Below are 144,179 nucleotides of genomic sequence, written 5' to 3'. Positions count from 1 at the left end.
TATTCATCCCAGGTGGAGAATAAAACCTAGTAACCTAGCATGGACTTGTCACATATTTGGTCCAACAATTATTTGACTTAGGCTAAGGTGGAGTGGGTGGGTTGAAAGGGGTGTGTGCGCGCGCGGGGTGGGGGCACTATAGGGATTATTTTTTATCAATAACTATTGTGGGATGTAAAAATCAGCTCCTTAGGGGGTGAAATTCATTATGCACAGGCCCTGTGCAAGCCCTACATACCACTTAAGCTCTATGGCCTTTGCACAGAAATGAATTCCACCCCACAGAAGTGCACAGTTGCCCGACTAGTCAAACCCCTTCATGACTAAATTGCAGACTTTGCAACATCATACCAAAACCACAAGCATGCTTCACTACTGCATTATTAGCAATCCAGGACGTGGCTTGCGGGCAGAACTACACGAAGGAGAGTTTTACTGAGCATACAGAGAGGCCAGAGTCCCATGCCAAGAGGCCTGTGTCATTCTGGTAGACTGAGCTCCCAAACTGGGACTGAAGAAAGATGACCTGGTGTCAGGAGCAGATGCCACCATCGAAGTTCTAGGGCAGCGCTCGCTATTGACCCAGCAAAAGGACAGTTTGGCCCAAACTTGCCTCCACTGCCATCCAAGGATGTTGGTCTCCCTGTCAAACTGTGCCCATAGCCAAGAGAAACTGCTTCCTGCAGGCAAGGCTGTGAAAAATGTCAGACCTCTCAGGCAGAGCAGATCTAGTTGGATGGACAGAGCAATAACCCAAGATTCCAATAACCTTGCCACCTTTCCTGAGAACCTCTCTCACAAGCTCCTAGAGAGCCAGTCATTGAGTTTTGCCAGCATTAGTAATGATCCCAAAGGGGAAATTCAAAGCAGACACCAGTTACTGTGACTGTAAATTAAGGTTTCTGGGGTTTCCCCCATAAGCTTTTAACATTGCTTAGGAAGTTAAGCTAGTAAGTAGGAAATTAGCAAGGAAATGTGTTTCTTCAGACACAGGACAAGGGAGTAATCGCTGGCACATCTATAAGACTCCCCTAAAGCCTTAGCAGGCCCTCGCAGGGCTTCCCATTTAATGAAACCATGATGTGTCCATTCCCAATTTCATAGGGAAGACGATGGCTTACTCCACTCGAGACCCTGCGAAGACCTAAGCACACGACAGCACAGGACAGGGACCCCAGCATTACTTACTGGGGGAGTCTGCTTTGGTCTGGCTCCATGGAACCTATGGCTGGCCAGCCCAACGTACAAGTGACACACGGACATCAGCAGTGCACCAACATTGTTAGCATAGAAAAATGAGTAACACAAGAGCTAGCTATTATTAGGCATCATTATTATTAATTGCCCCCTTTTTTCTTATTGGCTCTCTAATTGACTCTAGTGGCTATTATCAGGTTGTTTGGAAAACAGAGGCACAAAATAGTTTTACCAGTAGGTAGCGCTGTAAGTCCATCTCTAGTCCTTAGTCCCTAGCTGCCCTTATGCTGAACATACCATAAACATGCTGCTAAATAACGTCACAACATGCTTGTGGTCTCTCCCCCGACTGGAACCCAGCTGATTTTGACATGAAGTTCTGACTATTACTAACCAAATTATCTTTTTTGTTATTTACCCCCAGTAGAATTTGTAATTTTTTTCAGGGGGAAAAACGAGGACGACAGCCTACATTCCTAAGTGCATCCACAAACACAGGTGAGCTATGCATCGCCTTCCCTACAGGCCTTCCCATATGCCTGAGCACACTGATCTCGGGAGCTTCACTAGCTTTCAATAACGGGAAACAATCCAGACCTCAGCTTCTGTGCAGGCACTCCCACCCCAACACAAACCTAGAATCTGTTTCACCAGAGTTCATTTCACTGTTTTCTCCCCTCGTTTTGTGCATCTCTGAATTTACTAGCTTCTGCCATGATTCAGGACGGGCTGTTCACAAGGAGTCTCTCTCAGGACAGAAATTAGAATGCATCAGCAATCAGTTTGTTCTCAGCAAATGTCAGTCACTCAGTGCTCTCTAAATATGAGATTGAATCAGTAGACAATTTTCCAGCCTACTTTCTAGACCAAAGCGGTCAGAAACCAGGCATAGAAGTTCAGAATGAAAATCCAGAGAGTTTAGAATTCAACCCTCCCAGCTACTGAGGACATATTAGCATCATTTAGACTTGGGACCCAATGCTGCCCCACCAAAGTCGGTGGGAGTATTTACAATCCCTTTAATAAGGACAAAGCCAGACACTTATTACCTTGGCAGCAAGGATTTTAGTGTTCGAGGCATTAGGCAAAGTCTCAGGAGATCTAAGTTCAATCCCTAACTCCCTGAGTGATTTTGGACAAGTATCTGTGCCTCAGTACCCCCTCCGTAAAATGGACATAATGATAATCCTCTTTCCACACTTTGTCTTGTCCATTTAGAGTCTAAGCTATTTGGGGCCAGGGTTGTCTCTTTCTAGGTGTCTGTGCGGTGCCTAGCACATTCAGTTGGCGCTTCTAGGCCAGCCCTACCCTCATACAAATGAATGGTAATACTACCCCGGTGTGAGGATAACCTCTTCTATACACTGCTCATGAAACAAAAGCCTCTGTAGAGCTGCCAGGTGGTGGTTCTGGGCACACTCCAAAAAACATGCTCCAGGGCAAAATACAGATTAAGAGCATGGTCTTTCCTAGAAGAAAGTTCTGATGCACCAGGTGGACTGTAAAAACAATCCATGTTATGCAATTCTTTAGCACACTAATAGCAGCACAAGAGCAATCTTCTGCTGGTGGCAGGATCCAATTCATTTTAGCGAACAGGCTTGATTTTCATTAGCCACAAAGGAAGGGGCAGAGGGTAACCATATATACATAGAGCAGTGCTGTCAATTCCAGTCACACATACCAGACAATTCGTTACCTGGAAAGGGTTAACTGCAAATATCAAAACAGTCCAATCTAGTTTCCATCAGTCAAGAGGATATCAAATGGCCAGGAGATTAATGGAGCCTTGGGCGAGGAGAGATGCCATAATGCAGTGTTTACATTCAAGACAGAGCCGAGAATACCTTCACCTTGAGTTTTAGTTACAGCATCTTGTTCTGCCAAGCTTGTAACGTTTCCCAAATGTCAAGAGGGGCATTGTGAAGTCACATACACACACACAATCATACCAGCAGGAACCAAAGTGGGGTGGTAGCACGGTGGTAAAAGGAAAACATGACAGCCAAATATCCAGCTAGTACAGCCTCTGCTCAAGAAGGTCCTTGTTCACTTGCACCTGGAGTGAATTGGACTGGCATTTTGTAACACTGTCGATGGACTCGTGTTACATAGAAGTAGCACAAGCGGCAAGAGCCCCACAAAACATTACAAGTAAGCTGTGTGAGAACTTTAGGACAATGGAACAGATAGATCAGGAGGTTGTGGAAGCTTCTTCTCTGGAGGTTTTTGAAAGGAGGCTGGAGCCATCTGTCTGGGATGGGTTAGAGCTAACAAATCCTGCGTTTTGGCTGGGGTTAGACCAGATGACCCTTGTGGTCCCTTCTAACCCTGTGATTTGTAATCCACAAGCTTGAGTAGGTAAAATACGTGATCCATTATCACTGCAGAAATATTCTCATGTCAAACCCACTCGCAGGAGCAAGAGTCAGGAAGCCCTGTCAGTTCGCCCCATCCAGGAGACCACCCTTTTCGCTGAGCTGACAGCTGGCTGGAATGTGCCCATCCTCATTACTGCTAGCAAGAGCCAGGTGAGGGCTGAGGGACTCCTGATTTTATGGAAGTGTCTCAGGGATCCATTTCTGCGGGTGCTTTGCGTCCCCTCTGCCCCCAGCTAAGCTTTAGCTTGTATGAATGCCTCAGTCGCATCTCGCTCTGCATTTTACCCATCGTTCCTCCATTACCTCAATTCTCCCAAAATCCATTACTGCGGCTACAGGGAGGCTTAGTTTCATCAACAGTCTCATTCTTCCCGGGAAGAGATTTTCACATGAGTTTTCCAAAGCCACCCCAAGGGACCTACACACCCAATTCCCATTCATTTGAATGGAAATTGGTCATTCAATCACTTAGGCAATGTTAAACCTCCCAGCCTGAGCTGTTTGGCCCCATATAGACACACCATAGCCACCCTGAAGCTCAAACGCGAGGCCTTCAGCACCAAAGCCACTAGCCTCTGCCACTTGAGCAAAAGAAACTCACTTTGCTGTAAGCAGTAGGTGATGGTAGTCACTGCAGCAGCCACTAAGATAAGAGGATCATTCACAAGGGTCATTAATTTGGGGCACCTCAGGCCTGATTCTCTGAGGAGCTGAGCACCCAGCTACTTCCATTGCAGTCCACAGGATCAGCAGGTGCTGAACTCCTCTGCTTGCCAGTCACAAAAGCTGGGTACCCCCAATAAAAGTTTTTTTAAGTACTCAAAATTGTTGGACATTGGTGATAATTGTGGTCCCACATATCACTCTTGCATTATTGGTTTTACCTGCAAAAGCAAGGGCTTCGATGTGTGGGAACCACTGGTGCTATGTAACAGTATTGTGAATCTATGGGTGCGGCAGAGTGACATATACACCACATAGGACTATTATGTATATGTGCACGGTGGAACACACTTTATGTAACAGTAGATACTGCTGTGTAGCCAGTAGTATGACACTCACAACTGGCTGGGATGTCAGATCCATTCACTTCTCTATCAGCTCTCTACTGACCCAACCAACAGAACGTACCCTTGTTAACCAACTGGACACCTGTGTCTATGGAGCATTATCCTCTGGTTACAGCATTGCACGAACCGACTGACTGATGGAAACAACATCTCTATATACCTGGCCCAGATGAACATGCAGCTCGCATGCCCTCAGTAGATCCTTTACTCAGTGCATTCCAGGCCATCTCCATCTCCCACAATAGACAACAGTGAACATGCTGCCTTCCAGCTTAGCTTCAAACAGCTGATCCCTGTAAGCTCACACCAGCAGCTTTTCCCATGGACTAACTCAAGCTGCCCCCTGCGCCAATACACGGCCCCCACTGACTTGCCACAGACTGTTTGTTTTTGCTGAAGAGCTGCTGGAGCAAAAGTGCAAGACCAGCAAAAGCTGGCAGGGAGCTGAGTAAAAGTCCTGATAATACACTGTTTATACCAGGAATTTATTGGGGGGGATAAATCAAGTGAGGAAAACAACAGATGTGAACTCGCTGGATACACTAAAGAGGAATGATAACAGAGACAGGATGGCATTGCGCCCGCTGGAAGCAATGTGGTCACAGACCTCTGCTAAAAGCGAGCAATGGGCTTAATTATGCCAGTCAAGAAATTAAGTGGCACAAAATCCTGCTCTTGATGGCAAAGGTGCATCGACACTAGCGTGAGCCCAGTTGCACAGACATAACTGAGCTGAATTTGGCCCAGGGTGCATTGTTATGGAAGAGACCATTGCCAGGAGCCTTTACTTGCAGCTGGGCAAGTGGTGGCAATAAAGCCCGTAACCTCAGCCGTTTGGGGATGACCTCACTCCACCTCCTGCCACACTCAGCCTGTGCTTCGCACAGACACTCTCATCTTCAATGCCCATCGACATCCTCTCCCCTGTGCTCAGGATGCCTTTGGAGTTTGAAAACATTACAAAGGGCACCTGGTGGAAATCCCCAGATGCGGATAACTGGTGCTGGGCACTGCTCTGTCCAAGATTTGGCATGTCCATCACCAAGGAGCCATGTGCCAGATGCTGGCATGCACTGCAGTTTATAGCCCATCAATTAGGATCCCAAATTTATCCTCAAGTAAGGAGTTACTCCCACCGCCACTCACTCTAGGGCATAGCCCACACACATCCCATGCCGAGGCAGCATTCAGCTGCATTTATCGGCATTACAGGACCGTCTAAGGCCCTCATTTTCTAAGGCATGCACAGACTGACAGTCCCTGCCCTGAAAGAGCCTACAGTCTAAATGGGCAAGACAGAGAAAGGGCTGGGGTGGGAACAGAGCCACAGAGAGCGAGAGGAAAGAAACTCTGCATTGGTGGCAGAAAGACGTCTTTAGCAAGGGGAGGTTGCTGTTAATTCCTTTCCCATTTTGATGGAAACAGACCGATTGGAGTAATTATTGGGAAAAATAACAAACAGCTTCAAATGCGAACTAATGTAAATTGGAAATGGATTCAGCCCATTCCTCGTTCAGCAATTTCTGAATTTGCACCAGGCTCCATCTGAGACAGCTGTTTCCAGGGGACTTTTAAAAACACACAACCTAGAAATAATTGAGAATATTTGTACATATTGAAAGGTAGGGCTGGGCTCTTGAGTAGCACGTGAAGGCTTTGGACAGTTAGATCCCTACATGAGCTGATTCACTGAGCCTGGCACACAGACTGGCTGTGACACCTGCCCAGGAGGCATCTCAGAAATCACAATTTGTATGAAATGCAATTCAAGCCAAAGAAGAAGTTCAGAAACCAGCCAAGTCTGCAAATCCAGCTCCTTCTCTGCAACACGTTACAAGAAGCCAGTTTGCTTCTAGGGCACAGAGAAGCTGTTCAATAAGCTCTGGATACAGAGTGCTCTGGGTAGCACAATAAGCCAGTTGATCACTACTCATTTAGGGAATTTTGAGATTCAGCACCATAGAAACTTTCCTACCTGATCTCAGGTGCTGAAGCTGGAAGAACCTACTTAACCACTGGTGCCTTCTGTGAAGCTTAGGCTGTGAGACACATTTCTGTTAACACAGCCTGGACTATTCCCTGCATTCCTCATCCTCGTTTTGTGCCTGACCCTGAAACTTCTGAGCACCTGTAACTCCCAATACCACCACCTCACACTTCCATCCGTAGATCTCACTTTGTGAAAGCACTTCACAAAGGAAGCCAGCATCATTGCACCCATTTTAAACATGGGAAAACTGAGGCACAAAGAAAGGCCGTGACTTGCCTACAGTCACCCAGATATAGAGCCAGGAATACAACCCAGGTGTCCTGAGTCCCAGTCCAGTGCCCTGGAAACTGGGTAGCATGGCTTCCAATGTAGTCAGGTGTTCACACTCAAGCCTTTTCTTTCCTTGAATAGAAAGCCTCTGTTCCTTACAACTCTCATCTGCACTTGCTGCTTGTTCCACATGTAGGGGCTGAAGCCTGGGTTTGTGGCACCAGAAGGCTGTTGACATGAGTTCCTTGGGTAATAACTGGGCTGACTTGTTTGTCTGAGCTGGAGGAGTTCCAGGATGACATGTCAACCTCAAGACGGAGTCACCCACTCAAAAGGGCCACCCATCAAAACACTAACAGATGATGCATTCTCGCTGCTGAATGCTTGTCTCGCTATCCCTTAGCCAAAGTTGTACACGTATCATAGAACCTCCAGACTGGGTCAGACCAATGGTCCATCTAGCAGTATCCTGTCTTCTGACAGGTGGCTGGTGTCAGGTGCTTCAGGGGAATGAACAGAACAGAGCAAACATTGAGTGATCATTCCCTGCCGTCCAGTCCCAGCTTCTGGTAGCAGAGGTTTAGGGATACCCAGAGCATAGAGATGCATCCCTGACCATCCTGCCAATAGCCATTGATGGACCTAACTTACATGAACTTACCTACTGTAATTCTTTTTTAATCTAATTTAACTTTTGGACTTCACAACATCCTCTGGCAACACAGTTCCACAGTTGCCTGTGCGTTGTGTGAGAGCAGTACTTCCTTATGTTTAAAACCTGCTGTCTGTTAATTCATTAAGTCCCCCTGATTCTTGTGTTATGTGAAGGGTACATTCCTATTCACTTTCTCCATAGCATCATTATTTAATGGCCACTCTCCTTACCCCCTCCTAGTCGTCTATTTCTAAGATGACCAGTCCCAGTCTTTTTAATCTCTCCTTATATGGAACGGTCCATGCCCTAATCATTTCGTTGCCTTCTCTGTATTTTTTCCCAATCCTAATATGTCTTTTTTTTGAGATGGGGTGTCATAAACAGATAGCTAGGGTTAATGTCTTTTCACCTTGTAAAGGGTTAACAAACAGTGACCTGCAACACCTGACCAGAGACGCCAATCAGGAAACAAGTACTTTCAAATCTCGGTGGAGGGAACCCTTTGTGTGGGTTTTGGGTTTTGCTTTTTCTCTCTGAGTCCTGAAGGGACTAGACGTGCACAGGTTCTTGCCAATCTCTCTGCTAAGTCTCTTATATATTCAGAATAGTGAGTATTAAGTAGAAAGGGGTTATAGTCTTTTAAATTGTTTTTTCTGTATTTGCAAATGTGTAGTTTGCTGGAAGTATTTTAAGTGTATTTTTGCTGGGGGGAGGCTTTTCTCACTGGTGTCTATAAGCTGAAAGATCCTGTAATATTACATCTTGTATTTACAGAGATTTCTTATTTTTTATTTCTTTTATTAAAAACTTCCTTTTAAATACCTAATTGATTTTTTTCCTCTGGTTCATGCTAAGGTATTGAGTCTGTGCTCACCAAGAACTTGATGGGAGAGAGAGAGGAGGGTAGAGGTGGAAGCCTCTGTTTTAAGATTCAAAAAAGTTTGAATCACAGTATCTTCCAGGGTAACCCAGGGAGGGAAAGCCTAGGAGAGGCACTGATAAGGGAAAAAGAGTTTACCTTCCTCGTGTTAGGATCCAGGGGGTCTGGATCTTGGGGGTCCCCAGGGAAGGTTTTGGGGAGACCAGAGTTTATCAGGCACTCAGAATCCTGACTGGTAGCAGCGTATCAGATCTAAGCTGGTAATTAAGCTTAGAGGAATTCATGCTAGTACCTCATTTTTTGGACTCTAAGGTTCAGATTGGGGAAGAATACTATGACATGGGGTGACCAGAACTGCATACTGTATTCAAGGTGTGTGTGTACCATAGATTTAGAAAATGGCATTGTATTATTTTCTCTTTTATTATCCATCCCTTGCTTAATGGTTCCTAACATTGGCAGCTTTTTTCCCTGCTGCTGCACAATGAATGGAGGTTTTCAGAGAACTATCCACAATGACTCCAAATCTTTTGAGTGGTAACAGATAATTGGGATACCCATCATTTTGTATGTATAGTTGGGATGATGTTTTCCCTTGTGCATTACTTTGCATTTAGCAACACTGAATTTCATCTGCCATTTTGTTGCACAGTTTTGTGAGATCCCTTTGTAATTCTTCACAGTCAGCTTTGAACTTAAGTATTCTGAGTAATTTCCTATCATCCGCAAACTTTGCCACCTCCCTGTTTATCATTTATGAATATGTAGAACAGCACTGACCCCAGTACAGACCCATGGGGAACCTGCTATTTACCTCTCTCCATTCTGAAAATGGACCATTTATTCCCACCTTCTGTTTCCTAGCTTAACCTGGTCCTGATCCAGGAGAGGCCCCTCCCTCTGCCTGAAGCGTATAGAAGAGCCCTCTCCTCCGCTATACAGACAACCCCAACACACATTTGTGCTAGTCACCCAGGCTTTAGGACCTTGTGCTCTCTTGGCATGCGGGATGGAGTGATCACCATGGAGATATCAGGCCTGACTCTCCACCGGCCTGAATGCTGTAGTCATTCACTACAATGCAAAGCAGATTGCAAAGGCTACCCTTTGACGTGTTAGCACTTTGCACCCACCTTACACAGGGTTAAAGGCAGTAGAGAACCAGGCCCGGTAACACAGAGAGGTTAATATGAATCTTATGGATCGCAGGGTCCTTGAGATGATTTCTCCATCCACAGCCACATGGGCTGCCCTCTCTTCTTACCAGAGCACCTGCGTAGGCTACACAGCAAGAGTTGGGTGGGATGGCTCCAATTCAGCAAAGCATATGCTCAACTTGAAGCATCTGTTCCATTGCAATCAAATCAAACAGCCCAAAATGGTGTGTGGAGTTAGGGCCTTTGCCGCCTTCCCACCCACCAAGAGCCACAATTCGAATAACAAAGACCAGAAGGCAACTAGGTGACTGGAAACAGGGAAAAAGTAACAGAGCCCTTCAGCTGTCAGTGGGCGTGCATGAAGGAAGGTATTCGGGGGGCACAGAGTCTGGAATAAGCATCCAGCTGGCGGGAGTGTGGGTTCCATACGTATATAACTATAGCAGTTTAACTATACCAGTATAACTGGTAAGACTTTCCCATGTAGACAAGCCCAACATACTGCATTCCCATAATTCTTTGCACACCCCCGTCCACACACCATGCAAGAATATTAATGATCAGTGACCTACTAGTTTTCCAATGAGATATTGCATGAACCTTTGAGGCATACAACATGACAACACAGAGGTGTGGCAAGTACGTCAGGCCTGACAATAGCTAACGACAGTAGTGAATCACCATTGGGTCTCTAGGTTGCACTTCCCCACTGTCATCTGAAAATAATGGACATCACATGTTCAAATCATAATGGCCCTTATCCCACAGCTATCATCCAGAAACATCCCAAAGCATCCCACAAGGCCCATACAGCACCCGTGCAACACAGCCACCTCTGCAGAACGTGGCAGGCACAGCACACCACCCTAGAGTGAGGCATTTCTTCCCAAAGACCCCTGGGTGGGAATTTCAAAAGCCCCCAGGTGACACAGGAGCCCCAGGGACAATCAGTGCTTCTCAGGCCCATAGGGGCTTTGGAACATTATCCCCCCCTATGCTTGTAAGAGACACTCTGGAATCTTTATGGCCCACACAGAAAAAGGTGACCTCAGTTCTGAAGCTTTATCCAACAGACCAACGCAAAGGAGCTCAGGCTGCATCCTTCATCACAGCCAAGCAGCAGCCGTCAGAGGCTCAGCTGGTGTAAATCAGCATAGCTCCTTTGTGCTCAGTGAAGCTAGGCTGCTTTACAGTCGCTGAGAATCTAGCCCAAACTATTGCTAAAATAAATGCATTAGGTAAAAAGCCCAAACTTAGAGAGAGGCCTAAACCAAAAACCCTGGAGCCAAATACTCCCCACCTCCAACCCCTCAAAGTTGTAGAATGTTCACACCCAGATGTGACCTGAAAGGCTGAGAGAAAACCTGGCCCCAGCAGAGCTGAGAAGGAGGCAGGAAGGACTTAGAATATGACACTGGATTTAATGCATCTTAAGATTCCATGATGTAAAGACCTGGAAGATATTTCTAATAACTGCACCCATGACCCAGGGTGGGAAATCTGCATCCAAGCATGTGTATCATGTAGGGCCATTTTCCATGGAAACCCAAATGTGAAATGTAAAACACAGCCAAAGAGTTAAAAACCTAGGGATAGGGGCATGGAAAGGGAACCCTTCCCAAACCCAGTCCCTGGGCCAAATGCTGAGGTTTGGAAAAACTTAGTAAAACATTTGTTATTACTGGTCATTTATATTACAGCCATGCCTAGGGGTGCCAGCCAGGGATCAAGGCTCCCTTGTGTTGGGCGCTTGCTCACTGACAGGACAGACCTTACAGTCTAGCTGGAGTTGTATTTTTGCACTTCCAAGAGCCTGATTCCCCATTTCGCAGAGTCCAGGACAAACGAAACTAGCCACCAGCAGAGACTCCTGAGCAAGAGATCCTGGCCCGTCAGAGGAGCCAGAACACCCCTCTGGGACTCTTGGCTGGTGAAAGGAAGGGTGACTGCTAACCTCACTGCATACAAAAAACAAAACACAGTCACAAGGCACAGCTTCTCCCCAGCATCCACAGAGTCTCCTTTACGTCGGTTTCTTGCCCAAACACAAACAAAACCAAATACAAGCAGTTCCTCCGCTCACCCTTCGCAGCCAGCCCTTACTCCACCAGCTCTCCTCCTCCTCCTTTGGAGCAGCAGATCCACGGCAACCTTCCTGGGCACGGGCCCCTTGCTTTAGGGCTCCATCCCACAGATTAGCTCCACTCCTGTGCTATCCTCTCTCCAGCCACAGGCTGCCCCAATCACACCTGACTAATCTCTTCAGCCTCAGGTGTAGCCCTGCCCCCTTTAACTGGCTCAATTATACCATTGCTCTGACACAGGGGTGCTGAGCCTGGTCTGCTTACAGGGACCCACTACCCTGCAACACAAAGCTGAAGGCAGAGGGTCTCCCACCTCACTTCACCTAACAATTCCCCCAACACCCTCACCCACACTTCCATAGCCAGTTAAAAATTCATTCAAGATACCCTAAAGGTGTCTCCCGCCACTGAGAGAGGAAAAGAGAAATTATCAATGCTGTTTTCACTCTTGGGAGGCACTTAGATAGCACAGTGATGGGACAGACTCACTCACTCCCATAAGCTTCAGTGGAAGTTACATGGCTCCACAGGTATCTAACTAGGTTCTAGGATTCTGCCTAAAGCTGCCAAGGCACCGAGTTCGAGAGATCACTTCATGTCTGCAGCCCATCCAAGTCCTCACAAAACACTCTGTTCTTACTGGGAGGTTTTCAGATCACCCGAAGGTTCTGACAGTATTCTTGCCAGCAAATTAAAGTAGTATGGGCTGGATGAATGGACTATAAAGTAGATAGAAAGCTGGCTAGATCATCAGGCTCAACAGTTAGTGACAATGGCTCCATGTCTAATTGGCAGCTGGTATCAAGCGGAGTGCACCAAGGGTCAGTCCTGGGGCTGCTTTTGTTCAACATCTTCATTAATGATCTGGAGGATGGCGTAGACTGCACCCTCAGCAAGTTTGCAGATGACACTAAACTGGGAGAAGTGGTGGATGCACTGAAGGGTGGGGATGGGATACAGAGGGACCTGGACAGATTAGAGGATTGGGCCAAAAAGAAACCTATGAGGTTCAACAAGGACAAGTGCAGAGTTCTGCACTTAGGACAGAAGAATCCCATGCCCTGCTGCAGACTAGGGACCGAATGGCTAGGCAGCAGTTCTGCAGTAAAGGACCTAGGGACGAGAAACTGGATATGAGTCGACAGTGTGCCCTTGTTGCCAAGGAGGCAAACGGCATTTTGGGCTGTAAAGTAGGGGCATTGCCAGCAGATCGAGAGACGTGATCATTCCCTTCTATTCAACATTGGTGAGGTCTCATCTGGAGCACTGTGTCCAGTTTTGGGCCCCACACTACAAGAAGGGCATGGAAAAATTGCAAAGAGTCCAGCGGAGGGCAATAAAAATGATTTGGGGGGCTGGAGCACATGACATATGAGGAGAGGCTGAGGGAACTGGGATTGTTTAGTCCGCAGAAGAGAAGAATGGGGAAGGATTTGATAGCGGCTTTCAACTACCTGAAAGGGGGTTCCAAAGAGGATGGATCTGGACTGTTCTCAGTAGGGCAGATGACAGAACAAGGAGTAATGGTCTCAAGTTGCAGTGGGGGAGGTTTAGGTTGGATATTAGGAAAATCTTTTTCACTAGAAGTGTAGTGAAGCACTGGACTGGGTTATCTAGGGAGGTGGTGGAACCTCCATCCTTAGAGGTTTTTACGGTCAGGCTTGACAAAACCCTGGCTGGAATGATTTAGTGGGGAATCGGTCCTGCTTTGAGCAGGGGGTTGGACTAGATGACCTCCTGAGGTCCCTTCCAAACTTGATATTCTATAATATTCTATGATTCTAGTTCGAACCCACATCTAAGCATCTCTGAACAAAACCTTGGGACTTTTTAGGCTTCCCTATCACTATGGAGACCCTCTGTCAGAGGCTCATCACCCCACAGAGCCAGCTCCAGCATGCCAGTCTGTGGAAAGCCTCACTTACTCTGTAGGCTGCAGCCAGGAAACGTAGGGGACCTGTCAGCTAGATGCATATCAAAATTCCAAGCAGTGTTACTCATCAGCTCTGTCATGTTCCCGCCCCCCGCCCCCCAATCATCAGTAGACACCACCTTTGCAGAGGAGACTGACAAGTGCTTGTGTTTCCACTGTCAACTCCAATAAATAGCATGTACTTAATACAGTAGGGGGGGAAGGGGGTTAGAAACACTATCCAGAAACAACAAGTTTTGATATTCCTGCCAATCTAATGGCTCCAGTTCTCTCCCTCTCAAAAAATTAGCTGCACTCTGCTCCAGAATGCTTGGCTGCAGGGCTCGAAGGAGAGAGCTGAACTGGCACAAATAAACTACTGACCCCCCGGTACGTTGCTCTGATCGTTTTCCTGGACAACCCTGCCACGCCGTGGCATGTTGCTCAGCATGCCGTCCCCTGTGAATCACGCACCATTAACATTCTCAGAGTGACATCTCCAACATACTTCAGGGATCAATGCTGGCCAATTTGCAAAATGTTTGGGATAAACGATTAGGAGGTGAGCTGGCAGGGAGCCAAGACCTGACTCACAGTGCCCAGACACACTCATCTCGGTTGTTTAGGGTGCTCATCCAGCCATCAGTAGCTCAGATCCATCGACCCAACCCCAGACAGCGATAGCCCAGATGCTGCTCGACCGGAGACAACATCACCATTAGGAACCAAATACATTATTACTTCTCAGACTCATTAAGGCCTTACATACTCGGGAGCTGTAGGATAAATGGAATTGTGCTGAACACTGAAGCTACTTGGCAAATATCTACATATCAAAACTGGTTTGCTCTCTACTAAGAGAACCCCTGAGCCCAGCGTGCAGGTGAGGAACCTTGGACATGTTACAAGCGCTCTGCGCCCAGTGTCTCAACCCATGTTTATCCCTTTGCAATATGCAGCAGCGTCACAAAGAACATTAAAAACTAACCAATGCAATGGCCTGCAACCAGTTCTTACCACACAACTGACACCAGGTCCCCCTTAAGAGAAAGGCAGCTTATACTAATGACTATTTTTCCTATTAGCATTTCTCCTGGTTTATACGAGAAGAGCCACAGTCATCGAGGCTTGTGGGAGCCACACAGTCGCTTGCTCAAGCTTGATATGGGAAAAGTTTTCTCCCATTGTAAAAACACAACAATAATTGCAGAAAAGAAAAATGGTTTCTTGTACAGAAGGGCCTATACAGATGTCACCTCCTAGGCATTAAAACCTTCCTTTCCCTAGCTGGCAGATTGAGCAATGCAAGATTTTCCCTGTGGATTTATTCTTGAGAGTTATTTACAGATTGCAGTGGACTGAGCCCCACTCCCACCTTACATCCCAGTAACAGCTTCATTGATGTTTTCAGCTGTCCAGGCATCATGCTTATTTCAGCACTGAGAAAAAAGGATGAGATTAAAATGGCATCATTTCCCTAAATATAAACTCCCTGCTCATTCCCACAGTCTGTGTTGGAATGCACAGAGATACCCTGAATATTAACCCTTCAGGTGCTGCAGCCTTCCACACATCGATCTAAGCACAGCATTAGTGAAGTCAGCAATCTGAAAAGTGCCACTGATTTGAGCAGATCAATATCTTACATCTCTGAGATCGGATAGTCTGATGTTGTTTATATTACAGTAGTATCTAGAGGCACCAAATCAGATTACAGTCCCATTGTGCTACGCACTCTACACACCTATAGTAGAGTCGGTCCCTACCCTGAAGGGCTTAACAGATAAGACAGACCAAGGGTAGAACGGGGAAGGAAACTGAGGTACAGAGAGATTAGAGCCTGTTTTTTCAGAAGTGACTAGTGACTTAAGGTGGGACATTTAAGAGGCCTGATTTTCAGGAAGTGCTGAGCCTCCACTCCCTGAAAGCAAGGATCCTTCGAAGTGTCTCACGTTGGTGCCCAAAATTACTAGTCACTTCTGAAAATTTGGTCCCAATGTCACACACGGAGTCAGGGCAAATTCAGGAATAGAACAAAGTCTGTCCTCTAATCACATGACAACAGTGTCTGACATACAGCATAATGTTCTAAAATGGAACCTAAAATCATCCAGGGCAGTATTTGCCACTCAACTACAATTTAATCACTGCACACAGTTGTTGCTCAACCCCCATGTGTTAGATTTGCCCATGCACTCATCACTGCTGTATGCAGGCAATATTTCTGCATCTGCTGTTGTGACCAAATGGATACAGAACTAGGGGTCAGATTCAATTTCTCCATCAGAACAAACCTGTGTGCCAATGTTAAAATCAAAACAAAAGACCCATGGCAACTTCTCTCTTCTTAATTAAAGCTATAGTCTTGACATTAAATGACAGTGTGGAATCTTTCACCACCCAGCCACGCAAGCCAATATGACTGCCTCACATTTCAGTGACTAGAAAAAAGAGAAACAAATTTTAAAAAGAAAAAAGAAATTGGGCCCGTTTTGTAAATTTTAAGATTTCAGTTTATGAAGAACAAATCTAACTGGCAGCCCAAAGCTCCGATTCCTGAAAACAAATCAACCGGTGGGGAAGCTGACATATAGACTCCCTCAGGGAGGAACATAACACAAAGCCAGGTAAGGGGCCAGAGGAAGTGGTTCAAGGGAACCAAAAACAACTTCAACCCTCATTGGTCCCTTTCCATGAGGGTTGATATTTTCAGAAGTGCTCACATTTTTGGCTTTTCCGGCACAACCATTAATGTTGCATCCTGGGTCAGCAAAGAAACTGATGCTAGATATCTAACAGGCCATAGCAAAACCTCAAGTTATGCATTATAAATGTAAGCGGCTTATGAGGGAGGGAGTGCATTTCACTAGGGATGGGTGAACCAGCATGGATAAAATAGCAATGGACCTGAACCGCCACTCCAGACTGAACAAACCCCAGATGCTTAGTTCCATTGAACATTTTCACACTCATAGGAAGGGTGGAATTCATCCCTTGAAAGGGTTACAGACTGTAAACTGATGCACAAAAGAAGCCATTAGCAGTACACATTTTATGGGTCCTATAAAAACCTGAACTCTGCTACATGTTCTTGAACACCACTTAAGGCATCATATCTATCAACTATTTACACATTTACAACACCCAGCACAGTCTGCACCATGTAATGTGAGTCATCAGGCCCTCTGCACCCAGGTGCCTTGCACACAAGGGATGGGAGAGGATTTTGAATTGGTGTCACAAGATAACCACTTCCCTTTGGCACCTTCCATCCATTGGTCACTGGTTCAGTTTAGTTAGTATCACTGGTAATGTTATGCTTTGTACCCTTTTCTCCCACATTTTCCTGTTCTGTTCCTCATTGAACGCTCTGGTCTCAAACCCTGTAGCTGGTCTAGCTAGATGCAAACAATGAGCCTCCCATAACCATCTCTTGGAGCATGCAAAAAGCCCTGCCACACACTCACAAGTCCACAGTTCAACAGGGTGCTAATCTCTGCCCCTCGCTTGTGTAACCAAACAGAGCCCCACTATGGCCTTCCTCTGTTTCTCCATGTGGTAATTAGGTTGGGGCTGGAAAGGAGAAGGACTGGGGTGCTATGGGATTTGGAACTGATAAATTCCCCCCCTGCAACTTGCCAGCGCTCCAGAGATCCAAACTGAAACTGACAAGGAGAAATAAACATCAGTCAGAGCCAGGCTCAGGATTTCATTTCTGGCCAGCCTTGGGCTATAAGTCTGTGCTAAGTAGAAGGTTAGATATGGAATCTCTTTCGGAGGCATCTGTAAAGTTCTGTGTCAGTCCATCAACAATGATGGGAAAACCCTAGGTGAGACAAAGCAAAAGAAAGAGATCAAGTTTTTATTTAGCCAGTTGAGCCCAAAAAGCCCTTTACAAGACTCTAGCTCTTGTAATTCTTTGCTGATAATGTGAAGTTCTGAGCCTTTAATATGTTGGGCCGCTGCTACAGCAGTGAAACATTAGTTAGAAAGAGAAATGTCACTGGGAATTTATTGCATTTACTTTCTCCGGTATTTTCAGAATTTTCACACTTGAAATAGTTTACGTTACACACATACATCAGCCTCGCATCAGTCTTTTAACCTCAGATTTGCTGTGTCAGGCTGTGCCAGTGGGTTTTGAAACAGGTATTCTTCATGATTAACTCTGGCATCTGATGATCAGGCTGGAACTTCCTGTACGTAGATGACTATTTTAATAAGTGAGAAGGGTAGGATAAAGAAATGGAGTTAAGAAAGAGAATATTTAGGCTGACTACAAGAAAAATCTTCCTAACAGTAAAGATTTATTAGCTGCAGGATAGTCTCTCTTGGGACAATGGAGAGGCCTCATCACCTGGACATTTAAAGCAAGACTGGGCAAAGCAATAGAAAATGTGCTGTAAAGAGCCGACCATGTTAACAGGCAGATGGAGTGGAGCTCCAATAGATCCTAACCCATTTCTAACTTTGGATTTCACAGTTGCAAGGGGATGTAAGTCAGGCAGAATGTGTTATTACTCATTCTGCTCCCAACGTCCCTCCAATATTTTCATTATGGCTGGACAACAGGTTTGGTGGTTGGTTGCTTTGTTTCTGTCAGAACAGTTTTAGCAATGAAAAGGGGCTTTTTGCAAACAAAGTGAATTTTTCCCCTCAGAGAATTTGCATTTTGGTCAAAATGTTACAGTTGGGTCATAACTTTACTTTTTATGAAAAACAGGCAACTGAAAATATTGGGCAACATTTTTGCTTTTCCAGCATTATTGATGAAGCATTTGTTGAATGAATGCACAGATGTATCCCAGGTTCCCAGCTGCCACCTCTCTCTACACAAATATTTAGAATAAAATTTCCTTCATAGAATGAATACCCAATGTGCTGTCGCATAACCCCCTCCACAAAAACCGGTGATCAACCGGTGAAATAAACCTATCCGCTCTCTTGTTTGGAGAGGTCTCCTCCATCTGCACTGAGGGGTATGTGAAATTCCTAGAGGTGAGAGGAAGATCACAGCGCTGAAGCTAAGGATCAAGGTAAATAGCACTTAAAGCCTAGGAAATCCACAGCTGGGAAGAGGAAAGACATTCCCTGGCTGGGAAGCTGTTAAACACTGCAGGCTGAAGAGTACAAAGTGGAATCAGTCTGCAGGATTTCCCTGCGCTACATATAAAACACTGTCCAGTCACAGCATGTGCACGGCCAGCTGCAATACCCAGAGATCTGGCTAATTAGCCATCTTGGAAAGATGAAAAAAGCCCACACGTTCTTATATTTTTATAGGGACACTCAACAACTCCCAGGGTTCTTAGGAGTTTGCTTCACACTTCATTACAAGAGAGGTGGGGGGTCCCTTCGGCTCTTGACTAATAGGATGAAAGGTGACAGAGACCAACAACAATAATGTGCTCCATGTATGGATCTGCGCCTGAAGGGACCCAGGAAAATCTCCCTTGGAAATAGGAGAATGCACATCACAGCTGGCAGGATTAGCCATGCCGCAGGACAGCTGAATCAGACACTCAGCCTTTAATAGGATTACTCACTTGGGAACTCCAATAAAACAACAACTAGCTAGGCAGGCTTTACTCTGGACTCCCGCTCTGCCTTCAGAGGGTCCCTGCAGTGTCTTCAGGCCAAGAGACATATTCGTGTTTTGTTTAAAATGTCAAAGGATTTTGCTGAACTCTTTGCATTGATGGGGGGGGGGGGGCGGGGAGCGGCTTGGTTTTCTATTATATACAGAGGGCTTAGACAGGCAGTCTGATCTCATCCTGGTGCTCCAGCCACCGCACCAACATCTCACTCAGCATGACAGTGGGGCTTCCACACTTGCCCAAATTCTGTGTGTCTGGACTGTGATCGTCAGAGGTGTTGAGCACCTGCAGCTCCCCTCGACTCCAGCTGAGGCTGCAGGTGCTCAGCACCACTGCAAATCTGACCTGTGAAGTTTAGGATCAGCTGCATGGGATCTAGTTCCCTCAAATGTTTTTCTGATGAATGCCAGGGCCCAGACTCTGTGCTCAGCTGCTCCCCGGTGTGTCTGCAGACATGGCCAGATCCAGTGTGGTCCCACTGAAGCCTCTGGAAGTTTTGCAGTTGACTTCAGCAACAGCTGCAGTTTGGACCTGACCAACAGCCCCTATGTCAGCTTCTCTGCTAACTCACTTTTCCTTAGGGATTCTCACTGCAGTCAACAGAGCTAGGCTGACTGACACCAGATGAGAATCTGTCCTCAGGCTTTTAAAATGAACCAACTATGGAAGGGCTCAGAGAACAGTTAGCTAGAAAAGGCCTGTGAGGACATGTATGAGCTCACCTCCCCAGGATTTGTCCCTCTCACAACTTGATCTTCTCACCAGACAATCAGAGCATGTCACAAAATCCCAGGATTCAGACACAGACAAGGCTGTGAGGGGCAGACAGGCCTCCATGGAGCCCCTCTGTGAAATAGCGGGAATTTCGGAACGTGTTAAAACACAAAAATAAATGGTTCTCACCTCCCACTAGGGAAATTACTCAGACTGCCCTAAACAGAGATTTTCATACCTTAGGGATGATCTAAAGCAAAGACATTCCCAGACTCCAAGCCCCTGCTGCTCCGGATGTGCCATCCAGTGATAGATTTCTCTGAAATGCTCCGACTTTTGTTTTCATGCTCAAAGCCCACCCCACCTCCCTCCCCTCCCCCTCCCCTCCCCTCCACCTTGCACAAACCCACCCACACACACACTTGCAGGGTTCAATCCTCGTCTTACCCAATCCGTGACTCAGTTTGCCATCTGTACAATCAGCATAACAACGGTCATAACAAAATGTTATCAAATGAGGACCTACCTCATGGAAGGTTGCAAGGTTTAATTAACATCTGAAAAACAGTTAGAGCTTCTTGACTGGAGGATGCTGCATAAAGTACGTACATTATTTGTGAACCTTTATAACACTTTAGATAATAACAAGACTTCATTCTTCACTTCTAAGAATCTCTCTTCCTGAAAGAAGTGATTCAATGACAATATTTTAAGTCATTCCAGACAAGTGGAGAAACATGTCCCATGGGAGAGATTCCCCTTTCCAGTGGATAGACACTGGAGCTCTATCACATACACAAGCTCGATTACTGCCCTCCACCATAATCCACTTCCTTTCATTAGGAAAACTACAACTCATCTGGGTTTTTGTGGCAACACAGCCATAGTCTTACAAAGTAATTCTCAGCAAAAAGGATCTGTATATCCAGTTAAGTTCTACATGCTAGTGGCAATCTCACACTAGAAGGATTAAATCTCACTTAGTGGTGTTTCTTCCCCAGCAGCCAGGCTCATTCTGTTCATGTCATGCACAATACCCGGATTCTTACCAAGATCCCCATGGCCCATGGCTCAGTCAGGTGAGCTATATAGGAGGCACCACACAGCTGCACCAGCTGGAGAAGAGCAGAGCTGGAATTTGCTTTCCCCAGGATGCTCCTCTAGGATATCTGCATGTATCATTGTGCTGGCAGGGGGTCCCTGCACAGTGCACAGATAGTGTTTCTTTCCAAAATGCTTCATGGCAAAGGAAAAAAAAAAACACACTGTAATTGTCGCAGGAGTCATGCAAAATTAGACTGAGAACAGCTCTAGAAAACCTACTGCAGAGAACAACGATGCACTTGTCTCCTTGGAGGACAGAGCTGATGGGATCTAGCCCCTTCTAGAGCCTGATCCAAAGTCTGTCCTAATTCCCATGACTATGTGAATCTTCCTGAAGTCTAACCAGATTGGCTTCTGACACGTTCCTGAGATGTGGCTTCAGCCATCTTATTCTTTCCAGACACTATCTTCTCCCCTCTGACATGTCCTTTGGTGGCTGAATTGTCAGACTCATGATACAACATCGTGTGTGAGACATTCCCCAGAGTACAATCTGGTCTGCTGAACAGCAGCATCCCTGAACTCTCTAGTCTGGGATGCCTTTTCACAGCTTTACTGCCAGAACAGCCACTCATGGTTTGCTCACGCAGCCTTCAGCATGTAAACTCACTCCTAGCCACTCATGAACTACATACAGGGCAATACCTGCAAATTCTTAATCCCAGCCTTGTTCCCCAGAAACATGTGTCTTGCACTGCCGAGTATTCTCCTGAACAGTACAAACTCAGACAGTCTGTCATTCCAACCCTGGGTAATGATAACGCAACAGGCTTGTTATCCCCAATGGATTCCCACGCACAGTAACTCAGGTATACGCTGGTTAAGATAAGCACAATAAGACACGTTTACTAGCTACAGAAAGATAGATTTTAAGTGATAACAAGTGACAAGGCATAAAAGGCAGAACTGGCTACAAAAGAAATAGAAACACAAGCTAATATCGAAATGAAATTAAAAAAAATGTCTTCCTCACACAAAACTGAAACAGTTCATGAGCTGGGTTCACCCCATCCCCCCAAGCCGGGGACCCCTCCTCCAGTTCAATATTCTTCAGGAATTTATTGATGCTGTGAGCAGAGAGATGGGAGGAGGTGGTCACCTTCTCTTTGAGGATTCCCCACACCCCGCCCCCGGACAGACTGTAGATGAACAGTCCCCTGTGTATGCGATTTGAAATGTTCCTGTGATATAAACAAGAGATTTACATTGCATCTTCCTGTTGCTTATGAATGGCCGGTCTAGATAGGTAATGGCCCACTTGACTTTGTTGACACCTGCCTGGCGGGGCGTAGGGGGGTGCCAGTGTGCCTTTGTCTCTAAGAGATTGGTTTGTGGGCATTACCCAGATCTACGACATATTTCAGCAACAATCATAGAGCAAGATCGCATTTTACATGTGATGTTGTTACACACTTTGCAACAGAATAATCATCATCAGATTAGGAGTTGTCAAATGATACAAAATATAGCATAACGGGGTACAGGGTGTCCCATCGTGCACTTGTTTCCTAGGTGCCCACCTTGTGCTGGGGGTTTCCCTTTGGGTAGAGAAGCTGCTGCTAAATTTATAGAACTATTTTGTGAGGGGGAAACCAATCTCATAATCCCTCCTTCAGGATCGTGTTAGGTTTTTAAAATGTTATGGTTCCATTCTTTTTTCCTACACCTGCAAATGCTGCCTTGGCCATTCAGCATCCTACATGGTTTGGATTCCAGTAGGCGTACGTGAGGTGGAACTTTATGGGATGCTTCTCCCAAAGGGGAGACAAGGGCTTAGGCTAGAATAAGAATGGCTAATATGGTTCCCAGAGATGTTATTCTCTATTCCACCTTCCAAGCCCTTAATTTCTAGAGCAAAAAACCACGATGGATCAGCATTAGACTAGACATTTTTAAAGCATCAGCAAGCAACAAGCAAAATGGTGCAGTATGATTGCCAGTTAACACTAATTTACACCTGCCTCACCCTAGAATTGTAACTAAAGCTATCTAATGTTCAGGCTCTTTACACATCAGCACCAGTGTTTATCAGAGTAAATAGTTATGTTCTTGGCATACTAGGGCTGAAAGTATACACACGTTGCCCTGACTCTGTCAGATTTCAGAGTGGTTGCCAACTGAAAAACTGATCCAATTTAGCAGGAGTTTGTTATCCAGCATAGCATGACATCAGGAGGCTTCCAGACATAATCCAGATTCTTCCAGCCTTGCAAGATGCCTAGACTAAAGGCAAGAAATCAGACTATTCATTGCTATCTGCTGGGCAGGTGAATGTAAACAGCTTGGATTACACACCTTGGGCTGGTTTCTGATCTCTGTAACACAAGGTTAAATCCAAATTAACTGTGCACTTCCAGATTTACTCTAGTGACATGGAGATCAGAATATGGCCCTTGTTTTACATTTTACCAGTTTTAAAAAAACAAAACAAACAAAAAAAAGCTAACTTGCTTCTTCTGCTGCTTCTAGTTGAACTTGGTGTCAATAATACATAATTCAGCTTCAGGGCAACCTTCATGTAAACCAGACACAAACTTTCTGGAGATCAGGGTGCAGGGGGAAATGGTGTAAAGACACTGTATTGTTAAAGCATGTGGTTGGAAGGCCAGTAAGAGTCAAGAGATATGAGGGGGGAGACACAAAAAGGAAAACCCCTTAAATCACCGAATCCCAACCCTAGGGATCATGGTCATGAACATACCAATTATTCATTAATCGAGAAGAACCTTTTGTTCTTAGTAGCACCAAGCCCAAACTATTCCAACACCATGAGTTAGGTTGGTGTCAAAATCATTAGCTTAAAAGGTGGTGGCGGGGGGAGGCTTTTATTTGCCTAAAAAGTGAAAGCTGAGATTCTGCCACCATCCCCTGGCTCCAGGGGCTGGGTCTGTAATGAAAACACCAAACAGCAGGAGATTCACAATCTAATCTCAAAATAGATTAGACTGTCTTTGGGCATTTATCTTGGTGTAAATGAGATCCCACCCGCGCTCTCACCCCACGGTAAATCAAGAGCAGGGGCCCTCACGTATAGTGTTCATTATTGAAGAGAACAGCCATAAAGGAACAGTATCCTCTCCTGCTGAGCTCAACTGAGGGGATGACAACAATCTTGTTATGCCCAATGCCTCCTTCCCCCACCACTGAGATCCTGCTCCCCGCATAGATGTTTACAAGAATACATTACAGCCATGCTGTATAAGCCCCATACGCACCAGCACCACCCACCGCATTTTGCTGCCTGCTCTGCCCATCTCCTCCAAACAAGCCTCATCCTGGTTACCGTGCCAGTCCCCACTTGCTCCACCCCCAGCCTGTCACCAGGCTCTTCACAGCCACTGGATTGTCACTCTGCATTGCAGCGATGGCTGTGGCACGGTGCAGAGAGCAGGAGCACACAGCGCAGGACCAAGAGCTGGTCTCCTGGGGATTCAGGGGGGTTGGTTCTTTCATTGTCTGTGCTAACAACCAAGTGGGAGTTGTCATGATTTTTCCACATGGCTTTAGAGTTCAGAGAATGCATTATCCAAACCCCTTTGCCTCCAGGACAGGTACAGCATGGCAAGCTTGCCTAGCAATGCCCACCAACCCCTGACCTGGAGAAAGCATTACCTATAAAGCAAAGAGGCATGGGAGAGTTTAGGGGACACATGCTCTGGGTTTTCACTGCAATTCCAAGGCTAGAAACATACTTTTTTTTTTTTTTTTAAAAATGAAGTCAGAGACTCTCTGGAAATCACCTGACTCCAGCAGCTGGGGCTTTAACAAAACACCCAATATCACAAGAGCTGACAACACTATGACTGCTGACCAGTGCAGATTGTGGGGCATTAATGGGTTTAGGAGCAGAACCAATCCCCAGCTCTACACACTGCTGATAATTATTTTTAAAACAAATAGCTCCTGCAATTACTTCTCAGCCAACCTTGGCCCAGCAGCAAAGAATCCATAAATAGATGGTGCCAGCCTGGGATCCCCGTTGATGTGCTTCTGAGCTCCAGAGAGGAGAGAGATGCAGCTGCCCTCCCCCTCCCCAGGGATCTCTCCTATTTCTTTCCCCTGTGCCCATGGAGAATGCTGTACAGCCATATGCATTTTCTACAGCACATCTCAGATCTCATGGCCAAGAATTCCAAAAGCAACTTGTGATTTTGGGTGCCCCAACCTCAGATGCCTTGAAGGGCCCTGGTTTTCAAAGCAGGGTGTTCAGCATTCCCTGGAAATTATCTCCCTTTCTTCCCTAAGTCTACCTTCCCCCACCCCACTAGTCACTTTTGAAAATCATGGTCCCCTTCCCATACTCCCCACCTGGGTTGTCCAGCCCAGACTCTCCCTTGGCAAGTGTATCTTGCTCATCAGGGTGCAGGATGCTTCTCCCAGCATGCCTTACAATAATTTGTTAGTTGATCTGGATTTCTCTTGCCTTTCAGGGGCTATGAGTCAATCCAGAAGCTATGTTCACTTAAAATCCATCTTCAATAATGTTAAAAAAACCAAAACCTACATGCTGTACATTTCCTGCCCTCGTTTGGGGTTATCCTTGTACTGCCCCTAGTTCTTTCTCTATTCCACTTTCTTTTCTGTGTTCCCATTTCACAACAATTGTGCTGAAGAAACAACAGATAAAACTCTGCGTGAATGTTCATGGAGATTCACTGAGATTAGCAAGGCCACGAGAAATCCTAGCAAACAACTAGAGCTGAGGAGCAGCAACTCATTCCCCTCCCCACCAAAGGAACAGGAAGCTGGACATTGATTCATACCTGCCAGCCTGGAAATGTCAGAAATTCTTTCTAAAGGCAGAACAAACCAACAGAAAAAAGACTTTGATCTTGAGAGACCAGCTGGGAGTCTACCACTGTCCTAGGACAGGCCCCTAAATTCACAGCTGAAGATCTTGAAAGGAAGAGTCCAGCGGATGGATTTGATTTTGGAGAATACAGATGGTTTGCACATAATGGGCATGGTCCTCATTTATACTAATGGCAGAGGAAGGGGCCATAAAAGCCAGTGGGAGAGTACTTTATACCCACATAGGCCCCTTTGCACTGCCAGAGTTGGGTAAAGAGGCCTTGTTGTAAGAAAGAATCAGGCCCATATTGTTAGTGGAAAAGTTACGTACTTTAAGATTTACTGGATAAGTTTTGTGAACCGTGTATACATTATGGACCTCATTGACATCAGTGTAAAGCGGAAGTAATTCCAATGAGTTCCATTACTGCAAGTGAAAGTAAAATCTGGATTAATGATGTGTAGTAACCTCAGGTAAAAGGCACTAAATAAAGTATTATGAGGATTATGTATTCGTCTGTATGCTGACATCCATAACGTTCTACTGTCCACCGCAAGCATTGTGTGTACAATATAATGAATTTGTTTCACGTTGAGGAAATTATTCCTAATATTTACATGCCAACAATATTCATGCAGAATAGGAAACTAAAAGTATAAAAACCCTTAATTACATGTAGTGAAGCAGCAAGTCATTCCCCTAAACACGGCAAGTGGATTAACCCTGGCCTGTTTACACACTCAGGTATTGCAGCCAAGTGTGCGCAGGAAGTGGGCTAACCCCCTCATGTTGATTAATCACTGCATGATAAACTCTCCACTTAGAAACAGTTCTACAGATATAGCAGACAGCTCCTCCCTTCAGACTAAGCACTGGCATTAGCTAGAGAATGGACATTCCATTTTGAGGATTGAGATTTCAAGACTTGTTTTCATTTAGAACAAAATCCTAAAATTAAAAAAAAAAAAAATTATCTGTGAAAGAAAATTCCAACAACATTAGTTTCAGATCAAGTGTAATGTTTCATTTCTATAGAACCAAAATGTTATGTATTGATTTTGGCTTTTTACACTTCATATTGTACACATACTACAATATAAGATTTTTAAAATGTTTAAAGGAGAAGTCATTTTGGAAGGAAAAATCAGAAGATTTTTCCAAAAATATGGAAATAGCACATTTGACAGTATCAGCACTCTTCCTCCCCTCCCCCCACTTTTTTTCCTCCAAAATGAAGTTTCAGTGAAATTTTCGCTGTTTTGCAAAGCATCTTGATTTTGATGAAATTGCATTTTCTGACAGAAAACTGTTCCATCAAAGTTTTCTGACTGGCTCTACAAGGCACACTTGCAACACAACAGAATTCTGAAATCCCAGCCAGAGAATCCTGATGTCAGGTGAAGAAAAACAAAACCAAGGAGCAAAAGAAAGTTGTTAGAAATAAAGATCCTATTTTCATGAAATAAAAAGGAAACGGGAAAGGGAAGCACAGAAATTATTCTTCCCTGAAACAGAATCTGATCTGTGTTTGGACAGATGTCAAAGTTTCTTTACATGGATGAATTCAGATAGTTTAAGTCCCAAGTCTCAGCAAATATTCAGAGTTGGCATATTCCCACAGGTGAGGTGTGCAATGTGGAGAAGCAGAGGCTTGTATATAAAGTTTTCTGTGCGGGAGGTTAATATGCTATCTCTTTTCTTACCAGATGGAGACAGAAGGAAGTCCCCTGTAACAATATGAAGTCAATCATTGTGTAAGACATGTTGCACTGAGAAGTGTCCCATAGCTCCGCATTTCCTTCATTTAGAAGGTTTGTTTGGAATGGGCAGACTCTCTCACTCAACCAGACTTAATCTCTTTCACATTTTAATGGACTACGTAGAATAGCATATGCGGTGGAGGACAAAGAAATGTTCCTTTCACACAGAATCTCATCTCAGTGGAGTGCTAGCATATTGGCCAGAGGTATCTGAACTCGGAGTGGGCGGAGGGGGGAAATCACTCACTTGCACAATGTCTTCTCAAACGCTGATTGACTGAGGATTCAAACATTTTGTGAACAACTTGTTACAAGACCGTCACTGTAGAAATCCAATTCAACCACTTGCCTGGTTATAAATAAAACAGCCACTGACCTTGGAGATTAATCAGTGGACTCGTGTCTCTGGGTGATGTCACCCCCTGTCAATGTTTGGCCTCATCTGATCTGCCGATGACAGACAGAGGCTGTGCCTGGCTGACAGCCAGAGAGGGCAGGGTTGTAGGATTTATAACCAATTCTCTCCTCACTGCCTCAGCAGTCTACTCGCTCTCTACACCACACTGCACATGACATACCGACTGCCTCTAGGTGATGAAGCCCAAGCAACATGAAACAAGGGCTACTCTGCCTAGCCCTGGTATTTTTAGTAGCGGCGCACTGTTCCTGATCTTTGGGGGCTTTATGGCCAATGCACTGGGATATGCCACAATTAATCTGAATCTGGTCAGTCCTGCACATGGAGCACAGCATTGGCCAGTCCACTCTATGGAAACTGTGAAGAAGAGGAGCCCTCCGGGGCTCCGCTCTAAACTGAGACCTCATCAACGGTCGGGAAGGCACCAAGCTTGGGCTGATTTAGTTTTAAGTTGCAAGCCAACAAGCAGGACCTCCAGCTAGTGAGCCAGGGAAGAGGACAAGAGAAGCTGAGTTCCAGGCTGCAGGGATGATAAATGCAGCTTTGGAGGCTGAGGGACAATTACCCAGGGCAGAAAACCAGGCACTTCTCTGCCTCTGAAGTCATGATCAGCTCAGCCTGGCAGGCATGTCACAGCTACATGCACGACCCAATGGGAATTAGAGGCTGGCTCTCCACTTGCATAGCAGATATTGGCACAGGAAGCAGCTCACCTCATTCCCCTAGTTAGACTACTGGCTGAAAAGCAGGGTTGTAGCCTGGACGCTGCTCTATGGCTTATACTTCAAAGCAAAAAGTTTGACAGCCGGTCCTACTGCCCCCATCTCTTCCTGCCACACTGTATTGTAATTGTGGTGATATTAACAACCCCCAAAGCAGCGCAGTGACCTTTACCCTGTCACAAAGCAATGGCTGTTCTTTGTTATCAGTGGGAGGCTGGGAACACATGGCTAACTGGACTGGTAAATATTCTGGAGACGCATCAGGGTCATATCTGTATGGTATCATCATGAGGATCAGCCTTCTGTCCCTGGGACAAACCTAAACACAATCGGGTTCCCCTGCTGTGCTGTTTTCAGTCAGGACAACTCTCCTACTACTGTATGCTAGCAAAGGGGTGACTTCAGCCCATGCAGAGACCCGTGATTACGGAGTAGATGTGAGCTCGATCAGAGCTAGGTAGGGTGTGTCTGCACAGGCTGTAGCCTCACCTCCAGTTGCAGCATAGAGGTACCCATAGGGTCATCACAGATGACAACTAACCCCCACACATGAGAGTCTCTGATGTCCACCACCTGAGCTGGAGAAGCCCCAGTGGCATTTATTAGAGGCTAAGGGCCAGATTTTCAAAGGTATTTAGGTACCTAAAGGTGCAGATATAGGCACATAGGTGCCGCTGAAAATCCATTAGGCACCTATCTGCATATATAGGGAAAGGTTTTTAGGGGTCTAAACGCTTTAGTGCAAAGACTGTCTCTTACTATCTGTGTGCAAAGCTAGGCACTGCAGCGATACAAATAATGAACCTGGATAAGTCCGAAATGCCTCCTTTTCAGAAACCATTTTCATGTTCTCTCCCAGGCACTGCGTTTCGTCTACACCAATATCCTGGGACTGAAACCAGCACTTGGCCAACAGCGGGAACCTGTCAGCTGGTTGCTGAGACATTGAACTTCAGGCCACAGAAGTCAGGATCCTCATGTCAGGATGGGGACAAGCACTGGGTGAGAGTTCCAGGGCACACAGCCCCTGTTTCAGACACTTGTGACTTGTCCCTTAGCAATGAGAAACAGGGACCACGTTGCATGGAGTCACAAACTAGAGAAGCAGAAGTGTGTTTAAACTGGAAGGTTGCTCCAGTTTTCTAGGCAACATCACAGGAACAAGCCCAGGGGGTTCAAACACTGAAGAGGTCCATTCCACCCCCCACCCCAAATTCCAGGAATGACCTCATCTGTCCTCAGAAAAGTTTGGTCCCCTTTGCCTTCTGCTCCACCACTACTGAGACTGGGCGGTGGGGGGGGTTGGCAGCACCAGGACAGAACTACAGAGACAGCAGCCTGCATCAATCGCCTTCTGCTCCACCACTACTGAGATGGAGGCTGGGGGGGTTGGCAGAACCAGGACAGAACTACAGAGACAGCAGCCTGCATCAGTCGTGTCCGGTTCAAAACTGCCCTGCGCTCTTCCAGGTGTTTGGAATGTTGCAAGGGGAAAACACATTCAAAGAGCCTTTGGAAAATGCCAAGCATCCTGCTATTTAGATACAACAGCCTGGGAAACTCCAGGAGCAGTGTTAGCCGACACCATGGCAAATCCACCCCTGCCTGGCCTACACTAGTGCACCCACCAAGGGCGGCATTGGCAGGACACCTAAAACTTCTCCATGCTGATGAGCTATGCCACACAGGGCTGGATAACAGGAGAAACCCAGAAGCTCATCACCTCCCTACAGCTGCAAATAAGGGGAAGTGCAGTCTCCCAGCACCATCCATGGGGAAATTATGTAAGCAGTTTGTGAGAGAACAAAGTAATTAGTGCAGGGTCAAGAGAATTACGGGGAGACACTAACAAAGCACTTCTGAGGAGTATCACTACTTTGTTTGTTTGGCTCCTGTTTCCATGGTGATGCAAATAGTTCAGAATGACCAATTCATTGCTGTTTTTTCCTAGCCATCTGAAGTTATTAACACAGACCTAAAAGTGAGACCAAATGGTTTAATTAAAACTGCCTCACACTTTGGGAAGTTTAATTCCTCTCCAGCTAGAAGGAAACTTTCTTACAGTTATGTAGGGGCTCACTAATGGGCAGTGATTCAGCATTAATGACGCTGGGCCTCAATTTATTAGAGCATAAAGTCAGAGTTTCCAAGCAGCAGCCCAGGATTTCATTGCAGAACTGGGCACCCCTTCCCCAAAGAGGGTCAGAGTCAGCCACTGTCTAGCACTTGCCCTGCATCGAAACCAGTGTGACTCCTTACAGAGTCAGATACTTTTCAGTGTCTGCCGGGGGTGTCACAGGCCACAGTACTCACCACTGGTCTGGCACCTCCTCCTGGTCACGCTGGGGATTAGTGCTTGAGGTCGATGTCCCCATCTGACACAGTTTGCACACCATGGCTGTCTCTTTCTCTCACAGATCTGCAACCCCTCTTCTGCTCCAGGAACTGCAGCACCCTCTTTGTAACCCTAGATCTGGCTAACTCAGTGTTCCCCCCTTCCAGGGTAGGGGAGTCCCTTCTCCCTAGCAGTCTTCCCTGTCACTGCCCCATGGTGCCACTCCCTCAGTGCCCTCTACTCTGGACTCCAGCCCAGGGACCCTCAGTTCAGCAGTTCTGGACTTTCCTCTCCCAGTCCTCACTGCTCCCTACCACATCTGGTTCCCCTTCTCTCTCAGAGTGTGCCAGCTCTAAAACTCTTCTCTCTTCCCAGGGAGTGGCTACTGGATACCTTGCGCCCTGCTTGCTCCTGCACAGCTGAGCCTGCTTTCAATCAATTCCCTGCTCTCTGGCTCTTCCTTCAGGTGCAGCCTGTGGAGTTAATTGCCCTGCCTGGCCACCTTAATCCCTTCCATTCCTGTGTGGGGAGGGTCAAATCTGACCCTGCATCAGTTGCATAAATTGCTGTGTGGGAGATCCCAGCAGCATTGGAGTTGGGGGGAGAGCCCTGTTGCAAACATGGAGCTTTCATTTTTCAAGAACCATGGACCTTGCTCAGGTAGTTTGATTATCTTAGGTGCCAGAGACATACAGCATAGGCCACCATGGGCCCATGTCACATAGGTGCATGCCCCTATTATGGAGGCCGTTAGATGCTACAGTGGGCATGGGCTGTATAAAAACCAGAACAGGGTTATCAAATGGGCTATTGCCATTCACTCTGGGGTGAAAAATGGCCTAGAACCGAGGGGAGACCAGCATCTATGCCATGATAGGCCTCGTCCTGTTATCAACTCCACAAGGAATCCTAGCGCCAGGAATCTGCTGGCGTGGGTCCGAGTGCAGAATCAGGGCCTTAGTGTATGGGTGGTGAGCCAGGGGGCTGTGACCCATCACAGTATCACAAACAGTCCTTGGGGATTGTGACTACCCTGCCCTGTGCCTATTGCTAACTGGGATGGGGGTGATTCTGGCTAGGTCCTATGTAGACAGTGGGGAGGTCCCAGCATAGGGAAGTTTGAGGCCCACTCCCTCACTGCCAGAAAACAACAAATGGCAACTTTAGAGTCTTGTTGGAATCCCATCTAACCAAGAACAATTCAGCTTCCTACACAAAATCCTCGGCAGGTCCTGGAGACATACCTCCTTTGCTTAGATGTGCCGCACACAAGGCTTTCTGAGGAGAAATATCCTCCCCACCAGCTTGGTGACAGAGTTCCTTGGTCGTGTTGCCTACAGAGGATCAGGTTTGCCTGTCAGTGTCACTTTAACGTCCTGTTCCAAAGTAAGCTGTTAATAAATGGTCTATTTATAAGGGGCTGCGTCACCTCAGAAAACAGGTTTCATGTGAGGTCAGCAGGACTGATGCTGGGGGTTGTTTTGGGACAAAGATTTTCCTCTTGGGATTCCAAGCAGCTGCAACCACGCAAGGCTCAGAGTTATTTTAAAAAGGAAGTTTTAACACAGTGAGCAGGCTCCCCAAGAGCTCTCTTTGCCTGTTACATTATTGATCCAGCTCAGGGTACAAATCTGAGCCCCTCCACACCCTAGAATTACAGGTTACAGGGTTAGAAGCTTCTACACCAAAAGTTAGCATTATAGCTCCAGATAACAAAGGAGTTCCCGTTTGCAGGAGTTCATGCCTGTTTTCCTCCAGCTTTGCTTTGCCAGGTGGCTGAATTTGACAAGATTCTCTTGTTCTGTGGGCTGAAACCAGAAAGTTTTTTCCCTACACTCGCTTATTGTGTATATTACAGTAGCACTTACAGCCCCAATCCAGGTTGTGGCTCTGTTGCGCTGGATGCTGTACAGGTACATAGTAAGAGACAGGTCCTGCCCCAAAGAGCCAGGACAGAGGCAGGAAGGATTGCTATTCCCATTTTACTGAGGCCTAGTGAGTTTAAGTGACATGCCCAGGAAGTCTGTAAGAGCCAGGGACAGAGCCCAGATCTTTTGGGTCCCAGGCAGTGCCTTATCCGCAAGCCCTACCCCTTTCTCTACTGCCACCAAAAGGTAGAGCTAGTCAGGAATTTTCTGACAAAAAATTTCATTGGAAAATGCCAATTTATCAAGACCAAAACTTTTTGCGAGAGAGGATCAGTTCTGATGAATTTCACAACTAAAAACATTGAAAATTTTTTTTTGCAAGTTATCTAAATGAAACATTCTGAAACTTTTCAAAATAAAAAAATGCCAGTTTTTCAGTTCAGAACAACTTTATTTAGAATTTAAAACTAACTATAGTAAAAAAAAATTAAAATAACCAAAATGGAAACATTTTTAAATTGACAAAACATTTTATATATATCTGTTTTCTTGAAATTTGAGATGAACTTTTTGTCACAACTCAGGATGGGAATCATTTTTGAAATCTCCAAAGTTCTCATGGGTTGGGAAAACTGTTTCCCACCAACACTACTAAGAAGTCTGAGACATCACAAACCAGCCCTCCAAACAGATCTGCTCTACAGCACGCTCCTTTGCAGGTTGGATGCCACCTACCATCAGATCTGTGGAAACAATGAATGTCTACAAACTTTTTTTTTAATTTCCTGATGCTCTTTTCCTCCTTTCACAAACCTCAGGGAAAAAAAATGATAACGCCAACCTTGTGTGTGTGTGCGCGTGCATGCCTACGCACACTGCAGTCCCCGGATCAGAGGCATGCTGACAAAGCAAAGGGTTACTACTAACAGACACAACAGCAGCCGCACCAAGCCAGTGCCAAGACCCGGCGAGAGCCAATAGCCACCTTCAGCACCAAGGGAATGAGAGTTTCCAGAGTGACTGACCTGTTAAGAAAATAGTTTGTTCCTTTGAAGTTAATGAACCATGAAAGCCTTTGAAAGCAGAGCCTTGTTTATTTACACACAGCAGCTCATGTGTATAAAACACACACATTCTGTGCACGCTGCTAATTTGAATAAAAGATCAAATACACACTCTTCCAGCCTGAGCCAAGCAGGCCCTGGCATGCAGCAGTTTGTAGAGCAAGACTTGGGCTCCCACTCCTTGTGAAATCTTCAGCCACCTTTGAGCCACTTAAACCCCACTGAGAGTCAGGGCCGCCCAGAGGGGAGGACAAATGGGGTAATTTGCCCCAGGCCCCGCAGGGGCCCTGCAAGCCCTGGCCCAGCAGCGGTCCAGATCTTCAGAGGCATTTTGGCGGCGGGGGACCCTTCAGTGCTGCTGAAGATGTGAAGCGACTGAAGGGCCCTCCACCGCTGAATCCTCTGGGCAGCCCTGCTAAGAGTTATTCTTAAATATAGTCTAACAAATACAAGCCTGATTCAACCCCCCGTGAAGTCAACAGGAGTCTTTCCCTGTACTGTAGATCAGAACCTATGGACAGATTTTCAAGAGGACTCCATTTCCATCAGTCACCAAAATAAGGAGCTATGTTTCCAGAAGATTTCAGCATGTTGGGTGCAATTTGGATGCTGAGCTCTTGAAAAATCTGACACTGACTATGCCATGGGTGCTGTGCACTGTGAAATCTGGCCTTGTGGGTGCAGCTCCAGTTCTTTCTCAAGGACTAAATTAAATCACACACACACACACACACACACACACTGCTGTTTTATCTGAGCCAAATGAAAGTCAAAGCACAAAAAATGTCCCCTCCTCACTCTAAAAGAGATCTCCACTGTCCACCCAGAGCCTCAGCCAGTCACTCCATTGCAAATCCAGAACCTCGATCATTCCAATCCTGAGCAATTTTCAGGCAAGTTCTAAATTTGCCCAGTGGAGGTCCCATCCATAGACCCAAGTGATGGGGTTGCCCATTTGTATTCTTACCACCTGGAAACAGATGTGCTTTAAAGTACAATACTTGTCATTTCCTCTCTTCCTTTTCTGAAAAAGAACAAAGACCAGAGCCCTAGGTGTCTATTGTGACAGCACTACTACCATCATCATCTAAAGAACATAGCTTCCAGCTCTTCATCCGTCCTAGGGTGAGGTACAAACACCTATTGCCATAGTATCTGGGCTCCTTCCACATAGGATAGATTGGCAATGGCGCAGGCCCTTGTGGCCTTCTTAGACCTGGTCTACATCTACGGCTTAGGTCCACCTAGCTACATTCCATGGGGCTGTAAAAACTTCCCTGCCCTGTGTGACATTCCCCCCGCTGTAGATGCAGCCAAGTCAATGGAAGACTTCATCAATCCAGCTGCCACCTCTCAAGGGTGTAAATTTACTACAGGGATGGAAAACACCTGCCATTGCTGTAGTAAGCATCTGCACTACCATGGTATAGCTGCAGCGGCACGACTTCCAGTGTAGGCATGCCCTTAGAGCAGGGGTCAGCAAGCTTTCAGAAGTGGTGTGCCAAGTCTTCATTTATTCATTCTGATTTAAGGTTTCGCGTGCCAGTAAAACATTTTGACATTTTTAGAAGGTCTCTTTCTATAAGTCTATAATATATAACTAAACTATTGTTGCATGTAAAGTAAATAATGTTTTTAAAATGTTTAAATTAAAATTAAATTAAAATGCAGAGTCCCCCAGACCGGTGGCCAGGAACTGGGCAGTGTGAGTACCACTGAAAATCAGCTCGAGTGCTGCCTTCGGCACACGTGCCATAGGTTGCCTATCCCTGCCTTAGAGCATCTGACTTCTCTCTCTTCTGGGGGACATACAAAGCTCTGTGTGGGATGCGGGCGGTTGGAAGTGGGATGAAGCAAGAGGAAGAAAGGGGAAATAGTTGATGGGAACTACTGGAACAATTTTCAAAAGGTCATGATGGATTTGCCATCACTGACAATAATTTAAATCAAGACTGGATTTAAAGTATATACTTTAAGAATTATTTTGGGGGAGGCCTGTGTTACAGGAGATCAGACTAAATGGTCCCAATGACCCCTTCTGGCCTTGGAATCTATGTTTTTTTCATTAGAAAATGCCAATTCATCAAAATCAAAAGTTTTTCCTGGTATGAGTTCGTTTCAATGACTTTAAAAATAAATTTTGCAAAAAGTTTCAAACTAGTCAAAACATTTTTCAGCATGTAAAAAAATCCCATTTTCTGGTTCAAAACAACATTTTTTCAAAAATAGAAGTTACAGTTTACAGTATTTTTAATGTTTTTAAATGGTCACAATCAAAACAAAATGTTTCAAAATCAAAATGCAACATTCTAATTGACCCAAGCTGTTTGTTGGGGTTTTTTATATATATTTTAGTTCACAAAAAATTTCAAGATTTTGACCTTTCATCCCAATTTGAGACAGGATCATTTTTTGATTTCATAATTAGTATGACTTTCAGTCTGTTTACAGTGGGAAAGCATCATGAAATAGGAATGATTACTAATTATTTCCCACCAGTTATTGATGGGAAAACACAAGACTCAGGGGGCCTGCATCTTGGCCGGTATAACCCTTCCAGCAACAAATAAATACAAATTCAGAGCCATAAATGAAAATTCAACACCCAAGTTCCAGCACTGAAGAAAGTTACACTTCATGGCAACAGCCTAAAGCAGAAACATGCTCCCCCGTGGGAAATATTACCAACTAGAGAATGTGCCCCGGGCTATTGTATTAGGTTGAAGAGAATGGAATACAGTGTGTTCTACTAGCAGCCCTCACTGTTCACTGGTGGCAGAAGCAGCTGTGAGATCATAGCACACTATACAGTATGATGAGGCTTCTAAACAAATCCACAGGCTCCAACAATAGTCTATATATAGATATTTCAATCTTTTTTCCCCAGCGGGATAGCTTTATAAATAAGATGTAATGCAATATTTCAGTTGGGTCGCAGACAAAAGGACCAAGTCCTGCTGGCACTTGCTTTCTGTCACTGTACTTTTGAGAAGTCTAATTGGATTAAAAACTGGCATCTGTTTCTGGTCTCAGTTTCTCTTAGGCCAGTGAAGTCATTATTTAATCTAACAATTGTAGTACGAAGGAAAGAGCAGAGAACACAAGGGGGCGGGTCTGGCTGGAGACTTTGGCAAAGTTAAGTCGGTAAAAGATCCCAGGACTCCAGCAGATACTGAGGTTTGCAGTCTCATGAAAGCAAATAGGCACCACTGAAAGTGCCTGAAAAGCCACTCAGAGGAAACCTGCTCCATGCTAGTCCAGACACCTGCTGGCATCCAACACCAGGGAAGAACAAGCCAGCTAGGGTCCACGAGAAAGAGCCAGCTCTTCAAGGTAAGATCAGTCTTTGTGAGTTGCTGGACGATGGTTTTATTGTGATATGGTGCGTGGTTTTGAACCAGTGTGAGGCAGAAGGGCAGATCCTCATCTGGTGTGGTGTCATAGCTCCACGGTCTATTAAGCCAACACCATGTCGCAGTGTTTTGGGGCCAACAGAAGCAAGTCTGACTGAGGCCATGATGGCAAATGCACAACCATATTGAGAAGAGGGAGGTTGCAATGTGAGATTTGGTGGTTGGGGAGATGGAGGGACAACAAGGCAGAGAGGTCCAGGGACAAACAGGGTCTTATCAGGATTGAGGGAGTGAAGGGTTTCCAGTGAAGGGTTAGGTTACTACTGTTGTACTCCCAAGCACGGAGCAGCAAGATGAGCAGTTCTGCAGGCTGCCCATTGAACCTCAGAAAGTGGCATTTCTCCAACTTCCTTGCCCTGCTTTGGGAAGGAGGGGGGGCTCTGGCTGAGCCCCCAACAGCCACCTGCCCTGTGATTAGAAAAAGACAGTCTTCTGAAGAGGCGTTCAGCAGGAACTAGGCTGCCTGTTCTCCTGGCCCCGACTGAAGTTAAAGGGAGTTTTGCCACTGACTCCAACAGGCTAAGATGTTATCTCAGTCCTGGTGGTATATGGTCTCTGGGATGTCAGATTTTAGGTGCTGTCATGTGACAGCGCCAAGGAGTCACAGAAAGAGCTGTTTTCTTCTAACACTGAACAAGGAACTTCATTGGAATAAAGAAACCAGTGTTATCGCTAAAGCCTTCTGTCTGTCTCTACTTTCAGTAACTCCTCCAGCCCCCAACCCCTGCCTGGATTCCTGTTGTAGATTTAAAGAAACAGTACACATCTTCATGAAGTCTTGCCAACTATCACAAATTGATCATGGGTCTCGGGATATTTGGTGTTTTCCTTATGACCTCTGGTCCTGATATTATAGGGCGATCTCAGCTTTCATTTCAAATGGAAAGTAAGTTTCTCCTGGTGCAAAAGAAAAGCTTGAGAAATGTGAATCCTGACAGCTCAGAACCCCAGCAGGTAGATCAAGAGAACCCAGCATTCATCAATCTTTAAATTTCCCTGAATCCAGGGGCCTGACTCATCATTTTTGAATACTCAGGATGGCAATACTGAAACTATCAAATGGTACCGCTCAGCTTACACAGCTGCCTCATTATAATCTTCCCCCATTTGGTTGCTGTCCGAGAGGTCTGACTTCCAAAGTGCTCACCTTCAGACCTGCTTATTCCCTCTCCCTCAGGAATTTATATCCAAGATATTTAATAGGAATGAAAAACAAGACAAATAAGTTTGAGGGTTGTGTTGACTTTATGACTTTATAGCACCTGGCGGCTCATCCCCCCCAGCCTGTCTATTCCAATTGGGGGAATTTTCCCTCTATGCTTATGTTACAAGGTGGAGTAGGGTCAGGCTTCTCTGAAAGGAGGTGATGCTGGAGGAACTGCACACCATGGGGACTCTCCTTGAAATTCTTTCCATTAAAAAAGAAAGCCAAATTGCCCAGATCCTGATCCCTGCACAGGAAAGCAGAGGAGATCAACCCCAAAGTGTTCAAAAATCATACGTCAGACCCCCAAGCTCTCAGCTCAGGCAGGCAGTTCACACAAATGTGCAGAGACTATTTTCTCTGTTCATTGTTTTCCTACCCAGTGATTCCTCTCCACAGTTCTCACCCTGCAGTGACACCTGCTGGGTGAACCCAACTAACATAACAGATCCTAGGCACCTACATGGATGCATTAGCCACAGTAAAAAGACAAATTCTGCAGGCTCAGGCCCTTACTCCGATGAGCAGTTCTACAGTCTTCTAGAGGATTACTCAGGTGAGTAAGGGCCTTGAGGGATCAGGACCTGAGCTAGAAGCCAAGCGTCTGCTGGCAATACAAGCGTGTAAGTTACCTTAAGCATTAGTCAGTGATAAGTGCTGCAATCATGGTGGATTTCAGCATATGGTGAGCACAAAAACAGTCTGTGCTCCCCTCAGCTCCTGATTTCTGTTGGCCTGTTTCTGCCTCAGAGCCACTGCAGGGATATGGGAGCCCCCAGGGCATAGAGCAGCCCTGCTGTGCCTGACCCCATTGTAGGAACACAGGGCTGGCCAGACTGTGTTCCTACACAGCCCTGGCCCAGGGAGGCCAGCATCCTGTCTAGGAAAGTGGCAGCACAAGGCACTTCAGAGGAAGGTTGTCTGAGCCCTGCTGTAGCAATATACACTGGGCAAAGGTCCCAGTGATTTCAGTGGGTGTGCACCACCTGCATTAAGAGATATTAGACACCCGGTTAATATTTCTGACTGAGCTACCACTCAGGGGGCTTGCAACTTAAGGCAATAGGAAGTATTTTAACATGAAAGTTCTATTCGCTGCCTTTCTCAGTGTCTTAACAGTCAGATCAATTATTTGCATTACTGTAGCCTGTGTAAGGTTCCTTGCCACTGGGTACTTCCCAGATGGACAGCAGTGCCCTCAAGAGCTTATGCACACACTTCAGGAGAGATAGGAAGTGACTTGCCACAAGTCATACAGGACATCAGGGTCAGAACCATGAAGACAGCCCATGTTTCCAGAGTCCCAGTCCAGTGATCTAGCCATTAGGTTATGCTGCCTTCTCAAATACATCGATTTAATAGTGCTTTGTCCAAAGCCGCAATTTAACCAAGCAGGGGTGGGAGAGAATCTGAAATTGTAAAACACGTCTATGCAGCATAGAAACCTGGCCTGGGGTGAACTCCTCATTTGACAGCCTAAAAAGGACAACTAAATCTCATGCTTCAGGGCATCATCTTCTCCTCAGCAAGGTTAGGAAGGATTTCTCCTATCATAAAGGGGGCACTCTGCCCACAGCAACTGGCTATTTCTGCTACAATGAGCAGCCCTGCTTAAACCAATAAAGCTTGTCAGCTAAGACCCTGACCCTGCCAACACTTATGCATACGCTTAACTTTAAGCCTGTGAGCAGTTCCAGTGAAGTCAACGGGATTTAAAGCAGGCCCTTCAGTGTTTACAGGATTGGGGCCAAATGCTTAACTCCCTGCAAGGATTAATTGGTTAATGTTTGCAAAGAGCTGCTTTGAAGATGAAAGGCACTGGAACAGAGTGTGACGCATTTTTATTACTCTAGAGTTGGGAGTCAGGAAACAAGTTATCAGAGGAGATTATAAAGATACACTGAACCCCAGAATTTTTGCCTGAAACCATTCTGAGAAATCAAACACCAGGGCTGCTACAACCATCCCAATGGCCAAGGCCTCAGAGCAAACTGTCCCTCTCCCATAGACATTCTTCTCTGAGAACTTGAAAGAAAATCCTAAAAAGCCAAAGGCTAACTGGATTTTTTTTCTCTCCCAGCCAATATGCTCAGAGTCTCCCTGGCTCTCCCTGTCCACGTGAAACCAACAACTGGAGCTACCTGCCCACACACCTCCTCTTCGGCTCTGAGCAGAGCCAGGATTGGTACAAAAACAGGACAGACTGGAAGCCACCTGAGATCCGCCTGTAGAGAAGCCAGCATTTGTAACTGCTTTTGCTACAGCTTGGAATAAACGCTTTGGGATGTGGACTGAAATCAGCAAGATGCAAGTGATTTGGGGGTGAAGGTGAGACGCCTTAAAGGAGCCTAATTGTCAGAGTCGCACAGACTGAGCTCCCTAAATCACTCGTCACTGATGGGAATCTGGGCATTGCTGGTTAGTGAATCGGCACACGCGGGGGAGTTCGCAGAACCATCCCCTAGCTGTTCTGCTCTGGTTTCTCTTGCCCTCCAGATCGGCCAGGTAGCAGGGGTTTGTCTATACCTGGGCAGTAGCGCCGCTGAGCCCGGGGGGAATCAGAGCCACCAGTATCTGGCTGTCTCCACAGTGAAGCATTACAATAAGTCCGTCTCCATAGGCGTGCGGGGCTCAGCGTGTCGGCTTCGGGAGGCCAAATGAGCAGGAAAGCGAGTGAGTGGCTGGAAGTCCTGTCCCGCCGGTGGGGTGGGGACCCCACGGCCCGCAGGAGGGTCACTGGCCCGAGGAAAGGCTGCTCCGCCGGGGCTGAGCTTTCAGCGGTAACCCCGCTCCGGGAAGTGGTGGCTTGTTGGAAGTCAGGGTCCCTCATGAACAAACAATCCCGCCGGTGCCCCCTAGGCGCACTGCCCGCAATGCTCGGGGCAGGGAGCGCACCGTGCCCCGGGACAGCCCCAGGAAGGGCTGGGGGTTCTGTCCCAAGGAAATCCTCCTGCTCCGCCCAGCCCCTGCTCGCTCACCCCCGCCTGGGGAAGGTAAAGCGGTGCCCACCCCGGAGCCGGCCGCTCCCCGAGGCGCTCGGAGCTCTCGCCGGGCAGCAGGCGGGCTGGTGCCTGGGGGAAGGGGGCCCGGGACCCGCAGCCTGCAGGGGGTGGCCAAGGCGCTCCTGGGGAGAGGGGAGCGCAGGGCCGGCTCCAGCCCAGCCGTGTCCCCGCGCCGCTGACTCTGCCCAATGAGCGCCCGGAGCGCACAGGGAGCTGTCAATATTTCTAGGCTGCCCCCACGCCCGCAGCTCCAGTGTGTCCTCAGCCCCCGCGCCAGGAGCTCCATGGAAGCGGCCCCTTCCCTGCTCTGGAGTGAGCTGCCCCAGCCCGCGCTGGGGATTTAGCTCTGCGGGAGGTGGCCGCCAGCGGGCGGCGCGTCCCCAAGCCAGCTAGTGCGCCCGGGCGCATGGAGCAGGTCTCCTGCCCTCCGCTGCCCACGCAGCCGCGCAAGCCGTGGAGAGCGGGACCTGCCAAGCCGCGCTCGGCCCCACGGACGAGGCGGAGCCTGGCTGCCCCGGGAGGAGTGAGGGGGGGGCGGCCCCGTCCCGAGGGAAGCTGGATAAAACTTGCCCCTGTTCTTTCTCCGTCTCGAGAGCCACCCTGGGGAAGCGATGCTGAGCTTAAGCCGAGGGGCAGGCGCTGCTAGGAACCCCTTGGCCCCCCGGGCCCCCGGCTGCAGCCAGCTCCCGCGGACAGCGGCCCTCGCCGAGGGCACGAATGCCAGTTCCCGGCTCTGCTTCGCGGTGGTGTTGGTGCTGCTGACGCTCACGCCCGGAGTGGACTCCTCGTGGTGGTAAGTGATGGAGGGGTTGGGGGAGCTGGAGCCCGCAACCCCTCGGGGCCGGGCCCCGCTGCAGCTCCAGCAGGCTGGCTCGGGAGCGCTCCGGTTCGTCCCCCTGACCGGACAGGGGCGCAGACCTGGGAGCCGAAGGTGCGAACGGGCTCCCGCCAGGTGCCAGCTGCTGCCTTCGGGCGCGGGCCGGGCTGGTCCCCGGGCTTTCCACGCTTGGGGATGGGTGTTCTGCGGAGCAGCGCGCCGGCCGCAGCTAGGGTGGGAACGGCCGAGGGAGGACAGGGCTGGAGCTGGCCGAGCTGGGAGAAGTTACTGCCCTGCTGCCCGCCCCCCCGCCGAGTTTGTAAGTAGCCGGGGGCGCTTTCCCTTGGGCCAAAGCTCCCCCGCCGCTAACCCCAGAGCGAGCAGCCCGCGAGAGTGGGGGTCCCGTCCCCGCCAGGCCGGATCCCTGCGAGGGACAGGAGCTCCTGGGGGCTTCAAGCCCGCCGAAGACAGCGTGACACTCAGTGAAGCCAGAGCTGCTAGGCCCTAGGACCCCCGGGATCCCAGCCTGGGGGGCTGGTGCCCTGCGCCCCTTCCCCCGGCGTTAGCTCCGCTCGCCCCGCCTGCTCCCAGCCCCAGGGCTCCCAGCAGAGGCGCTAGGTTCAGGATCCGCAGCGACCTTCCCCCCCACCCACCAGCCCCTAGAAAAACTGCCCTGGTGAAAGCCCCCCTCTGCCGCAGGGGGGTGGGGGGAGATACCGCAGGCTAACTGCTGGGCTTGCCAGTTGTTGATACCGTCTCATGGCGAAAGCAAAAGTTTACGCTTGTCATTGTTAATGCAGCTGTGGAATAAACAGGGCTTTAGCCTCCTACTCACACGCTAGTTGTAATTTAAGGGTGTTTTTGTTTTTCATACTTTGGAATTAAACAAAAAGCTCCTTGAATGACTAAGGCCGACAGTCCACTGGAACTAACGAGGAGCTGGGTCAACGCTGCGGCTCGTTAGTTAGCTTGAGAGCCTGGTAGTACAAGCTGCGATCTACAGCGTGGGGCTTTTATAAAACATGTAGCAAACCCCTTTTCAAATACGACTCTTGGATTTAACTTCCAACGTGTAAAAATTGTCAGCCCCGCCGCCCCTTTAGGCACGTACTAAGCTCGATTTAAATGGCGGAGGGGCCAAGAACATAGTTCAGTCTCGTGTAAACTGCATGTTCAGCCCGAGAACAAGGCGCTTGTAAAGGTTCGCTCTGTGCTGACGTGCTAGGAAATCATCTCACCCACCGTCTTGTTATCCGGATAAAACCAAAACGAATTGAACAAAATAACCGACTCCAGCCTTTCAAAAAACTCAAACCTAGCAAAGACACCGAGAAACCCGCACGATTATACTCAGGCAAGCAGGCCAGCGGACATTTAGCTGAGTAAAAACCGCAGGATCGGGCCCGGAGCTGGGAAGAGGAGTGAGGCATGAAAACAGGCCCTGTTTCCCGACGAGAAGCTCCCCACACCAAAATGACAGCGCCCCGTCCAGCCCTGCCAACACTTTATTACCCAGGCTAGCAATAGGCCTGCGTTCACGTCCATGTTTCAACCTCCACAGCTCTGGGAGGAACTCCCCCTCGGAAACACTGGCGTGCGCTGAGCAGGGTTTTGATCAATATAGACCTGAGGACGCAAAGCCTCAGTTCTCTCTTCGGATACTGTAGATTCCCCAAGCCCCCCACCCCACCCACACACGCACAAAACCCTCCCTGAGTTCTCCTGTCCTGTGACAAATGTTCATTAGCTGCATCCAGTGCAGATCAGGGAAAGGGGGCTTACGCTTTTCCTCCTTTATGGTGCCACAAGTTAAGAAAAGGAGAAAGCAGTTAGCAAAACCAAAGCAAACATTTAGTTACGCATCCAAACCGCGGACAGAAATAGAAAAAACAATTGGGGAGGGGGAGTTTCCGACTTCCACAGCCAAATGCTCAACCTGGGTACAGGAGAATAGGTCATTGCTGAATTCTGCAGCGGGCAATATAATAGACAGAGGCGAGTCACCAAAGCTAGTGTCCTCTGGAGAATGCTCACCTGTGGGCTTTAAGGATTGGAGCTTTCTGATCATCCTCGGGAAGATTAAAACTCTCTGCCTCGGATACAGATCTATAGGGCTTCAGTATCTCTCTGCTATTCAAAACACCGCCTTTCAAGTTCAGCTTCAAGGAAGAGCCTAGCCAGAAGCAGATCAAACCGAGTTTTCCCTTCAGAAGCCCCCTTTGTGGAGCTCTTGTCAGGTTTTGCTGATACCAGCCTTGGTTGAACTCCAGGGAATGTCTCCTCTTCATCTCATCAATTTCCTTAAAAATCGGGGATTGAAGCCCCTTGCTTAGGATAACGGTATTAGGACCTGATCGGGAGCGGTCGTGAAATCAGCGGGAGCCAGGACTGTTCAGCTACTCTAGGATCACACCATTAGCCAGCAAAGTTCAATGAGCTGTCTCAGGTTTTGCTAATCCCGGCTCCAAGAAAAAAGGCCAAAAAGAGTTGAAATATTGTAAATGCAACGGACCTAACCTTGGGTCTGACAGGTGGCTCGTATTAAGAATCAGAGCGTGTTAGTAAGGGCTTGCTATGCGTTTTTGAGTTGCCAGAAAGAAACAGCTTTTAAAAAAAAAAAGGCATTTGCTCATGTAGCAAAGTGAAGAGAACATGGCATCGCGGCTTTTCTACTGCAGCTCTTGGCAGATTATCTGCTCCCATGGAGAAAGGTGGGGAAATCCCTTATTATTCTCACCGGTGGGGCTGGGAGGAGATCTCTTGAAAATCTGGCCCCAGGTATATTTTATGGGTTTGTAATGACCCCTCCCACCCAGTGCCTCAGCATCTGCAGATTCTCTAACATGAGATGAAACCCTCTATGGTTGAAATGCAATTTTTAAAGTCCCCTCCCTGCCCCAGAGCCCCCAAAGCATTTGAAAGTATTTTTGCCAACATGAACTGTTTGCAAAACCTCTTAGCTCAGACAAAAAAATAATCCATTTAAGCAGCAAAAGATGCCCATGTCAAAGAAATTGAAAGAGCAATTTAATCCACTACATTCTTGGGCTGGGCTTTTTAAAGGAACCCAAAGGATTTAGGCACCCACTAATTTTCAAAGGGTCCTTTGAAGATTGCAGTTTTAATCCTGCTCTTAATGAGTTGTCAGTCACTTCATTAGAGATTAGATTTTATACCATGAGACAGAAATGGAATGCCACACATTTACACACTGCTATTCCTAAATCATAGTGCCAGAATGGCTCTGGGATAATTCAAATATCCAAGAAAATAAACTAACACAGGAGCTTTGCTCTTTCATAGTTCACTTGCTCCTGATGATTCCGTATTGAAATAGGTAAGTCTGTCATAATCATCTCCATGACAACTCAAGTTTGATGTCAGAGAGAACTCTTGCAGGGACAACAGTAACAGGAGCCATTCAGCCTTCTAGTACTAATCTCATTCCTTGTTAGTTCTCTCGGAAATAAGTGGGGGAGACAGAGCAAGAGTGACCAGGGAAATGGAGAATGTGAGGTTTTCCAGAAGGCACTAGTGGCTCTGACATTACAGTGGTACTAAGACTGCATCACTGGCTGCTGCTTCTCCGGTTCAGGGAAGCTGTTAGGGCAGTCTATCCTGCAAAGGGCCCTAACCCAACCTCGATTTGGTTGCCAGTTGGTAGCAAAGCCAGAAAGTGGGAGTGAAAGAACCAAACCTGACAGTAAAGAGGAACGTGTCTTCTCACCCTGCTTAATTCATACTCTGCCTCAGTAGCTTCTTGGGTGGCAGGTGCCCTTCAAGTGCTCTCCAGCCAGGAAGATGGTTGAGGTGATAACAATTGCATTCTCATTGGCATAATCTCAGAGACCACTTCCATAGTGGTACCCTGATGGCTGCTGGACTGCTTCAGCAACTAGTAAGAGGGGAGAGGCCAAGGATGGTGTGCATTCAGCTCATAGCCCAGAGTTTAGTAAAGAAGAAGTGGTGACAGACACAAGTGGAATGTGTGAACTAAAGCGGCCAATACAATGGGGCTCTGGCCACTAGTGTGATACAAATAAATGAACAATAATGCTGTTCCCAGCAATACCCAGAGGTGGATTTGTACAGCACATTCAGCCTGTGTGGAACTGAAATAGTTGGGGCAGCAAATGTGCATCACTGGCCATGAGTGTCAGGTTGATACAGGCACTGGTCTGGGGCCATAGCTAGCTACCTATGGTGTCTGCCCCCAGCTTCAGGGCAGGTGAGAACAGAATAACATCCCCTCGGAATGTGAGGTTACTGATACATAAGGAGCTGAGGAAGGAAAAGCCTCGGGGACTAGGAGAGGGGCTAGAATATTTCAGCTCCTTATGGGGGAGGAGGGAGAAGGAAAGGTTGGTTAAGGACTGTGTATTTGGGGGAAGGGGCTGGAAGAGAGCCCTCCATGGGCCAGCTAACCGCATTTGGAGTAAGCAGTCATGAATACTGGCTAGGCCCAGCTGAAGTGCTTCCTATGTTATTAACTGAGCTGGTAGGAAAAGGCCATTTATTTTTCACAGGAAGTTTTGAAAGACTTGTTCCCCTATTTCCTCCTGCCCCCCTCCAAAAAAAAAAATCCTGCAGCTTTTCTTCCACTTTTCCAATCAAAAACCATTTACTTTAAGTTTTCCTCTAGCTGCCTCCCCTACTTTTTCCTTTTTGCAACTGTCAGAGGAGGAAAAAAGGCAGAGAAACAGGGAGAAATAAAGTGACCCATTTGTTTCTTAGGTTTATGATGAACACTAACACTACAAAGGGAACCAATATTTTCTGTAGAAGTTTTCATTTAAGAAAGGCCATTTTTTGTTTAAAAACATTTGATGGATATGTTTGACCAGCTGAAATCTTTAGATTTTAGTAAGGTTTCTAGGTTCTGTGCAAACATAGCAGAAGATGCAGATTGTGCCAGTCAGAGCTCACTCTACCATTCCTGCTCTCACAAGATAATCCTGTCTCCACTCTGCTAGTTAGAAAACATTTGGTCAGGGGATTTCTACCCCTCCTCCTCTCACACTGTAAATATGATAACATTTTGATCACAAGGATATGGGGAACAGGGATTGAGATGTGATCAGTGCTAGGGAGCTGATAAATCTTATACAGTAACTCCAACTAATTTGGAGACAGCAGATGTCTGACAGTGTCTAGTGAGAACATGGCAAGACTAGGACCTGTTCTGGATGAACAAAGTTAACTCCCCCTGTGCTGAATTACAGGCCATTCTGCAGCGTGGATTTGAATTTCTGCTTATAGATCCATAGATGGTCCATTTGGCCCTTACTATTAGTCTGATCACCTGCATAACAGGTCAGAATTTCACCCAGATCCCTGCAGTGGAGGGAATTATTCTTCCCTAGAGGGAGTCCCTGATCCAAACCCTCTGAGCTTCAGTCAAACTCAGATTCAGACCGGCTTCCAGACTTGGGCTGACCCCTGGGATGAGGCCCCAGAAACCCCAGCACCTGCGTGGCTACACAGGTCTGATCCGAGCACAGCATTGTCATTGCATGCTCTTGGGCAGCCATGGGTAACTCAGGAACCCACACCCAGATGCCCAGACCTAGGTAAACTCTGCAGTGAAGGGATACCCATAGCGGCTAGAGCCCTGAATGCTGCACCCTTGGGAGCTATGGATTTAGATGCAGGTCTAGCCTTTGTGCCCAGACTCCCTTCCCTCCCTCCTCTCTTGCTACACTGAAAGGGGGGGGGGGGAGAAGAGAGAATATCCCAACATTTTCAATCAGAGCAAGGTGTGCCCATAGTTGGTATTTATATAGCACTTTACAGAAAGTGAGAAAATACCGTACCTTCTCCCAAGAGCTTACAGTCTGTTAGATATTAGTGTTACTGGCCTGCTGCTCTCCTGACAGTCCCAGTTCTGGGACTAGAGATCTCCTGGCTCCTGTTCTAACAATTCAGCACCTTCTACCACCACTAAATTCACATTAAAAATATCTTAAAAGGTGGACATTTACTGCTGTCACTCAAACTAGGAATTCTCAGGGATTCCCAGGAGATAGCAGGTGTAGACCTTTCCTCTTAGTGACAGGTAACAGCTAAGTTCTGTCTATCCAGCTTCTTACAGGCACGCCCCCACCCCCCCATCATCTGATCATCTCTCACCATCTACAATTCAAGGTCTCTCCCTCTTTCCAGCTGGTAGGAGTCAATACTTCATTAGATTTAGGAGCATGTTTAGCATATGTTCGGGGAAGCCGCATCTAGCTCTTATGAAAGCCATCTCCCACGCTCTCAAGATGCCCCTCTTGGCTGGGAGTTTTTGTTCTGGCAGAACATAGCTCTAGGGATGGGTTTTGCGGAACCGGAAATGGCTTTCAGGTGATAAAACCCTGCGTGGGTATTGGCACTAACTCCACGCTGGCTGGGGGAAAGAATTCTGTTGCACAACATTGAGGTTTCGACATTAGTTTTTGTTCCACGCTGAAATACAAACAAAACTTTTCAGATGTTTTTGCAACACAGTTATGTGAAAAAGGGCTAGTTTGGGTCTGAAAAGCTCAGGTGTTCACAGTTCAGGTCTCTGGTCAGATGTGACCAGTGAGCCCTGGACCTCAGACATTCCTGATGAAAACTTTGTTGAAACCATTGTATCTCCCTGAAATATTTCAGCATATTTAGATGAAATGACTCCTCATGGAAAGTGTTCTGGCCAGCTTTTCTTTGAATGTTATCTTCCTCGTGATCTAGATAGGTTGGCAAGCACATCTTTTGTGCCATTGCTATTACAGTAAATATTCCTGGTGGTGCATCATTCATTTTTATTATTGCCAAATCCCTTTAGGGATTGGCCCACAATAAACTTGTGCCTTAGAGGAAATGCGTCTCATTTTCCCAGTCAACTTTTAAAGAAGTTTAACTGAAGGAACTGGGTCATGTTTAAGAAGGATGAATTCAAACTGGAACAGGTTCAGAGACGGCTACTAGGATGATCCGAGGAATGGAAAACCTGCCTTATGAAAGGAGCTCAAAGAGCTTGGCTTGTTTAGCCTGGACAAAAGGCGGCTGCGGGGGGATGCGCTTGCTCTATATAAATATATCAGGGGGATTAACGTTAGGGAGGGAGAGGAATTATTTAAGCTTAGTACTAATGTAGGCACAAGGACAAATGGGTACAAGCTGGATATTAGGAAGTTTAGACTTGAAATTAGACGAAGGTTTCTAACCATTAGGGGAGTGAAGTTCTGGAACAGCCTTCCGAGGGAAGTAGTGGGGGCAAAAGACTTATCTGGCTTTAAGACTAAGCTTCATAACTATATGGAGGGGATGATATGATGGGATAGTTTAATTTGGGCAATTGATCTTGGATTATCAGCAGATAAGTCTGCTCAATGGTCTGTGAGGGGATGTTGGATGGGATGGGATCTGAGTTACTGCAGAGAATTCTTTCCTGGGTGCTGGCTGGTGAGTCTTGCCCACATGCTCAGGGTTTAGCTGATCGCCATATTTGGGGTCGGGAAGGAATTTTCCTCCAGGGCGGATTGGCAGGGGCCCTGGAGGTTTTTCGCCTTCCTCTGCAGCGTGGGGCATGGGTCACTTGCTGGTGGATTCTCTGCAGCTTGAGGTCTTCAAACCACAATTTTGAGGACTTCAATAACTCAGTCATGGGTTAGGGGTTGTTATAAAAGTGGATGGGTAGGGTTCTGTGGCCTGCTTTGTGCAGGAGGTCAGACTAGATGATCATATTGGTCCCTTCTGACCTATGAGTCTATGAGTTCACCCAACAGTGCGTGGAAAGGAAATATCAACCAAATGCTTCACCTAAACAGCAAATTCTGGATTTTTTTCAGTGACATCAGGCAGGCCCACATTGCTTCACCAAAGTTCCAGGAATTGGCAGACTTTGCTAGTTGAAAACAATGTGTTTGTTTAAAGCCTGTAGCTCTGAATATTTGTTATTTACACCACCACAGAAGCTCAAGTTCAAGTTATGACATGGGCTCACTCAGCATTCTCAAAGAGTTGTGAAAGTTTGTGGTGCCATCACATCTGGGTTTGTGTTACTCAGTGCAGTTCAAGCATCACAGTATATTGTGTTAACTAGCAACAGCAAGAAGAATGAAAGTCACATATATCACAGCACATATGTAGAAGGCCTCCAAACCATAAAGTGTTACTTAGCAACACAATACCAGCCGATCACTGAAATTGAAAAAAAGAGCACAGAGAAAAAAAATCTCTAAGTCACATTTGCACATGAGCTCATGCTGGTCATATACAAAATGACTCCAGGCCTGGGGAAGTTCGGTTGTCCCCAGTCTCTGCTCTGGGATACAGCCCACCTCGCAAAGCCTTACTCCAGTGCTTAATCCTATACACAATACTAGGACTATTGTATGAAGGAGAAGATCAGGCCCCACAATGGGCCTCAAATTTCTTTCGAAAGATTTGGGGCAGATTAAACAAATGTTGCTTGTCAATATAAACTATGCAATAAACAAATGTGGTGCAAGTAACTTAGTAGAGTTTACTCGCTGTTGAGAGCTTGGTTACTGGAGTGTGGAAAGTCATTTTAAAATAAAGGTTTGGTTAAAGAAGAATGTACACAAACATGTGCCCCCTTCTCCCTCAAACACCCAACCCTCACACGCATGCCCCAGCCCCCTATAAACTCAGAGCCACACAATCCTCCTCAGCTAACTTGTTTAATGCTAACCACAATCCTTGGAAACTACAAATATTTAATTTAGTCTGGCACCAGAACAGATGTGAGGCATCAAACTCCTTAGAGATAAAACAAGCAAGCTCATTCCCTGGCTCAGAAGCTCATGGGATACTTGGGGCCACTTGGGTTCCTTTAAAACCACAGACACAGTAAGGAAGATCCTGTGCTAACACTGATCATATTTGCATTGGGATTGTGTTTAAATCCCCATGAAGATGCATCCCAAAGATCATTATTGGGGCAGACCAGCAGTACCCAAGATAGGAGGTCAAGTCAGACATTCAGTAGAAACAAGTCATCGGCACAAAGTCAACCTTAAAATTGACTTACAGTCAGTGTAGCCCTCTAGCGAGGGTGTATTCGAGGGTTCCCTCTATGCTGATTGGCAGCGTATCTGTCACAGCCCCACCCAAACAGCTTTGGCCCACACAGTAGCAGTTTATGCTTTTAGCTTGGAGGTGCCAGGTTCAATTCCCAGTGCATCTGCCAAGATGGCAGCTGTCACAGCAGCTCTCTACATAGCTCTGCCTTGGGCACAAAGTGCTGTAGTTTACTTCTCTCTTCCACAACACCTGCTGCAAAGTACAGAGCCATTCCTTTCTACCCACTCATTCCCCATGGCTGAGTAGGGGAAGGAGGATATGATGGGCAGGTTCCCAGGAAATGGACTCTCTGGATAAACACACACTGCTGCTGAATGGTAGTAACTGGGAGTCACAAACCATCAGATTTATGCTGAAGTGCTCTAATGCTAGCTATCCAACAGTCGCCTCTTTCAAAAACGTGTTGTTTTTTGCTGGTGGTGGTTTTTAAGTCAAACTCAGCTAAAAATGAACTCTGGCCTGTGGAGTCCTTCCAGCGTGTGTTGGTAGGAACCTATTGCAACAGATGGGTTCTTTCAGTCATTGCACACAATAATCTGGTCTAATTGTATTTCTTGGTTCAGTCTTCAGAAGAACTTTTACCGAGATGGTATGTCACTGAAGAAAATGGAGGGGGAACTCATCTGTTGCTCTTACACATCTACTAGCTATTATTAATAGTCGCTGCAGCAGTGCTTCAAGGCCCTAACTGAGATCAGGACTCTGTGCTAGGCTCTGTCCAGACACAGAAAAAAGTCTCTGCCCTGAAGAGTTTACAATCCAAATACACAAAACAGAGAATGGGAGAACTATTACCCTCATTTTGCAGATGGGAAACTGAGGCAGAAATACTAGGTGATTTGTCCAAGGTCACACAAGGAGGCTGTGGCAGAGCCAGGAATCCAACCCAGATTTAAGTCCCGCCCAGTGCTGGAACCACAGACCATCCTCTCAGAGCTACCAAAGGCCTTTATCTGAGCTCTTGAGCAGTGTAAACACTGTAGTGGCTAGGAACTCACAAGTCCTGGCTTCTAGCATTGGTTCATTGTATGAGCTTGATGCCGGTGCTCAGCACTTCAGAAAAATCAGGTTCTTCCGTGTATTCGCTTCCTATCAAATGGGGGACTGAGCTAGGTGTCCGTTCCATGCTGCTTTCTAAGACCTTTGTGTCTTCTCTTCAGTACAAGAATATTCATTGGCCCAACACTCAGGAGACCTGGCTTCTATTTTCTAGCTTAGCCATTGGCCTGCTGTGACAAGTCCCTTCACCTCTGTGCCTCTTTGGAGATGACATTATCTCTTACTATGGGTTTGTACAGCACCAAGTACAGAGCCCCAGGCTCATCTGGGGTTCCAGGTACCACAGCAATACTCCCACATAACCAACATGGGGTGTCACTATGCCATTGGCCAGTTCTTGGGGGCAGGCTCTGATTCTTCAGATCCAGACGAGATAGTAGTTTCTAGACACTTGTTTATGAAACAATTCTCTGTAGTAACCACATTTTGATACCACAGACATTAGGGCTGTGAGGTCATGGAGTGGGAGGTTTGATCAGGAATCAGCCACAGGGCTGGGGGGAAAGGTAAAAAAAATTTTAAAAAAGTGGCCAGAGAACAAAGAATGGAAAAAACCACACAAATTAAATGGGGTTGGGAGATTTAATAGAATAATGCTGTGCAGTGAGACCAGCATTTTCAATATACAGAGCAGTGGCTCTAAGGAAATTAGGGCTGTTAATCATTCCAAGGTGTTAACAATTTTAACAGGCCAGGATGGCTCCACTCCCAGTACAGCTTAATAAAATATTAAGGATTTATAACAACAAAGTAATATCTTGCACATATATAGCACCTTGAGGTCAGCCAGCTGATCATACTAGTTCCTTCTGGCTTGGGCTCCATGAATGAATCCTAAAGTGTGTTGTGGTCAGCTGGGAATTCTGTACCCACAGTAGCCAGGGCGAAGAAAGGAAGAGAACACAGTATCAATGTGAAACCAGCTCAGGAACAGACATCCTGTTAGGAATTTGCCCCCTGCTTTTGCAAAAAACCATGGGCTCTTTAGCAACCAAAAGTGACTGGGATCTCCATTTTACATCTCACCTAACAGACCTGTTTTTTCTCCCGGTGTCCTCTAGCACCACACCGATGCACTGGTTCAATAATGATCCAATGGGAAGAGCCCCACCTAATGAGTCACTGGCACCCACTTCCTGGAGCAGTGAGCACCATCCTAAGCCATGGGTTTAGTGCACAGGAGGATTGGCCCTCTAAGTCTATGAGTCTCTGTGCTAAGTTGCAAGAGTCTGTGGCACACTGAAAATGGAAACCGCAGAGCTAGCGTGAAATAAATGGAATATTAAACTAGTTAATGCAAATGCCACTGTGCTCAGCATCTTGCTCATGTTTAAACTAAGTGGATGCAGAGCCTCAGAACCTTGCTGCAGGTTCATGTAACTGTGGCACATGCGGGAAAACTGGGTATCAAAGCAACTGAGAACTAAGGGGGATTGTGGGGGCAGGGGCAGGGTTGGAAAAGTCAGAGAGGAGATACAGAGGTTTCCCCTCCACACCAGCAAATCTTTTCCAGCCCAGGCCAGCACTACCTGAAGTGATGCCCAGTGGCAGCTTTGGGGTCTGCTATATGAAGTGAGTTCATGGCCCTAGACCATTTCCTATGGCCTGATTCTGCAAGGTACAGGGTGCCCTCTAAGGGGGGTCCAGAGCCCTTCACTCCAGTGGGTACTGTGGGTGCTTGCACACCCCCCTCACAAAAACCATCATAACACTGCCAGTCTTGGAGAAGAGGCAGAGAATGAGAAAATCTGGAAGCTAGGTACACAGCTGTCAGGACTTTGGAGGCTTCAGGATCAACCTGTCACTTATGGATTTTAATGGCCTACTTCAATGTCTTTGTGTGCTGTGCTGAGGGCCCGAGACCCCAGTCTCTTCCCTCCACAGAAGAGATCACAGCAGGGCAAAGCTTCCCTGCTCCTGCACTTACTGCTTGCCAGAGACAGCACTGTGCTGTCCCTTCCAGAACAGAATCCTAGAACACATCCTTGTACATTGTCCCATCTACAGCTGGCAGCAGCCCATGTGCCAGAGGTCAGAATTAAACCTTTAAAGAATCCAGTACTGATCCATTCGCCTAACAGCTAAAACAGACATCCTGTGCTAACACGTCATGTTTGACTGAGGTTATAACTCAATTGAAGAGGTTCTGATGGCACCACTTGCTTAGCTGCAGAGGGATTACATGCTTAGCATTTCTTCCAAATGATGCTGGGCCTACCAGCCTGAGTAATAATAGGTGGGAGCGTGAAATATTACAGGCATCCAACAGCCAGAGGAGGGTATTGAATGGAGAAGAGTGTCTGATGCATGGGCCAAGAACAGTGGATTGGCCACTTAAAGCCTTGTTAATCTCTGAGCCTGAGCACTGCTCTGCAGAGAGCCACAGGACAAGGCTGCCAGCATTTCTTTGCTTGATCCAGTCTATCTGCAGCTGCCAAAGCCGCTGCTTGTGACTAGGTGGTGACTATACTGAAGGGGTACGAGGGAATGCAGAGCTTCCAAACTGTCTTAAGGGAGGGTAGGAAAGTTGAGTGCCAGGTACTTCAGTGTGAAGGCACCACCCATTCCGTCATTCTATGTTGGAGCTTTCAGAGAACATCTTAAAGCCCAGTTTGCCCTAAGAGCCTACTCCAAAGGAGTCAATCGAAAGTCTCCTACAGACTTCAGCAGGCTTTGGATCAGCTCCGACATGGATATTTTAGGAGTTACTCTGCTTTCCTTGGTCAGAATATCCCCTCCTAACTCTGCCCTGCAGTGCACACTGTACGCTCTGAGCTGTGTTCAGTTTGGGTGGTAGTGGATAGTCTGCAAGATGCCTTAGTAGCCTTTGGGATGACAGAAGCTGCAGGAAGAGCAAATATTATCCTGGCATCAGTTTGCAGTCATGACCTCTCCATGCACTACAGAGAACTAGAGCTAACACCTCCTGCCTTGGCTTTGTCCAGGCCAGAGCTGGCAGCCTGTGCACCCTGTGTGTCTGAGCTGAAGGCAGTGGGTCTAAGGCCCCCTTGCCTATAGTCAGAGGTGCAGAGGTGTTTAAAAGCCAGCTCAGTTTTACCAGTGCAAATCCATGTGGACACCCTTAATTTGATTTAAATCTTATCATATTTAAGTAATTTAAACCAAGTTAAATCAGTTCAAAAACAGCACCTTTCATTGAACTGGTGCAACCCTGAATGCAATAATGCTAGCTGGAAAATGGAATTACCTTCCCAGGGCAAATCCTGACCCTTCAAAATTTTGACATTTATTGTGAAACAAATTGCAAAAATATTATGATTTGGAAATAATGAAAAATGTTGAAACATTTGAGGTAAACATGTTTCACTTCAGTAATGTCAAAGTGTTATGTAAAATGCATTCATAATATTAAATGAATATTTATCATACAAGTCTCTATAAAACAGACATTAGCAAAATAAAGTTAGAGCCAAAATGATTCCTTTCAACTTTCTCCCATCTAAAATCAAAGACATCAACACACTCCCACAAAATGTTTCAATTTGACAAAAATGCACTTCCCCACCCCCACCCCAGTGGAAACCTGTGCTATTGAGCATTAGGCTGTGTATATCCTAAAGCCAGTCAGAGATGTTCCTATTCTAGCTCTCAGCTCTCATCAGATCACTACCAGAGCCCTGAATTATGACCTTGACTGTTGCAAGGTCAGTAGCAGGGAGGCCTGGACAGTTTCCCTGCATGCTCAGAGCACATGGCTTGTGTTAGAGAAGGAGAATCTCCGATATTCCGGAGGAGCAGTAGTGTCATGTTGGTATTCTAGCAGTGATTCAATCCCCACACCACACTAGGAAGAGGAAAACATTTTTACTTTAAAACTAGCACCCTGTTCCAGAAACACAACCATTTCGATTTCGTTAAAGCCCTTTACAATTGCCATAAAGAGCGCAAGCATTTGCAGAGTACCAGAAAAACAGAAGTTTCCCCTTGATGTATCAAGGGACAAACTTAATTATTTTGAGATAGTGAGATGCTCTGCTTTGCTGATGGGCAGCAATGGATGGAGCCCGTGCAGGGCTGTTCAGTCAGGATTTTATACTCATCACCAGGGCACCTAAGCACCTTCCAGCAGTGCATTATACCCGGTGCCTAACATCTGTCACATTGTTCTCTCCAAGGGAGAAGCATGTGCTGTGGAGTGTCTTGCTCTGGCAGGGAGTGTCCTATTTATATCCACACATCTGTTGCTGTGTTTGTTAGCAAAGGGAAGGTGAAAGAAATGAGCCAATACACTTGGAGTGCTGAGGTCTGCGATAGCCCTGAGCTCCTGGAGGAGTTTTATTCCCCAGCCTGGGACCAGACCACAAGAAGTTGTGTTTCACAGTGAAAAGTTTTTCCCTTGTTGCGAATTCCATGGTCCCAGAGGAGTGTAGTCAATGACCATGGGCTTTGTCCCACAGCTTTAGACAGAAGAGACTATCTCCTGGGCCCAGGCCATGGAGCCTTTTGAAGATAAAGACCAAACCTTGAACTTGATCCAGTATTCCATCTGAAGGCAGGGCAGAGAGCAGAGGATAGGTGTGATGTGCTCATGGAAGTTAGTCTAAAAGGTGCCACAGGACAAACAGACGTATTGGGGCATGAGCTTTCGTGTGACGTACATGCATCCGACGAAGTGGGTATTCACCCACGAAAGCTCATGCTCCAATACGTCTGTTACTCTATAAGGTGCCACAGGACTCTCTGCTGTTTTTACAGATCCAGACTAACACGGCTATCCCTCTGATACATGGAAGTTTGTGTTGCTGAGGAGACACAAGACCACGTTCTGTACTAATTGGAGTTTCCTATATGCCAAAGGCCTCATGCCCATGAACACCATTGCTGCAATCCAGCCAAGAGATAACAAAAGGCCGGAATAACTGAGGCCAGTTCAGCTTCTGCGAGGATGGGGTGGAGTTTCCTAACCAAACAGAGATGGTTGAAAGCACTGCTCATGGATGCTGCTATGCAAGAGCTCAGCATCAGTGAGCAATTTAGAAGTCCTCCCAGACTAGACTGAATTGGCCATTGGGGAAGAGAGATTTGACCTTTACCTGGACCATTCGGGCGGGGTTATTGTGGGAAAATTGTGTCCCAGTTTAGGTTTTGGGGGGTTTTTTGTTTTGTTTTTTAAACACACCACACACAAATTAACAAAATTAAATTGAGTTCCTTTTCATTGGAGATGGTTTCACTTGCAATGAGCCCTGTGCTCCCAGGCTTGAGCTGTGGCAGGCACAGTCTGCTGGCCATTGCTACAAGCAGCTTTCAGCAGGGCCCTAGTGCTAAGAGTGGTATTTTGGGAGCAGATTTGATTTTTAAACAGCAAAAGCTGGGACATCCTCTGGGTTATGTCTAAGCTGAATTCCCCTTCTCCCTTGGCAGCTTTCCCCCCTCCTGACCCTTTGAGTGGCCCCCGTCCCCTATGGAACCCAGGCAGTAGCCCTTGTCTTGCAGACCTGAGTTTGTGCCTCCATCCCCCGAGCAGATCCCCCTCATCACCACACCAGAGCTGGACTCCTCTGAGGCTGCACACTGGTGCTATAAACACACTAGTGCAGTACCACCTGCTTTCCTCCCAGGGAGGCTTTAGACAGACAGATAATGGAGGCACTTTCCTAGGGAGCAGTAGGGCCTGCAGATCTAAGTGGGAGCAACTAGGGTCAAACTCAATTGACCATCTGAAGGCTTGTTGTCTGTCCATGTAAGCAGGGCTATAAATCAGGCTGCATGATGCAGAAGCAGTTCACTCACTTAGGTGAAAGTGAGCAGTGGAGAGAGAAGGGACATGAAGATTCTTAAATTGTCTGTTCTGTAGAATGGTTCCTTTGAACCGCAGCAGGCAGACTTTGCTAACTTACCTGCACATTCCCTGTGAGCCTATAGCACAAAGCCATTGCCGGAGGAGGCAGGGAAACATTCAGCTCTACTGCAGAGGAAGGGCCATCAATTCTCCCAATTGCTACCAAGTTCCTTATTCTGTGTTAGAATGAAAAGGTTTTTCTGGTGATTCTTTACCATGGTCTCATAACCCTCCTGGCCACATACCTATTGCTAGATATCTGAGACAAGTTAATGGGTGCAGGCTTTTCAAATCCATTAATGTAGCAAAAATTAAATGCATTTCTCAGAAAATATTCCCAGTTCTTTGGAATATTCGGTACATTTGCTTGAGGGCTCAGTGTGCTGGGTCTGCTTGAAACCCGATCCCTTGAATACAGCAGTTTCCCCTTGGCCTAGGCACCATAAGTCCCACTTCAACCCAGAGATGCAGAGACCGGGTGCTGCCTCTGCAGAGGGTGGCTGGGACGTGCCTGGTACAGCTGAGAATAGCATAGGGCTCACTGCTGCTGGCCTTTGCAGAATGAGAAGCAAGGGCTGCCCAGGTCCCTGTTACAAAAGAACATGGAGAACAGAATGATTCGTTTCTAATTCAGGCCAGAGAAGTTGTGGCATTTAAACGGGAAGTTTACCTGAGCCTGGTCTATAAAAGTGTTAGCTGTTCCCTCGACTGGGGCTTGTAGTCTCACATGCAGCACAGCCCTGAGTGCTACCTGCAGCCTGAGATGCAAAAGAGAAGGGGCAGGATGGAGCCATAGAGAGCTGGTAGAAGAGCTGATGAGGTGTTTTCCTAGTCCTTTGGGTGTGTATGCACGGGGAGCTCAAAGGGCATGGTCAGGGTTGGAGCCAGCTTATAACCTGTCCTAAATCCTGTATACAAATGTGCTGTCTGTACTGACCTCCCCAGCACCCCCAAAACCACAACCATCACTGCAGCAACCGAGGTGGCAAGGCAAATTTGTTCCCATGTTAGAAACAAGGATCAGAGGATCACAGGGCCAAGGTCTGTCCTGGAGCAAAGCTCAGTTCATGAACTACAATGAAAATGGGGCACGAGAAACAGCAGGAAGTAGTGAGAAAACAACTGCCTGGCCAATAAGTAGAAAGATGGGTGTCAAACCTTCTCCCAAGTCACAGCCACAGCTCCCAGAACATTCCAGTCAGCCTGGGGACTAGTCATGGCAGATTGTGGAGGTATAACAGGAATGCATCTTGCTGGAGAAGGAAATCATAAGCCAATTCCTCTCTGCTGCTTGGTGTCACCCTAGCCCTTTCAGGGTGCTGCTTGTTACAGAGCTGGGGGGCAGAAGCAAGGCAGAGGGAATTTAAAACACTTATCTGCATGCTGAAAGTCTGCAAGAGATTATTGTTGAAGAACAAAATCCCCTTATGGCATGAAGGTGGAACAGGACAGGGACTGTGGTCCCAGCAGATGAGTGACAGAGGCTCGGTCTACACTTAAGAGTTAGGTTGACATAACTACACAGGTGTGAAACAACCTACACCACACAGACATAGCTATGTTGACCTAACCCCCAATGCAGACACAGTTAGGCTGACAGAAGAATGCTTCCATCATTGTAGCTAACTTTATTCAAGGAGATGCATCTCCCAGAAAACTTCTTTCATCTGTGTAGGCTGAATCTACACTTGTCATAGTATAATTCCCAAATTTGAACCTTAGCGTCCAAACTATGGGTACCAGCATGAAATCCTCTAGTCTTAATTACCATCTTAGATCTGATAGGCTGCCAGCAATCAGGATTCTGAGTACCTGATAAACTCTGGTCTCCCCAAACCTTCCCTGGGGACCCCAAGACCCAAATTCCTTGAGTCTCACAACAAAGGGAAATAAACCATTCCCTCCCCTCTCTTTACCTCCTCCCAAATCTTTCCTGCCTGGGTACACCAGGAGATTACCGTGCTTCAACTCCTTGAAACACAACACAGATCAGGTTTCTCTCCCCCTTCTCCCACTCACCCAGAGGCAATACAGATTCAAGCTCCGTGAATCTAACACAAAGAGGAAATTTACCTTTCCCTCCCACCAAGTCCTTGGGGAATACAGACTCAATACCTGAGCATTAACAAGGAGTAAAAAATCAACAAGGTCTTTCTTTTTTAAAGTTTTATTAAAAGACAAAGAGTAAAAATAATCTCTGTAAATTTAAGATGAAATATTACAGGGTCTTTCAGATTATAGAAAATGGATAAACAGCCTTATCCAGAAAAAATACAATTTAAAATATTTCCAGCAAACTGCACATTTGCAAATACAGAAAAACAATGTAAAAGCCTATATTGTCTTTCTACCTTTGTACTTACAAACTGGAAACAGAAGATTAGAGAGCCTGGAGATTGGTGTGGTCACTCTCAGAGCCCAGAGGGACAACAAACAAAGACAAAGAACTCACACCCAACTTCCCTCCACCCAGATTTGAAAGTATCTTGTTTTCTGATTGGTCCTCCGGTCAGGTGTTTGGTTCCCTGTTCGTTAACCCTTTCCAGGTGAAAGAGACATTAACCCTTAGCTATCTGTTTATGACAACACTACATATGCAGGTCTAGACATGGCTATGTAGACTCCATGGCATGGACACAGACAGCTTTTACCCACTGTGCAGCAGCCATTCCTGCATGCAATACACAAGTCTTTCCTCCCTGAACCCATGGAGTTATTGAATGTAGAACCTCAGGAGAAGTGATGAGGGTAGGAAAGCCCACAGCGCCGTGGACCTTATTTCATAGGCGGAGCAGTAGGAGAGCAGGGATGTGACGCAGGATTCAAATCTCTCTTGGATGACCCAACCTAGTGCCATCAGCCTTCTGAGAAGATGAGCCCCCATGGGAATTTTTCAAGAACTAGAGAGTGCGCTACACAGGAACACCCACTGGTAGGGGGTTAAAAGGAAACATACTGTTGAATAAACAGATGCGTCTGCCTCCAGTTTGTGTGTTTATCTCAGAAGCAATTTAGGGTTCTCCTTGTTTATAAGGATAGAAGTCAGCAGATTCTTAGAACAAGAAAAACAACTGGAAGCCAACATGTGACAGATCTCTTCTGTTCTCCCTCTGCACTGGAGGAGCCTGCACTCAGAAGCAATTGAGAAAGCTGCATATTTGGATTTGCTTGTAAGACAAATTTACCCCAGGGGGGGAAAAAAATAGTAGCAGGAGGTCAGAACCACTTTACCTCCTTGACATCTCTGGCTCTCAAAGCCACTTGCCTGTGTGTAGAGCAACCTCAACTCTATAGTCAGCACTCAGATTGCCAATGCTCTCAAAGTGTGTTATCTAAATGCTCCTGAAGAGAAGAGTAACAAACAGAAGGTGGAAGCTCTGAGAGTAGGAATCAACATTAGCCTGGCAACTCCCATGATCCTCCTTAAGGCTCACAGCCATCTCCTGGCAGCTGTGGGATCTGAGCTCTCTGTAGAAGTGGGAGGTTCGGGTGCTGCTCTAATGGGTCTCCCGTGTGCTATTTGTAAAGAGTCGCACTGAGGACAAAGTAGCGATGTGTCATTGCAGAGTGTTGCACACACAACATCAACCCTGACCTCTGCTTGAGCTAATCAAACAACTCTGTTAGCTGGCAGCAGTCAAGCTCTTATCCTCCATGCGACCAGCCACTAGAGGGGGACATGAGACTTTGAGCATGTCAAACTACACAGGAGTCACAGACTTAACATTACACAAAGCAACTCATGGAAGAAAGCAGCATCCCAAGTCTGCCTGCAAGTCTGGGTATAGTGTGCTCTTTCCACTGTCCCTGGGGATAGAAGAGACATCAGCAGGAATAACCATACTAAGACTTACCCTATTCTCCCCCAGTCCCGAACACTACCTCACTGCCTGCCCCCCAGTCACTATAGAGCTATCCTTATGCCCATTTTGCAGACAGGCCTCCTGCATGCCCTTCTCAACTCTCCCTCTCCAATATTCAGCAGCTAAAATAGCCTCCCTCCCCTGGCATCTGCTTCCTTCCATGGCTTGTCACTGGCCCCCTGGCTCTTTCCATGGGGGCTAGGAACTGCTCAGCCTCATGTCTGGCTGAGGAACCTCATCACCCCTCACATCAGCTCACCCTATGTGCCTCTCCCCATTGCTTCTGACACTGCTCCGGTCACTTGGACAACATCTCTCCTCCACACCCACCGATCTTCCCTTGGCCATGCCTCCCTGCTCCCAGGCCCCTTGCTCCTCCTCACCTCCCTTCCCCATTCAAAGGGGCTCATGCCAGAACAGACTTCCTGGGCTATCTCCACTTGCTGGAGCCATTCCACCCCCCAATTCCATGGCTGTCTAGAGGCAACTGCACATCAAGCTGGCTGATGGCTCACTGGGGGCCAAGGGGTCCATCAGAAACAGATTTAGCAAGACACGGCAGGGAAAGGAGTCTGACTAAATTCTCACTTACAAACAGAACAGAGCATTTTGGTAAGATCAGTGACCCATCTCCACTGTCTCAGAAAGGAAGGCTTCAGTTTTCTGTTTCAAAATGACTTGGTTCCATTTTTTAATAACGTAGTTACAAGTGGAACAAACATTTTGATTTTTATCAGCCCAAAACCATTCACCACCACCCCAGACACCCCAGCAATTTTGTTTTCTGGGAAATTTTGAAGAATTTCCATTCTGAAATGCACCAAAACCAAAAACTTCAAAAAAAAAATCACAGAATTTCACATGGTGCCATTGCAATACAGGGCTTGATTCTCCATTGCCCTGGCACCTGGGCAAATCAGGTGCATCAAAAAACCCAACCAAACCCAACCTCTTCCTTGTGTAGCATTGGACACCTGCTTCGCACAGGTGTAAGTGACCATGAGGTGCAGGACAGCAAAGAATCAAGCCGCTAATGCTAAAGAAAAATCAGACCATTGTCTTTCTTCCAGATTGCAGACAGCTGCAAATAGCTCTCTCGCACATAGCATGGGAAGGGAGCTCTGGGAGCCAGATATGCTGGCAAGGTGCATTATGGAAAAATGAAGGAATCAGTGACCCTACTCTGTTCTCTCATCCCACTTTCTCCTTCCAATAATATCTGCTGTGATCTGGCTATTTGGCAGCAGAGCTGAGGAGAGCAGAAATTAGCTCACAGCATGAGAAAGGGAGTGCCTGGTGTTTATCTTGTTCAGAGGATTCTACGTGACCAAAGCTTCCTGTGGGGATAAGTTAGTCAGTCGCCATTAGTGATATGGCTTCCTGCTATGAAGGCATCTCCTTTGTCAGCTCATGGTATCTTTGTCAAGCCAGCAGCCCCCATTCGTCTCTTGCTTACACCCGCTTCAACCTGCATCACTCTGGGGACATCAGTGGAGCCATTGACAGCTTAGACTGGTGCGAGTGGGGAGAGACTGGGACCTGGAGTGTTTTCCAGAGCCCTTAATGCTTTGGCCAGGTTCTCAGGCCTTGCTTAGTAATGCCTCCCTCTCCGGGCACCTTTTCTTAGGTCCCTGGAGACTGAGCATCTGTTCTCAGATTGCTGCACCCAACTCCCCAGTCTGCCTCCTGAGACTCCAGCCCTGGCCTCAGCCATGGTCACTGGTCCCAGAGGTTAAGATGGTGACCCCAAGCCTGACCTCTCCATCCTTCCCCATCTCTTGGGGACACATGTATTACTCATCTCAGAACCCCCAGCAGCCCACACTGATCACATCATCCAACAGAGCAACCCCCTGCTGCAACCTAGAGGCAGAAAGACCCTCTCCATTACAAGACAGCGGTTCAGCCCCTTAGCAGAACCCTCCTAGCCATCAGAGCAGCCCAGAGTCAAACAACATTTCTCTTAGCCCCTAGGCAGCAGCTCTCCTAACTGACCCCAGAGCCAAGCCAGGCTCAGCATAGTCTCCCACCCCAGCAGGTGCTGTGGTGAGCCAGACTCACCATCTTCCTCCTGCCCCATTTTCCTGCTTTGGGGAGGAGCCTCAGTTTCCTTTGACATATTGGGGAACAAGGGGCTTAGGGAACAGAGAGCTCTGCCCTGGCTTTGGGGAGCCAGCCAGCCCTGCTGCACATCCATGCAATGGCTTCTTGCCACTGGGCTCCAGCCCATGCTAGCAGCACACAGAAAATCTTTAAACCATAAAGCTCTATCAGCAACAGGCCAGCCTGCAGATAGGCACCTGAGCAGAGCACACCAGTCAGCTCTGAGTCTGCAGCAGAGCCCTCTCCTGCTGAGTAAAGGTGGTGGAGGGGGACCCACTTCCTCTATGTGCCCCTGCACTTGGTGGGACACTCCCAGAGCAGGCTGAACTGAACCCAGCATGCACCCCCTGCAGCCGTGACACCTCATCCTCCCTTTAGAGCAGAGCACAAGGGGACGGTTACTGGCCTCCATCCCCTGGTAGCTGTCTCTTGATGAGCTGCTGTTGGCTCTCATGGCTCCCCCTACCTCCCCGGCACTGCTGCTGCCGATGAAAGGTTGATGAGCAGGCTTGCGAGAAGCATGTGCCTCAGCCAGCACAGCCCTGGCTTGTGAAGCCATAGTGAGCCAAGTGTATTATCCACAGCTCCAGCCTGAGATGACCTTGTGCTTCTGCCAGCATTTAAACAAAATATTTTAAAAAGGTGGTGGTGGGTGGGGAAGCCTTTCCTCCCTCTCTGTAATCACAGGGCTTTCCTGGGGCTGCCAGCTATCTCAGACAGATACAGAGCACAGCCAGAGACAGTGAAATATTACCCACATTATTGCTATTATTATTAAAGGGAGGGTCTTATTTCCAGTCTACGGGCTTGAAAAAATCTCACCCCAAGCTCTCCTCTTCCAGCCAGCAATGCAGCTCAGTGGTATGTGGCAAAGCCCATTCCCAAGCACAAAGGATCAGTTGCTTTCTGGCTGGAGTAAACAAGGGACCTAGGCAGGGCTTTTGGATGGATTTGGAAAATTCTACACCCAACTCCATTGTCTGTGTTGCTTTAGAGTCAGCAGAGAAGTCTGATTCTGACAGGGGAGTTGAGCATACTGGCACAGGAGACCCAGGGCACACCATGCCACTACAGACAAGCCTGGGATGCCAGTGGATAGAGACCATCCAGACTCGCAGCAGTAAGGGTTAAAAACTAAGTGTTTTGGAAGGGCTAAACACACCCCTGCTTTGTTCCAGGAGTCAGCCTCTAGCTAATTGAGGGGTGAGGGGAAGAGACATTCCCTAAGGGCAGGTTATCCCATCACTGCTAGTGCAGGATTCTTTCCCCTTCCTCTGAGGCAGCTGGTACTGCCCCAGGCAGAGGAGACTTGTCTAGATGGACTTGCATCTGAGCAGGCAAAGCAATTTTAATGCTTTTTTTGGGTCCTTACCCAGTGATCTTGATCTATTGACTGGCAGTAGTGGGCTGAGCTGCCCTGCTGATTTCTGGGATGTGTTTCCATAGGCAGCAAAAAGGGGGAGAGACTGTCTGAATATTGAGGGCAGATTCCTCCCACCCCCTTAATGGGTCACAAAAAGAAAAGGGCAAAAATTGGGCATCTCTAGAGCCCAGGGTCACTGTTACCCCCAAAATATGCTGCAGGGCTTCTACCCTATTCCACTTGGCCAGCTAAGACCTCCCAATGCTGTTTGCTCTGATGTCACTGCTTCCCAGCCTACTGCTGTGCTGCATGTCTGCTTCATCCAGCTGTTGCTTCCAGTCAGGCCTGTGGGTCACACTCTCTGAGGCAGGGACTGTCACCTTTCTAGCTTGTCTGTACGGCACCTAGTGCCTGCTCCTCGATTAGGCTTCCAAGGGGCTGCAGAGTAGAAATGAACTAATGGTAATCAAGTCCTGGCCATGCTGATTCATACATTTGCCCCACTGCTCTGAGATGGAAAGAGCTTTTTGATCAAATCCTGCTGCTGCCAGCAGAACTGGATTCATGTGGCAGGAGGGATGGGCAGAGCTAGAGGGTTTTGCATATCAGCCTGTTCCATCAGCTGCCACTGCAGTAACTTATCCCCTGAGCTGAAAGTTCACCAGGCTTTAGCAGACAAATGTCACTTTTGAAAGCTACTGCCTCCCTTGCACCTGATTGCAGCATCTCAGAAGGGGAACCTGCTCCAGGGGTTTCTTTGCTTCCTACAGCAATAATTCAGGCCGAGCACACAGCTCTCCTCCTCCCATTCTGTGCTTGGTGCAGCTCAGGGTTATTTCATTACACACAAAGTCGCTGATGGCTCAGCACTGCAACATCCCCTACACTCTGCCAGTCTGGTTTAATCACAGCACTGGGAATCGGATTCAAATCCAAGCAGAGTGCTCCAGGTCTCCCCGTGAAGTACAATGAGTGGAGTACTGCCTCCGAAGGAGAAGGGTCTGCTTGCCAGCAACACAGATCCCGGTAGGCTGTTTTCCTCATCCTGGAATCAGACAGCGGGGCTAAGCTCATGTCACTGGAAATAAAGATTGAATCCCTTCTGTGTCAAGTGAACCACTCTTAAAGGGCAAAAATTAGACCTTTAATAAGCAGCCAGGTAGGAAGAGTGGCAAGTGTGCAGCAGAGGTGTGAAATGCGGGGCAGGAAATCACCACCTTTGTGCTCACTCACACCCACCCACACCTTGCTGCAGAAGCATATTCCACCCACCATCCCTTTGTCATGATTACTTTGTGCCATTCTGCTCATGGGGAAAACCAGGGTTAGCCCCCAGCCAACGTTCTCCCAAAGCAGTGTCATAAGTCAAGCGACTAGATCAGCTTCACCAGTAGGAGGCAGAACGGTCCCTCCCAGAATAGCTTCTGGCATGCAGGAAGGATGGGAAGGCTGAAGCAGCAGGTTGCCTGCCCAGTAGCATAATCCAAGACGCAGCACAAGAGGGAGAGGAATGCATGGTGTGAGCCTGATCAGAGTGAATAGCAGTGCAAGGAACAGAACCCAGAAGACCTGACTGCCAGTCCTGCCCTACCCCATTGCCAGTAGATCCCTCTCCCAGGGCCAGAGCTAAAGCAGAAGTCCAGATTCCTGGTTTTTAAATACATCAGACCTCATTCCCCTCCCAAAGTTTAGAATAGAACCCAGGAGTCCTGACTCCCAGTCCCCCCTGCTCTAACCCATGGGACCCCACTCCCTGAACACAAAGGGCCTGCACTGTGCTGATTTTTCAGTGTATTTTCTCTTTCTACAGGTACATCGGGGCACTGGGGGCCAGGGTGATCTGCGATAACATCCCTGGATTAGTCAACAAGCAACGGCAGCTTTGCCAGAGGTACCCCGATATCATGCAGTCCGTCGGGGAGGGTGCCAAAGAGTGGATCCGGGAATGCCAACACCAGTTCCGGCACCACCGCTGGAACTGCAGCACACTGGATAGAGATCACACAGTCTTCGGGAGAGTCATGCTACGCAGTAAGTCCTGTCAGCTTTGCCTTTCCCACCCAGCTCAGGGTAAATTATTGCTCAACTCCAGCCTGGATGCATTTGTCTAAAGGGAGGGGAATTTGGAGAGTTGATTGAAAACTGCCAGTTATTTTTTGTAGGAAATTTTGAAGAACTCTTAAATAGATGTTTCCCCTCTACACTTTCTCTGGAGTTTTTGAGCCCACTATGAAACTGAAGAGCATTTTTTAAACCAAAATCAGTTTTCAAATGTTTTCCATGAAGAACCAAATTGGGTTTTTCCACCAAAACTGAATTTTGATGGAAAGACTGGCTCTACTGTGCATACAGTGGCAGAGAGAAACCGGGGCATAGCCCGAAATACAGGAAACGGTGGACGTTTTCTGTTTGACAGAGGAAAGGCGTATTTGCAGAGAAGAATATTATCTATAAAGACCTTGTGCAATGCACTGGAAGGAAAAGACAACTAGCTAGTCCCTCCCTCGATTTAGGAGGAGCTCTGCATTTGAGTTCCTTTATATCTGAGTCACCGAGTATCTGAAGGCGAGGCTGGAAGTTGAGAACCCACAGGGAGGGGAAAGGTTTGCTAGAGGATCTGACATTGGTGCTCCTAGCCATTTGACCATTGGGTTTCTCCCCATCCAAAGCAGGGGAGGTGTGTAATCCTAGAGAGGTCACAGGCAGGCTGCATGGCACATTGGGAAAAAGCAATGATGCAGCAACCCAGGAAGCCAAGGGGCCGACTGGCATTTCCACCACAGTTCATTCGTAGCAGGTACAGAGAGGCTGGGTCACTTTAGACACACATTTGCAGTTACCTGTGTTTCAGAGTTGATCTCCAGCATAAGTCAGAGCAGCCTCAGGGCAGCTCTAATTTAGACTCAGCTCCCTGTGGCCCAAAGGGACCAGTCCAGCAGCTAAGAATCACCAAATGCAGAAAAACCCTCTTTTCACCAGCCACAGCCCTGATACCCCATAAACGAGCCGCACTAATGGGGAAGGGGCTATATAGCCACTGGTCAACCCTGTGCCATCCAGGGAATCCCCCTCTGCCAAGGGGTGTGTCCCAATGGCCAGATCTGCTGGCTTCACAGCTTGTTTCTTGTACCAGAGTGATGTAGTGGGACCACCATAGCGCACTGATGGCTTAGGCTCCAAAGGCATAACAGGCAGGGAAAAGGAGAAAGGGTGGCTGACAAAGGAAAGTGTTACTTTGCAAGCACATAGGGGGATCCCTGGCTCCTTCCCTCACAACTTAACCTCACTGAAAGTCAAGGCACCCAGTGCCAGGGTGTCACATCCCCTGACGGTCTCAAGCCCCTTCCCTCCCAGACTCACCCCTGCAGCCTGTGGCCCCATCTCCTGTTTTAAAAGAGCAGCCAGTTCCCATCTCACTTGCACAGGATTCTGAGCACCCCAGAGCCTTGCAGCTTGTCCTGCTGACCACCACCACCACCGCAGGACTCATCTTCCTAGCCCTGCTCCAGCCATTGACCCTGCCAGACCTGATGTGAACTCAGCAAGCTTCTGCCCATCAGCAGGAAGCCAGATGCTCAATGCCCTTGGCCAGCTGACTTGATGGGAGTTGTGTCACTAAGCATGCTGTGCTAGGTTTCAGTAGCAGCCAGGGCAAGATTCTTCCCCTGTACCCTGGAACAAATCCCAAGCAGTGCAGCACCTGCCCTGGGAAGGAGAATGGCTTTGTGCTTGAGGCATTGCACCAGGATTCAGGGCAGCTGGGTTCATTCTGGCTTTACCATCAACTCCCAGGGGGACCTTAAGCAAGTCCCATGGCATTGGAGACTGAGCACACAGACTCTGGTGCCAAGGGGACGCTTATAGCCAGACAGTCAAAAGAGCCCAGCACCCGACATGCCAGGCCCAGTGTTCCAGCAGGCACTTCCAGGGCAGCATGGTAGGGATTGTACCTCATGGTGCAATGCCAAGCTGAAGAGTGATTCCGACAAGGTGAAAGCATATTAACCCCCTTCTGGAGTCTGGTAGGCACCCATGTCCATTGCTACTGAGTGCTGTCTGTCCCCCAAACACACACCCCTGGGGGTACATTACACTCACACTTCCAGACCTCAGCTACACCCAGAGGCTAAAGTCTCCCAAAAATCAGAGCCCCAGGGCCTTCCCAGACAATATCCTCCCCCGCAGCCAGCAGTGTACAAAGGGGCCAGCCCCTGACTCCCTTGCCCCCTCTATCCATCAGCTAGGTGCACTGGTAAAGCTGGCAGTGCCTATTGTTCCAGCACTCAAGAATCACTTAGGAACCTCTTCATTTCCCTTGTTTTTCTGTGGGTAGGCTGCCATGTGCAGTAGGCTGGGTTACTTCCTTCAAATTGTGACTATTCTCTAAGCTAATCAAGTGGTATCAGGAGCCTATTGCTGCTCTGGGACAGGAGTGGGTGGGGGAAGGAGACACCTCTGAAGAACAGGCTTGTATGTAAACAGTAATGGGATATATAAATATTTGGAGAGTAGGGCTGGCCAGGAGTCAGCTGCTCACATGGGAACTTGCTGTCTCCCTGCATGACAAGGAAGCCAAGACAGAGAGCAATTAGACCCCAGGACAACCACAGCTGTGGGTTCCAGAGGAGTGTGCCATAGGCCTGGCACTGAAGTGACCCCCCCCCCGATGTAGGAACAAGGGGGGACAAAGGGTGTATTGTACCATAAATCAGAAGGTAATAGCCATGGGTGCAGCAGGGGGACTGCATCCTTCTCTGAAGCCTCCAGCATTAGCTGCTGAACTAGACAGACCAATATCTCACAGCACTAAAGCAGCCTAGTGGGGGCATTGCTCTGCTCTGGAGAGTGAGCCAGGGAGGAAGGATACTGACTGCACAGATCATTCATCTGACCTAGGGCTTCTGGTCTCCACTCCCTGGCTGCAGGCAGTACTACCAACTCTGAGCTTTCACAAAGCAGGGCTCTGGTTCCCAAATAGTGAGTGCTGAGGTCTGTTTGCCACCTGGCCTGTGAGTTCTAGAGAGGCCAGGTTTTTAGGCTAGTCTTGGCTACCAGGCACACTAGAAACTTCCCTTTAAAAAAAAATAATCAGATTCTCATATAGTACCATGACTCCAGGAGTTGGTGCTTTAAGAAAAAGCACCAAATCCCATGAGACATGATGAAATTACAAGAGTTAGGAACACCATAAGCTCAAACAGTGGACAACAATTGCATCCTGCATACCACAGAGACCACGTTGGACTGATCAGATACTGTAGCTCCTACATCCATGGAAATGACAATAACCAAAGTTAGAGAGAGTGTCCACAATGCCTCCCACCCCCCATTAGCAGTTCAAGTCCAGGGGACCCTAAAAGGCTCATTTCTTTTAGGGTGAGTGTTCCCAGCCTGTTGGATATGCTTTGCACCAGATAGATGCAGGCATTCCTGGGAGCAGAGGGAAGTGTTTGCTAAGCAGAAGGGCAGGTTGGCACTCAGCTACTCTGAGGAGAAGGAAGAGCAAGGAGGAAGAGGGAAGAGGAGTGTGACTCAGTGGAGCCACAAAATTGCCCAACAGAGCAATGAGACCCAGCTCAGAAAAGTTTAAACAAACAATACCAAGACTTATTTTAAATAAAGGCCACTAACAGCAATGAATACCTTTAATAATGTCAATCAAGCAGAACCAGGTTTCTCTAGGTGACTCTTCCTCCAGCAGCCATGAAGAATTAGCTTGCAGTTGCCAGTTTTATAGAGGGCTACCTCACCCAGAACCCTTTGCAAGGAAGAGAGGTCCTGCCCCTGTTTCTCTGGGTGATTGACATCTCATCCAGCCAATCAGCTCTCTTTTCCTCATTCCTGGTTCTGCAAAACTTTCACCCCTTTGCAAAGAGTTTTGACACCCAGTGCTCTCTAGATGGAGTGTTTTTAATTCATGTGTGATCAATTGTGAATGAGGCTGGAACCAGAAAGATCTAGCAACGAGATAGATGATCCAGTCCTCTCTCACCCTTCCTGCTCACCTGCCCTCCCCCTCAAAACACTGGGTCATATTCAGCCACAGGGCCTGGAGGCCAAGATCAGCTGGGAAGGTGCTTTCCTTCACCCCAGATAACTCATCTGGAGAGTGTCTGAGCACCCCTGGATAGGAGGCAGAGGCACTGGCACCCTCGCTGTACATCAGAGATTGGCTAGGAGGCAAGGAGGAGGGAGTTAGCTAGACCCAGAAAGATCCCAGTGTGGGTTACTGGAGGGAAGCTGTCTGGGTGGAAGGAGGCAGAAGAGGCGCACTGTCGGCTGTAGCCTGCAGGAGAGATGGGTCTGGGGAACTGCCCCAGCCCCAGCCCAGCCCCAGCCCCAGCCCCTGACTGAGGCACACTTGCAGCTGGTTCAGAGCCTTCTTGTCCCTACAGAGCCAAAGGCAGAGGTGGGGTTAAATCTGTTCGAGTTATGGGCTGCCCACAATCAGATGCAACCAATGGCTTTAAGCTCCTGCTCCCCAAATATATCAGAGGCCAGAGACCTCTGGCCTTCATCCCTGCCCACCCAGACATTCAGATTGCAAAGCCTGTTACACTTGGAACTGCCTACACTGAGTCCAGGGGCATCCTCCATAGCTCCAGTGCCTCCCTTGGGGCCTGGCACACGACAGCCTGCTGGGAAGAGGAGTCGCCCACCCAGGACCGGCGCTAGGGTTTCTGGCGCCAGAGGCACCGGGACATTTCACCGCCCCGCACGCAGGTCTCGCGGCTCCCTGACCCCGGGGGGTGGGGGGCGCCCTGGGCTCGCCGGCTGCGCGCGGGCTCCTGAGCCTGGGGCGGGGGCGCCCTGGGCTGCCGGGCTGCGGCGGCGGCTCCCTGAGCCCGGGGAGGGGGGGCGCGCCCTGGGCTGCGGCGGCGGTGGCGCACTGACTCACTGGGCGGCGCGACGGCGCGCGCCCCGACCCAGGGGACACCTTGGGCTGCCGGCGGCAGGTAGCTGCTGCTGCCGGCAGCTCAGCCCCTCCAGCAGCAGCCGCTGCAACCATTTAAAAAATTTTTGGGGGGCGCCACTTTTTGGCGCCCCCAAATCTTGGCGCCCTAGGCAACCGCCTAGTTGGCCTAAATGGTTGCACCAGCCCTGCGCCCACCCTCTGGGATGTCTCACCTCTATCCCCAAGCCAGCAAACAGCAAGCAGCAGTTCCTGCCCTGGCAGCCCCAGGGACACCCCAGATGCATAAACAGAGGCAGCAGGTGTGCAGGAGCAGGGAGCCTACGTGGTGGCTTAAGCTCTATGTGTGACACTGGGCTGGGCACACACCCTCCATGCCAGGTCACCATGCATGGGGCATTCACCCTTTCCCAGGCACCTCTGATCACCATCTGCAGAGCAGGAGTCCTGCCTAGGACGCCAGTCCTCTTCCTGGCTGCTACACATTGCCAGCGGCTGGTGCTGGGGTGTGGACTGCTCGCTGCTGGCCAGCAAGGGGTTCAGAAGGCTTGTGGCCCGTCAGGTAGGGCTGGATGGACTACTCTGACGTAGAGGCCCTGGGCAGCCCAGAGCTTTGGTTCATAGGATGAGAGCAGAGAGATTGTGACCCTGTGTCCCCGAGCCCCCATGCACCCATGTTTGTTGGGAGAGCCAGCAAGGATGAAGAACCGACCAGATAGCTCTTGGCTTTGCTACCTGTCCCCAAGCCCTGGCCAGGTACCCAGAGAACTGTTCTTTGAGGCTGTGTTTGAAATGGTCCCTCCTCGGTGAACCGCTGCATGGTTTTGATTTTCAGCTGCTTTTACAACTTATAAAACCAGCTGTGAACTCAAACCAGAACCACAAAATACCAGGTGGCTCCTGTGCTGCTTGGGGCATCCTGCAGCCCAGCTATTCGCAGCTCTGGCTGGCTGGGATTGTAAGCACTTCCCAGCACAGGAGGGGGAGATCAAAAGCTGGCTGCTGTCAGTGCCTGAGAGGGAAGGGCTCCTCTGCTCTGGCTGCAGCAATGGGAGGAGAAGGAATGGCGGGGCAGAGGGAGGTGTGAGGAGCTGGGAACTCAGCTAGAGATTTGAATATATGTACAGCCAATGTCCTACAGACCGCCACAGTCTCCAGCCAGGAAAGGCACACCAGGCGTGCCCGAGGAATTACCCTGAAAGGCACAAGATTTAGTGTCTTTTCTAGCTAAACCTCAATCTTCCATCCCATGTTGTCATTATACACCCCCTGCCTTCCATCAGCTCCGCTCTCTGGCCTTCATCCCTTCCCAGTAAGGCCCAGCCCTTGTGCTTTCAGTCTGCCGCCTCCAGGGCAGTTCCCCTCTCAGTGCCCCTAACGCCCTTGGGTCTCTCCTCTGTCATGCTGGCCATGGCATCCCTCTCGGGGGCTGGACTGTGCCCCTAGGTTCCACTTTGAGCTCATGCTTCCCAAGCCCGGTTTTGTGAGGCAAGGGATCTGCCAGGGGGAGAACTCTGTGCAGGGACCTGCTGGATTCTGGCTTGGCGTTGTTCTTCGATGGGACTCCTGTCTGCCAACAGGCTGCCCCCTTTATCTCCCAGTTCCTTCCAGGGCCCTTAAGACTCTGACCTCACCAGCTGGCAACTCTAGTTCAAGCACATTCCGAACAGGACCTCAAGCTCTCTGCTCATCAGAGCCATCCACCACTCATTGTCATCCCTGGGAGCTCCCTCTCTGAGCTGAGTTACACTGCTCCTGTTGTGCTAAGGGTCTGTGGGGAACTGTCCAGCAAAGGAGCTGTGACCAGGCTGGTGCGAGTGCTGAGTACTGACCAGCAAGGCTGCTGGATAGCCCCTGTGGGGCATCTCTAGTCTCCTCCAGCAGAGAAAAAGTAAGATCCATTATGCTTAGCAATGCTGACCACCACCCTCCCAAAACCCACCATGCAGCACCACTACATTGCTTCCCGGACTAGTTCATACCCACACACCCCGTTAACAGCGTGCCCTTTGAGCCCACGTCCCCTGGTTGCTTTTTAACGTGGTTACAAAATGAACAGGGGGGAGAATGATCTGCTGGAGTTCTTCAGTCAGGCCACAGGATGGGTCTTGGGGCCTGCAGAGCACAGCGGCCCGGGGCTTAGCTACCCCAGCACGTTAGCCAGCACGCAGAGTCCCTTGGAGGGGTAACACACGAGGGTTATTTGTTTTTCAGTAGCTGCTACAGGGCCCAGTAAGATTGTGGGGAGTCTTTGTGCCGGGTGCTAAAAGACAGGCCCTGCCCCACAGGGCTTTCAGGAAGCATGACACAAGACAACAGGTGGGTCCCACAAATAAAAGGAGTGGGGGGGCCAGGTAAACTGCCCTAACAAGTCACCAAGATTCTAGCAGGGAGGGGGTGGGCTGGCACGTGATGGACAGACATCCTGGCAGAACGAGCAATGAGGGGGCTATAGGATTGCCAACCCTCCAGGATTGTCCTGGAAACTCCAGGAATTTTTACTTAAAGAGTATGTCATGTGATGAAACCACCAGGAATACATCCAACCTAAATTGGTAACCCTAGGGGGCTAAACTGGTGGCTGTGTAGCTGTTTGTTGGGAGCGTGGGTGGAAGCATTAGGGCACTTGAGGGAGACGTGGAGGTCAGGCGATAAAGGCCAGTGCTGCCAGGCTGCCAGTTCTTCTCTCCCAGTGCAGTCATCACCCCCTCGTTGGCAACTACCGGGATCTGCACGACCCCGCCTCCCGGCTCATATCCTGCATTGCTCTTGCTGGGCAGCGTGATGGGGGATGAAGCACAAGCACTGCCAGTCAGTCCCCGGGTGAGGTGCCCCACTCACGCTGTTTGGGCTTGCAAGCCAGCCGTGACCCTAGCAGTGCAAAGCTGGGCTAGCGCCAAGTCAGCTCCAGGCCCTAGCGCCCGAGCATAGCCATGAGGCAGACAGGGCAGGCGTGAGCAGCGCCAGCCAGCTGCCTCTGAGCTAGGCTGCCTTGTGCAGTAGAAAGATGGAGGCCGAGCAGTGCTCACCTGGCTGTGGGATGAGCAGACAGGCGGAGCTGGGAGGAACTGGTGGCCCCCCAGTCCTGTGAGTCTGTTTAGCCGGGTTCAGCTGAGGCCCTGCCTTTTCCCAGCCAAAGTCCCCGGCCTGTGGCCTTGGCCGCTTTGATGCCCATGGGCTCAGTGCATGGAGCCGGGGCGAGGAGCAGAATGAGGAGGCAGGTACTGCAGGGACCTGTTGGAGAAGCCTTGGGGCAGCCAAGCACAGCCATGCTTTATACCTGGGGATGTCTCTGAGGTTTCCTGCTCTCATGGAGCTGCCTCTGCCCAGGCCCGGTGCACACCCTCATGCCTGTCCCTCACTCCCCCTGGCAGGCAGCAGAGAGGCAGCCTTCGTCTATGCCATCTCCTCGGCTGGGGTCGTCTATGCCATCACTCGGGCCTGCAGCCAAGGGGAGCTGAAAGCCTGCAGCTGTGACCCCCTGAAGCGTGGCCGCTCCAAGGATGAGCGAGGGGAGTTTGACTGGGGCGGCTGCAGCGACAATATCCACTATGGGATCAAGTTCGCCAAGGCCTTTGTGGACGCCAAGGAGAAGAAGGTGAAGGATGCCCAGGCGCTGATGAACCTGCACAACAACCGCTGTGGGAGGACGGTGAGTGCCAGGGTCCAGGCCCGGGCCCGTGCCAGAGCCCAGCGAGCGCAGCTGGTCGAGGCCACCACCCTGGGCCAGCTTGCAGCCTGGATTCCTACCCTGTGGGCCCCTCTGCACCCAGCCTGGCGCCTAGCAGCCAGGGCTGTTGCCAAGCTGTGGGCACAGCTGTTCACACTCCCATGGGGCTGAGCACCTAGGGACAGCATGGGGCACGGGAACTGAGCAGCCGCTGTGCCAGGCCCCTTGCTGCAGCCCCAGTTGGCCACTGGCGCCTGGCAGGAAAGCAGCTTCCCTGCCTAACTGTGGCATCTCCTCCCCAGTGGGGTGCTCCAGGGTGAGATAGCTGCTGACTCATTCCCAGCCAGAGGTACTAACCCTCCAGTGAGGAGGGACCCCAATCCAGCCCACACCCTCCCCAACAGCCCCACTGGCAGGAATGCCCTCACCTGCCTGGACTCCCCACCCTGGCTGTTTGCAGAACAGCAGTGCTAGTTTGCCGGGGGGAAAGTAAGGGGGCTGGGAACAGCACATCCAGCCTCCAGGGTTCAACAGGGCCCCTGTGTTTGGGGTGATTCCCCATTTAACTGGGATTCCCTCAGAGGCAACCGGACTGGCAGTGCCCTCCCCACCCCCCATTCCTGAGCTGCTTGCTTCCAAGCTCTTCTCTGCAGCAAAGAGCCCAGGCTCCTGCTCGAGCAGCTGGGAACATGGAGCAGATGGATCCTGTGGGCCACCAGGGGCTGCAGCCCTCCCTGCAGTCCCACCGGCCTCAAGGAAGGTAAATCCCCATGGGACATTCCCCAGGGTATAATCTGGGCTGATGAATAGCTGTTTCTCCTCAGTTATCCACCCTGGGGTGCCTGTCACACTGCTTTACTGGTGAGCAGCCCCTCTTGGCCAGTTTCCACACAGCTACCAGCATGTCACTTGCTCCCAGCTGCACACTACTGAGTGCTACAAGCTGGCCAGTCATGAATGACATTGCAGAAGACCACCGGCAGATTCCTGGTCCCAGCCTTGTCCCCTAGAAATGTGCATCTTGCACTGCTCAGCACACTGCTGAACAATGCAAGCTCATAGAAAGTCCATCATTTCATCAGTGGAACATGATATGCACCAACCTTGTGATCCCAAAGGGAGTTTCCTACACACTTTACTCCAAATACACTGGTTAAGATTAAACAATAAAATAAGTTTATTAACTACAGAAAGATAGATTGTAAGTGATTGCAAGTGGTGATGCATCAAAGTCAGGATTGGTTACAAAAGAAATGAGTAAAATGCCAGCTAATAACTAACTTTACAAGCTAAGTGAACTGAAAAGCAAAAGGTTTTGTCTTGCAATATATTCACAGCAGTCTGTACTGGCTGAAAAGCCAACCAGGACCACTGCTGTCCCAGTTCAATGATGCTTTCTTTGTCTTTCGAGCATTGCAGCTGCCATGAGTAGTGATGGGGAAGAAAGAGGTGATTTGAGGCCACACTCTCTCATTCTTACACCTCTCCCCTCTTTCAGGATTACCCCCAGCTGGGTGCAGGTGACACGTAGTGTCTTGTGGATGTGAGGGTTGAACAGTCCCTGTGATGAAATGTAGATTTCTCTTTCACATCTTCCCATTGCTGGAGAATGATCACTTAACTAAATGATAACCCGGGTGACTGTGTTGATACCTGTCTGGGTGTGCCAGTGTCTCTGAAGAACTGGTTTAGGCCTGTCTAACTTTGGAACTTGTTACAGCAACATGATACAGTAGAAACTTGTAACTTTACATACAAGGTTGAGACACCCATTTTACCAGGATGATAATGTTCAGCAGATTACAACGTTTCAAATGATACCTCACGAGACATACTTTGTACAAAATTTATCATAGTCTTGTAAAAGTGGTGAACATCCGTCACACCCCATTAGCACTGAAGTCTGGCCTGTGTCTGCAGGAGCGCTGGCAGCTTTTTTGGTGTCCTAGGCAGCAGAAGGTCCTGCCCCAAAAATGGCGTCCCTGACAGAGGCGGCGGAAGGTCCTGCCCCTGAAATACCGCCGACGACCGTGCCGGCCGAACATCCGGCCGCCGTGGTCGCTGACCCCCAAATGTTCGTGCCATAGGCGACTGCCTAGGTCGCCTAATGGGTTGCACCAGCCCTGTGTGTCTGTGTCCCCTTATGGAGAGAGCTAACCCCTGACCTGTCCCCAGCCCACGAGCTTAATTTTATAAATGGCCTGATGCTGAAAGCTCCCTTCTCTCAATCAGTCTTATCACTCCTCCCATACCTATTCCAGGATAAATGGCCACAGGGGAAGACAACTAGCAATAACACAGACCTGCATTCAACTGAAGCTTTGTCTACACTGGCAAGTGAACGACAAAACTTTTGTCTTTCAGAGGTGTTAAAAAAACCCACACACCCGAAAGACAAAAGTTTTGCCGACGACAAGCGCCAGTACGAACACACTAACACCGCTTGTTGGGGGTGGAAGTTTTTTGTCACCACAAACAGCAGCTACACTGTGCACCTTTTAGCGGCATGGGTGTAGCAACATAGCTGTGTCGCTGAAAACTGCACTGTGTAGACGTAGCCTGAGATGTGTCCTATGCATAAATCATGCCTGTGGCCTTTTGGTGTCAGAGCTGTTGCAAGGGGAGAGAGGTTTGTGGCATGGCAGAAGCCTTCTGCCTTCAATCCCTGCTGCTCAGCTGCCTGGGGTAATCAGGGGGCTTCACAAAAGCTAGTCTTTCGTGATTTTCCAAAGCCTCCCTTTGGCTCTTCTGAGAAGGTAGCTCACAGAACTCCACGCCTCTTCCCATTAGCTATCACCATCCTACGTGGGCATGAAACAGTGAGCAACTCCAGGAGGCTGAGCGTCCGTGGCTGGGATCTAAGCGAAGTGAGTGCAACAGGCTGGTTCAGCCCTACCTTTTCCTCATGGCCTCTTTTCTCTTATAGGCTGTAAAGCGATTCCTGAAGCTGGAGTGCAAATGCCATGGAGTCAGCGGCTCCTGCACCCTAAGGACTTGTTGGTTGGCAATGTCAGATTTTCGGAAAACTGGGGATTACCTTAGGAAGAAATACAATGGGGCCATCCAGGTGACAATGAACCAGGATGGCACCGGCTTCACCGTGGCCAACAAGAACTTCAGGAAACCCACCAAAACAGACCTGGTGTACTTTGAGAACTCTCCTGATTACTGTGTGATGGACAAGTCAGCAGGTAAGAACCTGCCCCAACAGCTGTCTGCATGGCCGCTGTGGCCGGCAATCTAGCAACACATCTCCCATCCCTTTGTCAGGCCTGCAGCCTCCCACTAACCCACAGGAGGCCTCCCACAACCCATATTAAAGAGCAACCCACCCTTTGGACTATTCAGTCTCAGACCAGTTGTCAAATTTAGGCAGCTCAGGCCTATCACACCTGGTTACCACTTAGAGAGACCAGGTGGGTGCAGTGTTGTCTTTTATTGGACCAACTTCTGTTCTGAGAGAGACAAACTTTTGAGCCACAGAGAGCTCTTCTTTAGCCCAGAACTGACTCCCCAGCAGAAGCTGGTCCAATAAAAGATACTACCTCCCCCACCTTGTGTCTCTCATACCCTGGGACCGACACGCCTACTGCCACACTGCAGTTACTGCTTGGCATTTAGCTTGCACAGAGGCCTGCCTAGCAGAGAGCAAGATTTGAACTCCTGCAGCTGGGACCAAGGCTGGGGCTGCACCAACAAGGCAGAATGTAGGGTAACCTCCAGCATATGCTGTGCGTTCTGTGCTGTTCCATTGCTTTGTGGGAAGGGTCCAGGTTTCAGAGCCATATTTATTCCCTTCTCTCTGCCCTCAAAGGCCCCACAAACCAGTGAGAGTTGCAAAACAGCCCCTGAGGGGGTTTACTGTGGAATTTCCCATGACAAGAAAAAAATTAAAATAAAAAGCCAAACAGGATCTTCCCAACCAGCAAAGTCTGTGACTGTGAAAGTGCAGCTTTCAGACAGTTGCCACTTGGGCAGTATGAGAAGTGAGGGATTATGGGAGCTGCAGTAGGTAGCAGGAAGGACATGAAGGGGGCTGACTCTGTGCTGTACACCTGGGAAATCAGAGATGACTCAGGCAACAGGGCAGGGGAGGCTCAGTCTGATGTGAATCCTGTAGCCATCCAAGCGCACAAACGTCCAGGTGTGAAAAAATGGTAAATGGCAGTTGTCAGGCTGCTGCTGGCAAGGAGTCAGAAGAGCCCCATGCAGGCAGCCCAGCTCTGGGAACACCCCAGCCGTTTGTAAGCCTGCTTATTACTGTGTGTCACTCAGCACTGAGCGAGGGGCTGATGGCTACTTTTCCTCTGGGATTTTCAGCCTAATATACTAGCACGGAGTCCCAACAGCTAGAGGGGAAGCCAGCCCACTGGAGTTCGCTTTACTGGCCTCGGGAAACTCCTGTCAAAAATCCCCAAGTTCTGCCACGCTTCCACCACCAAGGCCCTTCACAGCACCGGGCCCAGCTCTAAGCAGCGTGGGTTATACTCTGACCACATATGCTCAAACGGTAGGAAAGAAGGTGCATTGAGAACCCAGGAATATCAGGGAATCATCCCCCTGTATTACCAGGCAACTGCTGCTGCCCACACCTGCCCTCCAAGTTATCAGCATGTTCCCTGAGCAGCAGCCAGCGCTAGAAGTGAGCAAGGGGCAGAAATTCTGCTGGGATAGAGATTTGCACTGCATGGGTTTCTCCAGAATTTCACCTGCCCCAGTTCTGGGTGTATGTGACTGGAAACTCCTCTCTGAACCCTAGGCCTTTCTTGGACACACTGCTCCTTGCTCCAGCATGCAGCCACGCAGGGCGTGCATGCGCTGTTACTGCAGGCTTTTGGGTCACTGCAACTACACTGCATGGGCTTGGGGCAACGTGCAGAGAAGCCCAAGTTGCTGCTATTCAGCTTCTGCACCGGTCTTCTGTGTGACGGTTCTGTCCACCAGGTCAAACAGCCCTGCACTGCCATCGGTTTCCCTGGCAACAGGCACAGCTCCCTGGACCCAGCAGTGCAGCTGCGGTACCCAGGCAATCTGTGAGGAAGGAAAATAGCAATGAACAAACGGTTTCTACACTTAAACGAGCCACTCACCCCACATTTATTCTATGCATCAGCAGCACAGAGGTATTTCTACCTTCTAGTCCCACCCGTGCCCTTCCACCTCAGCCACCCCATCATACACCCCGTGGCTGGCCTCTGCCCCAGGTGGAGGGAGCCTAGCTGTAGCTGCCGCTGTGTTGCAATCAAGCCAGCAGAGGGCGCGTACACGAGCAGCAAATTGGATGAACTGACAGGGCAGAAATAGCTCACAACCAGTTCGTTGCTGCCTTTGGCACCAGGCAACCCCTCCTCCTCCTAATGCAAAGACGTGCTCCAAACAATCAACCAATAAACCAACCACAAACTTTGTCACCCCTTGTGTAACCTCCAGAGCCAGTTGGGGCCACTTCAGACATGCCTGTACAGTTAAACTCACAAAGATGAACAAAAGAATCATCAAGCCAGGCCCAGGGCATACTCAGACCTGACTCTCTCTCTCTCTCTCACACACACACACACACACACACTTCTGACAGGTTAATAGTAAAAATTTGTCAGCAGGGAAAAAACTTCATATTTCTTGAACAATTTTTTTCACCATTTGGAGGGGTTTTGAGCGGTTGGTCTGAATTTTTAATTTGTGAAAAAAATTCTAAAAAACAGCAAAAGAATTCAAAACCGTTTCACAACTACTCGTTTTCCAACTAGTTCTAATAAGCACTAACAACATAGCAAATTAAAACCAAATAGCCACATGGTTTATTAATCACACAACCGGAATTCCATTGCAGTTGCAGCCAGGCACTGCAGGCCCCTGTGGCTGGACTCGGCTGGTGCATCTACACTCAGCTGGGAACAAGACTCCCAGCCCGGATGACAGACACGCACAAGCACTGGAGCTAGCTTGCTAAAAATAGCAGTGTGAATGTTATGGCCCAGACTGGCACTCAGGCTCTCCAGCTCGCTGTCATCCCTAGGTGTCAGAGTCCCAGCTCCAGGCTGAGCTGCGGTGTCTACACAGCTGTCTTTACAGTGCTAGCCCACGTCTGTGGAGTTGGGGCAGAAGGCTCCTGCCACAGGCTCCAAAATGCTGTGCAGATAATCTGCCAAGCTGGGCTGCAAGGCTAACCCCCAGCTACAGCGGAGACATGCCCTGACATTGTGGCCAGGCCGTGAACTGTGAAGTCAGTCAGAAAATAGACTCAAATGAGTCGAATTTTCAGTCTTGCTTTTCGGGGGGGGGGGGGGGTGTTAAAATGTGTCCCAAAAACTGAGTACTAAACTCACACATGGCACTAGTGTAACACCAACAGACCCCGGTCGTCATCGGGCAGGATTGAACTTAGGACCTCAGTGCCTGAGCCTGTATTGCATGAGTGAAAAGCCAATTGGCTGTTGGCTAAGGCTATACAGCAGACCCATTTTCTCTCTTTCTAAGCGGTCTTGGTGCCACTGGCTGGGACAGAACACCCTACCCAGACAGTGTGTGGGTTACACTATCACCTTCCATCACAGACTCACAAAGCACTTTGCACTATACAAACATCAACCTGCATAGCAGGAAGTGACAAGAGCTGGTCAGGAAAGAATTCCCTCTTCTCCTCAAAAAGGAGAGGGTTTTGATAAAAAAATGAAAACCCCAAATCTAACACATTTTCAGTTTAACACCCAAAAGTCTGGTTTTTTCCCCCAATGAAAACATGAACATTTGTCAAAAATAAAAGTTTGAAATGAAAAACTAACCATTCTTTTTGACAAAATTTCAACCCCCTCTAGTAAGTATTACCCTGTGTACTGAAGTGGGAATCAAAGCAGAGAAGTGAAGTAACTTCACCCAGAACTTGTCCAAGGTCTCACAGGAATCAGAGGACAGAACTGGAAACCCAGGAGTCCTGTCTCAGTTCTTCGCTCTTCCCACTAGACCATGCTGCATCCGCCACTAGAATCATAGACTTTAAGGTCAGAAGGGACCATCATGATCATCTAGTCTGGCCTCCTGCACATTGCAGGCCACAAAACCTCTCCCACTCCTGAAATAACCTCTGGCTGAGTTACTGAAGTCCTCAAATCATGGTTTAAAGATTTCAAGTTACAGAGAATTCACCATTTACACTAGTTTAAATCTGCAAGTTTAAACTAGTCCTAGCTAAACTCTGTCTCCATTTCAGATGCTGGGAGTCAGCCTGTCTGATTGACCCTTTACACTTGTGTTAATCCAGAGTAACTCCATTCATTTCCACCAGGACAAAGCTGAGCAGAGTCTTCCAAAGTGATCTTCAGTCACTCAGAGTCCTCTTACCTACCTGAACCATTGCTCTCTGCAATGAACAAACCTTTACATGGGGTTTTCAGAGCAGCAGCAGGACACAGTCCTTTTTCTTTTCTTCCTTTTTCTTTTTTGTGCAACCAGAGAAGCCTGGACTTCCAGGCTGTGTGGGGTAAGAGCAGCCATGCCAGTTCACTGGCAGCTGCACCAGCTTTGCAAAGGCCGTTAGCCCTGCAGAGGGCCTCACAACTGGAGTGAGACATTTCCACTTCTAACTAGGGGTTGACCAGGGCCACTTAACTGGACACTCAAGCCAGCTGTCTCCTGCCCAGCTGTCTGCCAGCCCAGCTGTCTACCAATGCCTTGGTACAGGTCCCAGGTCCAGTAGCTTCCTGCTGTGTATAAACCTTTGCTCCTAGTACTTGGCCTTTCCAGCCGTCATACAGGATAATTAAATCACAAGGGAAGGGAATTTGACACACGCTAGTGGGGAGAGCTCTCTGCATATCTGCCTCAAGGGAGTGCTGGCTGCGTGCTCCATCCAACTCAGAGTAACTCACCCCAGGGGAGACGGGCCAGGCACAGGGAGAGAGCAATCCCAGGAAATGCAGAGCCAAACAGTGAAGATGAGAGGGGGGTAGGGGGGATATCCGTGGCCTGTACCTGGCCTAGAGAACAGATTAGTGCATGGACGGAGGGTGGGATGGGGTGGGGAAGGAAGATCAGCAAAGCTGAGGGGATGTTTAATAGGAGAGTTCCAGCTATTTTAGGAGGTTGCTTCCAAATCTCCACCTCTCATACACTAGGAGCTGCCCTGAGGGTCTGGCTTTCCAGCCCATCTGGCTGATGGGCCAGTGCAGCCGGAAGGCTCTGGGCTAGGAGAGGCAGCTTGGAAATCACCCCAGGCATGCAGCGCTTTCCAAAGGAGCAGCAGAGAGCACAAGCCCAGGGCCAGCCCTAGTTGTGCATACAGCGCGCACAGGTAGAAGTGCGAGGACGGTCCCCAGGGCAGCAGGAAGGGCTAAGGTAGCAGTGACAGAAATGATTCAAGAACTGGGGAATAACACTGAGGAGAAAGTCACATCCATCCCCCCTGAAGGGCCCAGCCAGAGTGTCCCCTCCATGGGGCGACACCATGCCCAGCCTACTGTCTCAGGAGCGGCAGCCTGGAAAGCGTGTGCTGGTCCCGGCTCAGGGCCAGGGGAGCCTGTGCACATGGGCTGTTCATCAGATTCCACCCTCTGTAGCAGGGCCGGCTCTAGCGATTTCACCGCCCCAAGCACGGCAGGACGCCGCGAGGGGCGCTCTGCTGCTCGTTGGTCCTGTGGCTCCGGTGGACCTCCCGCAGGCGTTTCTGCGGAGGGTCCAATGGTCCCGCGGCTCTGGTGGAGCTGCCGCAGGTGTGTCTGCGGGAGGTCTACCGGAGCCGCGGGACCAGCGGACCATCCGCAGCCACGCCTGTGGCAGCTCCTCCAGAGCCGTCTGCCGCCCTCCCAGCAACCGGCAGAGTGCCTGGCCTGGAGCCAGCCCTGCTCTGTAGCCTGTTCCTCCCTAGGAACCCAAAGAGCATTAAACACATGAACCCCTGCAGCACCCGGGGGCCTGGTCCTTTCCCGCTGTACTGGTGGGGAGGTGGTGGCAGAACGAGTGCTGCGGCAGAGCTGAGAGCCCAGAAGTCCTCTAAACCCTGGACCTGCTATTTTATATGCCTTTGCCTGCAGACTCTCTCTGCTCCTCCCGCACACCAGCGGGCAAGGCACACAGGCAGGAGCATTCCAGCAGAACAGACAAGTCTGCGTTGCTGCCTTTGCTGGATACCAGAAATCACCAAGCACAAGTTAGAGCCACTCTACTACCACCACCCTCCCAGCGTTGCCTGCTTTTCTGGCCTGGCATGAGCAGTACAGAGTCCCCAAAGCCAGCCAGCTGAGTCTGGCCTGTCGTGCTGTGAAGCTGAGCAGCAGCACAGACCCTGATGCTAGGATGGGCATAGCCTGCAGCTCCAGAGGGGATTCAACAGTGCCAAATGTTTAGAAGCCTGGCGAGAATTCGCTGCTGAAACCAGCAGCACAGGGCTGGTATAGATACACACTTCCATCAGGTTCGTTAAACTGATACGAGTTCCTGCCAGGGCAGAAGTGGCTTCAACCATTCTAGCTTGAGCTAGCTTAGGCAAAGGCAAGATCAGCCATTTCTAAACCAGTTCACGTGTCAGAGAGAGGTGAAAGGGGGCCAGTTTGTGTCTAGACAACACCTGAATTGGATCCAAGGGAGAGGCCAGAAGAAGAAAGAGTTTACTCAGTGCATTGCCCCCAATTACCCAGAAACCAAAGGCCTGTCTGAATAAGACGTGCTCAGCAAGGCTGAAGCTCCCTGTCCCTCGGCAGCTCGGTTTCTCGGCTATGGCTAGACGACTCAGAGGGGCTGCTAGAGACCAAACTGGGGCCTCTTTCCCCTCAGAGACCTGATCTCAGCCAGGGCAGGTCTGAACTCGTCTGACACTAGAAGATGTGACCTCAGGGCCCAGACCCCCGCCACATCCTTCACCAGAAACCCGCAGGAGACGAAAGGCTCTCCATGGACACAGGCACTTGCACACAAAAGTGCCCCCAAAATGAGAATGTGATGAGGAAAACCAGAGCCCAAGAATTCCAGGAACTGTACAGACAAAGGGAAGAGCAAGCAGGTGCGGTCTGGGGCCTGAGCGACCCCTCAGCTCTCCCTGTGTTGTTTCAAGCATGCATTACTTGGTGTTTCCCTGCTGCTGTTTAGGGGGCTTAGCTGATACCATTTATGTCCATGCATGAAGAGGCCCTCATCTTATGGGAGCCAATTCCCCATTTCCCTGCGCCTGGTGCAGTCATTTAGGCCAGTGGAGTGAGTGTGGAATGCTACCGTGCCAACGTGGCAGTGGTTTCCACCCATGTTGCACTAGTCTAATCAGACTGAGGTGCAGGACCACAGGGAACTGGGCCCCAATGACTCCTGAGCACTAGCCAGTAGATGCCATGCTTGTGCTTTTATTTATGGGGCTATCACGGGATCAGGGACTTCAAGGCAGGTCACTTTGTATGGCCAGGCTCCACCATGTGGGCCAGCTCTCAGAGCAGCTCGGGGCAAAGCGTCTCTATTTTTGAACCCATCTGCCCTGTGAGTTCTGAGCCACAGGACACAAATGAAATAATGGTTCAAAGATGTGACCTGGTTGAAAATTCATACAGAAAATTGTGCTCTGCATTTCATAGAAAGACCCAGGGCTGTTGTGTAAGGATTCACGTCCTCTCTGGGCGAGGGAGCTGAATGCTAAGGCTGAAAGACAATTGGATCCATAGATCTATAAACTTACTGCTGTTGTCCCACAAGGCACAGTACGATCCCACCCAAGAACCTACCATGTAAAGACAGTAAATTAGGAGTTCATGCACTGCTAAAACAGCATGTGTTTAAACTCAGTCTCTCCAACATATATTGCAGCAGGGCCTAGTGGCCCCCCAATCCTGACCGAGTCCCATAATGTGAAGTGCTGTACAGAGAACAAAACAGGCAGGCCCTGGCCCAAAGACCTTACAGTCTAGGTAGCCAGTAGTTGGTTGCAGAGAGCCCCTGATAGCAATGCCCGGGACATCCCTCCAAAAACTGTATCAGGGGAACTAGATAAAAAGAACGAGATAAGTTCATGGAGGCCAGGTCCATCAATGGCTATTAGCCAGGATGGGCAGGGATGGTGTCCCTAGCCTCTGTTTGCCAGAAGCTGGGAATGGGCAACAGGGGATGGATCACTTGGTGATTCCCTGTTCTGTTCACTCCCTCTGGGGCACCTGGCATTGGCCACTGTTGGAAGACAGGATAATGGGACTAGATGGACCTTAGGTCTGACCCAGTATGGCCGTTCTGATATCACAATGGTGCATTTTCATTCACGGCGAGATTGAGCAGGACAGTGTAATGAACCCTTGCTTCCTTCCACAGGTTCCCTGGGGACGGCGGGTCGTGTGTGCAATAAGCTGTCCCGTGGGACCGACGGCTGTGAGGTCATGTGCTGTGGCCGGGGCTATGACACCACCCGTGTCACGCGTATCACCAAGTGTGAGTGCAAGTTCCATTGGTGCTGCGCCGTGCGCTGCAAGGAGTGCGAGGACATTGTTGACGTGCACACGTGTAAAGCACCGAAGCGAGCTGAGTGGTTAGACGAAACCTGAGGAGACAGGAACCAGAGAGGGAAAAACAAACTCACGCACGACCCGTGCCCCATGGGCCATGGCATTCCGGGAGCTGTAGTTCAGATGCATGGCTTTTATTTAACTAATTCTGCAAAGCACTAACGACAGGACTACATTTCCCAGGAGATACTGTGGACCCTTCCAACTGCTCAGCAAATCTATCTCCTTCCCTAGAAGGAGTCTGCAATCATTGCTTAAACTGTGAAGCTTCCTCTGCCCACTGTCGTCTTGCAAAAGGTCAGTGCAGCTGCTTACGAACTTGAGACGGATCATCAGAATGTGAGTGACTGATCCCTGCGTGTCCCTAAAGAATTTTGTTGCTATAAATTAAATTTCACCAGGAAAACAAAAAAAACCCCAAAACAACCGTCACCAGCCTAGAGCAAACGATGAAATCCTTGCAGAAAGCTCTCTCTCTTTGCTTTGTTTTTAGCGAGGCCCAAGGAAGGATGTTGCAAAGCCCTAAGGAAGCTCGATGGTCTCAAACAGACCCAGAACATTAATGCGTGGCTGCACTATAGACAGGAGCTGACAAGAGCAACTCTTTGTAAGTGGACTTTTCTTCACTTCTGAATGAAGATGACAGGCGGAGTTGCAAATTGTCACCCAAAATCTGATTAACTACTAAAGGAAAAAAAAAATCCATAGAGAGAGAGAGAAAGAGAGCGAAGAGTCAGTGAAGAGACCGGTAGGTTTTAAAGTAAACTAATATAACAGTGGCTCTTTGTAAAACTCATTTGTATGTTGTGTGTACTTCTTTATTATTTTAAGATAAAATTCATTATAAACCTATATCAGAAACCAACGCTCTTTGCTTTGTGCTTACTACACGTGTGACTTGGAGCAAGAGCTTCTCTTCACAGTCTCCAATACAGAAGCTGACCTGCTTCCCCACTCTGCTTAAAGTCGGTAGACTGGCAGATGGTGCAGTCTTCCCGTGAGATTTCCACCACAACCCCCTGAAATGATCATTCTTGGCTTTCCATGAAGATCATCAGCATGCCAGACTGTCATAGTATAATTCCTCAATCTGAACCTTAGAGTTCAAATATGAGGTACTAGCATAAATTCCTCTAAGCTTATTTACCAGCTCAGATCTGATAGCGCTGCCACCAGCCAGAATTCCAGTGTCTGGCACGCTCTGGTCTCCCCAAAACCTTCCCTGGGGGACCCCAAGACTCAGAGGCCCTTGAGTTCTCGACAACAAAGGGAAATAACCCACTTCCTTCCCCTCTTTACCTCCTCCAGATTGCTTCTCCCTGTACAATAGGATCACCGTGTTCAAGTCCTTGAAACACAAGCACAGAGAGGACATCACCTTCCCCCCCCTCCTGTTTCCCCCTCCCAGTCTTTCCCTGAGAGAGACCGTAATCCTGGCACAGAGATTCCTATCCCCTTGAGCCTCAACAGAAAAAAAATCCAACAATTTGTAAAAAGAAAGCTTTATATAAAAAAGAAAAGAAAAAGACATAAAAATTGGTCTTCTGTATCAATGGTACAATATGAACATTCATTGGCTTAAAAGGAAAAACAAAATAAATAAACAGCTTATTCCAAAAAAAGAAAATACAATTTAAAACATCCAGCAACTACACACATGTAAATACAAAAACATATAAAACCTATATTGTCTTAATACCTGTACTTACAACTGGAAACTGAAGATTAGAAAGCCTGAGATAGAGAGATCACTTTCAGAGCCGAGAGAGCAACAGAGACACAGGACAAAGGACACACACCCCAAAATTCCCTCCCTGAGCTTTGAAAAATCCGGTTTCCTGATTGGTCCTCTGGTCAGGTGTTTGGTTCCCTATTTTAATCCTTTACAGGTAAAAGAAACATTAACCCTTAGCTACCTGTTTATGACACAGACATGTCCCACCTGAACAGAACAGAACAATAGTTCAGGTGGAGCCTCCTGTCTCTACCGCTGGCTGCCTCATAGGCAGGCAGTTCTCTGTGTAAGCCACCTGACTGCACACTGCTAGACCAAGCGCTAGGTTAGCCTCCAGATCTTCCCTGAGTTGCTAAAACTTTATTATTGACTGAAATTGAAGTTGATAGACAAAAATACTTGTTACCACCCCACAACCACCACCCCTTGCCCCCCACCACCACAAGCCCTAAATAAGGCCTAGTCTACACATAGAAATTGCACCAACTACCTACGTTTCTGAATGAGGATAGTTCAATCAGCGCAGCCTTGGAGTGCAGACTCTTCGTTTGGTGTAAGGGAGCTTTACATTGATTTGTTAGGAAAGTCTTAAACCAGATCAGAGTGGCTAACAAGCAGGCTGTAACTAAACTGGTTCAGAAACTGACTTAGCTAACCTAATGCAATTTTTGCGTCTAGACTGGCCCATCATTTGTGGTGTCCAACTCTCAAGAGTATGCACTCTTGCCTGGACAGTATTGTGCCTTAGGAGTTAACTGTAATTTAGTGTGTCCGATCAGTGGCGGATTAACAAATTTGCTGCTCCTAGGCCCTCAAAAAATTGCCCCTGCCCCACCCCAGCTCACCTCCGCTCCCCCGCGGCAAGCCTGGGAGGGAGGAGGGAGAAGGGGAGTTGCGGCTCGCTCAGGGGATGGCAGCGGTGAAGCGAAAATGAGCTGGGGCGGGGAGCGGTTCCTGGCTCCCCCCCCGCCCCGGGTTACTCACCGCGCCTGTGGGCCCCAGCTCTCCTCTGCTCCGCCTCCTCCGAACGTGCCGCTACTCGCTTCTCCCTCCCTCCCAGTGCTTTTGCACGGCAAGCCTGGGAGGGAGGTGGAAGGAGGGAAGCGCAGCGCGCCCAGGGGAGAAAGCTGGCCAGGGATTTGGGGAAGGGACAGAGTTGGGGAGGGGTCGTGAGCAAATTTGCCACCCTAGGCCCTGGCCTTGTTGGCCTAGGCAATAATACGCTGCTGCGTCCGATGCACATTCCCCTCCCACCTGGTGGGTTTACAGTAGTGTATTTACTGGGGTACATATATAGTTAGTTTTTGTGTCATTTTGTACAAGTGCTTTAAAGGCAATATATGAAATGCCATGATACTGAATCAAATTGTTAAGGATGCCTCTAAACTCCGCTCTCCAAGTTTGCTTCCCTATATGCCCAGGACGAGTCATGCTTGTTTGATGGCTGAGTTAAGTGTCACTGGGTTTTCCATGATCAATCATCCTGCTGAAGGGCAGGTGAGTAAATGGTGTGCCTGAACCTGTACATTTTCATGCAAGTTTGCAACCTAAAGCAACTGGAATGATATCCAACCTCCCTGGAAACATGGCTCACTGAGTTCCATGGCAATGGACAATTCAACATTTACATTTTTTTCAGCTGAGAAAAAACATTGTGGGGGTCCTGCTTTCTGTACCTCTTTGTATTTCCAGCATGCCTAAGAGAGCTGGGAAAACTCTCTGATTAGCCTCCTCTAGCACTAGGCAGTTAGAGATGCAGCCAGCAGAAGGGGGGCAGGGAGTGATTAAAGCAAAGGGATTTTTTGATTGTTATTTTTACACCATGCCTGTGCCGCTTCACTGTTCAGAATAAAGCTCCTGCTCTGGACTGTGATTTTACCACTCTTTGCCTCGGGAGCTACTAGGCTGAAGTAGTGGGGGAACCAGCTTACCTAGACGCGTCCCAGGAATCTAAACCATTTGCTGGTGAGCAGAGCTGTGAATCCCTTCCTCTGCGTGGCAGGTTGGTATGGGCTGCCCAGCTGTGGAAGGGGCTCTGCATCTGCCCCTTGCTGAATCCTTTTCATATAGACAAGGTAATGAGCTGAAACTTTTAACTAGTCTTGCATGAAATGCAGTGGCAAAGGACTCGCCCCTCGGCCAGCCTAGAGGCCCAGAGCAGGGCCTGTGCAGCACTGGATGGGTTTGTGTGTGGACACAGACTAGAGGGGGCGTTTCATCAGCACTATGAGATGGTACATCCAGGCTGTGTCTGCAGCGCATTACCAGCCCCTGCTGAACTCCTGTGATGGATGAAATTGCTTTCACCGTGTGCGCCAGGTTTCCACTGCCCAAAAGGCTGGTGCCTCCAGGCACTGATGTGTCCTTTAGACAGACAGGACAAAGTCTTCTCTCACTCTTGCTTTATCAAGTCCAGATTTTAAACCTGCCTCTCCCAAAAGCCAGGCAGAGGTGCCTGAACAGCTTCGCTTTGCAATCTTCACTCACGCGTTTCATCCCAGTTAACAACAAGCCATTTTAGATGCAGTTCCCTACCTGACAGGCGCACAGCAGCAGCAGATTCAGGGGCACACAACAATGTACGCACTGTGCACTGGAGCAGAGGCATTCACTTCTGCAGAGCCATTGTCCTGGGATCCCCTTTTTACTGAACTCTGGGCCTCGCAGCCAGCAGAGAGGGAGCAGAGGCGGTTTCTCTTTTGAATGGTGCTCATATTAGGTGTTACAGGACTCATCAGCAACTCCCAGCCTCTCTCAGCTGATGCAAGGCTTTGGTTCAAGGTCAAGTCTGTTCATCTCAGAGGTTTTGGTGCCTCCCCTTGGGCTCTCCAAATCCCTCTGGGTTTCCAACATTATGCAATTTTCACAGCCATTTGTTTCCTCTCCAAAGGGTGTCAGAGGAATTCCTGCAGGTGAAGGGAAGGAGAAGGGTTTGTACTCCACCCATGGCATTTCAAACCTGCTGTAGCAGATGTGTTCACCAGTGCAAGGCCCAATCTACCAGGAAGAGCACCCCTCATTTATCTTCATTACAACCCCGCCTGCCATCAATGTAAGACAAACTAAAAAAGAATCTTTGCAAGAAATCTGCCTCCCCTCCCCCTGGGTAATGCACACTGAATGGGCCAGAAAGGACCCGAGTACCCTCAGAGCTGAAGAAACGTTTCTTTCTCCCTGCAGACCTTTCAGGAGTGCTCCTCTGGCAGAAATACGATGTTGGAGGTTTACAGGCCCACCTGAGGAATGATAGGACATGTGCTGCACCTTCATCATCGACTGCCATTAAAGCCTTGGGATATTTCTTCTCCCTGAACGTGGGTGTTCAATATTTTAAAGCAATGGAGAAAAAAGTCTTGAGCACCATCCAACAATGCTGGCAGCCTGCCTCAGCCACTGGGGTTTATTGGCTTTCCCTTCCTAGCTGCAAACCACACCAACTTTACAAGGTTAACCTTGGGAAAGCGTCATTTCACGGTGTGACAGCAGCTGAAGGGGCAAGTCTCTCAAGCGCTGGTAATTGTGGCCTTCCCCACCCCTGCATGATGGGGCATTAGAATGACACAGGGCAGTGGATTAAGGACGCCTGTTAGCAATCATTAAAGAAGCAACTAGAGGCCCCAAGTGAGATCAAGGCCCCATTATGCTGAAGGCTGCACATATCTAGTGTGAGACAGTCTCGGCCCCAAAGAATGTATAATCCTAAATAAACCACGCAGACCAAGGATGAGAAAAAGGAAATATTCTCCACTCTTCACAGATGGGGAACTGAGGCATACAGTGACTAAGTGACTTACCCAGGATCACACAGAGGTGTCTGTGGCAGAGTTAGGAACTGAAGCCAGATCTCCTGAGTCCCACTCCAGTGCATCACCAGACCACCCTCCCTTTCTGTGTAGTTTTTTAGGCATGCCGTAGAAGAGCAAGGAAAAACCACAGAAGTCCAAATAAATGCAAATGAGACAATCCATCACTACCAATGTGTGCTTCTCCTAGGGGCATTACTGGAGATAGATGAAGGGGAATGAGCTGCCAGAGGCAAAATAATCATTATTTCTATAGGACATTACAGACAAAAGTCTCAATTCTGGCTCCAGTAAGCTTACAATGCAGGGAGGTGGATTTTTATGCAAAATTAGGGAGTGACTTGTGTGCACAAGGGGCAGATAGGGGATGTGTCATTTCTCTGTTGGTGCTTACATCTGTTTAAACAGAGCAGGAGTGTGACCTCTGAGGGACTGGGAAAAGTCAGTCTGAGCTTTAACACACTCCCAGTAAGGCAATAACAAGTTCCAGATAATTTCAGATGAGCTGTGCTGGTTCTGTGGGAGGTGCTCACCGGGGGCGAGAGAAACTGAGCAGGCAGGTGTGTGAACCAGTGCTGGAATACATCTAGGAGATCACGGAGGTTGGGTGTTTGTGACTTGCACATAAGGCAGGAAATATTAAAGTTATCTTCTCCCTACAAAGGGGATCTTAGCATGTGACAGACATTCGTCAACCCGTACAGCACGGTGCAGGATTATTCCCGTCTTGCAGACAGCAAAACCAAAGCAGATGAGTTAAGGCCCAGATCTTCAGAAATGCAAGGCAGCACAACCCCAGCTGAAGCCTGTGAGAGCGGCAGGTGCTCAACACCTTTGAAAACTGGGCCTTGCATGGCTTGCTCAAGGCCTCAGAGGGAGTCCAAGCAGGACTGCATGCACATCTCACACCTAGCAATGTAGAGATGTGTTCTTTTTTTCCAACCATGCATGGGATAAGACACAGGGCAGGCAGTGATGCCTGACACTTCCCTGGGTTTGAGTGGGTTGCTGGCATTAACAGAGCTTGTATCAACAACGCTGAAACATGTCCAAAGTAGCACAGGCAAGGACAGTGGCCCAGTGGAGTTAGCAGAGGGCTCACTGCTGGCTCTGCAACCAACTTGCTGTGCAGCCTTGGAGAACTCCCTTTGCCTCTCCACCCGTCTGTGACCTCACTGTGAGACTGATAATGTTTGCCCATTGTTCTATCAGCAAAGAATTAGTAATTAAATATCTAGCAATTAGAAATAAGTTGGTTACATGGAACTACCTTCTCATGCTTAATGTGGAGACTTTCCATTTGCAAGTCTAATGAAATTCAGACCTCCCTTGTGCTCTGATACAAACAGGACCAACAAACTCCTCCTCCATTCACCACAAGCCTCCTTAGAAAGCAGATGTTTTCTATCTGTAAGAGCTTGCTAAGGCTGGAGTCTTGTCAGGGGATACTCAGTTCCACTCACTAACCTCTCAAGTGATCTGTGCTAAGTGTATGGAAAGCCCTCCATGGAAGATCATGTGCTAATCATCCTGAAATTCACCAAGGCCTGTCTGAACCAAAAGACAAGAAGCAGAATTAATTGCTTTATGGGTTTCTGAATGGATGGCTGTGAAGCTGAGATCTTGGACAGGACGCATAGTGGGGCTGGGTAAGAGGTAGGATGCAGTGCATAATTTGTGCTGGGGCTTGCCAAGACTGAGTCCTGACACCTCTGGGCCTGGCAGGTCACAGCCCCAGCACCACTGGGCTTGCTGCATCAGTTATGACTGTAAAAAAAGTGCTTGAGCCTGAGCACCGCTTTCATTACAAATGAAGCACCGGTTGGATATATCCTACACTTCCAAATGGACGTAAATTGAGTACAGGATTTTCCTCCTCAGAAGCCGTGCATGAGCAAGAGCCGGCACTGTGCCCTGACTACACAATGACCTGCTTTTCGGGGATCACATGGTGCTAGTTACAAGACATGGTTAAAGTCAGAAACAGGCACTTAAGGAGAGCCAGGGGTCTGCTCCAATGTGCCCCAGCCCCGAAAGTGCCTCCTTGCTTCCATTGACCCATCAACAACTTGTACACTTAGCCAACAGCCCATGCTGTGCACGTCTCCTGTGTGTGTGCATGGACACAAGGAGCTCTGCTGACATACACATGCCAGCAGCCACTAGCTGTCACCTTGAGAAGGGGTACGCACATGTGCTAGCCAAGCCGCCATGCTTCCCCACAGTGCCAAGCCCCAGGGTCAGATTTCTTGGGACATTAGTTGCATAACCAGTCATGACTCACGTGGGAGGACTGTTTTGTTACAGCCTCCAAGTCCATTATTACTGAACATGAGACACGGGAGGCTGCCCCAGAGAGCAATGGAGGAGGGGGAAGGGCTGGATTATGGCTCTGGAATCTCAGCTGATGACTCAGGACAACAGAATGCACTAGTCACAGAGTCTGTGGTATGACTGATGATAGCCTACAGCGGGATTACAGGGAAAATCTAGACAGCAGGGTGTTTCTGAGCCCAAGCTGTGGTTGCATAATTCAGAGGCTATCAAGAGCAGAGGAACACATTCCTGGACAAAGCTCCAGGGCTAGGGCCAGGAATTCACCAAACAAACAAGGAGCCAAAGAGGAAAGAGAAGAGACCCCCTACAGAGAGAGACATTAACCCCATGGAAACAGTCCATTGATACAATGAATGATGATAGAGACAATGTGTTACACAGCACCCTCAGTGCACTGGCTCAGACAGGGTTCCTTAGGGTATGGCTACACTTGAAGCGCTTTGAAGTGCAAGTGTGGTTGCAGCGCCAGCGCTGGGAGAGCTCTCCCAGCGCTGCACGTACTCCACATCCTCTACGGGTGTAGCTTGCAGCGCTGGGAGTGGTACTGTTTACACTGAGGCTTTACAGCGCTGTATCTTGCAGCGCTCAGGGGTGTGTTTTTTTCACACCCCTGAGCGCGAAAGTTGCAGCGCTGTAAAGCGCCAGTGTAGCCATGGCCTTAGATTTAAAGGCCGGACTGAAGGGGAAGTGCCTCAGAGCGAGAGGCAAAGCTCAGAAGAGACAGGCAGCACTAGAGACAGCAACACCCAGCTGCAAAGCAACAGGCAGCAGTGCACATGATGCCCTGACAGGGGAGGGAGGGAGGGAGGTTGGTGGCCAGAGGGGTGAAAAGGGGACAGGGAAACGGAGTGAATCAGTGGCAGGAGTTCAGGTAGAGTGAGACCGTAGAGGATTCAAGGTGAGAGTGGGTTTCTGGTGCCATTGTCTGTATAACCTCAGAGTGGAGGGTACAGGGGGGATTTTGTCCAATGGGCAGGAAGGCCGCTCACCCTACACTGCAACCTGGATAAAGAACAGTGGACGCCAGCTGTCCAAAGGCAGATGAGATGCCAGTTCATTCTTTTAAAGTGCAACATACATGGAAAGCTGGCACTACTCATAGGCTGCTGGGCAGGATTTTATACTGCACCTCTTCCTCACCCCTCTCTCTCTCTCTGCACCGTCAGGAGATGCACTGTCCTCTGTTCAGTCGGGAGAGGAAGCCCCTGCCTCTGCAGCCATTCCTATCCTGAAATCCTGGGAGTTATTCAACTCAGCTCCCACACCCAAGCACCAGATCCTAGCAAACTGGGGAGTGCTGCTTCTCTCCCCCAGCCCAGAAATGATAGGCTCAGTTAATTTATGCTCGTGAGAATCTGATAAGAGCATCCACCTCCTTCTGGGGAACTAGCTCACGTTTTAACCTCTTCAGTCTGCTGGTACTAGAGACCTGTGATCCAGCTGAAGCAGAGAGGCAGGCCCCTGCACTGCCCCCCACCCACTGACCCTTCTCCAGTTTGTATTTCTGGAGGTTTTCACCCATTGCTTCCCAGAAAGAAAAAGGACCTCAAAATGAGCATGTATTTAATAACTGGAAGACAAATAAGCTCCAGCTACTGCTGCAGAATTACACCACCAGAGAACAATTTGCTGCATTCCTCTGAAGCCCTGTAGGAACCCAATTGCCTGCTCTCAGCCAAAATAGGTACCAGACACCAAGTGCTCCGTAAGCAACCAGAGCCCCCAAAGTGCAAAAACGAAATAAGTAAAAAGCTTCACGTTCCATATAAACCAGCCGTTTGCACCTTGTTATTAATGGTTTTGCCTGTGACCCCTGAACCCTGCCTCGCTCAGAGTCAGGGATCTACGAGCCTTGGCACCTTCACAACAATTCCAAACTGAGGGGGGTGGGGAATAAATACATTGGATGCAATAAGTGGGAATTAGGCTGCAGCAAAACTGCCCCGGGAACCTCTTCCACTCAGCTGCCATGGCCAGGACACGGCTTTCGTTGTGCCAACATGACATTGGCACCATGCTTGCCCCCATGGCCTTGGTTAGCAGTGTCACTACACACACGCTGAGGGATAACAATGAAGTCCAGCGGCACATGCACCTGTCCCTTCTCAAAAGGTTTGCAGTGTTGAAAATAAATCACCAGGAATCCCAGTGCACCAAGGGCCTTCCCTCTTTGGTTTTTAAGCCTGAGGGAAGTGGTGATGTTGTCTCACACAGACCCTGCTACACTGAAACATATTGCAACCCGCAAAATGCCACATCAGTCGCAGCAGGGCAGCGAGTTGAAATCATTTTAATTACAGGATGTATTTGACAGATGTTGCAGAAGCAGGAAATGCTCAGACCTGTGCAAAGGGGACTAAGATATAGAGAGAATTTCTAGCAGAAACAGGTTTCTTTCTCTGAATCATTCATTTATCCAGGCCTCAGTTTAAGAGCATAAAAAAGGGTACAACACACAGGGATACTATGCTCCCTAGCAGAGTATGTTAAATGGGCCTAAGGGAATTGGTATCCTAGCCCACTGACTTCCAGGGGAATTTGGGACCTTAACTCCTGTAGGTTCCTTTGAAATCTCAGTCATGATAAAGTTATAGATAAGTTAGCAGGCGAAAGTCTATGTTGGCTCACGGGGTGATTCGTAAAGTCACATGTAAAAAGCCAAAAATGGCCAAGAACTTAAGAACTGGAGGACAACGGATTGCAAAACCCGGTGAACAACAAACCTAGCGATATTCAAAACAAAGAGCTCTCCGCCCTGCTTGCAGCTGTTTCCATCACTTCTCACTGACTCAGCAGACTGCTAGGCTTGAATGATGTTTGTGGCTGTTGTGCATGCTGCTTGTGTTGCTGTGTGGGTTTGTGCCGGTGGTAAACGATGGGGTGTGTGCTGCTGTGAGGAGCTAGGCGTGTTCGAGGTTATTGTGTTGCACTTTGTTTAAATATTCTTAAATGGAACATATGGTAACAATAGTTGATTGTTCTATCTCCCCTGAGCAGCCATCATTACCCACTTCTACAGAGGTACCTGTGCACGTCACTGGGGGATACAGGTAAATGGCATTGCTATGTATGGATCAGGTGCTGAAACATTGCGCACAAATGGCAAAGGAATGCTATGTAGGGCATGCATGGTTCCCCTAAGAAATGAAACAGAGCAGCTCTCTCATTAAGAATCACTGACAGCCTTGGAAGGCAAGCAGATTTTCATGACAGAGAAAGTTGCTAGCACTACTTTCAGCACAAGCCCATCCCCTTTCTGTTACTGTTATGTCAGGGGAGGACAGTGAGAGAAAGCAGCTCTTGGGATGATACATGGGAGGCAGTGCTTCATTTATAACCCCACACAAATGCTGGAAACTGTTCAACTTTAAAAAGCATTAGGTTCGTTACCTTCTGGGCCCCTGTGGGCCATGAAGTGAAATTACATGAGCACAACATGTCTATTAATCACAGCAATGATTCCATAGTGAGAAATAGCCCCACTGGCTTATATTCAACTGGAAGGAAAAGTTGAGAAAATTACCTACCGGTAGTTGGAGAACTCCAAAACTTTGTCAGTATCTTTCTGCAGATCTCCCCTCTTGACTCCTCCTAAATCAAATCAAGTATTTAACCTACTGCCTACAGCAAAGGCCCCATTAATGCAAATGTACAGTGAGAGATGAAAATGCTGTGCCATGGCTTCTACCTAAGGGGGTGTCTTTCTCTCAGCCACAATAATGGCATAAGAGATACTTAAGGATGGACATGCTAATGACCGGCTGCTTCACAGTACTTCAATGACAAATTAAGGAAGGAGTTGGCTAATCCATGCTCATTCTCCTGCATCAAGAGGGAATTACGGGGCAAATCTGAATGGTAGGGGAAACATCCCTTATGTTGCCTATTGAGACTGCATTGCCACTGTGTGGGATCAGATTTCAGACCCTGACCTTGCCCACCTGTTCCTTGGCTGGGACCTGAGACTGGACTGAGCGGCTGGTGGGTGGGGCTGCTTCCATACGATCAAAGGTTTGGTTAAATATGGACTTTACTTGCACTAGTTAGAAACTCCTCAGGAGCCTTGACTCCATCAAGCAGCATGAACACAGACGTGCTTAAAGAAAAGTGTCTGATCTTGATTTGTGTGTTGCCAAACAGTAATATGAGGACATGCAGCACCCAGCAGCTTCTTCCATTAGGGGCACAGAAGTTAGTCGTTCTGCATTTGGCTGGCAGTAACAAGAAAGAGCGTGTGAGAGTACTCTATCGGCCACCACAATCTGATTTATGTGCCCAGAGTGCAGTGAAAAGCATTCGAAGTTGCCGCACTCCTGAGACCTCTGTGAAATGGTTGAAATGTGAGGATACCAGCCGTGTACAGCCTTCCTGGGACTCCAGAAGTGAATGCAGATAAACGCTGATATTTATGAATAGACACCTCCCCCACCCAAAAGCAGACACCTTTACGTTTATGTCTGTTACATTTTTACGACTATCATACTTCAAGGGGCCAATGTGAGTGTGGTTTTGTTTCCTCAATAAGGAGTAACAGAAACCCAAGCACTGTAAGCATAAAACAGGCAATTTGCCCCTTGGATGTCTCATTTCAATTGTCCCAAGCCACGCTGCTGCCATCTACCTCCTTTGGGAGATTCTTTACATTACTGACCAATGGACATCTATGTAAGTGTGCTATCCCTCTCAGGAGTGCGCCACGTTTCAGTTTTCATACCTCAGAATCAGTGGATGCTAATACGTATCTTTGACCTACCTTTAGGAGTCCCTGCCTCACAAAATGACTCATTCAGGTACCTCAAGCATCTTGGTGGCACTTTAAAAGGTAATTCTTAAATCCTTTCACTTTGAAAACAAAAACAAAGGCAGAAGGTTTAGCATTTAACCTAGAACAATCTGAATACTGAATCCAGAAGCTTTTTCTAAGTTTGCACTTAGTTTCCTTGTGCAACATAAGCCTATGGGATATAACATAAGCAGACTGCTCATGCTGCTTACTGTCTAGTGTAACCTGTCTTAAACTGCCACTTAAAGGGTCAACAAATTCAGCTACTTACAAAAGGGGTCTTCTAATAAAGAGAGTGCAGAACTGTACTCAGTCCTTTAGGAATACTTAAACCAGGGAGGTTGGCTAGTGAAGGTATCACTATTTGCAGTTCAGGATGAAATGCCAACACTGAAAACATCTACCTGATTTATTGCGTTCTGAAATTTAGTACAGAGAAAGTAGTAGCCTCGACTTGTACATCTGGTTCAGGGAGCAAACAAGTTATTGTTCAACAAAAATGTTTTCTTAAATGATTACAGATCCTAAGGCCAAACAAGGGATTTGGTTACTTTAAGCACCATTAACAAGATAGAAAACAGTTTAAGTAATGCAGCTTATCTTCTTTTCGCTGCTCTAGCTGCCAGGTAAGTGCTCCATTGCCCAACGAGAGCTGGTGATAAAGTTCCTGAGAACATCGGGACTCATTACTGTGCAAAACACATTCCTGTCAAATTTGGGTCAGCTGATGCCAGAGACTGGATGGCATGAAGTGCTTAATCTTTTCCATAATGAAATTGAAGGGTGAAAGAAGCATCCCAAAGAACTAGAAGAAACAAAACAGAAAAAGTTTGTGCTTGAGTTAAAAAGCAGTGGGATATCTTGCATCACTGGAGTACGAATGGAGAAATCCCACATCTTTCTTCAGATCAAAAACAGGCTACATTATCCTTGCTGCTGTACTGCCACCATGAAGTAGAAATTTAATACTAATAGTGGTTTACACTTACACACACTTATCTCAATCTCAGTGCATGTCACAAAACATTAAACCTCAACACTTCTGTGACACAGGAGGTCTTATTCCCATTTTAGAGATGGGCAAACTGAGGCAGAGGTTAAGTGACTTGTTTGAAGTTGATGGGACAATGACAGAGCCGGGGATAAAACCTAGCAGATCCCAGCCTCCAGTCCTTTGCTCTAATTGCACCTTAATGTTCGCTTGTATGACACTCAGCCACAGTATAGCCCCAACAAGGAATGTGATAACACTGTACAGCATGTGTGCACATAAACTCATCCAAGATTAACTATCACTTTAAAAAAATTATCCTATATTGGAGGGTCTGACAAATCTACAAAAATCAAGAGAACTCAGAGGAGGAGCTGAAACTCAATTTAACTCACCCCATGGTGCTTAGATCACGGGTCGGCAACCTTTCAGAAGTGCTGTGCTGAGTCTTCATTTATTCACTCTAATTTAAGGTTTTGCGTGCCAGTAATACATTTTAACCTTTTTAGAAGGTCTCTTTCTAGAAGTCTATAGTATATAACTAAACTATTGTTGTATGTAAAGTGAATAAGGTTTCAAAATGTTTAAGAAGCTTCATTTAAAATTAAATTAAAATGCACAGCCCCCCGGACTGGTAGCCAGGACCCAGGCAGTGTGAGTGCCACTGAAAATCAGCTCGCGTGCTGCCTGTGCCATAGGTTGCCTATCATCTGGATGCCAGAACTCTGGGGGAACTTGCACCCCAAAAGAGCCACAACACCTAGGCACAACAGAATGATTTAGGAAGGAGTTTCTCTTTGCTCGGAATCTTTCTGCTGCTTCATTAAGTTCTACCCCCTTGATGTTGATCAGGGAGGCTGGGAGAGGAATGCGATACATTTCCTTAGTTTTCTAGGCAAGAAATGCTTAGACCATCGATTCAATAGTATAAATACAATCTAATAAATAGACAGTGCTCACAGATATAGTTCATATTCTATAAACCACTAAGACTTTTTTCCCCATTTAATGCAGCATCTTCACATTAAAGCCATGAATTAAGATGTAGATTAGCAACGCAAGAAACCTTTGTCCTTGGCATCGACACACACAGCTTGTGACAGGAAACATTAGGATTTTTTTATATGAAGTGTAGAACTATTATCATTACATATTGGCAGGGAACTGCACATCTTCAAACTATGCACATTTTCTCTTAGATAAGCAAAAGCCTCAAGTGTTTATAAATATGAAAAGTTCAGCAGCTGGGTAAAAAGTTAATTCTCCAATTTCACTTAATGAGCCTTCAGAAAATGGTAGGAGATTTGTTCATAGAGTAAAGCAGATTGTCACAAAAACACAGGACATGCCACACTGGATCAGAGCAATGGTCCAGTGTCCTGCTTCCAACAGCGGAAGTACCAGCTGCTTTGGAGACAGCAGCAACTAATCCTCCAGCAGGCAGCTCTGGAATAACCTGTCCACAGAGAAAGTTTCTTCCTAATCCCATCAGAGACTGGCTAGGTGATATATTTAAAACAAATCCCCAAAGACCCTTTCTTTGTTTTGGGGAAGTCTTTTTCTTTCTTACATTATTGAGCAATTATTTTATTACAAGCTCTGCAAGGCAGGGGCTGCCTTACAATGGGTTTGTGCCATACTCAGCATAGTGGGGCTGTGTTCTGTCTGGAGACTCTGGACATTACTGTTATATTGCCAAACACATATGAGAAACTAATAGGGGCAAATTCCAGCAGGATATCCTGGAATATAGTTAATATGATAAAGTAGGATAAATTAAAATGACAGACATCCAGATAAGATGCTTTACCTTGAAAACAAAATAATTTACCTTGAATAAAATCACTATCTGATACAGATTGATGGCAGCTATTGTAGAACTCTGGAGTATGTGTTGGCTTGGCACAATTCAATTTCAATTTTTTAACATTTCAATGGAGAATACTGATGTTTATTGTAAAACACTGTTTTTGTCTATTCACAATTTCACAGTTGCAGGAAATTATGGGAGGTCAGACAATTATTTAATGACAGCAGCCACTGAGATTCAAAACGTTAAAGGTTTATAACCATAAAACACAAATTATCAACATCATGTCAAAATATACCAAATAAATACCCTTAAATCAAACTTAGAAGTTTTCAAGCAGCATTTTTCTTACATTACCTATCTGAAATGTTGATTATTGATAGAAATATTTTTTGTTGGTTTGTGTGTGTACAATGAAATCGATGTGTACTGATGTTTACTAACAAAAACCTTATCCCATTCCAAGCCTAAGTATATGTAAGACTGCACACATTAAAGAGTTGGGAAACTTTGCTTGTACAAGTGCATTCATACTTTTGAAGGCCCAATTATCAGACTTTAAAGCCAGAAGGGATCATGATAATCATCTAGTCTGAGCTCCTGTACACTGCAGGCAACAGAACCCTGCTTCTGAAATAGGCCCTTAGGCTCTGGCTGACTTACCGAAGTCTTCAATTGAGATGTAAAAGCTTCGAGTTACAGAGGCCACGTCTACAGTATGGGATAATATCGAATTAGCTAAAATCGGTTTTATAAAACTGATATTATAAATTCGATTTCATGCGGCCACACTAGGCACAGTAATTCAGCGTTGTGCATCCATGGTCCGAGGTTAACGTCGATTTCTGAAGCGTTGCATTGTGGGTAGCTCTTCCGTAGCTATCCCATAGTTCCCGCAGTCTCCCCTGCTCCCCGCCCTTGGGAATTCTGGGTTAGAGTCAATGTATTGTCGCGTCGTAGTTCTAGGTAAATTCGTTCAAGTCATTCCTTCCTCCGGGAAAACATCAGCTGACAATCCTTTCGCGCTTGTTTTTCCTGGATTGCCCTGAGCAGATGCCATAAGCACGTTCACCTTTTTTTTTTCCGACACGTAATGTGTAACTGGATGCCGCGGACAGAGAGGCGATACTCCAGCGCAACCAGAGCAGCATTCACTTGCTTTGCAATGATAGCGAGATGCGTTACCGCGTCAATCTGTACCGTCGACTTGCGGAGAAACTGGCAATGAGATGATGGTTATCTCTCCCTCCTCTGTCACTGATCCGCTGCTATCATGAGTTCCCCTGCTGAAACTCGGCCGGATTGGCGCAACGCAAAAGGCAAATTGGGATTGACTCACTCTGGACTGAGTCAATCCTCCCTTATGGTTTCTAAAAATAGAGTCATAGTCCCACTAGAATAAGGGGCAAGTGTATTAGAGGCACGAAGTGTAATCAGAGCAACAGTCTTGCATCCGTTGTCAGTATTCACAGGGGTGCCCTTCAAATCAACCCCACCTTTGCTCACCGCTCCCCCCAACCTTCCTGGCCTTACCATGGCCAGTGTCACACCCCCCATTTGTGTCATGAAGTTATAAAGAATGCAGGAATACAGAAACAGAGACTTGTTAGTGAGATAAAATGAGGGAGAAGCAGCTCCCGCGGCTATGACAGTCAGGCAGTACAGAATCTTTTCTAATACAGCAGGAAAGGAGGGAGCCTGATGAAGCTCAGCCCCCAGTTGCTATGATGAAGACGGTTACCAGCCGTTCTGTACCAGTCCACTGGGAGTAACTGGGAAGTCATTCCATGTATTACCAGGTGCCCCCCGGCCCAGCCTCACCTAAGCGCAGCAAGGAGCACTCACGGGCTGATGGCGACGACGGATATACCAGTCATATTGTACCGTCTACCCTGGGGAGGAGGAGCAGGAGCAGATACTGCTCTACACTGCTTCGGTAGCATCGCGTCTAACCAGCCAGCATTCAGTAACACATAGGGTGAACATTGAAGAAGTCAAACGAAATGATTTCTTTCCCTTTCTTTCACATGGTTGGGGGGGGGGAACTGAGGAGCTATTCCCTGAACCCACGCCAGACACTGTGTTTGAACCTACAGACATTGGAGCTCAGCCAAGAATGCAAAATTTACTTTTCAGAGACTGCTGTGGACTGTGGGATAGCTGGAGTCCTCAGTACCCCCTCCCATCCATGCAGCGTTCCATTTGAGTCTCTGGCTTCCCGTTACGCTTGTCACGCACGCTGTGTATCCTGGGGATTTTTTTTCAAACGCTTTGGCATTTCGTGTTCTGTAACGGAGCTCTGATACAACAGATTTGTCTCCCATACAGCGATCAGATCTAGTATCTCCCGTACGGTCCATGCTGGAGCTCTTTTTGGATTTGAGACTGCATCGCCAGCCGTGGCTGATACAAGCTCCACCTGGGCAAACAGGAAATGTAATTCCAAACGTCGCGGGCGGGGCTTTTCCTGTTTACCTGCCCGCTGCATCCGAGTTCAGATTGCTGTCCAGAGCGGTCAGTGGTGCACTGTGGGATACCGCCCGGAGGCCAATAACGTCGATTTCCGTCCACACTAACCGTAATCCGATATGTTAATATCGAATTTAGCGCTACTCCTCTCGTCAGGGTGGAGTACAGGAATCGATTTAAAGAGCCCTTTATATCGATATAAAGGGTGTTGCAGTGTGGACGGGTACAGCGTTAAATCGATTTAAACGCGTAGTGTAGAACAGGCCAGAGAATCCACCATTTCACTTTCATTCATACCAGCATGTGACCCATGCCTCATGCTGCAGAGGAAGGTGAAAGCCCTCCAGTGTCTCTGCCAATCTGACCTCAGGGAAAATTCCTTCTCAGTCCTAAATATGGCGATCAGTTAGATCCTAAGCATGTCGGCAAGACACTAAATTCAAGCACTAAACTTTGAAAATATGTAAATCAGGACTACTCAACTCAATTTAAAAAAGTATTAACATTTGGGCTTTTCTGAAGCATATAATTAACAATACAGAGTCAAACAGCTGAAAACAATGGTTTGATTAAAATAATCTACTCAATGAATTACGATATAAGAAACGACATTAGAGTTTACATTCACCTAGAGCTTAATAATGAAAAATCCAGGTATTACAAATACCATTCTACTGCACCCACCAAGTGCACACTTGTGTGTCTTGGATTTCCTATAAACCCATCCTTGGCATCATACTTCATTATGATCAAACCATTCAAAATTTCCATTATAGAAAAAATCCTGAACTATGTAATAAAAACAAATGCATAAAAGTATTATGATTTACCTGGAATTAGGATTTTTCCATTTCAAAGGGATAAATTTAAGGCCTTTAGATCTTTAAGAAGGTATAAAAATAAGACAAGTAATATTCACAGTATAGTGACACACTTATGCTTAGGAATAAAGAAATTTTAACCACTTGGAGTATGAATAAAGTTTATAGTGATAATCCTGTTTTTTTAAATACCAGAAAACCAGTAGTTATATGCTTTGTATCCCTGATATTAACTTTAGTAGGCTGCTGTAGAGCTGACAAGTTTTATGTTGCTCACTACAAAAAACAAAACAAAAACACATTTCTACCTTGCTGCTATCAAAACTAAAACACTACTATGTGGCAAAACCAAGCCTTTTCCCCTACAGGTCCCTCGGCAGCTCTCTGCCACTTCACAACCTACATTTTTCAAAAGGGACATCTCCAAATTCAGGATGTACGAATCAAGTTAAATTAGATTAAAAGTGAGGGCATGAAAATTAAAATATATTCAAGCAGACCTCAACATCTCTTTTTAAACTGATGCAATTGGGTGCCAGTTTTCTAGGTGTGAGTTCCAATTACATACAAATATATGGCATTCTTGCTAGCATCTGACAGACCACCCAAATTTATGTGAGGCACTGCCTTCTCGCTGAAATTTAAGGAAATCTGACCGTATTTCTGATTCAATTGGTACCTGAAGATACCAAGTTGTGTCTTAGCTAGGCAGACATTCTACTGTTTGCCTCTTCACTAGCTAGAACATTGGAGTGCACCAAAATTAGCATTTTCCTTACATTTCAATGCAAGAAAAATCATAGAAAACAGTAAGAGTTTATTATTAATTACATACGTTCTTAAAGTCTCAGAACCCCACTTTACTGATGGGGAAAATGAGACCATTTTGAAGGGACTGTCCTAGGGTCAAAGAGCAAAGCTGTGGCAGAGTCAGGATTCAAAGGCAGGTTTTCAGACTCCCAGTTTACGCTCTAACCACTAAAAGAACAGGAGTACTTGTGGCACTTTAGAGACTAACAAATTTATTTGAGCATAAGCTTTCGTGGGCTACAGCCCACTTCTTCGGATGCACAGAATGGAACATATATTGAAGAGATATATATGTTCCATTCTGTGCATGTGAAGAAGTGGGCTGTAGCCCACGAAAGCTTATGCTCAAACAAATGTGTTACTCTATGGTACCACAAGTACTCGTGTTCTTTTTGCAGATACAGACTAACATGGCTGCTACTCTCTAACCACTAGGAATTCTACCTCAAAAGGAAGCTTTTCTACATACTGGATATGGATAACTAGTTGCAGTCAATATGAAGCACCTGTTCTGAATGGCGCTTTCAGAACTATTATTGCACCCAGTCAGGGAAAAGAACACATCCAGGGATAATGCAAGTCAGGACAACCATTTCTGTACTTTCTGTGGAGGTTGTCTGTTGGGATCCTGCTGGGAGAGGCACAGAGGCATGCACACTTCTCATCCATCTTTTCAATTGAATAGGGACTAGAAAACCATCCCTTCCCGTGAAAAATAAGTGCAATTTAAAGCACTGCCCAATGAACAAGCCAGGCTAGTGCTTTTGCCCACATTCACCAGCATTACACTTGACATGCAAATTGCCTGTTATGCAAAGTGAACGTAATGCACACAGATTTTTTTTTTTTGGTTGAACAAACTCGGCTGAGAGAACTTCCCGAAGCGAGTCTTTGTTAGTATAACATTTGACCTTGTATCTCTTTGGAAATCATACAACTTTGCTAATGCAGACCTTAAAGAATTAATCAAGCAAATAGTTAGACCCCGGTTGCCATGAAGCCAACCAATTACGAGCAGCAGAGAAATTTGTCATTGGCATGTCCAACTACATTTTCCCACATAAAGATTAACAGAATGGGGCCCTGCTTTCAGACCTGCATGGCTTGGACACCACCGAGCAGAAATGCCAGCAAAACAAGGATTTCATGAGAACCTTGCACTTTAAAATAAGTTAGCATTTTTGTTCCATCTGTCTCATTACCTGACCTGCTCAACAGCAGGAAGCCTGACACACTCTCATTCTCAAGTTATTCAAGGTTTTTTTAGTTCCAGAATAATGACTGAATGTGTTGTCAGTGGCTCTGTGGTTAGTGCGCCAGGCTACCACATGAAAGACATGAGGGCAAGCATATTGCAATGTGGTTTTGCTTTTCTGATTATTTTTATTTGAGGGATAAGCAGAGTGGCAAGCAATTTGTATAACTCTGTAGCTTTCCCTCTTTTCTAGAGCGCATAACCAATTTTTGAGAGCCAGAAGGAAGGTTACCACTATGTGCAACCTTATATGGGGCTGGCAGGGGAGAGAAACCATGAAGAGAAACAAAAGGTGTGGGTGGGAAGAATCAGTTCTCCATGAGACATGCAAGATTCTCTCTCTCTATGTAACACATTTCTAAGTGCCTCACAGCACTTTACAGAAGATAGGCAAAAATCCCCATTTCACAAGGAGGCTGAGCACAGTAAATCAGGATCAAAGCCTACATCCAACTTCCATCCTGAAGCTCGTACTAGCAGAACATGGTGCTTCCTTGAAACAGAATGAGTTAACCATATTGTAAGGTTCATTCAACTTCCCACCTAGTAACTGGAAACAGAATGTCTTGTATCCAATTGCTTTAGTTTCTAAAATGCAAATGGCAGTTAATTAACAGCTGGCTTGGAAGCAAAGTAATTCACCTCTATGTCCTCGTCAGTCTCATTCTGAGACTCTTTTGCTCTGGCTTCCAATCTGCCTTTTCACTCTCACTTTTCAGAATTTCCAATTTATTTTTTGCAGCTCACACACTGTAAAATTTTATGAAAATAAAATCTATCTTCAATGCAGTGCTTGGTGGGGAAGTTTCCCTGGGGCTGAAATGCTCCACTGCCCCAATAAGAGAACAAGTGAATACAACAGCTATGTTTTAATCACTCAGTTTCTTTGTCCAAGTTGACTATTGGTTTTACCCCAACTTCAAAAAGCCTTTTTCATAAATTAGTTCCTTACAAAGCAGGACAAGGTGACTCATGAGCAGTGCCTCTTCCTGAGAAAGGGTTTAGAACAGGGGTTGGCAACCTTTCAGAAGTGCTGTGCCGAGTCTTCATTTATTCACTCTAATTTAAGATTTCACATGCCAGTAATAGATTTAAATGTTTTTAGAAGGTCTCTTTCTACAAATCTATTATATATAACTAAACTATTGTTGTATGTAAAGTAAATAAGATTTTTTAAATGTTTAGGAAGCTTCATTTAAAATTAAATTAAAATGCAGAGCCCCCCGGACCGGTGGCCAGGACCCAGTCAGTGCGAGTACCACTGAAAATCAGCTCGCGCGCCGCCGTTGGCACGCATACCATGGGTTGCCTACCCCTGGTTTAGAACTTCACTTTCACCAATGCAAGCCAAAAGTTTTGCACTACACTACAATATGAACATGTTAGAAGACAACAACTGTGTAAGTGCCAAGTTCACATAGCTTTGGTTAACATTTAGCCACGTATCATCACAGTATCTTAGCACTCAGACCATGTAGTAACAAAGTTCACAGAAAAAGTGTTAAAATAATTTTTAAATCAACAGAAAGAGTAGTACATAGGAACCAATTTTTAGGCTTTATCTCATTGATTTCTATGATATAACACCTAGGAAACCCAATCAATCAATGGTCAGGGCCCCACTGCAGTACACGTATTGCAATCAAGAAGCAAAGACAACAGTCCCTGTTGCAAAGAGCTTACAATTTAAGTGTCAGATGAGATGCAACAAGTGGATGAGACAAACAGTGTAAGGGAAGGAAATGAGGTAACAAAACAAACAGAGCTTAGCAGGAAAGAAGTCAATTTATTGTAGTAGCTGACTTACTAACGTTTGAATGTACTGGGATACCTGGGTCAGGAACTTACCATTAGCTTTATGACAGCAATTGCACTGCTCTATATAGGAGAATCGTTCCACTGCAATTTCCATTAGAACCCTCCTAATTTCATGCATTAACAACTCAGCCGTTTAAAAAATCTCTGCCTTAAATTTAGTATGAAAGGTCCTAACTGAACAATGTGCAAAGTTCCAATTGTTTTTGCTTAACACAATTTGAAAAATCAATTTACGTGTTTTAAGTCACAAGAGTTTAACAAAAGAAGCTCTGAATGTATAAGGTGACTTTTGCACTCCAACATCTTAGAAAATGCTGTATGCCATTCCCACTATGGAAATGAAACTGCTGCATTTAGACTCATCGCTGTGCATGCCCAACAAGCTTTTCCATTGGTATCAAAGGACTCTGAGAACATTGGTTTTGTTCTCCAGCCTAACCCCCTGCCCCCTTACCATACGTACCTTACAGGCTTTTTTCAAGCTACCCAAGTGGTTGCTGCGGGCACCATACCAATGCAAATCCCAGCTCATGGCTCATTTCTCCATGAGGGGCTAGTGGAAGCCTGTATGGAAGTTATCTATGTAGGGTACTCCCATTTCACTCCACCCTGTCCCTGGAATCTTTTGTGCAGCTCCTCATGGAGCCTAGCAGTGACTCTTCCACATTAGCCAAAAGGTGCACAGTGCTATGGGGTATTTCCCAGCCCTCCCACTAGGGACTGACTGCATGGCCATCAGGAAAGTCATAGCACAGTGTAATACTCCATTGGGTATTTCCGCAAAATCCCCTTGCACTGTCTGTTGCACATTTAAAAAGAACTCTGTCTGAACAGGAAGACAACACTGCTCTGGCTGGATGTAAACTCTGCCTCCCAGGCTCACAGTAGCAGTGGTTTAACACAATGCAATTGATGAAGAGGCGCTCCAGGGAGACCAGTTCCACTGACTACCGAGTGACTTTAATACTGCCTGCTCGTAGTGCCTACAGGTCCCAACTGAAACTGGGGAGCCTCTACACTGAGCAGGGTACAAGCACATAGGAAGACACAGCCCCACCCTGAAAACCATCCAGTCTAAACTGACAAAAACAGCAGCAGAGAAAACAGAGGCACAGTGAGATAAAGGGACTTGCCCACAGTCACCCAGATGATCAGTAGAAGAGCTGGAACAGAAGCCAGGTCTCCTGAGTCCCAGGCCACTGCCCTATCCACTAGACCTAGGGTGACCAGATGTCCCGATTTTACAGGGACAGTCCTGATATTTGGGGCTTTTTCTTGTATAGGCTCCTATTACCTCCCACTCCCTGTCTTGATTTTTCACACTTTGCTGTCTGGTCACCCTAACTAGACCACTCGCCCTCTATTATAAATAGGTCTTATACCATGCTCATCACCAGAGTATCTGAGCACTTTCCAGAAGCATAATAAGTAACATAATTAACACCCTTCATGTACAGTTTGGCCTCCCAGATCTTTAAAGGCAAAGAAGAGGGAAAAGGCACAAGAGAGAAATGAGATGCATATGTGAAAAAAAGTGCTATTTTATTAGTAGGTTTTCTGGGGATTCACTTATTTGCTTTCCAACTTTATCTGATGCAATTAAAGTGTTTTGGAGATGTTTTTCAGCACTTACTGTCACTACTGAAGTGTCTTTGGACGGTCACTATCCAGCATTTTGCAGAATGAAAAGCAGCATCAAGCAGCAATGAGGTAGGAGGAGGAGGTTAAACAGGTTGAGAGGGTGTGTGCAAAATTTTTTCTGTTAAGCACAGACAATGCCCTCAGCATGGTACAAGATGCAGCTATAAACAAAGTCCTTGCCTCACAGAGCTTACAATCTAAATGTTCCCATGGCTTTGGTTTTAACCTATTAGTTACTGAAGAGCCCTTAACTCAAAATTCAGAAGCTTTTGCTTCCAATAATTCAATTTAAACTGAACATCAGAAGCTATGTCTGCGACACATAGGTCAAATCCACAAACCAAATTCTTTTCCACAGCCCTTCCAGCCAAGGGAGAAAGAGAGGGCTCCGTTGTTCCTAAGTTGGTAAACAGGACTGATTATCTACTAAGATTGATATGCAGAAACCAGCTTTATAATATAAAAATACTATTCTTTACAAAATGAGGAACTCTGAGTCCAAGTGAAGAATCAAGTTTAATAGTTGCATGACAAGGAACTTCAGAAGCACATGACAATGCATTTTAACTGCATCTCAAAACATCTGCACAGGCAGGGCCCTCAGCTTCTGAATATCTCACAAACACTCTAAGCAAGTCCTGGACTGGAGACAATACTTACAGCTTTAGTAAAAATGACCATGAGTTCAGGGAATTGGTGTGTGAGAACGGCAAGCATTGCCGAAAAGGAACACAACCCTGCCGTGAAGTGGATGAAGAAAGGAAGCTCCTTCTGTGGGTAAACGGAGACATCATGAAACGCTGAAAGGGAAATATTGAAAAGTTATTTGACATTTTAATATTCATTGATTGTTTTACAAGAGGTCATAATTACACACCAGTTTACATTATACAAAGATGTCAACGAGTATTATTGCAGAGCAGCCAGTGTTTTACCTTCAGATTTATAGTTCCAAAGGACATCTACGTGGCCCCAAAGCTTAAGTGCAACACAAGACTAAATCCCTGACATTTGCTCAAAGCAGATTTAAGTGGCTTAGTCCTGATATATTTTCTCATATACTACATGTTTTTTGCTCTTAAGTTATTTATTGGTGTCACTAAAGCTGTCCTTCCCCCACCACTTTTATTCCCTCCTTTATTTTTAAGAACATTGCAGGGTTAATTTTTTGAATCAACTGTTGCGACAGAAGAGAAGAAAGTAACATAAAATTCACAAGATGTCATCAAGACAAAGGTTCCAATGAAAACACTTGGCCCAATTTAAATAATCAAGGAATTTGTAACAGTTACAAATGCTAACTCTTGTTATTTTAGTGTATGCCAACGTTTTAAAAGGCAAGCATCCTATTTTTTCCTACTTTTTATGTAATGTTTTTCTATCGTAAGAATTCCCATGTCTAAAAAGTAAAAACTCTGAAAGCAATCAGATAATATACATGGTCAGAGTCTGTTAAAAGTTCCCAAAGACTGCAAGCTGGCAGAGTACAGTAAATTTCAGAGCAATTGACAAAGCAGATCTTAAAGAAAGCAGCATCAAGACTGGGTTACAAATTTTGTATACAACCATTAGTTACACTTTAGGGCAAAGAAATCAAAATAATTTCACTAGACAGCTCAAGACACTGAAAGTAGTCACCATCTAGGGACTGTGACAATTCTAGATTTTTTTATCCAACAGTTTTGCAATGTTTTTAAATAAAAGGAACAGGCAGGGTTGCAATTAAGTATGGAACGTGCTGTCTATTCTTCAGTAAACTAGACTTAATTCTGGAGCAGACCCAGCAAAAAGGAACTTTTGATTTAATTAAATATGGACAATAGGTATAGTGAGTGCAATAGCCAGTGTTCTTTTTTTTTTTTTAATTGTTATTCACTTTTGGGCTGTGCACGTTTTCAGCTTTCAGTGGGCTGCAGAAGGAAATTTAAAGAAGACAGAGTTAAATCAAGATGTCACCAGGTTTCAGGTTGCCTTCAAATTCAGGAAGTGATAACTGCAAATGTGACCCAATATGCGATGCAACCTTTCCTTTGTAACACATGGAGGCTAGAAAAATAGTGCTGAATGAAAGCTGAGATTCTGAAGTACAATGGTGTGGAATGCTAAGGCTTTCTGTGAGGTCCGACGCCAAAGGAAAAGAAAATAAGTCCTAATCAAACATGTTCCCCTTAGGATTCTCTCTCATTTCACCTCCTTAACATCTAGTCATCCCTGCTGCTCAGCAGACTAATAGGATACCCATACTGTTCTTCTACTGGGCAAACAAAGCAGTGGCCTGCCCATGACGAAGCATGCCATGCAATACACTCCATCTTCCATCAGCCACCCTCATAAAAATCTAACTGGGACATGGTCAGCTCACAGAATGGTGTGTAACCATGTATTAAGGACATATATAGGTTGGAAGGGGGTGCTTTTTTAAAAAGAACTAGAGAGAGGAGCAAATAGAAAACTAGCAAGCAACCAGAATGCAAGAGTAGGAAAGGCAGGAAAAGGCAAAAAAAAGAGCAACGAACAAAAATATACAAAATTCCTTATGCTCCCAGAACTAGCACTGCACAAGGAATGCAGGATCAGGCCCAAAGTATGTAAAGAGAGTGAAATAGATTTCTGCATGGTCAGAGCTCTCTCTCTGTGCATCCTTACCAATTAGGACAATTAGCTTTCTGTTTGAAGTTTATCAATTTAAGCCTCAATTTGGTTTACTTTCTATTTTAAATATATTAAAAGAATTGATTTTTTTAAAAATTCCAAGACTTCTTGAGAAAGCTGCATAATAAAAAATGTTAAGATGGCTTTATTTTATGAATAGCCATATATTTAAAACGTAGCAGGAATGCGTGAATGATTGTGTTGAAATACATGCATGTGCTGGTGTTTAATTATGCTGGAAAGCCTACAGCTTAGGGTTAGTCACTAACCAAGGAATTCCTTGTGCAATATCCTGCATAAGTGAGAAATGAATAATTTAAAGCAGTCTGGGGGCAGACTTCAATTACACATTTTAAATTTAACATTTCACTTTCTGTAATAGAAGCACACGTGTAAGTTTGCTCTTCTGCATCTGTATCCCTCTGACACTTTAGCAGTAGCCCTACAATTCCATGAAGAAGCTGAGATTTCCAGAGATCCAGAAGCCCACATTTAGAATCCCACCAGCAGGTAAGATGAAACAAGAGCCCCATTATCATCTAAGTGAATGAGCGACAGAGTGAGTGGTTTATTTTCACGTTGCTTTACAGATAGAATATATGTGGGCTAATACCTGGATAATGAAGTAGGGGAGAAGACTCATTCTTCAGTGTCAAATCTTAGGTCTCATTGCTAATGTACAGCAATGTATGATCATAAATATTCCATGGACTGTACAATCAATCAAATCAAATTATGGAACAATGAAGTGTTCTCTCAAAGTACAGGTTGACCAAGGATGATAAATATAAAGGTTCTGCTGGGTACTCTAATGCAAGAGTCTGGAATGATTATCTATCTACCTGCAGATAATGATGAAGGAAGCAGCTTTTAGTTATTTAAAGAAAGGAGGAGGAGGTTATTTAAAGAAAGGAGGAGGAGGAACAGGAGGATAAGTAGTAATAGTAGTAGTGATTGCAGGGGACTAGCCAAGTTTTCTTGCCCTCCAAGCTGAGAAACAGAATGCGGAAGCCCCAGGTATGGAAGTCTTTTTCCGCCAGACATGATGTTATTACAAAATCCTCATGACATAGGGTAACACTCACTGGCAACTCAGTACCTCTTAGTGGCACCCTCTGCTAGAATTTGGTCCTGATCTAAAGCGACAGCAGAGAAGTGCGCTTTGCCGTTGGTGGGGACTCCATCCAAGTGAGATTGAAAACTTAATTTCTGATAGCCAGTGGTCATTAAAGATCCCATGCACTCAGTCTAGGTGTACACTAAATTGGAATTTGGTAAGGATGCCAAGAGTTGTTATAGTCCATCTGCTTAAATTCCCCTTGCTGTTGCAATTGGTATGGCATTTCTCACTCTCCCCACTAAACTGTTGGGCAGTGCTGCTATTCAGTTACACAGTTTATTTCATCCAAAAGATGGCTGCATTTCAGTGGGAAAGTATGTAATATTATATATTTCTTCCCCACCTCCCTGCATTTGTGAAGTGCCTTGGGATCCTTTCGGATGCAAGGTTACAACTTATACTGAGGTTGCATTTGCAAAGTGCATTCCATCTGGCCAAATACACCAGACAAACAGCAGAATCCGGGTACATCTACACTACCTGCCGGATCGGCAGGTAGAGATCTATCTATCAGGGATCGATTCATCGCATGTAGTATAGACATGATAAATTGATCCCTGATCGCTCTCCCATCAACTGCTGAACTCCAGCAGTGCAAGCGGCGGAAGGAAAGGCAATGGGGGAGCCGTGACCGTCGATCCAGCGCCTTGAGGAAGTGAAGTAAGTAATTTTAATTCAATCTAAGATATGTCGACTTCAGCTACGCTATTCTCGTAGCTGAAGTTGCGTATCTTAGATCGATATCCCCCCCGCCCCAGTGTAGACCAGCCCTCCATGTCACAAGCAGTTCATGAGCTAAGGACACGAGAGTAAATACATGGCAATACAGTACAGTACAAACTGACATTTTATTACATATATTTTATTCTAGTTATTAATTAGAAACAAAATAACACTTACTTGGCAAGAGCTCTCTGTCTGCTGTCTCTGTGCAACTGGGATAGGGATAGAAAAGATGGCCTTTCTCTAACGGATACGGGATCATTCTAAATGCTGAGGACAAGACCGTCAGTCAGACTTATGCTAGACCTATGTACAAATCAACCCCCCTAAATTCCACCACAAAGAACATCTCAGTCACGAAGAAAGCAAATTTAAAAACAGACTGGAAATAGCTGCATTTTGTATTTTCTTTTAGAAGTGAATTTGGTGAAAGGTGTCGTATCTCTAGTAAGAATTCATACCATGCTGACACTCAAAGGCCCCAGTCTGGATGGGGTCCTACCACAATATAAATTTTTACTATTAGGACTGGGGCCCCATTGTGCTGGGTGCTGTACAAATACAGATGAGAGAGAAGATTGACAGCAACATTAGAGACGGAAGAGCCCTATTATTCTACAGATCTGTTCCAGTATAAGCAGCAGAGCATGCCCCTTGTACTCCCCTACCAAGGTGTTTCCATCGTGGAGCAAGCCCTTCCTGGAGTAAGAAGGAAGCTCATCTCCAAGGAACATTCCATTTCTCCTTGCTGACAATGCCAATAAGGTGGCCAATTGCATGTTAAGGCATGATGGCAGGTGTGTGTGTGCCAAGTTGCACTTCTGCTGCTTGTGCTGTACCCCAGTTCTGGGGAGAAGAAAGAGGATACTTCACTCTCCGGTATGGTCCAGCTCCAAAGAGAGACTTAACAGATATTAAGATAAACACATTTTAACCAAACAGTGAAAGAAAAACAAGCAATTAACAAATCCAATTTGGTCTTTATCTGGGGCGGATTGGTCTGTTCTGCTCTGCTCTTGTTGGGGCTGCTGTTGCTCCTCATCCTGACCTGCCAGGGTCACTCCTGGCTTATTGATTCAGCCAGCAGAAGCACAGGAGCTGTTTCCGGCTAAGCAAACACAGACCTCTTCCTAGGTGACTGTTCAGGACCTACTCCCCTACAACCCCATCCCAGGTCAGGGGCTGGCTGTTCTCAGCCCTAGGTCCCTCTCTAGGTAAGAGTGTCTGCAGCCTCAGTGGGGCTTTTTATACCCTGGCTGCTTGGTGGCACTGGCTCCCATTGCCCAGTGACACAGACACAGGGCCGACGCTTTCATTTAGGCGACTCAGGCAGTCGCCTAGGGCGCCAGCATTATTGGGGGGGGGCGGTATTTTGCCAAGGTGGGGGGCGGCAGCAGGCGGCTCTGGTGGAGCTGCTGCAGTCGTGCCTGCAGAGGGTCTGCTGGTCTCACGGCTCCGGTGGACCTCGCGCAGGCATTTCTGCGGACGGTTTGCTGGTCCCGCGGCTCGGGTGGACCTGCCGCAGGCATGCCTGCAGCAGCTCCACCAGAACCACGGACCAGCGGACCCTCCACGGGAATGCCTGCGGCAGGTCCACCGCAGCCGCAAGACCAGCGCACGGGGCGGCGAAATGGCCTGGCGCCAGTCCTGCACAGACACACACTGGGGAGCTTTTGTGTGGGGAGGAAACAAGTTGGTGGAGGCCACAAAACGTGTTAGTTCTGTATATGGCAGTGAACTGCTATCGTTGGAGCCCTGCTGATGAATACAAATAGTTGTATTTATTGATTGTAGTTATCTACATCTCTTTGGGTAAATCCCTTTACCTTCCTGTAATGTGGCATCAATTAAGCATCTCCAGCAAAAAGCCAAACAGCAGCACTGAGTTCCCTTTGAAACTGAACTGAACAAGGCTGCCTTAAGGAAGTTCAGACACTGGTTACAGTAGGCCTATTATGAATGATTTGAATAAAAAGATTAGCTAGCTGCACTGGGAAAAAAAGATACTTACTGCCCTCCCATGTACAGTGCAGCAGGTTAAGGGCCCCTTCTATCCGCTTCCAGTGCTGAAGATGGAAGAAAGCATATGCTACTGCCTCACTGTCCCCTCGTTTCAGAATATGCTCTGGAGGTAGAATTAAGCTTTTCATTTCTAGTAAGTACTAGAAGTAGAAAATGGAAAGAGAAAGCATGCTTAGTTATGGGGCCATGCCCAAATCCTTGTTACTGCCAAAGGATTTCCCTGAATTTTTCAAAATGATCAGAGCATAGCATATGGAGGTCTTTCATGCATTAAGGAGGTACTGCAATTTAGGGCCCAGTCCTGATAAATTCTTGCCAGATCTTATTTACACGGAAAAATTGGGAGCTTGGGCTGCTAAACTCAGCAGAATGTTACCCTCAGAATGTTAAAAGTATATATGCTATCAAAATGGATCTGCATTTTACTTCACTGTGGAGATATAAAACACTTCTGTGGCTGGAGTGTAGTTCCTGGATCATAACACATAAGGTAATTTATCTGGGGAAACGCACACACATATACACACATTTTATGCTGCATCAGGTCGTGCTCCATGAAGGCCAAAGGAAAGTGGACTGATTAAGCGCAAGTGTTTCATGCACAGGTATCCCAGAAGTCAACCTTTAACTCTGTTAAGAACTCCTTGTAAAGCAATGCTAATGATATGACACTGAAGTGCTTGCTGCAAGTCAAGGTTGATTCGCACCTTGAGACCTTTGCCTCTGAAAACTTTCAATCTCAAGGGTTTAATCTCTGTTAGTTCCCAAGTGTCAGGTGCAAATTAGAAACTGATGCTAACTGCCAGGCTACCAGGTATATCCTTGATTGCAAAGTTTAGAACAGTATTTTCAGAAGCACCAAGCATGGATCTAACTCTGATTCCACTGACTTCAATGGGAGCTCAGTTAAACCAATGCTGAGCACTTTTTTGAAAATCCCATCCTTAATTCACAGCTGGGTTGTGCTGGCACAATTACAGTTGCGGTTACAAGGTGATGGGAGAAGGCAGAAGTGATGGTGCGCCCATACACAGGCAGAACATACTGACTTTTTCCATGCAGTGAACTCCCAATTTTAGATGCTCAGAATGGGAAGCGGCAAGCATAAAACTAGCATATGCACTATGAAAATTGCAGAATTTCTAAACAAACATTTTACGTTTTTCTAAAACCTTATAGGATGTTCAGTTTATTTTTATTTTTTAAAATGCAGCAGAGAAAGATAAGCCAATTTGTTTTAATTCTCAACTTTGTTTTTAAGAAATGTTAAAAAATTTTACAAGTTTAAAATGATTGCACCAATTTTCTAATATATGCTTATGAGTTGTCCTTTCGTAGTATACAGTGTCCCACTCAATAATGGCCAAAGTTAATCCTCATCTTTGATCAGTGTAGCTGGTAATTCCTTTAACTCCCTCCCAAAGTATAAGAATGCAGTCAACTCACCGATTTATTTCAGCAGATACCACAAACTATGAGATTATTTACTAATCCAGTTTGGTGACTTAACTTTTCCCATTCAGATTCTTGAAGGAATGTAGCAGAGGTTGTGCTCTGGCCAAATAAAGCACATTTACTGCCTGGCTGGGTTCTTCTCTTAGTGCCTTGGGCCTGCACTCTGGAGGGTAATATTCTTGCTAATCCTTTTTAATCCCTTCTATTTTATTTTTTTTTAACACGGTAAAGGATCACTCACACAGGGCTGCTGTGGGAAAACGGTCTCAAATATCTGACCTTTGACACGACTCCTCATGCTCTCTGCAGGGACTAGCTGGCAGTTGAATTAAGTGCTTAAAGAGTAAGGGAAGGAAAATGTAGCAGCAATGGTGAAGCCTTGATGTAATAGTGCCTGAACATGTTTGTCAGCTCTAGAGTGCAGGGATCATGTATTTTGCCTTGTGTGTGTTATGCCATGCACATTTACGGTGCTGTCCAAACAAAAAATGCAGTTGCAAATTTTCGAACTTAACATCTTATAGTCCCTATTTAACCATTTAGTTTTAGGTAATAAAAAGCAAACCAGGTACTAATGCTGAAAATGTCTATTTCCAAAAGCTACTAGTGTACCCAATTCAAAGCAAACTTATGTTTGCAATATTGAGACACCCCTTCCTAATCATCTCCTGGTTACATCTCAGTGCCTGTATTTCATTCCTATTATACTATGCGACAGGGATCTGGATTTATAGCTCTGACTCAGTGCCTCACCTCTAAAAGGGGAAACAAAATAATATGCTAAGATGACCCGCCCACACACACTTTCAGAATAAGATCCATCTCAAAGAAGTCTCACTGCAATGAAAGGAAAAGAAAATACCTGTTGTTCACTTCCCTTCTCCTTTCTTAGTGTTAATCTTGAATGCTGTGTAATACAGCATGATGTTATTCCCCTAAGCCAACCACTTTCATTAAATGCCAAGAAAGATGAACTTCTACCTTATGTATGTACATTTTTGGTCAGGAGATAGGACAATGGACTGAGACTCAGAAGACCTGGGTTCTATTCCCAGCTTTGCAACTGGACTTCTGTGTGACCTTGGGCAAGTCACTTCACCCCTCTGTGCCCATTTCCCCTCCCGCCTTTTGTCTGTTTAGACTGTAAACTCTTCAGGGCACAAACAATGGGCTCCCAATCTCAACTGGGGCCCTGAGGTGCTACTGTAATGCAAATAATAAAAGTCTGAATTGGCATATAATCAGAGGAGAAGATACGGTTAATGAAACATGATACTAATCTGATTGTCTAAAACTAGTGAATGCATCTCACAAAAAGGCTTAATAAGTAGTTTAATATAACTCTTTCAAAGAACACAAGGGTTCTGAAGGAACTGAAGGATACACAAAATAAAAGCATTTTTAGGTAATGATAATGTGTTATAATCTTCTTCCCCTAAAGGCACAGTCTGAAGAAAAATCTGTCCGAGACTGCCTGAAATGAACTTGCTACACTCTTGATCAATCATGCGAACAAGCAGCAATTTCTCTCAGCAATTAGCTTTCTCCATGCACATTCTATTAAACTGGACAGGCAGACAGAACACTGTGGATAGATAAATTCAGACCTTCATGGCTAGATTAATTTGGATTCCATGATTAGCTGAGGAGAATTAGTGCTAAGACATCTTTCCACTTTCAAGACTACAACTTGCATGTATCAACAGTGCTAGTAAAGGGGTTGCTGAGAGTTCAGTAAGGTTAGCCGGAAAACAAGAATTCCGTTTCACCAAAAATTCTGAGGTTTCAACATTTTCATTGTGCATTGGAACGAAATCTAGATCATTTGAAATTTTTCAAGAAAAAAAATATATAGGAAAGAGAGAAAGAGACCCACCCTGGAATAGCCAGTATCCCAGTGGTGAGAGCACTTCCCTGGTACGTGGGGGAGATGGGTTCAAGCCCCTACTCTGCCTGGTTTGGAGCAGGGTCTCCTATATCCCAGGGTCTCCTATATCCCCTAACCATAAGGGTGTGGCAAGTTCTGGCAGGGGATGTCTCTTGTTCCCTCTTCCCAAAGATTTTGTCAAAACTGATATTTCCATGAAAAGTTTCCTTTTCAACAAATTGACATTTTCTCTAGGCAAAAAAGTCCTGCACTTCTCTAGATTTTAGTTACACGTCCTGCTTGGGGAGTCTAATATCCAGCCACTTCAGGTATTAGCAGACATGAACTGCAGCACAAGACTGAACTGGTTTTATTTTTGTTCATATATGGGAAGGGGGGGGGAGGAGATGAACACATACTGTTTTTAATTAGAGATTTCAGATCTCATACAATTATCAGTGTTTTAAAAGCTCTCTTGCCAATAATCTAGAAAAACAAAATAAATAATTACTCCTTGGAGAGGCCTGTCCAGCTTCAGGGATTTTGAAGACTACACATTTTAATTAGCCATTACCCTTGCCTGACAGTGTCTTCAGTAGCACATAAGCAGACTGTCCTGAGGAGGACAGGAAATTTTAGCACAGATTGTAAGCTTTTTGGGATAGGACTCATGACTGTGGTTTGTATAGCACCTCGCACAGAGACCTGGTCTGGGCCTCCAAGTACTGCTGTAATATAAATATTAAATGGCCTAATACCAAAATTGGGTTGGAATTACCACAGTCCTCAAGAAAATTTCCCTGAGAAGGGGAGCATGCAAACATAGGCCTTGTCTTAGCAGGAAAGACTGCACAGTCAGGCTTAGACAGGCAGGGAACGGGACACGTGCTGTAAGCCAGGTTTAACAGTTCATGGGGATGCAGTTATCACAGCATATTGTGACAATCCTGGTGAAACAGTGAGGACATCTGCTGCAGGTATGGTTACATTTAGCCCATTTGTTCAGTTTTATAATTTCTTTCGGATCTGCTAAAGGCTGCAGCTGAATGAAAAGTGTGTTCTGAAACCCTTGTTTTTCAGCTTCACAGACATTCTCACAGTAACAAAGCTAATGCTGCCGTAGTCTGCAAGTGATAACCAAATAAGTGATTTCTCATCTAGGCATAAATATTTTAAATATGCTGCTGATTTTAAAAAGATCTTTCTATGTAACCACAAGGATGTAACAGCTTACATGTGTTTATGTATAGCGGTTAAGCATAGAATTATTCAAACTATTATCTATTCAGATGAATCAAAGCCCTGTATAAGCAATCAGTGCTAATAAAATATTTAAGAGCAAATTTGCAGCTAAGGGAGATTATAATCCACCACATTAAGTTTCCCTCTTTAACAAAATGCATGCTACAGATAGCCAGGCCCTTTAAAACCACAGAGGGACATGGCAAAGAATCCCTGATAAAACAATTCTATCCGTAGCCATTTTGCTGCTATGTTCTTTAAAGATAACGCTAACTCTTGCCAATGTTATCAAGTACAGTTAAAAAGACAGCTTTACTACACAGAAAAGTTGCTAGTCACAGGAGATGTTTACTAAAATAAGCCTGGAAAGTCCTCTGGTAAAACCTGCCAAAAGGTTCAGAAGCATAATCTTCTGCCTTTGCCCCAAGTTTGCAGGTAGAATGAGTGGTGTGTAAGGTGGTGAAGTAGCTTGCCCGAGATAGCCCAGCAAATTACTATCTTTGGTCACATGAGACCTCAGTACCATCCTGACTTCTAGTCCTGTAATCACTAGATCATAGAGCCGTTACTAGCCAGGACAGCATGAAAATACTGCTAATTCACCATTTTCTCCCAGAAGTTGTGTCATGGCTTCTGGGCCTTAAACTTTGTGGCAGCAGTAGAATTTCTTCTAGTATGCAATTACTGCTCCAACAGGAGTAGGCACTCTGTGCTAAACTAGATATATTGTGTGGTTTGCCTTGGAGGGGAATTTGAGAATATTGTTCCATGTACTTGCTTAATCACAAGTGGGAGAAATTTCTCAGAGAGATTGGTACAGAAATTAACTAGAGACTAAAATAATGACTCACCCATCCTTTTGGGAATCATCTGTTCCCTACTGCTAATTATTTGATCTTTTAAATGTCCAGTCTTTAGCTGCACTTTCAAACTCCAAAATTTCAGATGTTCAGAAAAAATGTTTACTTATAGTTAAAACACAGGAAATTTCATCTAATAGGTTTATTGTTTGAAATTGTCAGAGAAGCTACTATTAAGAGCATGCAATTTTGCTACTTATGCCCAAATAAATTTCTAATTAAAGAACAGTTTGCACCAACATATAATAATTACAGTCCTAACTCAAGTTGGGTTTAATGGGGGTTTTCCATCAAAGATGCAGTTATTATAAAATCATCAAACTGAACAGGTTCCATCTATATCTTCTTCTGGTCACCCTTAACCTCCGTGATTGTAATTTCCCCAACAAGAAGTTGAATATTGGAAAAGGTCCTACCCATTAGACAAGTATCAGTATTATGCCCATTTTACAGATGGGGAAACTGACAGAAGTTAGGTGCCTTGTTTGAGAAGTGTGATAGTGGCAGATTATGCACAGGCACAACTATCAGGACATGTGGTTTCTAATCCTAGTTCTAACACAAAACTTTAGGAAAGTCATTGCCACTCTTTGTGCCTGTTTCCCCATCTGCGAAGTGGGACAATTATATTGTTACCTACTCTACTCATGTGCTAAGAGACTTAATTAAATGTTTGGAAAGTTCTAAATACTAAGTTATCAGCAGAAGTTGGACTAAAAATCAGGAAGTCTAGCATTTTTCAAAATGTGGCCACAGCCTCCTGGGCTGTGATTTGAGGGGTGGGGTGGGGAGGAGAGTAATGCCCCTTTCCCCTCCCTGTTGCTTCTGGACGCACTGCCTTCATGTTGGTTGCTGGAGCCATCAGTACGGATTGGGCACTGCCTCCCTCTGGAGTTATCTGGGGCACAACGCTGGAAGAGCAGGCAGCCAGTGAGTTCCCCACCTTCTCAGGGTTGGCGAGGCTCAGGCTTTGGGCTTCAGCCCTGGCATGGTGGGGCAGAAGGCTCTGGCCACAGGACTTCAGGTTCCAGCCCCAGGTTCTGGGTGCGCAGCAGCAGGCCCCAGGATCCATCCACCTGGCTTTGAGCTCTGTCCCTGGGCCCCATCCTCTCGCCACGGGGCTTCGGGCTCTAAACACATGGCTTCAGGCTCCAGCCCCCCACTGCCTCCCTCAGCCCCACTGGCCCCCACTGCTTCCTCCGACCCTCCATCCAGGGCTTAATTTGCCCCCAGGCTTGCCAGGGCTGATCAAGTCTCCTGCGAAAAGTGATCCTTGTATGTTTGTTAATATCACTTTTCACAACTGACTTACCAGCTAGCAATAAATAAATTACAATGATTTGGATGTGTATATGTGCATATTTATTTGGTTTTCCTAACACTAATTAAGTATTTTAGGAAAAAGTGAAAGAGCGGCCACCAGCAAGAGTTGGTGGCCGCACACTGAGGCCACCAAAAAATCTGTCCTGAGAACTCAAGCATTCCAGCCCTATGCTAATTCCTATGCAGAAGAGTGACAATTACTTTTAAATATACTTTGCACGTTTAAATCAGCTCAGTTGCATGGGCACATCACCATGCAGTCAAACAGCTGCTGCCACATGACTACTGAATTCATGCTTAGAAATGCCAATTTCAGTTTTCCACTGAACATGTGCTGTAGTGTATTTTCAAATGTTCTTAGCCTCTATTTTACAACCATTTTATGAACTGCCCAAAGCACAACCACCTTCTTATAGACTGTGTATGAGATGGAGTATAAAGGCTGGAAAAGTTACAAGTGTGCAAGAACAAGAAGATACCAAGGAAGCTGATTTGCAATCTTAACTATAGCAGTCATTAGTGGTGGATGCTATTATTTCTATCCATGCTACGGTTTACTCAGGATTTCCAAATACACCTCAACCTCGATAGAACGCTGTCCTCGGGAGCCAAAAAATCTTACCGCGTTATAGGTGAAACCGTGTTATATCAAACTTGCTTTGACCCACCAGAGTGTGGAGCCCTCCTCCCCTAGAGCGCTGCTTTACTGCATTATATTCGAATTCGTGTTATATCAGGTCACGTTATATTGAGGGAGAGGTGTAGTTTCAGGTTCTACATGTGCTCTCCTCAGCCTACTTCAACCACAGAGAAGTAGTCACATGATTCACAGGGGTCGCAAGACTCCAGGACCACTGCAAATGGTGACTATATTTCAGATAGTAAGCTAAACTGATCCCATAAGGAGAAAAAAAAGTCAGTTCTTACCTTTGGGACATGAGGGTTAAATTCCACAGCTCTGTGAATTGCTTCCACAGCATTAATTTCTGCTGTGCTGAGCCCTCTTCTGGAGGCTGTTTCTGGAGAAAACCTGCAGAGAAAACCTGACCTGAATTTACTAAAGAAAATCCAAATAAGAATGATACTTTAAGATCGAAGCTCATCATAAACTGCGGGAAAGACTGATTCTTGAGAATGAAAAAACGCCTTTTGGCTCAGCCCTGCTTTGCTCTTTATGCAGCTAACCACCACAGGTAACTAACTCAGGTATCTTGACTACGATCCTTATTCATGTACCAAAGGCATCTTAAGCTTTTAGAAACCAAGTAGCACTATGGAAGGATTTTCTCTGGAGCATAGCAAACACAAGAAGCTGAAGTGACGACAAACATACTAGAAACTTTTCCATCTGGAGTTTTCAGATGGAAACTGGATGTAAAGCTGAGCATTCAATTAGTGTTATAGGATTTTATGATGATGTACACTAAGATGCAAAGCTAAAATTAACAGAGGATGCAGTCAGCAACCAACCAGAGAAGGGGAAGCACCAGACAATCTCCATGTACGGTCAAGCATCCATCTTTCCCACACACCCTCCACCATCTCAGGAAGAGTGAACCATCTAAAATCCAGAAGAGCTAAGATATCTGATATTTGGATGGACTAGTTGTGGATGTAATTCAGGGGTAGGCAACCTATGGCACGTGTGCTGAAGACGGCAAGCAAGCTGATTTTCAGTGGCACTCACACTGCCCAGGTCCTGGCCACTGGTCCGGGGGCTCTGCATTTTAATTTAGTTTTAAATAAAGCCTCTTAAACATTTTTAAAACTTTATTTACTTTACATACAACAATAGTTTAGTTATATATTATACTTATAGAAAGAAACCTTCTAAAAACATTCAAATGTACTACTGGCACACAAAACTTTAAATTAGCGTGAATAAATGAAGACTCGGCACACCACTTCTCAAAGGTTGCCAACCCCTGTAATTTATACTTTAAAGAAATCAGGAGAATAATAGTAGTAGAGAGAGGCTGAACGTTTGCTCATGAATAAAGAATGAATCTGTCTTCAGAGATATGAATGCTATATATGAGATTTAGGGTTTTGTTTGTTTTTAATAATTGATCTATCTTTTACACCAGAATCCAAGATTAGCTTAATACACTGATTTCAAACGTTTCTGTGTTCACTTACCTGTCTGAAACAGCTCTGGCCTTCAACAGTGCTGCTGTGTAACATATTGCTGCTGATTTTGGAAGACTGATATCTACGGTACAATAAATAGTTAACTTTATGATTCTAAAGTAAGACAAACATTTTAAATCTGTCTCCTCTGAGCTGAATGATTTGCATTTGGGATGGCCCATATAGTAAATTCAACATCTGGAACATTTCAGTTATGACTAGAAACTTTCAATTCCTTAACTGCCTTGCACCAGTCCCCAAAATCCTCTTTCAGAAAAATCCCCTGGTTTTACAGTCCCAGCTGCAGGGTCAGGAATTGTTCCTCACCACTCATTTCTGAGCATAGTTATCAAATATGATGCTGTAAAACTGAATTTATATAGAGGTACATTAGCGGGTTAAACACTTTTAGAAAGCACCTTCAGCTGTGTTAAACACCACTCGCAGTATTAAAATAAATAATTTTTAACCTTCAACTTACTTTTTCCATTTCTTAACTTTAAAATATACTAGTCCATTTCTAGTAAATTTCATTTTCAAGTTCTCATACATTAGCACCTTTCAACACTTAATTACAAACACTACAGGGGAATTTAACTAAAATATCTTACCATTAAATTATTTTTAGTTCTGTGGAAAAATAACTATTTTGGTTTTAGTTTCTGTAAAACCTAAATTTATACAAAGCATAAATTTGGTTCAAAACTTGACCTGACTGTCTCTAGGAGAGTTAAAATTCTACAGTACAAGGTTATTTTAAAAATAGATAAAAGATTATTTCTAAATAAATTCTGGAATACTAATCTATATGCACCAGTTAAACACCTCCTGTTTTTTAAAACCTCTCTCAGCCTTGTCCATCATGTAACAAGCCAGCCAAGCATCTGGCAAGTACCATATGGGAAGGATTTCCTGCAAGTTTCTCTGAGCCTACAGCCCTCTGAAGCTCATCCTAACTGTTCCAGATGTTTAAAAGGAATCAGTGCCCCCTAAATTAAATAAGTGTCAAACTTTCTGAAGTCAACATGAAAAAAATCCATGACCATGTAAATGTTTTTTACTGTGTTAATGAAAAATACCCACACAGCACAGCATGGGTTGAGTAATATCAGCACACTGGCCACACATTTGGGTATTAGGTTTTGGCAAAAATCTCATGCCACTTATTCCCTGAAGCCACAGTGAATAGAGGCATTACGGAACACACTGACTCCTGGGTGCGAGGAAGATTGCCAGAAACATTGCTTCTATAGGCCTCCTCTCTGAAGTTGATTTAAGGGACAGTTCTGACAGTGACTTGGGTGTAACATTCTCATTCCCAACCAGAAGAAAAACTGCTTTGGGGAACACATGTGTTCTAACTCTAGGGACACAAACAAAATAGCTAGGCTCTTCCACAGAAGAATATCTAAGCATATAGCACACTGGAAGCAGGTCAGCCTGGAGAACTAGTAATTCTGCAACATAAGGGATCAAATGCTTGAGTCCTGATCTCTCTGGCAAACAGGATCCAAGAGTGGTATGAAAGATGCAGGCCAGGCAGTAGGGAAGACTGCCGCTTTTCTGCTCACTCGCATTGACTACTCTGGTGAGGGGAGCAGCGTATTGACTGTGAAGGGCTGAAAAAATCTGTTAGCAATGAAAGAACTAGGAGAGGTACAAAAAGAGTGCTCCTAGAGCTCATTTGGCCTCCACTACGCTGAGCAGTTATATTTGTTCACAGATTAAAGCTAAGGTTTGAAGAATGTCTGTCACATGCTCTGTGTTAACATATAGAATGGCAAACATGAATGTTTTTATGCTTCATGACAAATGTCACTCACCATCATACTTCGCTAAAACTGCCTGGACATCAGCATACGCCTGTAATTCCAGCAGCGCCTCCAGAAGGTTTTCGTGAATATTCAACATACTAAGAAGTGGAAACTCTTTCATTAACTGCACATCAGAAAAGAAAAATAACTCCATTTTACTCACACTTACCATAAGCGGCATTTGAAAACACAGAAAACTCTTTGCCTTTATTTATTAAAATGGTAGTTTGGGCACAATAACCCAAAATATAAGACCAACAATAATCTAATTTAGCCAAATAAGATTTGTCTGGTATTCATGCTTCAAATTATGCAAGGTCACAAAAGCCCAAAGAAATCAGGCCCTAAACCAGTTTTTCTGTGGAAATCCAGGGGAAAAAAGAGTTGATAAATAAATAACCCATCGTAGGCCTTGTAATTCTTCCTGCCAATGCAATAGACACACTTACTTATATACAATCTGTTAACCAAAGCAAGTATCCATAAATTGCTCCAAAATACAATATCATACTTGTATTCATTTTCCAGTGTTGTTTAGGTCACTGTTTTACATCCTTAATAAATTATTAGCTCTGAGCTGCTAAACCAAACCAGATGATAAATCTAATCGCATTGTTCAATAAATTCAGCAAGGCATTCAGATAAAATACAGTACATAAATATTCAGTGCAATGGTTGCAAGAACTTAATATAACGGCTGATGTTCCTTTTCGTCCTTTACTACTTCCCACCTCTCTCTGCCCCCCACCACCGAAGAGACCACCACAATTTTCTCTACATTCATCGGCTCAGCACACTTGTTTCCCAGGTGTTCATACAATGTGCTCCTATGACTTGGCTAACTGCACAAGGTGGTTGGTTTGATCTATAATGCATGCCTGTGTAAAAATAATGTTGCATCCACCTTGGGCAAGTGAAAGAAATAAAGTGGCATGGTATGAAGCATAGAGTATAGCTACTTTAACAAGTTAATCATCAAGTCAAACATAAGGGGAAATGGAAGGTAAAACTAAACACATTAGCCATATTATGTACATATATACTTCACAGATATCAAAAACTAAAATTTTGTTGAAAATATTCGTATCTCACTATGAAACTCATTCACAACCTAATTATTCCATCACCTCCACAGTGGTTTTAAGCTAATAACTCTATTGTCCAAATTATACAAGTTGTTTACATTTTATTTAAAATGACTTACATCTCTCATCATTTTTACTGCTTCTTTTATTCTTCCAAGTTTTCTTGCACACATGGCTAGTCTCCTTTTCACGTAAACCAATACATTGGTGTCTCTTCCTGAGTAAAAAAATAAAACAATTAATCCCCATATGTTTAGTTGTAGAAAGGGAATAATAAAAAAGGGTTGCGGGACGTGTTGTGGACATCTCTCTAATCGAGTGCCTAAAATAGCATGAGATGATATAATTCTCCAAGAAAGAATGCACAACACCCTTTCCCTAATCAGCAGCAGAGAGAAGTAAGAGTATGGAATAATCACCTATACCTTCCCAAACAAAATTCTGGCAGTGGTCCACCAAGAAAAAGACCAAACCCAGCAACTCATTTCAGCTAGGTTCCCAGTCATCATATGGCAAGAACTTTTGAGTTTCTTTCCATCTGTTGGGTGGGATAAAACCAGTGACCAATGGTGAACTGCACCATTAACACTTACTAATCCTTCTATTATTCCCCACCACTAGAGTAGGGTAACATATCAATACATTAAGATACACTGCCACGTGTATGCACAAGCCCACCAAGGCAGAGTGACACATGCTACTGTCATGACTACAAGCTCTATCTGCTTTTTTACAGGTTTACTCATATGCAGACCATATAAAATTCATACAGCATATTATGCTAAAGTGGAATTACAGAATAAGTACTAACAGTGATGCTCCTTATCAGGGTTGAGTGTTTCAATGGCTACCCTAAAAACAATCACATTTCTTTCATTTGCTTCTGTGCTCAAGCAGAAAAATCTGTAACTATTCAGTCAAAGGTGCTTACTAAGATGTGCTTCATGTTGAGAGTTTTGGGGATGGCAGTGCTGAGATTTTCTGTAAACTGTTTCGCCTGCTTTTAGTGCCTGCTTAAAATACTTCTCAGCATCTATAATAGTTGTTGCTTCTTCCTCAGCTAGGAGAACATATGCAGTGGCACAACTGTAATGGAAACAAAAAGAAAGAAAGCCACAAACTACTCAGATGGAAGTCAGTTTTAAGGATTTTTTGCACAAGAAAGTAATGGCATCAAAAATATCTATGGGTTTTCTCCTGTATGTAGTACTTGAAAGTTTATGAAAACCCATTACTAATGAATAAAAATTAAGCATGCAAGAATCCTTATCAAACACCCTGTGAAATATATGGTACCTAGCAGAGTATTCACTGGACTATAGTCAAGTGACAAGTGCTAAGACAACAGAAGCCTTTACAGCAGGGGTGGGCAACCTATGGCACAGGTGCCGAAGGCGGCACGTGAGCTGATTTTCAGTGGCATTCAGACTGCCTGGGTCCTGGCCAATGGTCGGGGGGGGGGGGGCACTGCATTTTAATTTAATTTTAAATGAAGCTTCTTAAACATTTTGAAACCTTATTAACTTTACATACAACAATAGTTTAGTAATATATTATAGACTTCTAGAAAGAGACCTTCTAAAAATGTTAAAATGTATTACTGGCACGTGAAACCTTAAATTAGAGTGAATAAATGAAGACTCGGCCCAACACTTATGAAAAATTGCCAACCCCTGCTTTACAGTTTTAAGAACTTAAGGCAAATGTTCCAAATGGAAAAATAAGTTGGTTGCAGCAAGAAAAATTATTTGCTCAAAAACAATGAAAAGGTAGTGTGACAATGATGAAAATGGTCTCTTGTGGCCATGAAATCTATAAGTCTGATTACAACAACAACACTGCATGCAGTATTATTGGGGGTCAGTAATGACATTGCAATAACAAGACTCCTTATGGAGATTTACTTTGTTTCACCTAAAAATAAGGTTTTTCTCCTTGTATATGTTATTTCTACTGACCCACAGACAGAAATGGCACAAATCAAAATAATGTTCTCTTTTTAAAATTAAAAGATAGGCAGGCCAAAAGCTCTTTTAATCAAACCAGAGCTAAGTGATGCAATGTACTCTGACAGCCACATATTTATTTCTAATTGATGCATACAGGAAAACCCTCACACTATTTGAAGGCATTATTTCTTGCTAATTCTAAATTCAAACAAAAAGTGACACTGTGTCCTGGGTAAAGCACTTTGTTTTTTTGTGCCAGAATTTACATTTATGTTTATGTTAATTTCAGACTTACTCATTATCTAATTCTAAAGCTTGATATGCTGCTTTGATTCGGGCTTGAGGGTTTCTCTCTCTCCATGCCTTCTGCATAACTGTGGGAAAAACGTTTTAAAACAGATCATGAATAGAAATGCTTATGTATGAAATATATAGTTAACCATCCACAAAAACTAGAGCTTTTTAGGAAGTAACACTTAGGTAATTTATACATCAGCTCCACTTGACCAACAATCATTTGTACTCTGAGCTTGACTCTATTTTTCCCTCAGACGCACGCAGCAAAAGGAGATTTAAACCCTGAAGAAAGTTTCTTCCATCACCAACTGATGAGACTTGTGACATCTGATTAGATTACAAATTCCACTTAAAATGGGAATATCTGCAAGGAGATTATTCATTGTTCATTTAAAACCTCATTTGATATGCAAATCACATAGTTCCTGTGCACATAAAGACTGGTCTACAATTACTCAATTGGTGCACACTGTTTTTTGCGTTCATTGACAGTGGCCCTGGCATAGACCTGCATAAAATCCTAATTTTTGTTTATTGACAATACTTTTATTTTAAGGAACGACATGATAAAAAAAATACTGTTGTTCTAGTACAGTTTTGTTGTGTTAAATCCTTAAATGCCTTCTCAAAGCTGTTATTTAACAGATTATAAATGGTTAAGCAATTCCTTTTAAAGTTTGGGTTAGAAAGCAAGAGCACATTCAAGTGGCATAATATGTTACAGTCAATTCAAAATATACTGTTACTGTTGATCATCTTGTTGAAAGGTACTATGAAGCAGCTAAAAATACACATAGATCAGAACATGCTCTTTATCCAAACTATGTTTGAATCTAGGAGGTTTGTCTGAATTATAATTTTCTGCAAAAGAATTACAGCAAGAGGAGGAGTGGGAAGGGAACCAATTTAACACAGCACATCTCTGGACAATATCAGCCCCTATTATGAAAAAATGGAACCCAAATTTAAGAGCCCACTTTAACCAAAAGAAGGGCAATGTTCTTACCACTACAATTTCCTAGGCAGAATTAGAGTCTTCACACCCAACAACATTTCTGAAAAGACTCCAAACTTTTGGTTCATGGAACTGAATATCTGGCCTCGCTCAAGTTTGATAAGAAAAATTGGAGAATCTATACATGTTTCTTTTGGAACAAAAACTGCAACTGTCCAGTAAGAATAATGTGGAAAATATTTGAGTTTTCCTTTGGAAACAAAATATTAGTCTTGGCTTAAAAGAGGAGACAATATACTCCATTTGTGCAACAAAAATACATTCCTCATATCAAACATGTCACCAGCTAGCTGACAGCTAACACTTCCTGAACTTGACAAATTGATAAGAGTTAGCACCTCATCTGACAATAGCCAGGTAGGGCATACTAACTGTACAAAAATGTTGTAACATTACAACACACTTAAAGAGACATGCCTGTTCATTAGTTATGGCCCCAACTGTGAACTTCTTTGAAGACATTAAACTAGTGGAGAACACAGTCCAGGTTTTAAAAATATATAATTAGAAAAAACAACAACCTTGTAACAGCTAGTTTATGCAACATCCTAAAATATTTGGTTTTCTATATGCACCGCGAACCTCACAGCGAGCAGAGACAGCGCAAGATCTCCCTTTTCACCAAACTGTGCAGCACTGTTTACCTCCATGAAGATGTAAATGTAATCAAAGGGAAAGTCCTGTGGGCTAGTTTAATAAGAAACTGATTGAAGACAAACAAGGAAAGATGTTGTTTTCTAACTTCTGAAATGTATTACAAACAACAGAGTAAACAAAAACAAGTCTCTCATCATATCCCTTAACAAATGTAATGCTGTAATCTATACTAAAATACCAACAAAGTTGCAACCATAGACCTATTATATGGCAAGAGGTTTAGTCTTGTATTCTGGGACGTCAAACCATCTTGAGCTGAAAACTCATCAGATCTCAAGTTAAGCAGGGTTGGACACAGCCTGTTCAATGGGAGAACTCCAAGGAATATCTAGGTCAGAGGTTCTCAACCAGTGGTCTGTGAGCTCCATTCAGGTGGCCCATGGATAATTCCTGCTAAGGTGCACACCTAGGCAGAATGAAGAAGAGAGAAGGAAGGGTCACCCACCTAATTAGTGGAGCCACACCTACCAGGACCCTGGAGAAGACGCAAACGTAAGGTGAGGTGGTGACCTTGGAGGGAATAGGGGGCAGGTGGGAGGGGGAGTGAGAAGAGGGGGTGAGGGGCATTTGGGGTCTGCAGGGCTGTGGCAGCCAGAGAAAGAGGTGACTTTCCCCAGCTCCAGGGCTGCGGCTGCTGGGGAGAGACAGCCCTCCTTCCCAGCCTCAGCTCTGTGGCTGCTGTGGTGGGGGAGAGACCTCCCTACTTCCTATCCCCAGCTCAGGGGCTGCCAGGGCAGGGGAGATAGGACACATCCATTGCATTAGAAAGGTAAAGTTACTGATATTAAAATATGAGTTGAGTGCTTTTATTTGTAGAACAAAAAAAATGTTAATTCTTATTAAGGTTTTTTTAATATAGTGCTTTTATCCAAAGTGCTTTACAGTAGTTAGCTAATGGTACAAACAACATTTGGAAAGATCATTAAGTGGTCCACCAAGACCCTCAGCAATTTTCAAGTAGTCTGTGAAAAAAAGTTTGAGAACCACTGATCTAAGTGATGCAGGAAGTAGGGTTGGGGCTCTTCTTTCGGAGTCAGTATTGAACTAATGACCAACTGCAGTTCTGAGGGCAGAATACTGCTGAGGGGACCATTTTTCAGGAGACCAAACTATGATACTAAGCATGTCGTAGAGTCTACAGCACCTTTTGCAAAAGCAGGAACATTTTCACAATTTACTATTTCATATACACAACACACTGTGTTCAGTGTGTCTTTCATCCAAGGATCTGAGTGTTTAGGCAAACATGAAGCCTCATCATACTCCTGTAAGTTACATTAGCATTATTCCCATTTTACAGATGGGTGAACTGAGCCACAAGACAAGAAGCTGCTTGCTCAGAGTTACAAAGTGAGTCAGTGGCAGAGTTTAGGAATCGCTTTAAACCTCTAGACTGCACTCCCTATAGAACTCAGAAGTGTATCTATCACTAAACATACATTTTGTACTTCCTAAATTGCAGTATTATGCAATTATTACTTTATAGGTTTCCACTCAGTAGCTGGGATCACCTTTGGGTGAATATTTCCAATATTCTTTAGATAGTCTAACTGTTCCATCTTTCACACATACACCCTTGTTTTCATGCAGAAATAGCTAGTACCTGTATCTGAAGGCCGAAGAGAGTCTGTGTCACACGTGAAAAATGTCTGATGATCCTGAGCAGACAAATTCATGTCGTAGTATGTAAGCGGTTCCTTCCCAGTCACCCATGTGTACCTTTAGCAAAAGACAAGAAAAGTCTCAAAACATGTGTTGGTAACAGCTGGTACAGTGGGATATCTGATATCTTCAGAAACTGACGTTAGCACTGAAGGGTCATTTGTTATGTGCATTTTCTAATCATTAGATTGCAACACCACTGTTCTGTACAGGTTGCCAGAGGGCTTCCTGGCCATAAGGCAACGCATGATTTTTGAACCTAAAAGCCAAAATGGCTTGGCAACTGCCTGTTTGAGAAATGCTTTTATCCCTTTGCAACAGGGTCACAGTTCCGGACAACGACAACGCTCGAGCTGAAACAACCATTCTACAAAGGGAGAGTGTGGTTCCACTAGGGCGTTCTATATGACAGACTCTACTTCAGAACTCATTCCTCAAGCTTTGGAATGAAATAGCCCAAATCTGTCAGCTTTCAGGGCATGCTGCAAAGCTCAGATCTTTTCGAGTCTGCAGATATTTTAGAATTTTGGAGAAAGAGGGTTGTGAGGAGCACTGGAAAGGATGTTTCTTTGCTTTGGGGAAGCTACACAGTTCACTTTGTTTGCACCAATATTTGTATTTCTAATATGTATGCCTAGAGTGCCTAGAGCTCTGGACGGATACTTTTTTAAGGGTAGGACTGGTATAAATCCCAACAATTACCCATGATGCTCTTTGGATCTCACCATTATTTCCAAGAAGTGCAAAGATGAGAGCTCTGGCAACAAGTTAAAAGGTGTGTGCAGGTTCTAAGTTCATTTCCACAGCTGCTTGTTACACTGAAAATAAAATGAAATTACTACCTGCTATATTCTGCTCCTCTGAAAAGATTAAGAGGGTTTCTCCATACTTTGCACTCTGCAAAATGAAAGAGCACTACTTCAAGTTTGAATAAAGTTCCAAAACTAATCCCTTGTCTTTAAACAGCTACAGCACTTTCTGTAAAATCCGTATTACTTCAATTCATTCCCTGATCACTTCCTGCCGGACATGACTTGTGCAAAGCCAGAGTTTTCCAGCATTCCTGTCATACAAAAACACTTGGAAGAAGGGTTAAACATTGCACGAGAATAACCAGAGCAATGGTCAAATTGCATAATTTTGGAGCTTGCAAACTGTAAAATTTTGGTGTCTGCAAAAGCCTGGTATTACTGGGACAATTCAGTGGTGTGTTTCAGTCTATTTTTTGCATTCAAACTGTGCATTAATCTCTTGACTTAAACTCTTATTTCTAATAATTATGTAACATACCAGGCAATACATAGGTTCTCTCTTTCAGCAGTTCTAACAAATGCAACAATATTCACAAAGCAATTCTGGATTTTACTTCACTGATTACCATAATCATTTCGCTTTACTTCCGCAACTATCTTGTACTGATGGTCCCAAATGAGAGAACATCTTTCTCTGATTGTTACTATAGGCCCTAGCGGGAAGCCAAAATCATTCTAAGACAGAAATTCAACTAGTTTGAACAAATCTTTCTGGGTTTAGGTGAGACACTTAACATGTCTCTGCAAAGCCAAAAGTTAGAAGCAATTACCTGACAAACTCTGCCTGTTTGTCTCATTTTCTCCGTTGTTGGCTGAAAAACCTGGCACTGGAGGACTATTCTCTACTCCTCCAATGAGTGGCCTCAAATGGCTCACAGACACCTGCTCAATGAAAGAGGTGCCATATTTTTGGAAGTACCACCATTCGAATATCTGCAATGGGAACAAGAGAAAAATTGCACCCAAATGTTTCACTAGACAACAACTTACCAGTATTCACAAGAGACACGAAACAAAAATGTGAGCCATGTGGACATCCCTTTGCAACTGATTATAGACACTATTTATCTGTATAAAATATTGTTAATTTTTATATCTCCTTCCACTAAACAAAAGAGACATGGATCTCCCCACACAACGTGGGAAGAAAAAACATTAAAAAATTTATCAGATTTTAGTCAAATAATAGATTATCATCCACAAAAGTATGCTAACTTCTGAAGCAATTTTAACAAAAAAGGTGTCTGGATCCTGCAGCCCTTACTTTAGCACATAGTCAAGGGGACTTACCCCTGGAAGTAAGGACTACATGACTGGGCCTAGCTTTGGATTTCATTCTTCCAAATTCACCTTTTTTGCCCATTTTGTATCACTTGCAATATGCTTTGTTAATAGCATGAGAGAGTCCAGGGAGGGAAGTCATTTAGTTCATTTATGAGATGTTTAAGGTCAAGAGTGCAGGGGTGGCTCTAGGTATTTTGCCGCCCCAAGCACGGCAGGCAGGCTACCTTCGGTGGCTTGCCTGCGGGAGGTCCCCAGTCCCGCAGATTTGGCGGCATACCTGAGGGAGATCTGCCAAAGCCGCGGGACCAGCGGACCCTCTGCAGGCATGCCACTGAAGGCACTCTGCCTGCCGCCCTCGCAGCGACCGGCAGAGCGCCCCCCCCGTGGCTTGCTGCCCCAGGCACGCGCTTGACGTGCTGGTGCCTGGAACCGCCCCTGCAAGAGTGTTATTTTTTTCTTCTTTCCTCCTGTATGTCTTATGAGGCATTTATATATCATGATTTCCAGGAGTTGCTGTAGAGGACCACCCTAGACCAATTCATCTGGGTATTTCCATCAGCATGAAGAGATAAGTCACATTGAAATACACGGCATTCCTATTGTGAAATGTTGCAATAACTCATCCATTTTAAATGTCAACAAAAAATCCACTTTTTTCTTTAAAGCGAGGATTTTTCTGTATCTTAATTATGTAAAATGACTAGGTCAAACAACATCATCTATTTCCTTCTTAAACAGCTCTTCCCAAATCCCTCATTCAGTACTCACAAACCGCATTTTTCCTGCAGCTATGGTAAACAAATTGCTTCCTTCACATAAAAAAAGATTTTTCTTTTAACTTTAGCCACACAAAATGTCTGCTAAACACAGCTTCAGCATATTCTGGTAACTGTGTGTGATATCTGACAGTGAAAGAATGTTCCAAAAGGCCCTTATCCTGCAACCAGATCTGCCCACAGAGATCTGACTTCAGGATCAGGGCCTGAAATCTCAGACAGCTAATGACCTATCAGAGTTCAGCAAGAATAATTTTTTTTTATTGCCCAAACCCTCTCTCCTACCAGCCTCTCTTTAGATGTAATTTTTTAGTGCTGGTGAAACATCCAGAACAGTTTTCACCCTCCAAGGCAGTCAATTTGTCCAAAAAACATGTGCAATGTCGCAGCAGTGCAAGCCTTCTCTGCGCACACGACCAGTACCTCACCCATGACTTGAAGGGACTGCTTCCAACGGTGAGAGATGTGGTCAGTCTTCATGGTCTGGCTGCAGAGACTCCCAATAAGAGAATGCCAGTTGTGGCAGTGGCTTTGTGATGCAAACTATCAATTGGGAAAGGGACTGAATTTTTCCTCGTTAAAACACAGGAAATTATATGCAATACTGAAGGTTGAGATTCAATTAGCACAGGATTCAGGAAATTCAGAGTTAAGGTTGTTGTGGGAATCATACCTATACCCTCTTCAGGTAACAATGGATAGAGTCCTGCGTATCAGAAACTATTGAGGAGTCATAGTTTATTTTACAGTATAAAGACACCACCTAGAGACTGGTCAGAGAACAGCAGGGTTTCTTGCATCCTCACTTTAACAAGAGACATGCAAAAGCTCTAGCGAGAAGAGGAATCTACTTACAAATATCAGTCCAGATATAAGAGATGAAGTCCCTGTAAGTGCAACGTAGAATTTTGGAGTCAAAGTGCTTAAGAACACAGTCACTGTTAAGAGGGAAGAACAGCACAGTCAATAGGCAGAACTAGAAAATTCCAAACAATATGTTTGAAAGCAACATAAACAACCACATATAGCGCACTACACACACACACACACACACACCCCAAAATTACTTAGGTTTTGCAAGGGCCTTGGTAATTTCACAGATGGAAGAGTACAGCAAGCAGAAAGATGAGACTTAAAAGAAGATACCGTATCAAACATGGCTAGTGTTTGCAATCAGAACAATTCTATATAAATCCTTTGAAAAGACATCAAAATTGTAATGCTCTCACTACACCAAAGGATCTTAACAGTTGCACGGTTATTGAATGAGTAAGTAATTCTGACAGTCCACATGCTTTATTTTAATTTAAAAGTGAGCTATATTATTTTGATACAAGTTTCTATTAAGTCTTAGCAAGTAAACTGATCAGAAGTTCTGTTTTAAAAAGGCACATATGTTCTATCCTAAACTACCTTAGCCACACAGAATCAATAATCAATCAATAATAAATAGGTGCTGCTATTTCCAAGATATTAAAAAAGGCACAGCAAAACAAAGAGTGCATCAAAAGTTACGATGTTCAAATACATCGTACGGTGTAGATTTCCACAGATTTCCACTCCTTGTTATTTACAGAACAGAAGAAACCTCCTCAATGTTACCATCCTGAGTGAATCTCACGTTTCCAGGTAAGAAAGGCATGTTTGGTCTGCGTTGTTCTGCTAATCTACTGCAGGGAAGCAGTAACAGAGAAAACTAGAATCATATAGCACCACCAGCTGGAGTATTACATAACAGAGATAGCCTCTGTTTCCAATGTCCAATATCTCTGCAGGCTGACAATATGCTGAGTTTAACACTGCAGGTTGAAAATGGACTTCTGATAAAACCTGAAAATCTAATTTAAACAGTGGCCAACAGCTAAATGGAAAAAAAGACACAAGAAACATCCAGTTTTTACCTTTGAAAATAAACTAATACACATGCAGGAAGAGTGACAAGCATCATGTTGGAATCACAGCAAGGGTTGCAAGCAGAAAATGAACTCTCTTTTAGATGAAGATGGTATTAAGTAACATAGTGTAATTTCTCTAACTATAATAAAATCCTGAATTCAACTTCACACCAAAATGTTGAAATGCTAATTCCTACGTAAACATGCTCCTAGGGAGAGAATAATTAATTTGCTGGATTTTTAAATAGATCAACAGACAGAAAAGCAGCAATACGATCATCAGTATATTTAAAAGTGGGGGGGGGGGCAAGAACATATTTAACTTTCACTGGAAAGTCACAAGCCAGAATCAGAGCGCATAACGTCAAAACCTTTTTTGCACAAATAATCCATCTTTTACAGCTGTGGAGAGAGACACTAAATGTACTGACTACCTAGCCGTAGGCTAAAGAAAACTGAGGCAATCATCAATTGCAGACTTCTCTGGAAGAGTTAATTTTAAGGAGCAGGCCCACCACCTTCACAGCATAAACCTATTTAATCAGCCACTGACCCTCAGTAAAGGAGAGATGGAAGAAAGAAACATCTGATGACAGCAAGTCTGTAGCCTATGTAGTTCAGCAATAAATGTCATGGTCTTGTGTCCCTTCAATTTTTAAATGATACTTGTGACCACTGCAGTTTCACCAAATCTTTACCTATTTCTAGATCTTGTTCTCAGAAATGCGACCAAAGGACCGCTTTGAACACTAGACAAAATTTATGTTAAACTCCCACAGCTCAGAAAATCTTACAGACTCAAGAAAAATATCAATTTTCATCTAGTCTTCTCGCCCATATCCAATAAAGCAGACTAAAGAACCCCTTTGTGGGACCAGCTAGGGTGTAGTGTTGAGTTATTCCAGAGGATGCCCAACCACAGGTGACATTCCAAACTGAGCTGAAATGATGGATATAAGGTAACCGGTACCTTCAAACTGACTGTGGCACAACCAAAGAACATGGCTTAACAGTCACCAGCCACCATTCCAATACAAGAATATTTCTGTTACCAAATGGTGATCCATTACCTCCCAAAATAACTCAAAACCAGGACCAGAAGGGACATTTCCAGTTGCATCAAACAAAACATACAATATTGACAAACTGCAGAGGAAATTTTAATTCCTGAACATCTCTAGGATTTGTTAAGTGAATTTCAAAGCACTGAGCTTGAGATGCTACCAAGTATTCCATAGCCTATGATTACCTAAGGCCCAGTAAAATCCTTCTAACTGATATAGTTCATAAGAAATAAACATGCCAATTAAACCATCAACCCAACTCTCCCCAGGCCAAGAGGAAACCATGGCAGTGGGAGATATTCACTTTCATTTCTTGAACTGCTCTTTACGTAAGCATTGTACAAAGTATTAGAACATTTTCAAAATCTATGATAAGGTAAATGTGTCTTGTCTGATAGCCACAAAAAAGAGCCAGGAAGCAGTCTGCAGTGGAGGGACATAATAAACTTGTCTACACTAACAAACGTTACCCACTGTTAATAAAGGATTTATGCAACAACTGCAGTTGAAACAGCACTGAACACAACTCAACTGCAAGTTCAACCAAGAACAAACCACACTGAGGACAATTTTGGAAACTGAAATTGGGCATTTTTGTTAGGCAGGGCAGAAATTGGAAGTCAGTACCAGAAAGCTATAAATCATAATGATTAATGTTATGAGACTGCAGATATTAACAAAAGGGTGAGTGACTGCATCAAATGAATATCTGTTCCTTAGGAAGGGTCCCAATTGTGCCTTGTGAAATTTATTAAGGGGCTCATTAGGGAAAGGCCAAGACGTGCTGAGTTTGTTCCCAAAATTAAGGGTTACAGTAATAATTAATATCTTGTAAATAAATAGCTTCAATCCAGCCAAGAATGTCCAAGTATTTTACAAGTGTTATACAGCACCTGAAATGTTTATAAGACACCAATTGTCTAGGAAGGAGCTAATACAAAAAGATGAGGCTTGTAGGACACCCAACAAGAGGCGTTAGAGCACCAACCTCATTCCAGCAGCTGGAGAGCATGCAGAGCTTCTTTCCAAGTGCTCATATGCTCAGGAGCTTCCATCTTTGGTATCAGCCTCTGGCTAATAATTAACTAATAAAACTGAAGATTGAAGCCTTTTCCCATTTTCCCCTGGCTCCTGGAAGACAAGAGAGCTTTCTCCCTTATCTCCACTGCTAATTGCAGCATCCTCTGTAAGATGCTGTCCAGAACCCTATGGGCTGAAATGAAACCAGATTGGGTCAATTTCACCCAGTTTGGACATCAACTTGAAATGCTTTCATGTGAAGGGGAAAAAAAGTGTGAAAGCAGTTACAATTCCTTCACCTGCCTGAGTCTCCCTAAAAATTGTAATTTTATAGTCACACATTACAACTTTAAAAAATAAAATCTTCCATGTTGATGTATGAAAGATCCACACAAAGAAAACTGTACACAAAAAGCTGCCAAATGCACAAAGTAAACACACTAGAAAACAAGAGGAAAAGCACTGTTTCTTCTAGACTCTTTCAATTCTGGGCATGTTAAATGTTACTTGAAATAATAATGGCCATGAAAAACAAGTTGTTGTTGTTTTTTGAGCAGTTTGTGCAGGGGGTTGGACTTAGGGTGACCCGATGTCCCAATTTTATAGGGACAGTCCTGATTTTGGTGTCTTTTTCTTATATAGGCTCCTATTACCCCCCACCCTCATCCCGATTTTTCACACTTGCTGTCTGGTCACCCTAGCTGGACTAGATGACCTCCTGAGGTCCCTTTGAACCCTGATATTCTGTGATTCTGAGTCACTGTCCATGAAATCTGGTCTTTTACGTGCTTTTACCCTACACTATACAGATTTCATGGGGTACACCAGCGTTTCTCAAACTGGGGGTCCTGACCCAAAAGGGAGCTTCAGGGGGGTTGCAAAGTTATTTTAGGGAGGTTGTGGTATTGCCACCCTTACTTCTGCACTGCTGCAGGTGGCAGCGCTGCCTTCAGAGCTGAGTGGCCGAAGAGCAGTGGCTGTTGGCCAGGCGCCCAGCTCTGAAGGCAGCATCCCGCCAGCAGCAGTGCAGAAGTAAGGGTGGCACAACCCTCCCTACAATAACCTTGTGACCTCCCCCCAACTCCTTTTCGGGTCAAGACCCCTACAATTACAACACTGTGAAATTTCAGAATTAAATAGCTGAAACCATGAAATTTACAATTTCAAAAATCCTATGACTGTGAAATTGACCAAAATGGAGGGTGAATTTGAGAGGGCCGGAATAAGGGGTAAGACATTTTTAAACAGAAGGGTTGGTGTCCTCGCAAGTATCGTGCCCAAGCTAACATACAGAGCACATGAAACTAGCAGTATTTTTATTTCCAGTAGTACCCACATGTAATTAACAACCAGGCCTAAAACCCTGAAGAACTGACTGTCTATCCTGTGCTTTAGTGATAGGACTATCCAGAAAAGCAAGAATATCTTCCTGCTCCATTTTTCTGGGCTGCACTTGACAGTCTGC

The 144,179-nt window shown here is 46.1% G+C and overlaps 2 protein-coding genes across 6 annotated transcripts; one reads left to right on the top strand and one right to left on the bottom strand.

The window, feature by feature from the left end:
• Window positions 1-41,749: 41,749 nt before the first annotated feature.
• Window positions 41,750-88,773, top strand: WNT2B (Wnt family member 2B). The gene is made up of 5 exons (XM_032802460.2): window positions 41,750-42,382; window positions 67,480-67,700; window positions 75,957-76,234; window positions 79,179-79,443; window positions 87,527-88,773. Exons 1-5 carry the CDS (start codon window positions 42,201-42,203, stop codon window positions 87,754-87,756), a joined length of 1,176 nt encoding a protein of 391 aa, XP_032658351.1. The 5' UTR covers window positions 41,750-42,200; the 3' UTR covers window positions 87,757-88,773.
• On the bottom strand, window positions 79,499-139,953 carry ST7L (suppression of tumorigenicity 7 like). 5 transcript variants are annotated; one of them, XM_075064824.1, is made up of 14 exons: window positions 139,591-139,693; window positions 137,446-137,608; window positions 136,706-136,778; window positions 135,805-135,920; window positions 132,528-132,606; window positions 131,215-131,369; window positions 130,403-130,500; window positions 129,208-129,322; window positions 127,394-127,466; window positions 126,182-126,284; window positions 118,497-118,647; window positions 116,663-116,755; window positions 112,651-112,790; window positions 79,499-81,283 (listed from the first exon to the last, which is right to left on the bottom strand). In XM_075064824.1, exons 4-14 carry the CDS (start codon window positions 135,875-135,877, stop codon window positions 81,149-81,151), a joined length of 1,215 nt encoding a protein of 404 aa, XP_074920925.1. In that variant the 5' UTR covers window positions 135,878-135,920; window positions 136,706-136,778; window positions 137,446-137,608; window positions 139,591-139,693; the 3' UTR covers window positions 79,499-81,148. The 5 variants fall into 5 exon arrangements, with proteins under 5 accessions (XP_074920925.1, XP_074920923.1, XP_074920924.1 ...); XM_032802447.2 differs by lacking the exon at window positions 79,499-81,283 and adding an exon at window positions 100,776-101,180 and having other exon boundaries at window positions 136,706-136,760; window positions 139,591-139,953; XM_075064825.1 differs by lacking the exon at window positions 79,499-81,283 and adding an exon at window positions 100,777-101,180.
• Window positions 139,954-144,179: the final 4,226 nt, after the last annotated feature.

Source organism: Chelonoidis abingdonii, chromosome 4 (genome assembly GCF_003597395.2).
Source record: "Chelonoidis abingdonii isolate Lonesome George chromosome 4, CheloAbing_2.0, whole genome shotgun sequence".
NCBI lineage: Eukaryota > Metazoa > Chordata > Testudines > Testudinidae > Chelonoidis > Chelonoidis abingdonii.
This window is presented reverse-complemented; position numbering and strand designations above follow the sequence as displayed.

What these genes read in the sequence shown, in the direction of transcription:
- ST7L (XM_075064824.1), bottom strand. Translation starts at nt 135,877, where the DNA reads ATGAATTTGTCTGCTCAGGATCATCAGACATTTTTCACGTGTGACACA. An exon ending in GCACTGTACATGGGAGGGCA is followed by an intron (nt 116,756 to 118,496) that starts GTAAGTATCTTT and finishes TCTTGTCCTCAG; the next exon opens with CATTTAGAATGATCCCGTAT. An exon ending in TGGTCATTTTTACTAAAGCT is followed by an intron (nt 81,284 to 112,650) that starts GTAAGTATTGTC and finishes CCTTCCTCACAG; the next exon opens with ATTGCCTGGGTACCGCAGCT.
- WNT2B (XM_032802460.2), top strand. Translation starts at nt 42,201, where the DNA reads ATGCTGAGCTTAAGCCGAGGGGCAGGCGCTGCTAGGAACCCCTTGGCC. An exon ending in ACAACCGCTGTGGGAGGACG is followed by an intron (nt 76,235 to 79,178) that starts GTGAGTGCCAGG and finishes TTTCTCTTATAG; the next exon opens with GCTGTAAAGCGATTCCTGAA. An exon ending in TGTGATGGACAAGTCAGCAG is followed by an intron (nt 79,444 to 87,526) that starts GTAAGAACCTGC and finishes TTCCTTCCACAG; the next exon opens with GTTCCCTGGGGACGGCGGGT.